Source organism: Stegodyphus dumicola, chromosome 7 (genome assembly GCF_044657685.1).
Source record: "Stegodyphus dumicola isolate Sdum_Otavi_A_Nest chromosome 7, ASM4465768v1".
Classification (NCBI taxonomy): domain Eukaryota; kingdom Metazoa; phylum Arthropoda; class Arachnida; order Araneae; family Eresidae; genus Stegodyphus; species Stegodyphus dumicola.
The window spans coordinates 138965297-139109475 of NC_140774.1; the positions used below are offsets into that span (position 1 = coordinate 138965297).

Consider the following 144179-nt stretch of genomic DNA (forward strand, 5'->3'; position numbering starts at 1 on the left):
CCTTAATCTTATTTTACTTAACCTGTGTTTCTTACTTACCGTAATTTCGCGCGTATAGTCCGCGGACTATCTGTGTTTAAAATGCGAATTTTTGAAGCTGCGGACTATCCACCAGTGCGGATAATACGCTGGTTGTTCACGGTTAAAATTGTTGAGATTTAAAAAACACGCTGTCGTGAACTGCCGATGATCAAATATAAAAAAAGCGTGAGATTCCAAGTATCCTTCGCACTGCTTTAGCACAACTGCCGGGAGGGGGAAAAGTAGTTGATGCGTCAACTCGGTTTTTAGGAGCAAGTACCTGGAGTACGAAAAAAAGCGTGGTTCGTTTACTTATAGCGTGGTTTGGCAACACCGAGTGAGTGGGGTCGAAGGTCACATTTCATTACCACTTATCACGAGGATAGCACGTTGCACAGTATTTTGTTTTCGTATTTTGTCTTTCATCTTCGCTAACGTTGATGAAACATCGCCGGAGATTTACTGCTGAGAGGTAGTTGAGAAAACTGAAAAAGATGGAAATAGAGAAGCGGGCCGTTATTGGTTTAATCCTAGTATCAGGTGCACACGGGATTTGACTACTTTTGGCGACTTTGATGATGAGCAGTAAAAACGGGACATATACGATGAGTAGTTAACGGGTCATTCAAAGAAAATATATAGTTAAACATAGTATATACTATGTATATAGTATATATACTATGCGTGTATAGTATATATATAGACGTTCTTTGGATCATTTTTGGTGTTGGCGATAATTTTCAAAGTCGCGCCAAGGCTGCACCGTATACTAGGATTTTACTCCGTTATTTTGAAGTGGACAAGAAAGCGGTGAGAAATTTGCGCAAACAAAAGGATGTGTTTAAAAAGCATGGGAATATTGCCGTATTAAAAAAACGTAATTTCGGACGTATAGTCCGCGGACTATCCGGTGGTGCGGACTATCTGACAATTTTAAAATTTTTTTTAATATAAAATCGTGTCTGCGGACTATACGATGGTGCGGACTATACGTGCGAAATTACGGTACTTAGTGTTCATGCCTCCATACGTGTTAGCCATGGGGGTAAGAATAAAAGGAGGGGCCAGCCCCGCACTACGAGTGAAGCACTGCTCCCAGGCTTTGGTCCCCAAATGGGATGTTTTTTGTTTACATCCAGAGCTTCCTTGACAGCGTTTTGATAGTATTTCTACACATGACAATTCCATACAAATCGAAAAGCGGGACACTTCCCCATAAAAGAAACATTCATTGTTGGGTGGATAATAGAAATTTGTATAGTTTAGTAACATTTACTCAAAAATAACATCTTGGCTATTTTTCGATAACTTGCAACAGTGATTTTGCGGTACTTTTAATATTGTATACGTCTTTCGATACCCTTGATAGAGTATTCGCTACTTTTATTTTATGTTCCAAACGCCAAAATGTTTTAAATAAAATACATGTTTTATCGTCCACATATTATCGTTTTACTTTTATATGACTGAAAAATAATCACTTTGGGTCTACACTTTGAGTTAAATGAAAAAAAAAAATGAGTCCTGTCTCTCGTTTTTTAAAATTTTATTTAGCAACATGTATAATTGATGACTAAATGTAATATAAAATTATGAATGAAAAATCTTTGTTATTCAACACATATACTTGAGTAGTGATCTGCTATTTTCGAAAAATTTCAAGACATGAAAACAGCATCATCAATGTTATTAATCGGTATATTCATATACTTTGCATATTGTTACCTACTGGATTGCCTCGTAGTATAAAAATTTCAGGTATTTTCTAATTTTGATCAATTAGTTGTTTTAACTGTTTTAAAATATGAAGCAATATTATGCACAGTAAGGCAGTCAAGATTGCGATTTGATGACAGTGAGGTTAACGTTTAAATGTGAAATGGATAGTTATTATTTATTATATTATCAGAGAACTATTAAACTGGGTAAAATCGCTAAAAGATGTATTGCATGTTCTATCAAAATATATTTACTAGAAAATTTGAATTTGATAATTAATGTATCCTAAAACGTGTTTAAGTCAAAAGTTTGTAACCTGATAAGTAGATGTAAATATAAATTATGCATGTTAAAAAATATTTGTGAATAGACACATAGGTCAGATTCAGTTTTTATTAAATATGGTAAGGCATGCAAGAGCTGTCTACCTTAATAGGGAGATGCCATCGCGGAGGAATTTAGGAGAAAACTGAATAAGAGTGAGTATTAAAAATAATGCATGTGATTTTCATTCAAATTATATTTATACATATTTGTTCTATGAAAAATTCTGGTATACGCTAAATTATTATAAATTCATTTATTCAATAGACAGTGAAAGAAAAGAAATTAAATTAAAAATTGCACAGAAATTAAAGATTTGCACACGCTGAAAATGAAAAATATTAAATATATATGGGTATTTATGCATATGCTTGCATAAAGCATGTATCTGCCTTTTCTATTAACGAGGCATTATTCGCCAAATGTGCAACCAAACGCCAACAAACGCTGTTTATATCGCGTCATAAATAGCTCTGCAATATTTAATATGAGCAATGCCAAGTTTGTGCAATTATCTGATTTTTTTAAGTGAAAACGGATCGCTGTACACAGTATCTGTTTTCGCTTAAAAACTAGAGAATTGTTCAAAGTCGGCATCGGGCACATTTAACATTATATATTTATATTATGTGATATATTACTGTTATTAATTTTTTTAGCGATGTCACAATCTAGTTAGATTTCGAGCCAACATTTCTGCTCGGAGCTAAGTGAAGCTTCATTTTTCATTGCTTTTCTCTTATAAGGTATTTCTCCCGCCATCCTAGCGTGCTTTCGTGGTGTATTGGTCAGCACACTAGGCCGGTATTTCAGAGGTCCGTGGTTCGATTCCCGGCGAAGGCGGTTGCTAATGTTTCATCTTGCATGTTCCTAAAAATCTTAATGTCTCTACACTTTCTTTTTTTCTTTAAACTATTCGTGCGTATTCTAATCGACTAAATTTGGAAGCCGCCCAACAGTATTGTGGTTAGTGACGCTGACTACCGTACCAACGGATCTGGTTCGAATCCTGGAGAACATATGGATATTTGTAAATGTATAGTGTCTGAGCGCCAAGGGGGCACTCAAAATATACAGCGAACCGAAGGTTCTCTCAAGAGGCTGGCAGTAGGAGAAGAGAGGTGGGAGACCCTTGAACTGCCCCCAGGGTGTTCTTCCTCAACACTGGAATGGAACTACACGGTTAGTGGGGCGGAATTATAACTGTACAACCAATAATGAAATTCTGGTGTCCTGCCCATTTCTACTGTCTGTCGTTTCTACCTGTCTAAAATTTCTTTTCATTGTCATTTGCATGTGTCTAAATTTGGGTTTGGAGATACCGTGTTCATGCATCGACTGCAAATTGATATGACTGAGATCATTTAATCATTAACTATATAAAATTAAAAATATTATCGGAGTATTCATGCGTAATCACATAGGCCAGTTGGCCAGATTTCTTGTCAGTAAGAAGACATGTAGAATTCAGAGAAATTCAACGGCTGGAACCAAAATATTTATTTTTAAAAACTAAACTAAAATATTTATTAGCTGAACAGTTTCTGTAGAAAGAAATGTTTGAAATGATTAATAAAGTTTTCATAATTTTTGTTGATGAGGTGACTCATAAATTATTCTTGCTGGTCATTCAAAAGAGTGCGTTATATACTTTTCAAAAGACATAAAAAATTTTTAAAAATTAACAATGCTTTTAAACTCTTTTAAAGGACAAAAAAGCCAAGCACTTTCTTCTGTTCTTCTCTTTGATTAGAACTTTTCCTTCGAATAAAGAATTAAGGTGTGATTTACAAATGGAAAACTAGGGATTTTTCTTTACATTTATCCATATGCATTTCTTTAGAAATGGATGTCACATTGTAGAGAGACTGCATTTCAAGGTATGAAAATTATTTTAGAATAAGCTGTCAACTTATTAGCGTTTTCGTATTAAAAAAGAACAGCTTAATGTCTTTTCTACAGTGAACCTGAGATCAATCATTATCATTATATCATCATATTTTAAACCAAGACTTAAATCTTTTAATTAGGAAATTTGGCGGGAAGCAGATCGTCAGATACGTTTCGTTTCTTCAATGCAAGTTTAGCTATATATGTTCGAAGTGCCTGTCAATAAAATATGAAGTATGGAACAAACTGGCCAATGTCTCTTTTCTAATATTCTGATAACACGCGCATGTTCTAAAGTAGGCACTGCGACTCAATGAAATGTAGACACAGGATACACTGCATTTTTATAATTACTTTAAGAATTAGCGCAAGGTATAAAGTTTAAAATTATTTAATGTTATTGTACGTGTAACAACTTCAGAAATTCCAAATATAGACACTTAGCAAGTAAAATCTGGGGGGGGGGAAGGGATTTGATTGTTTGCTTAGTCGAATAAAATACAGAAGGAACGTGCGAGGAATCCTTGTTTATAGCAGGGATTCCTTCGTGGAGGATTTTTCTATGGAAAACTGACTCGCATATCTAGTGCACATAAGAAAAACCACGAAGCACTCACGCAGTCTAGATGTTCTCCATAATTCTAGTCCGGATCAAACTGGCAGTGTTTTGTGATCTTATCTACTGAGTCATGCATGCATAAAGCATTGGATAATGAAGATTAAAAATTACTTCCCTTTTTAATCTATGAAAAATTTAATTTTTGTAATGAGCTCAATTTTTGTAGGTAGGAATACTGAAAAAAGGAAGAAAAAGGTTAAAATTTTGTCTCTGTGTCTTCTTCAAAACACAATGGCCGAATCGTTAAGACCGTTGAATACTGGGAGTTCAATCCCAGGTGAATGGATTGACTAGATGGATGAGTTTCCTAACGTGCAACATGAATAGGAACCTGTTTTCTTTAGTAAGTCCTCCATGAGTGTGTTTTCCCGCTTTTAATAACCATGACCAACCTTCAAAATATACTGATACAAAATAAAATAACTAAACTTTCTGCATCGTTGTTTGTTTAATCAGTTATAGCAAAATAGATCTCGAGCATAAAAAATATAAAGTATGTTATTCGGAGCAATTCTTAGCATTTCGAATAATAAAATGTGCTAAAACGTTACTAAGATACGGTGGATGGACAAAAATATGGAAACACCTTGTGAAATGCATGTTTGAAAAGAAAGATTGATTTTAATGAAATATGTAGGTGGCGCTGGCGTTTTTGACTACTGACGCCACCTATACAACTTCGTAAATGTGCTAAACAGTTCAGTTGTTGTCGGAGTACTGTTATGTGAGGTTGTCATTGCATTATGTCAGAGTTAACAGACTTCGAACGTGGGCAAATTGTTGGAGCACGTATGGTAGTTGCTTCCGTAAGCAAGGTAGCCGAGGTGTTTAGTGTTTAAAGAGGTACTGTATCGAATATTTATTCCGCATATTTGAAAAGCGGAAAAATATCATCTGCTAAATCACAGCGCGGACGAAAGTGTGTCCTGAGTGATCGTGACAGACAATCATTAAGGGCAATTGTGACGAAAAATAAGAAGACCACAGCTGCAAAAGTTACTGCTGAAATGAATGTTGTGTTACCGAATCCTGTGAGTACCAAAACAATTAGAAGGGAGCTTCATAAACAGGGAATTGCTGGCCGTGCTGCAATTGAGAAGCCACTCATCAGTGATGCTAATGCCCGTAACAGGAAAAGGTGGTATTTAAGTCATAAAGCCTGGACTATAGAGCAGTGGAAGCGAGTAATATGGTCTGACGAGTCTTCTTTCACATTGTTTGCCACTTCTGGCCGAGTTTACGTCTGGAGAACGCCATCTCAAGCCTATAATACAGACTGCTTGTTGCCAAGAGTGAAACATGGCGGTTCTGTTATGGTTTGGGCAGCCATATCGGGGTTCTCTGCTAGCGCCATGATAACTGTGTCAGGGCACATGACTGCCAAGACTTATGTGAACATTTTGGCCGATCAAGTTCATCCCATGGTACAAACTTTGTTCCCCGATGGTGATGGTGTCTTCCAAGACGACAAAGCCCCTGTTCACACAGCTCACATTGTCCAGGATTGGTTTTCTGAGCACGAGGATGAGTTGTCCCATCTCCCCTGGCCACCACAGTCACCAGACCTGAATATTATCGAACCTTTGTGGTCTACATTGGAACGGAAAGTGCGTTCTCGTTATCCACCGCCAACATCGTTATCTGAACTTGCTACCGTTTTGCAGGAAGAATGGTATAATATTCTCTTGGCAAACATAAAGGAACTGTATTTATCCATTCTGAGAAGACTGCAAGCTGTTTTGGATGCCAACGGGTTTCCTACACCATATTAAGCAAAGAAACATGTTTTTTTAAAGGTGTTTCCATATTTTTGTCCAACCCCTGTAACTATAAGAGATTCTAGCCGTAGACTGTGCTGCCGCACCTCAGAATGCAAAGGAGATCTATCATTATATAAGAGCTCTGCTAAAGCGCATTTCGTCAGTGCTCGTGATTGTCTGCAGGAGAGGAAGCTTAGTAAATGGTTGTAAAGTGCAAAATATTTAGACAGCATTGGTTTTACGACTGAAATTCGAACATTGGCATCCGTTGCTGGGCGACTGTTTTTAGCTCTTTGAATGGTATCGGATTGTTAGATCGTGTTTACTAATCGTGAAGTGTGTACTAAGACAATCGCGACCTTTGTATGATGAAGCTATAGTTATGCTAAACAGTATCGTCAATGTTTTTTTTGACTGCTTCGGTGAGGACAATTAAGGCGCGATGCAATGCAGTCAGCCATTTTTAGGATTATCTCTGGAATCTGCGACGACCATGGAATCATGAATGCCTTGATATTGTAAGACTTAAAGAAAACCTCTTACTGTAGACTTACTTAAATCTTCAAAGAGTATGAAATTCCGGACCCATATTAAAACGGGCGCATGGTCTGAATATTTGTTACTGCTTTAAAAGAACAGAATGCAAGGTGTTTTATCCTGAAATGAAGCAAGCTCTATAGCAGACCCAGTCCCTGAAGATAAGCCTAACAGAGATTCAGTTACCAATGAAAATACTAAACCAAACGCAGATCCTACAATGGAAAGTACAAAGAAGAGGTTAGTACCAATTGTATTTCGAAGACCGGAGGTGACCCGGAAAGATCTGAAAAGTTTCTTCTCGTTTCATTGATTAGACAACTGTAACTAAATGGCTATCCAAGAATACAATTACGGCAAGCTTTGCCTCTAGCGCCCTGCGCGAAAGACATTTTTTTGTCTTATAAAAGAAATGCAGATCAGTACATTTGGAAATTAGACTCAGTCTGCGATCAAAGTCGTCATTCGCGGACTTCCGCTGGATACCACTAAAGAAGGAATAACGGATATAGCAACGGTATTGCAGTGATCATTGTCAAACTATTCTATTCTAGAGATGAATCCCGGATGGAATTGAGAAACTTCCCGTTTTCTTCGCTTCGGTTAGCAGAACCGAGGAAGGGGGGAACATCTATTCTGTCAATGCTCTTGCTGATCTGAGTGTTAACATTAGAAGATGCATACTTCGAAAACGACTTGTGATCTGCTACAGGTGCCAAAGGTTTGGACCAACAACTTCATATAACAGGTAGACGGCTCATTCCACTGGGAATTCGTCTGCTAAAAGGACCCAACATATAGCACGTGATTTATGGTCTTGGCGCTGTTAGGGAGTGATAGCTTAGGCTGTCCATCGCCGGCTTGGCGCGATTTTGATATGGCAGAGAGTGATTTTTATTTCCGTCTGCTGGCAGCATGGACCTTATAAAACATAGACTAACCCAGTGGGCGGGGCGCGCGTCACCGACATGTCGGCAAGAGAGAGTAGGTACGATCTGGTTTACTTTAACACTGAAACCTATGGCGTTTGTATCACAACTCTTTTTAATTATTAAATGTGATACGTTGTATAGTAATGAGATTATGAAAGCCACAGTTTTTTCCAAATAGGATTTAAAATGTCTCATTAAAGCACTTTTTACTGCATTTCGCGCATTTTTTTCAGGCGTAATTCTTGTATCTTGTAAAAGCATCTTTACTTTGGTAAAACTCTAAGTACACAATTTATGAACATAATTTTGCGTAAAAATAAAGTAAAATTAAATAAGATTGATAGTACGTGATGCTTTGAAATAAAAAAGGTAAAATTAAACAAGATCTGATAATTTTTTTAAAAAAAATTTAATGAACATTTTCAGACAGTAATTTTCCAAACTATAATAACATTACAAAACGATCATATTTATTTGATTATATGATCATTAAATTATTAACATTAAAGTGGATTAGTTATTTTAATAATTCATAAATTTCGGAGCATAAAACTTTCTGAGCGTAATGAAAGAAAGAAAAAAAATAAAATAAAATCTAGAAATACTGAGATTTTATATTACCCCCAAAATGAACATTTTTTTTAAAGTTTTGTGTATATGTGTTTGTATAATATAGGTAACCCTATATTTATTGAATATCATGTTCTTCGCCCGTAAACCACATACATTTCAAAACAGCATATCTTTAGAATTTCCGCACTGGAGATAAAACTGTTATTTTCTGTACAGTGCTCGCTCTGAACTCGTTGAGTTTGTTAATTAAAAATTCGTTAAAGTGTTACAAAATATTAAATAGATTAAAACAAATTCGAAATTCAGCCGTCCAGATGGCCATATTCGGGGGGAGGATTACATTATTCAAAATTTGATGGCTCTAGATACTGTCGTTTTTGTCACAGTGCTAGAAACATACATGCATTCATGCAGATTCTTCATTATTTAATTTATTTACATATAATACAGGGCGATAATATTTGGTAACAACAATTTGCAAGGAGACACGAACATTTATAGTAAAACAGCGCAAAATGCCGCTTCGAAACTAACAGCCTTTCTAAGCTACCGCCACTGTGGGCTAATAAATTAAATTAACAGTAAATTAAAAAAATCATATGCAGAACTAAAAATAAATTAAAAAAATATAATCACTATAAAATACAAGCAAAATTAATTATTACGGTTAAATACAATTTTAATATTAGAATTAAATGTATAAAAAATTTTAAGGAGTCAAACGTGTTTATCACTATGATGTATTATGAAATATAATGGAAATAAAATTCCTTTATAGAAATTGTGCTATATTACTTATCTATAATTTTAAAAAAGCAGCACAATTTAGAATTTTAAACAAAACTTTCAAAAATTCGTTTTTAAATATTTTATTATTTTTTACTTATTTACACTAATAAAAGGCATAAATTTGCAAGAGAAAATTGCTTGTATGAAATTTTCCATTAGTTCAGATTTAAAATATTATTTTTTAAAAGAAATAGTTACAAATTTCCTTACAGCATAGGAAAAGCTAAAGGAATATCCAGCCCTGAAAGCATGCAATAGCTTTATAATTATTTGGAACGTTAATTATTCTTGATAAATATGCTAAATTTTTAAAAATCAATCTTAATTTCAAAAATAAAAATATATAGAAATTCTAATTTGTGAAATGAGGCGCTACAACCAGCTTTCTCTTGACAATTATACACGCTGCAATAGGCAATCAATGTTAAATTTCTGCAAGTCGTCCCTAATCCTCCGGATGTGATCAAGGTGACAGCCGGCAACGCTCCAGACGAGGGAGAAAACCCGTTTGGGTTCAGGACTAAAGAGAAGGGCTAGCTCATAGAGCGTTTCCCTCTGAAACAGACAGTGAGGAGTGATGACGTAACAATGATGGCACTGAGAGCGGAGATGCAATTGACAACATAGAAATTAGCGTTTTAAATTTGAAGAATCAGCGTTTAAAATGAGCTGTGTGTGAAAGATAGCTATAATTTGGAAGAGACAATGTTACTGCAGTATGCATTTTATACTGAACATTAAAAAATTTAATAGTACTTACTCAATTTTAAAATAATAGATAAAATGCGCTACTCTTAGCATAAAGTTCCTTTTTTTATTTGCAGGGATTTTTTTTTCTTTAAATGCCTGTTTGTTTCTAATCATTTCTTTATCTGCATGTTAACTAAGAGAACTGTACTACTGCTAAGATAACTATAATAACAGCTATTTAAAATTAATCAAAAAAATAACCTTAAATTGGCATAGTTTCAAACGTGTATGGTAATATATGGCAAAATTTCTGCTAATCTAAGTTTGAGTTTCAGCCTAATTGTAAATTTTACATTAGCATATTTTTCTCCCGATTCATTATAATAACATATATTTTTTTTTAAATAATTTTGTAACTTAGGCTTACATCAATATTTCATTTAAATAAATACATGTAAGATTGTTATCTTAATTTAGACAAAACAATTTTATTCACAGTACCTAAAATAATTATTTAATTTTTCAAAAGTGGGGGTTAAGGGGGCAGGTCTTCTTATGGCAATTACTTTAATATTATACTTTATAAATATTTTATCTAGAATGCTAAGCTAGCACAAAATCGAATCAATAATAACAGAGGATACAATAAAAATAACTGTAACAATAACTTAACAGAATTAGTTCTCATTTGAAATATGCTTTACGCTATTACTTCTAAAATGCAATCTAGAAATATTTCATATCAAAACATATATACTTACTTTTTGTCTCTCGTTTCCCTTGACCATTAAATAATTTGGTTTTAGTTTGTGACACAATTTAATTCTCTTTAATAATATAAACGTTTAAAACAGTTCCATCTTCTAAAACAAATCCTTTATCTAAAAAGTGGTTTCTCAGTAATTTGAGCCCACCAGAGGCCGAGCGGTAAAGTCGCTGAACACTGGTAGATCGGTCCGAGGTTCGAATCCCGCGAACGGGCTGGCTGCATGGGCGTTTTCGGGGTTTTCCCCATGTGTAACGTGTATACGAGCCAGTTTCCCTTAGAAAGTCCTCCACGAAGGCATCCCTCCCCTTAGGCAGATAGCCCTAGTGTGCTTTGTCATAATTAAATACACCAACATTCAGTAATTTGAGGCAGTGCGCTAAATCTGCAAAAACCCATATTTTTTTCGTTTGGAATACTGGATTTGGAAAATGAGAACTATTAATCGAAATCTGTAACTCTTTCCACAAAGTAGTAGATCCTCCTAAATCAGACACTATTGCTTTCACTTCTACTCTAGATGATTGAATATGTCTTATGAGTGAAAAAAGAAGTTCTTTCTTCATTGGAGTGTTAAAATCAAAAAATATTGGTTGTTTCCACTGCGAAATGAGACCTCTGAATAAAACAAACTGCACTTTTTGAAAAGGACCGATTTTGGTCCAGTTTAGAGTCATAGCAGAGTTTAGAATCTATGTGCATTTCGTCGAAACTGAAAACGCATATTTTTTCTACAGAATTCAAATATTGGCATCTTTCCTTCATTACAGCAAGAACATCACTCTGAATTCCTGGACTACATGAAAATTTAGCGCACCATCTCTTTAATGTGCTAGTGCTAGGTAAAGGAATTCCCATTTTTTCTTTCCAAAAATCGTAGCTTTTAGATGACAGAGCTCTTATGACAATGCAACGTGAAATATCTTCACTAGTCCACCGGATTTTTTCCTTCTTTTCTAGCAATGCGTTAATCTGCGTCTTTGTAAAAATAGGCTTTAGACGTTTTTCCAAATTCTCCGATCTGTTCTGTTTTTTCCTAAATTTCGCTGTTTGGGATTTTAATTTCTGAATTTCCGATACAAATTTCTTTCTAAATGTCGACCACCTTCTTTGTCGCTGAGCAAACATTCTAAAATCTTTCTTTTCTCTATTTTTCAATATTTTATTACAATTTTCTAAGGATATTATTTTGTCCTTCAAATTATCAATACATTCTTGTTTATCTTTACACTTGCACTCAGGGATATTGTCACATAGGGCACTGTCACTTGTGAGTTTTATTTCAAAATCATTCACATTTGATTTATTATTGTCAGCTTCAATTTCGTTCTCGGCCTCAAAATAAATTTTCTTTGGGCTTAATTCATGTAGTCTTTCAAAAGCACTCTGCATTAGTTTTTTCAAATGTCTCCGATTTCTTGGTGTTATTTTGTTTACTGCACACGATAAATTTACTTTCGGCACAGCATTGCATTTCAACAGTTTCTTTTGCGGCAATCCAAACAAGCGATTTCTCATGTCATCTTCATAATCACTGCACAGAAAATGTTCGCTGCAAATTCTTGCTTTTTTCACATTAATAGGATCCTGTCTTCGACATTTATGTATCCATTCTTTCGTCAAAAGCAAATTGTCCTTGGGGAAAGCATGAAATACAATATCTCTTCCTTTCGTATTTCTATAAGTGTTACGGCACGTTGTTACAGCACAAGAAGCCATATTTCATAAAGGATACTTTAAATATAGAATTTAAAAGGAAAACTGACTGAAACTATATATACACAAATTATTTTAAATATTTGCATTATTAGAAAACAAATATGTATGATTAAAATTAATTTAGGATATGCGATCTCCAGAAAATCGTCTCGCAACTGAATGAAACTACAGTTTTAAAGGCGCGAAATCAGAGCAGGTGCAACAGAGATACGTCAGATTACTTCCGGTTCCCCCCCTCTATGAGACTCATGGAGGTAGGAAAGGGAGGAGGGGCCATTCCGCGCTAGAAGTGAAGCACTGCTTTGAAGCTTGGGTCACCAGACGGGGTGTTCCTTGTTTACATTCAGAAGCTCGCTTGACAAGATTCTGATAGTATTTCGACACACGACAGTTCCATAGAAATAGAAAAAGGGACACTCTCGCATGAAAGAAACATTCATAGTGTGATGGATAATAGCAATTTATATAATTTACTGACATTTACGCAAAAATCACATCTTGGTTATTTTTCGATAACTAACAACAGCGATTTTGATTATGAATTTGTTTTATAAAATTCTAAGTTGTTGCACTACAAAAATATAGATTTTAAGAAAATTGCTAAAAGAGATCTGTCAAAATTTATTTTCTAGAAGATTTGAAAAGTTTGAAACTTGATGGCTAAATGTAAATATAAAATTATGTATGTTAAAATATTTGTAATTAGGCACATAGATCAGATTAAGTTTTTATTAAATAGAGTAACGCGTGCAAGGGCTATCTGCCTAAAGAGAGAGATGCCATCGTGGAGGAATTTTGAAGAAAAACTGACCTTTGAGTGGGTATTAAAAATAATACTTATAATTTTCATTCAAATTATATTCATATATATTTTTTATGTAAAACTTTCGGGTGTATGCTAAATTAGTGTAAATTACTTTACACGAAAAATATAGTGAATGCACAGAAATTAAAGATTTGCACATGCCGGAAATGATAAATAGGAAATATGTATGGGTATTTATGCATGTGCTTGCAAAAAGCATGTATCTGCCTTTGACAAAATACTTAAATATTCATTAAATTATTTATAAATGTATTTGAAATGAAGAATTTATTCACTTATAAACAACTGTGAAAGTACTGTGAAGAAATCTAATGATTAAATGTATCTAATTTATAATGATTATAAATGTTATCTAAATATATAATAACCTTAATATTGAATTGTAAACATAAATTGAAATCCTGTTGACAAATACGTTATAAAACTATTTAAGCAAGAATTGTTCGTATTGGAAAGCAATCTGTTAAAAGGTATTGTAAAGCAAATGCTATGAGATGCGCACTTAAGAACGTAATAAAGAGTTTTGGAATATGTATTGTTAAAATGAAGGGTAAAAAAAAAATCTGATAAGTATAATTAAAAGAATTATTCCCTTTACATTTTATAATAACTCAGTTACAAGTTTTAAATAATACTTAAAAAAAAAAAAAAAAAAAAAAAAAAAAAAAACACTTATTTTATTCCCTTTCAGAAATGTTCAGAGAAAGTCAAATACTATTTAATACCTATTTAATTATTAGGAATTAGGAATCCTAATAATTCTCTAATTTAAAATGAACCGAATAGAGCATTAATTATAAATTAACTTACATTTTTCGATTTAAAAGAAGCCAAAAAATCATGTCATATTTAAGAAAGTATTTTAGGAAGAAGCTCTATAAATAGAAAAGAAATAATGCATAATTTTAATATTAATAATACAATAAACTTTGATCTTCATTTTTGTACCTTAACCGAATAAAATCGAATTACCTTAATTTTTTTTCTAATGTAATTAACGAAAACTTGTGAAAATATTTCATTCAAATTAAACCATTCTGAGAAAACTGTCCTGTGAAAAGTATAGCACTTAATTCCGTTCAGAATGAAATGTTGTTTAAAAATATGTTGTTTTCACATACTTAGGACTCTGAAGTGTTGTAGAAAAAGAAATATATACATTTATATGTATATTTGCGACGTAATTACAAAATATTTGCACCCGAACGCGTCAAATCCCATAGAACTCAATGGTAAATGACCCAATGTTTTGGTCACCACGTAGGGATCGCTGGTGCTTCAGAGCAGGGTACGGAGAAACTTGTTTAGGGCGACTCCATCTTACTTCCTACCTCCATGATGAGACTCGCGTCGGCGAGGAGTCGATCAAAGGAATGACCTAGCCCTTCTATTTATCCCTGGTTTGGGTTAGTCTATTTCTTATAAGGTCCATGGATGGCAGTCGGCAGATAACGATCTCGAATTAGATTATTCGATCTTTTACAATTATTTTTAGATATAATTAAATGCTTTTCTTCCTGAATATTTTATCTATAATAATCGCTTTAGAATTTTTGCACCGTTGTTTAAGATGTTTAGGTTAGATAATTTTAGGAAGAAAATGTAAACTAAATAATAAAAATTGAGATGGAAACTTAATTTTTTTAATAACATTTAAAAATTAAAATAGTAAAAATTAATTGCAGTACTGTTATAATATTTGAGGAGGTAAAAAATCTCATTTATTTTTAATGCATTGCATCCTAAAGAGAAAATCACATTGTAATATGTGTACTCATGCAATTGATGAAATTTATACTTACAGACTGTTGACTTTCAGCTGGACCCATAAACTATTACTTTTCAAACTTTAGTTTATGGTACGAAAAGATAAATTATACTAAAATCTTATTATAGAAATATATTTTACTTTCTTATATTTAAGTAAACATAACTTTACTTAATTTAAAGTCAGAAATAGGTTTTGGAAGAATTTCATTTACCTCTGACCTTTCAGTGTTACCAACAGTACTTGCACTCTGGAAATGTACATAGTAAAGTATTTTTTTATTTTTAAAAAGATCTTTCACTGATTGTAAAAGCCCATGTTATTCAGTTACTTGCATATTAAAGAGCTTAAGTTAGCAATGTCGAGAAAAAAAATTCATGCAAACTTGGAAGCTACTGCCTTAACTGTATGCTGCTATACGTTAAATTTAGTAAGATTTAATATTTTGCAGATCAGCTGCAAAATGTACATTTCCAAAATAAAATTTTCTTTTTGAATTATAAATTCAAACATAACAATACACATTCTATTTTATTCCTGTATCCCAATTAAATAAACACATTATGAAAATGTGCATTTAAATATAGTATTTACTATAAAGTAAGTGGATTAATTGCAAATAAACACTAAAAAAAAGTGGTGTTAATTAAAAATATACTTTTTTGTATGAACACCAATCTTTTAAACACTATCATGATGCCCATTTTGAACAAAAAGCTACATGAATAACTTTATGAAATACAATACCCTATATATGGCTCTAATATGGGAAATTTAACTTGAAAATCACTTTTTTTCCCCTGCTCAAGGCAATGTTGATCAAAATTACTTTGATTTTGCCACCAACAATTCTTCTTCATAAAAATCTATTAACCGAATTATATTTCACTGCATGTAGGTTTAACTTCTAAAATGAGCACTACCTCCTTTTTCTTGAGATTATATTACTGGAACAAAATAATGCAATCTTAATTACTGATTTCAACACTCATGTGCATGTCATGGGGGGATCAGTACATCTTATTAACCATAACAAATATTTTATATTGAATGTGTATCCAACGATGACAAACTTCAATTCAGTATTTATCATTGGGATTAAACAAAACAAACCGATATTATAAGCAAAAATTCTCTCTCTTTCTCTTTTTTTTAAAATAATTACTATTTAAAATATTGTAAATTTTCGCATCATATTTTTCAATTACGATAAATTTCCAACCGCATCGTAGATGAGACAGAATTATAGCCAGCCCAGATTATTTTTATTTTAATTGATTTTATAGAAAATAATGATAAAGCACTGAGCTTTATAAAAGTAATCTGATTTTTAAAATAATGTTGTTTAAATGTTTATGTTCAATATTGCATGAATCAAGATTTTCAGCTTTTTTTTTTTAACAAAGTAAATATACCGCACAATCTTTTCTCAATAATTTAATAATAATAGCATTTTTTTTTTTTTTTTTTTTTTTTTTTATCGCAGGCAGTACTTGCTTACGAAACCAAAACACGTACGACTTGGCGAAAAAAAGGTTAACGCCAATTGGCGCAGCTTTCTATTTCAACGGAATACACGGAAAAAGAACATAAAACTCAATTATTTGTAAAAGGTGATTCCAGTAAATAGTGTCACAGTATTTTATACAAAATAAATATGGGCTCAACCGCATTAGAGACTGCACTACCATTGCTAAAAGCATTGCTGACAGCCTAGAGTGACTTCTTTCCTTGGACATCGTGCCGTCAGCAGCCCGCTCCGTACATATATTAATTTACTTAATGTCCTTTTTTTTTTTCTTGTTTTTTTTTTTTTTTTTTTTTTAATTATATTTAATATTATGATTAATACAGAACTCATTTAATGTATTCCACAATTTGTAATGTATTTGATCATCCTTACATCTGTACCTGATTATTATAGCACATCCTTAATATAACTGTATGCCTAACATGTACGATAATAGTGAAAAGTATTCCGCTTAGTCTTGGCAGTCTCCATCATGCACCTTCTTTCCATGTTCTGGTCCTTATTTCAATGTTCCTCGTTTCTTGGCCAATCCCCCGAGGACACAGTACTAAGCTCTTTATTTATATTTATTCATGTATTTATTTTTAATTCCATCGACGGGATCCAACAGGCTGAAAAGCACCTAACCCAGTGGGCCAGCTGTTCCGTCGATGGGAGAAAAAAAGAAAGTATTTAATACATTTTGATACTATTAATTACATGCTCAAAAAGTCAGATACAGCGTCAATTTTCTTATACAATATGGCTGAAACTTTCCAACCAATTCAACAGAGATAGTAAAATGACAAAAATACTGGAAATAAAATAATAAATCATGCAGTTTTAACTTTTCTATGAAAGGTTACAGGTCCTCCTTTTACAAAACTTCAGTGTATGAGTATTACGTGATTGGTGTAAGAGTCTGAGAGATCAGAGCTTTAAGGTGGCAAGTCAAGGTGGCGTACACTAACATAATAAAATTTCAAATGACTTATGAAAATCATCTGACTCCTGACTGAAGAACATAAAACTGCTTATTCGATAGAGAGATTCGATATAATAATATCTAATTCTTGAGAATTCAGGGTAAGAGTATCACGTGACCGGTACTAGCCAATACGGTTGGATCCACAGTGGTAGGCGTGGTGAGTTCAATTATTTACACTTTGTACAAATAACACTAAAAGTCTTTGCCTGTCCACGCACTAAGTCCATATTCTTAGTAGTAAACACAAACACAAATTCACAAACATGAAATAAATCTTGGTTAAATACTTGGATAAATACTAGGATCAAATGCTTGATTAAATACTTCAATAAAATGAGATAAGTTAGATAAAACTATATACATATTTACAGCTACCACTTTTACATTGTGGTGAATTGACCTAGGTCGTTTCACGACGCTTTCCACAGTGGGATCATAGTTCGTAAGTTCTCTCAAAGTACTGACTGGCGAATTCTCCATTTTCTCAAAAAAAGTTGTGAGCATCCAATAGGATCTGCTCCGGTATTGGTTTAATTTTTAAATCTTTATAAATGATCGTATTTTTAACATACCAAGGCGCATTAACCATCGCTCTTAGTATTTTATTTTGCAGGAGGTTAACTTTCCTTCGTTCAGTCTTTAACGCCGTGGCCCAGGCCGGGGCTGCATAAAGCAAAATTGGTCTAATAAGTGCTAAATACAGAGTACGTTTAATTTTTAAGCTAAGTTTAGATTTCCGTCCTGTGAGATTATACAGACATGTAAGCTCTACTTGCTTTGTTAACTTGGTTAATTACATGGTCTTTAAAGCTAAGTCGTTCATCAAGAATCACTCCGAGATATGTAGCGGACGAAGAGACTGGGATGATATCATTTCCAATTTTTATGTCACTATTTGTTCTCTCATTTTCCTCTAACGACGAAAGTGAACAATATTGCATTTTGAGGTATTAATTTTTACCTTCCAGAGCTGACACCAGGCGGCGAACAATGTTCACGTAGAGTTGGAGGTTGTTTAGAGCTAACTGCGGGCTTCTTGATTGTGACAAAACCACTGCGTCCTCTGCATATTTTAGTGTTTTAGACCCCAATGGATTAGGTAAGTCATTTATAAAAATATTAAAAAGCTTCGGTGCGATAACTGAGCCTTGCGGGATCCCACTTTGTATTACTTTCTTTTGTGACAGAGCATCTCCAACCCGAATTTGAAAAGTTCTTCTCTTCAGATAAGAAATCATGAGCTTAACAAAACTGATGGGGAACATGCAGTTATTGATTTCATAGATCAGGCCGTCGTGCCAGACTCTGTCGAACGCTTTCTCCAGGTCTAGGAAACACGCCGCAACTCCTGTCTTGTGGAAAAAGCTCTGGAAATAAATTCTACAACATTAAGTACTTGGTGGGTCGTGCTGTGGTGCTTTCTGAAGCCGAACTGCGCTGGGTCGATCAGATCAAGGCGTTCTAGGTGACTTGTGATTCTTGAGTTAAGAGCTCTTTCGAATACTTTGCCAATCGCCGGTAAAAGGCTGATCAGACGATAACTGGTAGCTTCCGATGGGTTTTTCGCGGTTTTAAGATCGTAATAATTATAGAGTGTTTCCACTGAGAGGGGAAGTAGCAGTTTTTTATGCACGCATTAAAAATGTTAGCAAGTAGTACGAAACATCTGTGGGGAAGGGCTTTCAAGGCTCGATTGTTTATTCCATCAAAACCTCTGGCTTTCCTGATGTTAAATCTTTTCATGATGTACTGAATTTTACCTGGTGAAACAAATTTAATAAAATCTTGGTTATCTCTGCCTTTGATGCTATTAATTTCATTGTTGATTTCCTCTTCGTGTTGTGGGTCGGTCGTAGGGCTTGGCCGAAAAGTCTCCTCCAGCGTATCAGCAAAGACATTCGCAATGTCAGCTTCGGAGTGGTGGGTCAAGCCCATGTGATTTAACGGCGCGATATGATTCGTCTTTTCTTTCCGCATAGCATTAGCAATTTTCCAAACTGTGTTTGTATCTGCGCCTATGTTATCCAATAAATCTTCCCAACTGCTTGATTTAAAATCATTAATATTATTAGAAATTTTTCTCCTTAAATAATTAATTTGCTTTTTTAAGGTAGGGTCTTGAGTGATATTATGCCTTTTCCTTAATCTATTCCTTTCTTTTATAGTATTTAGGATATCATCTGGGAGTTTTATAGTGTAGGAATTCTTACATTCATAAGAAGAACTTTTGATAGCATTTTGAATTTTTTAGGTGAGGGAGTAGATTTCGCTTTCGATTTCACCACAGTCTCTAAGTAGGGGTTGCAGGGCAGGTTGTTCATATGTTCCGTGAAACGATTCCAGTTAACTTTAGTGCGGATTTTTGGCGGAGTAGGGTAGAATCCATAAAAATCAAAGATGACGGAAAAATGATCAGAAGAAAGCTCCTCCAGAACTTCTAAATATGGAGTCTGGGTGATTCCTTTGAACAAAGCAATATCCAGAATGTCTTCATTATTCCTCAAATAATGAGTATACTTATTAGGTACAACAAGCTTAATATTTCTTGCGTTTAAATAATTTAAAAGTAGTCTTCCATTTCTGTTATTTCTTCTGGCTCCCCAGGAACAGTCTTTCGCGTTCAGGTCGCCGGCCAGGATCGTCCAAAAATTCAAAGACGTAAGAATATCTAAGTCTTGCAGATTAATATCTATCGGGGGGTTATAAGCCGCTAAAATTAGAAGATTTTCTTTTGAGGTGCTATTTACAAGTATTGCGGTATATTCTATCCTAGCAGTACTCTGCAAATTTATTGTGTTATGCTTTATATGATTTTTTATGAGAACTGCAGTCTCTTCTCCTCTGCCTCGGAGTCTATCATTTCTAATAATACGATAGCCATGAATTTTAAACTTCTCATTAGGCCGTAGATGCGTTTCACTTAGTAACATGACATCAACATCGTGATTAGTCAGGAACTCAGTTAATTCAAGTTTTTGCCTGAAAACGCCATTAGCGTTAAAAAATGCGATTCTAAGATAAGAATGAATTATATCGATATTATTATTCGCTCTCGTATGGGCATTAAAATTCATATAAATTGGTAAAATATTCAATGGCTTCCATGCCGATTTCAATTTTAGTCATCAATGACCAGGAGGTTTTGAACCTTGTAAAAAGTTCTTTCGCTTTAGATAATTGGGTCTTAATCCAGTCAAAAAAGTTAGCTTCGCTATTAACCCAGCTCGATTTATTGGTATTCTCTGTACTTTTTCCTGTCGGAAGGGCAGGGAAATCTTCCTTATTTAAGCTAAATTTTCCTTTTTGCTCGGCCGCTTTGGGAGGAATTTCAGCTTTCCTAATTGTTGGGTATTTCTCGCAAACCTTATAGGACGATACATGGGAACCATCGCAGAGGACACATCGTGCTGGTAGTTTTTCCTTCGGATCTTTGCAAGTATACGTTTCATGAGGGCCTGCACATTTTAAGCATCTGACAGCGGAGTTACATAGTTCTCTCGTATGTCCGTAACGCTGGCACCTGTGGCATTGCACAGGGCCAGGTTTTTTCTTAGAGGGTCTTACAAGAATATCCAATCCTCTCAATTTTTCTAGCTTCCATACTTTCTTTCCTGCTTCATTTTTCTTAGGTTCAACTAGGAATAAGGGCAATTTAACGACTTGACCTTCTCTGTAACTAGTAATTTGCCTGACTTTGCTAACAAGGATTTAGAGTTCTTTTAATTCTTGTTCGATTTCTTCTGGTTTTGTAATGCGAGGTAATCTTTTAATTACAAATTTTATCGGCTTTTTAGAGTTAACTTGAAAGGTATGAAAGGGCACACCGTCTTTCTGAAACATGTCCGTTATCGCACGGTAATCATCTGAAGCTTTTGCACGAATCGTTAGTGAGTCTCCTGTCATTCCGCCTTTATAATTTTTTAGATTTAGGGTATCCTCAATTCTTGCTTTTAATTTTCCCCAGTCTCCTGCAAATTCACAGAGTACGAAGAGAGGGAATATGTGTGGCAGTCTTTTTGGGGGTTAAGAATTCTCCCTCTTCTGTGCTATCCATTTTATCATCGTCAAGTAATTCCGCAAATTTATTTTTCTGCGGGTGCTCGGCTATTTCACTTTCCGAACGCATTCTTTTTAGCGTGTTTCTTGGGGAAATAAAACCTTCATCATTAATTACTTTTTTCTTTTCAGTCTAGCACATAAAAGGTTGCTCACCGGTCTTAAGTGACCAAAGAGTAGTAAAAAGGCCTTAGTGCGATTTTACTGATTCTTTGCATCCATTTTTCCCTGATGACTGAACTGGTTTAAGGACTTGATCAACATGTCACTGGTCAAACTAATCTTCGCTCGATATGCGGAATTAACCTTCAAAGAGAAGGATTTACCTTTGACTGAGGATGAAAGAATTGATCTGGATTTTCTAACCTATCCTATCGGATCCTAACTTCTCCCTAACCTATCGGATAAAGTACGAGCAAGTCTGAACTCTGCACGTGGCTCTGAACTAGGCTTAGCGCGAGTCGGTTCTAACTGGTTAGCGTCTAATGAAATTGATTCCCATCATGCTGATGTCTTCCAACACGATATGCATTGGACTGCTGTTATAAAAAGTACGAAACGTACTCTGAGCGATACTGAATCGGACCCTCCTGAGGTGCAAAACAAATTTGATGTTCTTGCGAACATAGCTGATGATGACTCCGCATTCACTGCTGAACAGTACACGCACAATACCAGACATGAAGGTGATGTTAGATTGAAACGAAATCCCAAACCGAAGACTCCCAAAAGTTTAAAAATCTCGCGTAGTCAGGGCATAGGTAGTAAAATTAGACATACATTGAGTTCTGAGTTTGCGGTCAGCAGCCACGATAATGAGGCGCCATCTTGTGAAGGAACTGAGAAACAGGTTGCAGCGAGTAGGTCTCAAACCGAAAACGCAGCGCGACCAGCCAGTTATCCAGATGAGGTCACGTGCCCGACTGGGCGAACTGACGCTCATATTCCCCACGCTGGCGCAACTCAAATGAACACCCTGGAGGAGAGACTTAGTGAAAATGCCACTAATGGTGAGGATAACAATATTATGGACACGGACGCTAGTACGTCTAACAAAATACAAGCTCAGATGAAAATATAGAAGCGAAATTTGTGAAAAAGTCACGGATACCACCCATAACTGTTAAAGTAGATTACCCTACTTGGAAAAACATAGTTAGGGCACTTAAACAGAGAAACATTGAGTTTAATAAGAATAATAAAGAAATTAAAATTTTCATCAGAAACCCTGAACATTACAGGCAGACTGTTACTTATTTAAAAGACACGAAAATGGAACATCACTCTTTCACGCTTCCTGAGGATAAAGACATAAAAGTAGTGATAAGAGGTCTCTTAAAAGAGATACAAATACGGTAGAAATACAAGAGGAGTTAGAGGATTTAGGATACAAAGTTGAATCAGTTAAGCAACTTACGCGCAGAAGAAAAGGAGAGGTTATTAAACTCCCGCTATTTTTAGTTACTCTGCCTAAGAAACCCAAATCCAAAGATATACACAACGAAACTCACTTATGTGACCTAGGAATTAAAGTCGAAAATTATAAAGGTAGATCGGGCACGCTACAATGCTATAGGTGCCAAGGATTTCATCATACGCAAACTGGCTGTAACTATGCACCCAAGTGCGTGAGATGCGGAGAGGGACATTTGTCCTTTGAATGCCCTAATAAAAACTCTGACTTGCCACCACGTTGTGCGAACTGTAAACAATCTCACATCTCGAACTTTAGGGGGTGTGAGATGTTCCCTAAAAAGAAACAGGATAAGCCAAAAGTCTATCCTAGTAGGGTTATAGAAAATAAATCATTTGCACAAGCCCTGTCTACTGGTTTGAATGCAGACACGATCAAGGAAGCAAAAACTGTTTTTGCACACCTGGCCGAGCTTGTATCGGTCATAAAGAGCTCCGGCTTTCTTTTAACACAGCAAATAGGACAAAATGTACCTACTCATAAGGACAAAACTACCATAAATCAAGATCTTAATGGACAGGTACACCACACAAGGAGATCCTATAAAATTAGCATTCTGAAATGCTCATGCCATTCAGAACAAGTTGACGGATTTTTTAAACTTCCTTAACAATCACAATATTGATATTGCCCTTGTTACAGAGACTTTTGCCACGCCATGCGTGCGTATAAATTTGCCTAATTATCGCACATATAGGTGCGATCGTTTGAGTCACCGGGGTGGGGGGCGCCGCAATTTCTGTGCGCAACTCTCTCCAGTCCTGTTTGATTAGCCAAGATAGAAACGACGGACATGAGATGGTCACAGTCTCAGTGTACTTACCGCAATATGGTAATTTGAATTTCATTTCACTTTATAATCCGCCCAGGAAACTACTGACGGAAAATGTTCTTTCCAAACTTTTCTCTGACACTAATAAGTATATCCTAATGGGTGATCTCAACGCAAAGCACTCCGAGTGGGGGGGGGGTGCCGTAAAACTAACCAAAATGGTAAGGTCCTCTATGAATTTATAAATAATCACCCAGTTGCCCTGCATGTTACTGAGGAGTATACGTACAGACCACAGAACCCAAGAAATGCAGACCTTCTTGATATTCTTCTGACAAATACTTCAATCCCTATTTATACTGAAGTAAAGCTCGAATTGAACTATGACCATATACCGGTCACTGCTTACCTAGGCACTACTAAAGAAGCAGAAAATGAAATGATCCGCACGACTGACTGGAATAAGTTCCAGAAGTTTCTCAGTCAGAATCCGCCTATCTTTGATACTCTGAACTCGCGGAAAGATATAGATGATGCAGTTGATACCCTCTTTGATTCAATCAATTCATTCAATTATTATAATAATGCTACTGAAAATGCATCTAGACACGTGAGAAGAAATAATAACGCTGGCATTCTGGCACAGGAAATAGAGAGATGATTAAGGACCGGAATAGGATGAGGAAAGCGTGGCACCTTACATGGAGCCCTCACGTTAAAAGAGATATGAACAAATTAAATAAATTAATTAAAAAGAAAATAGATGAGCATAAGAGAGATGTATGGGAGGAAAAAATTCAGAATCTTAGTCCGAATGATGGCACTCTCTGGACGTTCATGCGTAACTTGAAAAGGCAGCGTACATGCAAAAAGCCGATTTATACTGAAACTCTGTTGCTCTCAATAATAAAGACAAATCGACGGTCCTTGCGGACCATTTAGAAGAGCAGTTCAGACCTAACATGACGCCCATGGACATTAATTTTGTCAATGAGGCATGCTACATTGTTAGGGGATGGCTTAATGCTAAGAGATACATGGCCACTGCTACCCCCAGTGAAATCAAAGAAATCACAAAGAAGCTTAAAGTTAAAAAGGCCCCTGGCATAGACGGACGATACGGCATTAGCCGTAAAGTCCGTAAACGCACACCATGCAATCAAGAAGTTACAGGAACTTCTACCAGTAGTAGAAAAGTGGTGTACGACTTGGAGGATTGCTATTAATGCCAGCAAGTCGCAATTATTAATGATAAGGAGGAAAAATACACAGTTGACTATTAATAGCAAGCTCTTCTTATTCTCTGAAGAGATTTCTAGGGTTAGTTAGGCGAAATATTTAGGAGTAATGCTAAATGAAATATTAAAATGGGAAGATCATATAACAGAGGTCAGAAGAAAAATTTTCACTGTTGTAAATAGTCTCATCCCTATATTGGGTAATTATTCTAGCTTAGACCTCAGGAAAAAGAGGCTAGTTTATATCACGGCAATTAGGCCATTGATGACTTATGCGTCGCCGGCCTGGTGCACGGCTACCAAGGAGGATATAAAAAGACTTCAAATCATGCAAAACAAAGTCTTAAGGCTTATCACCCATGCTCACTTTTTGGGAGCAATGCTACACTGCACTGTGACTTAAAACTGGACACTCTAGAAGAGCACATGAATAAGATCAATAGGAAATTCTTCACGAAAGCTCTGAACTGTGACCATATGAGAAATTTTGATATCAAAGAACATATAAATAATGTAATAAATTGTGCAAATTCCATGTTTATGGCTATAGCCAGTCGTAAATCTAAATTAAATATCTGGACTTTACCTTAATTTAATAAGGCCAATTATTCTGTATGCGGTACCTGCTTGGGCTACAGCAAATAAGACTGAATGCCAAAAAATTGATATTTAAGAGAATAAAATTCTCAAGGCAATTGTAAATGGACCTTGGTTTGTGCGAAATTCGATTATTTGTAAAGCACTAAAACTCAAGCCAATTCACCAACAAATTTTAATTATGGCACATGACGTTTTCCAAAGTTCAAAAAATTCACCTTATATGTCAATCAAAGAATTAACTAGTTATGATCCAACAATTGAAAACACTGTAAACAGGCTCAGAACAATTCACCATAACTCCGTTGTGGCAACTGTAATGAAACAACGGACAATATTCTAAATGTGTTTACTTGGCAAAAGCAGGTTATTCGACTTTTGTGTCTAATAAAGCTACAAGGACTTTATATTTTATCCTGTGTTTATTTTAAGCTACTGTATAATTATTACCGCCAACATGATTTGCCACAGTAAATCAAATTCGACAATCATGTAACATGATTACCTAGATCCAATTGGATAGAACGCAAACTTCAGATTTTTAATTTTAATTATTGCGCTTAAATTACTGAACTTAAAGAGAATTCATGGACTCTGTTCTCAAAACTGACAAAGGGCCTAAGGGACTTTGTTCAATTATTACCATAAATAATTATTTGCTTTTTATCATCATCTTCATACAAGTGCACCATCACGTGCAGTTTGTGTACGAAAATGGAACGTTTGAAAACCGAATACATAGGAGCATTCTAGTACTATTTAAATTGTTCATTTAGTTTAATATTCAATTCGTATCGACTTAAGACGGTACTAAACTTGCTCATAAAATTTTCTTTGAGCTTTCTCTAGTCATTCTTGCTTCTGAGAGACAGTGGAAATGCACTTAATATTTTACAACAGTGAATGGCCTTAGGGCAAATGTTAAATTACTGGTTAAAACTCTTATGCAGTTGTATAGCAGCGGTAATAAAATGATCTGCGAGGCAAGGACACAATCGAATGCGAATATCAGTGCTATTCTTGTTAGTATAATTGCACTGAAATGAGGACAATGACCCATTTATCAACATATCAGTAAAACTCTTAATAGAATCAGTGCAATGGCAAATTTTGTGTCAAAATATTTCGGTTTTTAGCTATTTTCGGTTTGAAGTGTTTTCATATTATATGCAACACAAACACTTTCTATGCATTTTATGTTGCCTAAATTCAGCTGCTACGAAATTTTTTTTTTTCGGACTTTTGGAAAAATCTTCAAGTTTGAAAGTTTTAGAGCTAAAATTCCTGATATTTTGAAACTAAATTTCATTGTTATTTGGTTTTGAGTTAAAATTGCCATTGAATGGCATAGTAATTCAATGCATTTCATTAATTAAAATTTGGCATATGAAAATTACTACGACAGCACAACATGATATATATCATGTACAATCAAAATGCTGAAATCGGTACAAAAAAATTTCTTAAGAATAATAATAATGGTGGATATGTTTTTCATGCATGCATAAAATTTGACGGCCTTTGTATTATGTTTTCAAGACTTTCTTGCTTTTATGTGCGAGAGCCTGCATGTGCTATTTTATGGAAGAGCCACGGTTTGCCGACCACTGATCCAGAAGAATTGTATTTCCTTTTACAGTTTTAATAATTAGCTCTGTTATATTACAGCTTGTCAAATCTCTTCCTAAAATGGGGACAGAAAGTAACCTACACTCAATTTCTGAAGACTGGATTGAAAAAAGAAACAACAATTGGATACAGTTTTGCATTGGTAGAGAGGCAGAATGGAGCTGTTTTAATGCAATCAATAACTGAAGATTCCTTTTTCACACCCATTTCTTTAACAATTGCAGTCATTTTTCTCCCTGCTTTTCAATGCAACTGTACAAAAAATTTTTCATATTAGCACGCTTTTTTCCCCGTCCTGCTGCTGGAAGATTTTGATTTATTTCATCGCAAAGGTTTTTCAAATCTATGATTGCGTACACAGGCTTTAACTTATTCACAGAGGATCCTACATTTTTGGTCTGTTTTTTAGAATTAGAAGCTCCTTCTGTGTTTTTGATTAAACCTAAATATTTTGCAAACTGAAGCCCTGCTTTCTACACAACAGCTATAGTGCTTTTATCTTTTCTAGATGAATGACACTTGAGTTTTTGTTTCTCAAGGAGTAGTTGCTCTAGCCAAACAAACAGTTTCTCTAGCTTAGCAATTTTCTTTTGTGTCAGTGCTTCTGGCAATAACATCATTATGTTATTGCCAGAAGTCCTTATTAATACTTTTCCAAACTCTTTTTAAACCTTTTAATGTCTTTACCTGCTTTATTCTGTTAAGTAACACTTTTTGCTGAAGAAGAAAAAATATTAAAATCAAGAAAGATTTATTAATATTACTTCTTAACAATTTCGCTATCAGAAAGAATAGGCATTCTGCCTTAATAACTTTTTACCTTTTTCATAGACATAACTATGACAAAAGATTGCAATTTCTTAAACTATTTCTTGAAAGCATGTGAAACTCAGAGGTGAGTCTGTGGTAAGATGAATGAAATAACAACTTCAATCTTGCTTTGTGCTCGATCTGGAAGATGATGTTTTTGGACATGTGCTCTCACACGCAAAGTAGAAGTGCGACATAATATCTCACTAATGAAACAACTATAGTTTTCTTTTATATGTAATCTAGAGAAAAATCAAATACTTTCCAATGACAATAATCACTTTTTCGGGTGCAAATAACGAAGTATTAAGCCAAGCATATAAAAGAATTATGAGAAATCTTAAGAATAAGAGAAAGTTAGGAAAAATATCTTGCAAATTGGGTTGGTGGGAGTATAGTTGAAAATCGGGAGAGTTGAGAACACTGAGATTGCTATGCTGATATTGATGATTATAACACAGAAAGATGGATAATGTAACTTTTTAATCACTAAAAGGTCAAGTGATTGATTTGTTTTGCATTAAATATCCTGTTTATTATGCCATTAGCTGCTTTCTTGCTCTTCTGTCAAGAAACATAACTTGAATCTCATTGAGTATCAACTATGCAATAAATTTAAACCCCGACAAAAGCTAAATTTAGAATATTTGATTGAAATTACAGATTCATTTATTATTTTATACATGATTTAAGCAACTTCATTAAATTTTAAGGTGTTATTTGTTACTACGAATATATCAGTACAAAGTTCACTAAAAACCAAATCAAAAATTTTTTCACTTTTTATTAAGATATTTTAAAATAATTATAATTAATTAAAAATAATTTCAATACAGTAATTAATTATCATAATTTATGCAATAATGTCAATACAATTTTAGATGTACAAAATATTAAGTCTCTAGCAGTTTCTTTATCACCAGACCGCTTTAAAAGTGTATTGTTTTCAATGCAACTTTTCAACAAATTTTCCATTTTAACACGCTTTTTTTGCCGTCCTGCTGCTGGAAGATTCTGATTTACTTGCTCGCAAAGTTTTTTCAAACCTGTGATTGTGTACACAGGTTTTAACTTATTCACGGAGGATCCTACATTTTCGGTCTGTTTTTCAGAACTAGAAGCTCCTTCTGTGTTTTTGATTAAACCCAAATATATTGCAAACTGAAGCCCTGCTTTCTGCACAACAGCTATAGTGCATTTATTTTTTCTAGATGAATAACACTTGAGTTTTTGTTTCTCAAGGAGTAGCTGCTTTAGCTGAACAAACAGTTTCTCTATCTTGTCAATTTTCTTTTGTGTCAGTGCTTCTGGCAATAACATCTGAAAGTCCTTATCAATACTTCTCCAAACTCTTTTTAAACCTTTTAGTGTCTTTACCTGCTTTATTCTGTGAAGTAACACCTTTTGCTGAAGAAGAAAATTTATAAAAAAATCGTGGAAGATTTATTAATAACAAGACAGTGAAATGAATGCAAAGGAAACAAATTTGAAAACATCAAACAAAACAGATACATACTTGTTTAGTTAATCTTTTGACTTTGTCATCTGCATCATCTGACAGCACAATCTCTTAAAAAAGATTCAGAAAAGTAATTTGAAAGCAGTATGAAGGAATTTTTAAGAAATGCATTTTTAGATGAATTATATCATGAAAAATCATTCATATGTCAAAAAAATATATATATAGGGAGAGAAATAAAAATTACAATTACCCTGGGATACTGACCTTTTGCATACAGCCAAGTATGAGGAATAAGCTTATTTTAAATTAAATATTTCTGTAATTTGGCTTTTCTAACATATGCAGGCAGTATTAAACATTTTATAAAACTTTACATTTCATATTTATCATAGATCTGGAAATTTTAAGCTATAACTTAATACTTCATCTTGGTACGGTCTATTTTAAAATAAGGAACACAACAGGAAGGACAGTTCTTGGCATATTTTAAAACAAGAATGAACAAAAATTAAAACATGCAGTTTATTATTTTGCAATTAAATTATTAAAGGTTTATTATTTTATAATAAAACTTTACTACGTGAAGCATTTATCAAGTACAAAATAAAGCAGATATTTTAATATTTCACTACAAATTCAATAGCACAAATGTGGGAACCCACACTTTTCTTCTCACAGTTAGTTAACTATATCTATAAACAGAAAAAGTACTAAAAAGTAAACAATACAGTACAGTCAAAAATGATAAAACTTATTTATCATTTTTGACTAAAGATGATTAGATGCCTGCACCACATACAGAAAAAACTGTTAAGCAGTTAAACTGTAGCTAATTATTTACTCTTATATAGACTTGTTTTCAAGAAAATGCATCTGTTGTAAAAGACTGGCTTATCTATTTATCATGCTTGAGGAGAAAAAATACACCCAAATTTAATGTTTAATTGATTAATTTGATTTAAATTGTATTACTAAGATCCCTTCTGGGGGCTGATGATCATCAACTAAAATCATCAACCCTAATTTTGACAGAATAACAGCTTTTACTGTTAGCTGTATTACTTATGGATTACTGAAAATGCAACAATTCATTGAACCAGTCTATTTCAGCATTTTTCAGTCAATGAATTACAACAAAGCTTTCCGAAAAAGACAAAATACAATTCATATTCACTGAGTAAACCCCATTATAGTTGAAAACTTCAGTTTGGGAATCTTACATGGTAATTAACTATCATTTACTTGTTTTCTCCTAAGAATGAATGAAATTTATTACCAGTTACTCTACCTATAGATATCCCATTCCAGTCTTAGCAATAAAAGAGGGATTTAAAGCACAATGATTGCGGAGCTTCTCAACATTTTTTCGTGGCACATCTCACACTGCACTTGTAATCCAGCTGGAGACCATTCCAGTTCATCACAATGCAGCAAAGTAATGAACCTCCTTTTCATGTATTTGTGAGTTTCTCAATAGTTCTGAAGCTGCACTGAAATGTCACATACACATATAAACTACACCTTTAATTGCTGAAAATCGGACACGTTTTTACATTAATTAAAAATGTGTCAGAACCTCAAAGTGACAGAAAAAATCCTTACTTATTAAATTAAGTATTTAGATAATAATGACAGCTTTCCCCCCTTCTCTTTCAAATTTTCTTACATTAACATTATCCATATTTGTCTATGACTTTTAATACTCACTTAATAATCCCTGCATTGATTCATATAGGATAGCTTTTTTGCCTAATTTTAAACCTCCTCCAGACCATGAATGATACCCTGGATCCCAACAGATGTCAAGATCATAATTACATGAGTATATCTGATAAAGGTGATGTTAAAAAATACTGAAGCACACAGATACAATTCAAATTAAAGAAAAGCATTTATATTTATTCTTACAGCATACTTTTTAAATTTCAGATGACAACTCTTAGTAGCATTATAAACTTCTCTTTCACTCAATTGTCCGTGAGGGTAAGTATTTTGCATAAAATATTTGTTCTTCAAAAAATTAAATAAATAGATAAAAATCTGAAAGTTTTCAGATTTTATATTATGCCCTCATTGCTTCTTTAAATATAATACAGGGCTTTAATATTTGGTGGCAACAATTTGAAAAGTGAAATGTGGTTTATAGTGAACCAACGCAAAATGCCAAAACCAAATTAATAGTCCTTCTCGGCAAATTGGCCCTTTGGGCTTAAAAAAAAAATTACTGAAACGTTCAGAACTTTCAAAAGATATTAGCAATGATAAATATATGAAAATTATTAACCCACGGGAAAGCACATGGGGTGTATCATACTTCACCCCTACAAAAAAGTGGAATATTCCTAACTTGTGAAACTGAAATTCTATGCTGCATTCAATAGTGGAGTTTCTGGTAGTTGTTGACTTTCAGAACCTCTTTTCCATTGCCTACGAGTTTCAGAAAATGATTTATCGGTATTTTGTTGCAACTGGGGTATGACACACCCCACGCACCTGTTCATGTAAGTGTTTTTCTGATTGAATATTTATTTGAGAAATTTATTTCTAGAGTGCAACAATAAATATTTCTACTCACAAGTGATTGCAAAGTATTCAAAATTAAATTTTCAAAAATTTCTAAGCACAATATGGCAAAAAGAATGACTCCTTATGAATTGGAGATGCAATGGCTGTGAGATTTATTAGAAATATTGGAAAGTGATGAAGACTGCATTTCAGAAACTGAAGATGAAAACAGGAATATTTTCTACACTGGTTTCGAAAAAGATAAAACATTTATTTCTTACATTCTTAAAAAGGAAAAACTGTTTTTATTCTTTCAATATTACATAATGACGATGCTATAGATCATACTATTGGAGAAAAGAAAACACCAGAAATTATATGTTTTTATAATATGACTAAGGGAGCAGTGGATACTGTGGATGAAACGACAGCAAGTTATTCAATTGCCCAGAATAACAAGGAGGTGGCCGATGGTAATTTTCTTTTTTTGCACTGAATGTTGCTGCAATAAATGCTTGAATTACAATACTTTCAAACCCTTAATCCACTAACCAGATACAGAAGCAAATGTCTGTTTTTGAGGGATTTAGCAGTACAATTAAGAATAATGATTAAAAAAAAGAACAATCAGAGATTAATACTTTACCGAGAAATCTACTTACTGCAAGCAAAAGAAGAACAGAAGTTTCGATGAAAATTTCAAATGAACATATGAAATTTGAAATAACTAAGTATAAAAGATGTGATGAATGCTCTTGAGCCAAAAGAACACAAATGCGACGTTAAGAGTGTGAAAACTTTCTCTGCCAAGAAAACTTGAATGTATTCTGTTCAAAGTGTAAACAAATAAAATAAGCATTGTATATTAGAGATGCAATAAAACTTAGAGGTACGATTTTTATTTTGTTATTATTTTCATTTATCTTAATTTTAACTCTCTATAAGCTTATTTTGGAAATTAATTTTTTGTAACTCAAGTATTATTTATGTATTATAAAAGAAAAACAGCTTGAAAGCTTAATAAAACTATTTTTACTGTATTTTAAATATTGGGGTATGTAATACCCCATGCCCCCACTCCAGTAACTTTTCTTGATGCGCCTTCCGCTGGGTTAATCCTCCTCCCCCCTCAGAAAAAAGAAAACGAAAAAAGAAAATTTGAAAGGCTTCAGATTTTAACATTGCACCAGAGGGTTTGTTAAGCTTCTTTATACTCTCACTGAACTTACAGTTTATATATCTGCTTTTGGACTGTCTTTTTAACTTTATTATTACACATAACTTTCTTCACACTTACCACATAAAATCAACAGAAAATAACAAAATTTTCAAAAACAGTGTATGTTCAGAATTCCTGATGCAGTGTTAAGTGTAGAAATGCATTTTTAAGCTCAGAAGGGTAATTAGTATTGTTAAATCACTTTTGCTGCCCATTTCATTTTTCAAATACTTAGTCGTTGGCTTCATCAGCCACCTAAAATAGTTTCAATAAAAACGAAGAAAATATACATTTTTTTAAAAATAAATCCAGCTATTGTAATTTAACAGAACCTGCTAGTAATTAATAAAAGAGCCAACAAACTGCATTTATAGCTTTCAAGTAACTTAGTTTGTTATTCAATGACAAGAAAATTACCAGTGGGAGTTAAAAAAGTACTGGTACTTTGGTACACATCTGCTGTGAATTCATTACATGAAACTTAGTATACGTCCTGCTTGGATGTGAAAATTACAATAACTCTGAATTTCCAAGAGATTTTGTGTTTTCATATGGACAATTTTTTTTAAAATTCATTAACAATGAGTTTTAGAAAAGACTCAATGCATGAAATCGATTACAAAAGATCAGAGATGTTAGAGTACACTGAAAAATTGCTTTTTATCTGATATCAGGGGAAAAAAAATTATTTTACCCACTGTATTTGTATTAGTATTAAACAGTGTTATAATAATAACAATGGGATTTTTTATAAAACTGGATTAATTACTTCCTTTTTATTTCTTACTGGAAAAGTTCGTTTGGTATACATCAAGGAATCTGGAACAGATTAATGATATATACCGAGGTACCACTGTAATATTTTATACTGGATACCTTTAGAAGTCCAGATAAAGAGTTAAATATTGCCATACATTTTTAAATATTTGCTATATGATTTCATTAAAAATAGTACACAGGAATAACATTTGGTAGCAACATCCTTTTATTTGTGTTGCCATAATCGTTTTCTGTATTTACTATATTATTTCTTTAAAAATAATACATGGCGATAACATTTGGTGGCAGCATAGTTTTATTTGTGTTGCCATATACTATTCTTATATTTGCTTTATTAGTTCAATAAAAATAATGAATGGTAATAACATTTAATTGAAAAGTGACAAAATAAAAAATGCGAAATTTGAGACTAACAGCACCTCTGATGCTAAAAAAAAAAGTGACAGCTAGAAATTACTGACAATATATTTTTATTAAAGTATGCTGAAAATACTTCCATTTAAACCTAATACAGTCAAAAGTCTTTAATCCGGACTCGTCGGGACTTCGGCGATTCCGGATTATTGATTTTTCGGATTATAGATCATCAGTTTAAATCTGGTAAGATGGCATGCAGAAATTATAAAATTAAAAATATGAAACTGTAATTTATAAAATAATGAGCAATTATGATCTAAAGGGTATCAAAATTTACAAAAAAAAAAAAAAAAAAAAAGAAGCTTAATATCTATTTGTTTACTTTATTAAACATGTCTTTCAACGCGCGCATTCGTAAAGCATACCTTACGCATAGCCGAAATTAGAAAATTGCAACCAGAAAAAAATTTGATTTGTATTCGTGATATTTATAATGACGAGGAATTTGATTTAAATCATACCAAAGACGGAGTACATCCAGATGAAATACTACATTTAGTAAGCAATTATAAGCCAAATAAAATAAAAACATCTGCCCTGAATATAACGATAGTTCTGACAGATCAACTTCCAGTTCATTGCGCACCGCGACATTCCCCCCCTCACGCAGAGCAGCGTGAAATTGATAAACAGATTTCGGAACGGTTAGATAAACAAAGGATATGCCTTTATCCATTTTTTGTAGCAATTCGTTTTTTGTTTGATGGACATCAAAACATACTTTCGTTTTCTAGATCCTTTGGGAGCTCCAGCATCAGAAATTCTATTTGACATAATCAAAAGTTCAAGCTTACTTTTATAAAATTGCTCTTACAGTCTGCAAAAAATAATACGCCGGATCCAATTCGGAGATTAAGGAACAATGCAATAATCAACATTAACTGAAATAGATAATTACATAATTTTAGCTTATATCGTCCGCTATACATAAAACACGCACGCGAAAATGTATTCTGTGCTTGCGCACACACGCAGTCGTAAAGGTCTTACGCGCATGCGTAAACGCCTATGCGCATGCGTCAATGCGGCACATGCGCAGAAAGATTTTAGCTTTGAGGTCCGGATTATGGGTGTCTGAATTAACGACTTTTGACTGTATAATCATACTTGTTATATACAAGCTCCAGCTATTAATTTCCAGGACTGATGTAACTGTAGGAGAACGAAAAGTCAGATGATGGCGCTAATGATTGCATATTGAAGAGCATTTTCTTATGCATGTGCAATGCAATTGATGCCATTCTAAAGTAAGTGATTCTCGTGGAAAGGCACATTAAGACATAGCTAATTATAAATAATAAAATGGAGCAAAAAATTAACATTTAATTTTGCTTTAAATTGGGCATGACAGCTGCGGAAACCTACAAAATGTTAAAAAAAGTTTACGGCGAGGAAGCATTAACCTGCTCAAGAACTTTTGAATGGTTTAAATGCTTTCAGGATGGGCACGAAAGCATCGAAGATGATCCACACACAGGTCGGATGCAGTCCGTACGCATGGCGGAAGCAATTAAGAAAGTTCGCGATATAGTGAAATATGATCAGCGATTGACTATTCGAGTACTCGCCAATGAACTGAACATGGACAAAGAGTTTGGTTTGGTTTATTTAATTATGGCAAAGCACGCTAGGGATATCTGCCTAAGGGGAGGGATGCCTTCATGGAGGACTTTCTAAGGGAAACTGGCTCATATACACGTACATGGGGAAAACCACAAAAACGCCCATGCAGCCAGCTCTTTCGCGGGATTCGAACCTCGGACCGAACTACCAGTGTTCAGCGACTTTACCGCTTGGCCGCTAGTGGGCTCCATAGACAAACAGATGGTTCGGCGAATTTTGATGCAAGACTTGGGCAAATGCAAGATTTGCTCCAGATTCGTTCCTCACCATTTAAGGGTCGAACAAAAGCAATTGAGACTGGACGCATGTCGCGAACTTATCGACAACGGTGATGCTGACCCTGCATTCCTGGATAGGATAGTCACGGAAGACGAGTCTTGGTGTTATAAATATGACTCTGAAACCAAGCATCAAAGCTCTGAATGGTGGTTTCCAAGTTCACCAAGGCAGAAAAAATTTCGGTTTGAAAAGTCCAAAATCAAGGTCATGTTAATCGCTTTCTTCGATTGCAATGGAATCATTCATCATAAATTTCTTCCTCCTAACATGACTATCAATGGACAGTTCTACACAGAAGTTTTTGACCGACTTCGAAAACGAATTTGTAGAGTTCAACAAAATGGGTGTTGGTTGCTGCTACATGACAATGCCCGCCCACATACTGCATTGCCTGTGAGGCAATTCTTAGCCCAGCATGGTGTCGTTGAAATGCAGCATCCACCATACTCTCCAGACCTAGCACCCGAAGACATTTTCCTGTTTCCTAAGCTGAAAAATTTGCTGAAGGGAACAAGATTTCAGGATGTCGAAGCCATCAAGAAAACTGTAACGTCACTATTAAAGAGCATTCCAAAAGAGGACTTTAAAACTTTTTCCGTACGGCTGATGGGGATTACTTTGAATCATATTAAATGGCTATGTGTTTAACCTTTTTTTCTTCTGATTTATTCCACGAGCTCTGGAAATTAATAGCTGGACCTTGTATATATATTAGCATTAATAAAATATACAAAAGTGTACTAGTATTACCTTCAATAACTGGGTCAGTGGATTTCTCATCATGATTTTCAATAATAACACAGTCATCATCTTCTTCTACATTTTGTTCAGCAACATTTTGAAGATAGGGTGTTAAAAAAGCAAGGTTCTCTTTAAAAACAGAGAGCGGTCTAAAAAAAATATATATATAATTGATAACAGTAGTAAAGTTTTTTTTTTTTTTTTTTTAATGACTGGTGGCCACTTGCCTATAACGGCATTGACCACTATTACGGCCAAAAGAGGTAGCCATTTTATTATGGAGGCACCTAATAGACGGCCAACATTACCTCCAACGAAGGGACAGACAATTTTACATACATTTCTTCTCTGGGATTTGAACACGGGCCCAGGCAGGCTCCCCTAACCACTATACCGTCTGGGCGGTTAAAGTAAAGTTTGATGAAAGATATTTCAACTTCAGAACTCATTTTTAATTGTTTTCTTTTCTTAAGCAAAATGCTTAAAATAAAATTTTTGAATTAACAAATCAAGAATATATTTTTGAAATGTTACAACACAAAATTATCACACACACCTACTTCATAAAGCTTGGATAAGAAAATCTACTTATTTCCAAAACAAACCCTACTTAATTACTTTTATTTTAAACTCAAATTCAATAAAACATTAATTAACTGCATCTCTGTCATCAATTAAAAATTCACAATTTTTTTTTTTTTTTAGAAATGAATTATGTTAGAATTGCATTCTGTTATTAAAGACTTTGTCTTATTACTTACTTGAATATATGCTGAAAATGCTACAGAAATAATTTTTATTTGAAATTAAAACCAGTTTTATTTACTATTATCATTTGATGACAAAAGCATAACATACATCATTCAGAGAAGGGATTTTTGGTCATAAGGCTTTGTAACTTAAAGTGTAAACACGTATATAGAGTTTAAACTGTAGCCAATCACAAAAGGTAAAGTTATGCATGTGTAAATGTGCAGCTGTTGACCGAATGAAAGTTCAAATTTGCTTCACTGTGATTAGTTGATTCTTATACTAAGTTGGCATAAAGTCGAAAAGTTGGAGCATTTAGGCAAAACCCTTAAACCAGTTTTTGTGATGTAGCAAGTTTGTTTGTCTAGCAACAAAGCACTCTCACTTTGGTTTCTACTGCAAACTTTTCTTTAAAACTTATCAATTTTCTTATGCATGGATATATGTGATGAACATATCTTTCCATAAACAGGAAACATTCCTTTATGAATACCTTTCATATGATGTCCTTTTGCCTCTCCCCTTAACAAACAAACAAACAAAAAGAAAGAAAAAGAAGAAGAAAAAGATAACAGCATGCTTCTCCTCTCTAAGCACAATCATCGAGTTCCATTAGCATTTTCAAACTGAACAATGCATGTGCAGCTGAAGCTTAGTAACTAACAAAATTAATATCATGAACTTGGATAGTTCTACTACCTATTAATAAGGAAGGAACACATTATTAACTATTACTACCACTTTTTATAAACCTACATATATATTTCTATAACATACCTATACAAAATGGTTCTGCTACCTATTAACATACATGCATTCGTAGTTATCAAACACATAATTCCAATTTGTGACTTACTTAATGAATATTTCTCATATTATCAGTGTAGCCATACAACTAGTTTTTGTTTTTGTTGTTCAGAAATTCTGCAGTGAATAGTTCTCCAACATATTTTTTGCACTTTGAATAATTTTAATTAAAAAAAAGTACACATATGTGTCAGTGTTCCGGAAGTGATTAGGATATTTTTCAGGAGTAATGAAGACATGCATGCAAGATAGTTTTACACAAATGAGGTTAGATATGTTGAATACATTATCATACAGTTTTGAAATACTACTCATATATATAAAAGGGTAAAATGGTTATCAGATGAGCATTTTAAGAAAGGGAGAAAATACTGTCTAACACCTGGTCCATTATAAACAATTTAAAACACACACTTAACATTAATTCAGAACAACAAGCAATCATTACTTCAAAATATCATATTCATTTAGCTTCAACCATGCTTCTAAATCATCAGGCAATTCTAAACTTCTTGGCTGTAATAAATTAAGATTTTTTAATGAAATTATAATTACTATCTTCATGACAGGTAAAGAGCAAAAAAATTAAGACACTGATAATATGCATTCTAAAAACTTTATTGATTCTTGATTATTTTTAAGACAAATTTTCATTAAGCTAATCAAATTATCACATTAATTATTATTATTAACACATTCCCAATTTTCAGAAATCAGACTCAAAGTAAAGATGAAAGACGGCTAGGCCTTAATGACCAATTTTGTATAATCATCATAATCATCTAGATCAGTAGTTTCCAAACTGAGTCACAAGAAAAAGGGATAACCTTAAAAAATAAAAATACCATAGTAGGAAATACTACTTGTTGCTCTGCAAACACATATATCAATAAAATATATTTCAAGATATTGTCAAATATCGACAGCAAAACTAAGATACCTCAACATCATAGTATATTAAAATAAAACATAATTAAAAGAAATGACTCAGAAAAGAAAGAAGAAATAATTAATTACACCCTACATACCTCAAAAACAGATTTAAATTTTTTTTTTTTTTAAACGAAAATACTTTCCACTGACAGAAGCACAAAATTTTATAATTTTACAAATGCTTAGCTCCCTAGAATGAAATTTATGATGATCACAAAAGAAAGAGAAATATGTCAATGTAAAAATAAGTTTTTACAATTCTAAAAGCCAAGCTAAAAGCAAATAATAAAAACAACATACTTTTTTTTTTTTTTTTTTTTTTTTTTTTTTACAAAAAGTAGAGCACAGAAGTCAGGACACTCCTGAAGAAAGCTCAAAAGATGTGGATATTTTGGGAGGAAGGACAGGGATCCCTTAGATTTGATCAATTATTGTCCTAATAAATATATTTCTCACGTATACAAATTGAAAAGAATATAGTTTTTTTGGGGGAAAGATGGGGAAGCTAGCCCTGTTTTCTGTACTAGTCCTTTAGTTCATATAACATGAATTTGCACAATGCTTTCTTTTTTAGGAAACAGTATTATATAGAAGTTATTTTAAATGAAGGCTATAGAAATGGTAAAGGACAAGATAAGAATCATAAGGATTTTACATAAGAATCTTGTAGGACAATGTTTTTGACATGATATAACACTCAAACTAATAAAGAGTACAGATGTACATCAGTAACATCCAAATAAAGAGTACAGAGATACATGAAATGGATATTTTATACGATACCAATAACTAACTGACAAAAGAAAAAATTGTCATTTTAGGAGTTTAAATTTCTATGCCTACTTTACAATTTTTGTACTATTCAGTCTTTCATAATATAAAAATACTTACCCACTTCCAGTCTCCTTTTTTCAGCCTTTGACACCATGGCAATAGTTTTTGATACATTTCAAACATTTGTACCAAAAGATCTTTAATTAGTATGCTAGCAATAAAAAGACAAAGATATGAGTAACATGAAACTCATATTAGTAATTTATTCAAAAGAAATACAATCACAGAATATAATATTATATTATGCTAGAAATACATATTGGTTTGAGTGTCCTACATTCAGTTCAAATATCACACTAAGCAAAGTACCCTGCATGGCTCTTTTCAGTATTTCAATAAAATGCAAAACAGTACTTACCACACTTTAGCTGTGACTGAAGAAGCCATTAGTAAACCCACCATATCATGATTAGTTCTAAGCTTTTCCATTATATAACTATGAAAAAGTTAAGTATATATATCAACTAACTATTTTACATTTATAAGTATAGCACAGTTAACATTCTAAACAAATGCCAGAAAGGTTATATAAAGGTTATATGGAACTATAAAAACTAATCATGTACATGTTCTGAATTAATTCAACATTCAAATGCATTGTAGGTTCACTATATGCCCCCCTTAAAAAAGATGAGTATCACATGGTGGTTTTAAATGGATTTATCAATTATAATAATACACAAATATATCCCTTGAAATTATGTATAAAACATTTTTAAATAATGTTTCAAAATTATAATAATGCAAAAATTTGAAATAAATCAAAAAATTATTTGTTTCAATAATTTTATGCAGTTATTTGAAAATATATTTATTTTATGAGTGATGCACAACCAGCAATATTTAACCCTGATTTCCCACCTATAATTTGGGCACCAGTTACTAGTTTTGAATAATAATTATATAAATAAAAGCATTATAGCTTTTTATACTGAATCCTGCTCATTAAATTTTAATCAAATCTAATATTTTATTCATGAAATCTTGAGTCTAAGCACGAATAATTAGCGAAACACAATTTTTACTTAAAAGTATTTTTATGTCATACATAACCCAATGAGAAATAAGTAATCACGGACTGTTCAATTAAAAATGTTAAACTATTTTCTTTCCTATCAAAATAAAGAAGAAAGACATGAACAATAGTGAAGAACACAAAAGCATTACTATTCATAAAGGATACTTGAATGTTTCTCTTGAGTAAAGTAAAGTTTCTAACACAAGCTTAGAAACAGCTTGAGTGCGAATCAGAACAAATTCTAGCTGCTGGCGTGAAGGTAAAACAGATACTGATGCAGAATCTTGAAGTCCTCTAAAAAATTAAACATATAAATAAAAATATTAAAATCACCATTTCTTTCAACAATAGTAAATAGTTTTTAACCTTGACAGAGCTAAGAAATTTTAGCTGATGGGGGATAGGGTTCAGCTTATTTGTCATTTATTTTTTACATTTAAGGCAGGAGAGATCACAACTACAAGGTACTTATTAAATACTGAAATTTGATGTATTCATGCCCTCTCCATCCGGATTGACTTATAATGGGAGGCCAGAGATTAAGCTTAACCTTCCAGCACACGCACTTGGCAATTGTATATGAGCATGCACGCATTGTATATTTTACGACATGCGTTATTTTACCGTTTTTGGCATGAAAAATGACAGAAATGAGTGAATATTGATAATGAATTTTTAAAAAATAAAATATTAATCTTATTATTGCAAAATACAAATGATGTCACATTCAAATATAAGTAATTTATATTTAAGTTCTTATGTTAGTGAGATGGAAATGCAATGATGTATTTCATTATAGGACATTTTAAATTTATTATTTAATAATAATATTTTAAAATCAAAGCCAATTTTAATATTCATCAAAGGCAAGTATAGACAAATAAAAAAGGAAAAGACCTCGGTAGGAAAAAAAGGAAGTTTAACATTACTTACTTCTGCAAGGAAATTTACTTCTTACTGGTTATAAAAACACACTTTAAACTAACTTTAATATTTTTATTTATTTCTAAAAAATAGAAATAAAAGAAAATAAGGAATGGAAATCGCTATTGTTCACCCATCTAAAGGTTTCCTTGTCTTCCTTTTCTTCATCAGATAATTTTTGAAGAATGCGAGCAAAATCATCTGGTTGCACATATTTTTTTGCCATGAAAACTGATATAAAACTTACAGAGCCAAATCTATTCAAATTAAAATAATACACGGCAATTAATAACACAAATTTGCAAAATATTTGAGAAAAATTTTTTTTCCCGAATGTTTACCCACGAACACGCATGTGTCGTAACTTTTACAAAAAAGCTGCTACAATAGCACAAATGCCCAGTATATTCCATGATGTGGGGAAGGGTAGAAAGGATGAATAGAAATGACATTCAGACGTCTCAGCTTCAATATGCGAAAAATGTGCATTAAAAAATGAATTCGTCGTAAATTTTGCGCATACGCGCGTGCTGGAAGATTAAAGTACTAATAAATCATATTAATAATAAGATTAAAATCATATTAATAATAAGATTATGTTTACACTCCTAATGCAGAAAAATGTTAAAAGAATTTCTCTCTATAATACACATATAATTTATTTTTAACAAAAAATTATTATTATTATTATTATTATTACTTTCTTGTGAAAAATAAATTATATGCGATTTTGTTTTGAGAGATGCATTCATTTGATTTACAAATTCTTTTATAAATTTGTAAAATTATTTTTATCTGTATCTACAAGTAGAGAAGATGGAAGAATAACCTGAAATTATTGTAATAGTAAGTGTGAATGTTACCTTCCCAGCAGCAGAAAAAGCGAAAAGCAAAGAAAAATTGCACTATAAAGTCTGAAATTTGTCAACAGCTCTGTGCTGATATTAATAGCTGAATGATAATACTGTACATTAAACTTCTGAATACATTGCAAAACTGAAAAACAATACCAAAAAAGATAACTATTTACATTAATAAAGTATAATCAATGAGAACTGAAGGGAAGAGGAAATAAGTTCTTTACATGGCATTAAATAAAAAGTAAGTCTAAGTCTACTACATTTTTAAGTAGTTGTAAAATTCTTTTGTGCGTTCATTCATACTGCTATATTTTACTAGTTTGTTCATTTAAAGTGTGCTTACTTACTACAGTATGAAATACAGCTGAATAATTTGAAGTTAACAACTAAAATATATGCTCCTTTTTTAGAGTGAACTCCTGTTTATATGAATTAGATATCAGTGGTTTCACACTGCCCATATAAATGGGTCTACTTTTTTACATATTACTATAATATTTGACTGCACATTTACTTACAGTAAGAAACGTTCAGCAAGGTCCAAATATGTCTTTGAGAGATTTATTAAAACATGTTTTTGAAGAGAACTTCCTACCTAGAAAAAAAAAATTAAATCATTATATATTTTAAAAATCTAAAACAATTCCAATGGAAATATATTTGAGCCTGCATTATCCTCTGCCCATCAACTCACATAAGAAGTAATATATTGGGTTTTAATGGAATTTCCCCTCCCACTACAAATGTTGTCTGTGCCAATAGTTCACGCTGGTGAGTTTAATCACATTTTCTCAAACAAATTTTGGCATTTGAAAGAAACAGATTTGCTTTGTGTTGTGAAATTTGTATATTATTATTGTGAAATTAGTATATTATTATCATTAAGTACAAGTTATCTGAAATGGAACTATCATGCTATCAGATTAGGACCATCCTTTACCTTCAGTTCTATTGCAAAAAGTCAGCTACAGAATGTCGTCAAATCATATGTACAGCTTTAGGTACTACTGATGTATCATATGACACTGTGAAGGTTTGGTACCAAAAGTTCAAAAACAAAGACTATGACAATGAAGAAGCAGAGTGCTCTGGCCATCATACTGATGTTGATGAGTGAGAATTTGTGGATATGCAACCACTCAAGAGCTTGCTAAAGAGTTAGAAGTTAGTGCCATGTCCATTAGTCGCACTATGCATTGCATAAACTTGACGTACAAGTTCAATCGCTGGGTGAAGCAAGAGCTGACCCAAGCTGATAAGCACAGATGTTTGTAAGGGCCTGCATTAATCTGCTCGAATATCAACACAAGAACAAAATTCTGGACCAGATAATAACTTGTGATGAAAAGTGGATTATCTTCAACAACACAGGCCAAAAAGGGAGTTAGTCTGTGACCGGTGAGCCTGTCGGCAACATTGCAAAGTGCAATTTGACTAACAAAAAGATCATGCTTTGCATCTGGTAGGATTGCTGTATAAAGAGTATCTGAAAAAAACTAAAACCCTTGACAGTAAGGTGTACAGTGAGATGCTACTTCTTATTGATGCTGGTACCAAGGAAAACTGTCAACCTGGATTCCGGCACAAAAAGGTGATGCTCCATTGAGATAATGGAAGACCATATGCGTCTACACTCACTGGCTGGGCTCTGTATGGACTTGAATGGAATCTTTTGTCCACACCCATCATACAGTCCCAACATTGCTCCTTCGAGCTTCTACCATTTTCCATACTTGCAGCTACATCTTGCTGGTGCTATCTTCCATTCTGCACGGTATGTCCAAAATGAGGTTGATCTGTTTTTGGACTCGTGGTCACAAAGTGTCTGGGCCAAAGCATTTGAAAAACTACCAAAACATTGGCAGAAAATCATAGATTTGGGCAGTGGTAACTCCCCACACTAAAGGTATTGCTTTCATATTTCTCCCCCCAACTTTTATTAAGAACATTTTTTGGTGGAAAACTTTATACAGTCAAAAGTCGTTAATCCGGACTCGTCGGGACTTCGACGATTCCGGATTATAGATCATCAGTTTAAATCTGGTAAGATGGCATGCATAAATTATAAAATTAAAAATATGAAACCATAATTTATGAAATAAAGAACAATTATGATCTAAAGGGTATCAAAATTTACAAAAAAATGCTTAATATTTATTTGTTTACTTTATTAAACATTTCTTTCAATGTAAGTTGTTTAAGTTGCTTCGTTTTTTATGTGATAATACATTCTCTTTAATTCTATAAACAGACATAATTTCTTGTTCAGTTACAAAGTTCCCCTGTTCAAGTCCTATAATTGCTGTGTCAAGAATACCGACTAATTTGTCAATCGAAATTTTTTCGTTTTCAATAACCTCTGTCACTTTATTTCAATAACCTCTGTCACTTTATTCGCTATCGGAAGCAAATTATAATGACGAGGAATTTGATTTAAATCATATCAAAGACGGAGTACATCCAGAATACTACATTTAGTAAGGAATTATAAGCCAAATAAAATAAAAACATCTGCCCTGAAGATAAGGATAGTGCTGACAGATCAACTTCCAATTCATTGCGTGCGGCGGTGTTTAGATAAACAAACATTAAAGTTTAGATAAACAAAGAATATGCCTTTATCCATTTTTTGCAGCAATTCCACTTTTTGTTTAATGGACTTCGAAACATACTTTCGCTTTGTAGATCCTTTACATATTAGTAAATATATATCAGAAATTCTATTGGACATAATCGAAAGTTCAAGCTTACTTTTATAAAATTGCTCTAACAGTCTGCAAAAAATAATAAGCCGAATTCAATTCGAAGATTAAGGAACAACGCAAGCTGCAACATTAACTGAATTAGATAATTTTAGCTTAGCTTATACCATCCGTTATACATTAAGCGCGCATTCATAAACGTATTTTGTGCACGCGCACACGCATATTCGCAGTCGTAAAGGTCTTACCCGAATGCGTCACACGCGACGCATGCACAGAAAGTTTGTAGCTTTGAGGTCCGGATTATAGATCATTCTGGGTTATGGGTGTCCGAATTAACGACTTTTGACTGTATATATAAACAACCAGATATTTTAATGACTTATATAAAAATTAATTTTAATAAGCATCTAATTAAGGCATAAAAAGACAAAGGCAGTGATTTACTAGTAACTATTTTGAAGCATTGACCATAAAACAGTAGCTTATTGGTGATCAAAAGATGCTATCAAGTTATTTAATTTTAAAATCTTCCTAAATTTATAGGATTGCCAAACACTAATGACCTATTAATTGATTGCCAATGACTGTCAGCCCCTAGGGTAATGGTCCTACAATTTTAATTTTAGAGCTTATCTTAATTTTACTGTGATTCAGTGGTTCAGATTCATCCTACCAGTGATTCAGTAGTTGATCCCAAGAAAATCAGCCTGTAGGACCCTGGTGACCAAATGTTCTGATAAGCTCCAGTTTATGATGATTTATTTTTAATTTAAAATATTTATCTAAATTTAATGCATACCCTTTATCAGTAATCTATGGGGTGCCCATCAGCGACAGGCAAGTTTAAACTCTCAGCGTTACGGTTGGAAAATTCCGTATAGAAGGCTGGCTTCTTTATTCCTTAGACATGAAAATTTCTGCTAGCTTTTAATGTATCCGATTTTGGTTATTATGCATATTGGAAGAAAAGGAATCAAGGTACAAAGTGAAAGTAATCTTTTAATTAAAATCAAGAAAATACCACTTATTCATGACATTTTGAGGAACTTTGAAATTTCAGGGCTAAACCCGTAATGCTTGAGGGTTAAGTGACCAAAATGCTTAACTGGCATAGGTGTGCTGCCACTCCATTTTAATTCTAAAACAACTGTTTCAAAAAATTCTGAAAGGTTTCAGATTTTAACAGTCGCCCAAAAAGGTTTGTTAACATTTTTTACATTCTCGCTGAGTGCACAATGTACTTAGTTTGCTGCTTCACTCACTCCTACTTTTTTTTTTTTTTTTCCTTTTTAGGTTTATTAATAAGAATAAATTTTTCCACACTTACACCATATACAATTCAACAGCAAAATTATACAAAATTTAAATACAGCACAGCAATATATGCTCAGAATTCCAAATCCAGTATTAAGTATTGGCATACATTTTTCTGTTCTTTTCACTCTTTTCTCAGTTCATCATATCAGTGTTAAGTTTCTTACTAAGATGGCTTTAAAGAACTTTTTTTCTTAAACTTTTTCTGTGTTTATTTTATTTATCAAATATCACATTATTGACATTTATGCCTCATAAAATTTGATTAAACAGCAAAATCACAAAATATTTAAAAACAGCACATCTTTAGAATTTCTGACAGACAGTCTCACACACACTTTATATATATATATATATATATATATATATATATATTCTGTACAGTGTTGCCACTGCTTACTTTGAAATCATTGAGTTTGTTAATCAAAAATTCACTAAACTTTTACAAAATAGGAAATAGGTAATAAAGCAAATTCAAAATTAGAGCTTCCAGGAACCCATGATCGGATGCAGGACAACGTTATTCAAAATTCAATAATTCTAAGTATCACTGTTTTTTCACATTGTGAGAAACATGCATACATTCATGCAGATTTTTCATTATTGAATTTCTTTAAATATAATACAGGGCGATAACATTTGATGGCAACAATCTGAAAAGTGATATGCTCTTTATAGTGATTCAATACAAAATGCAGTTTTTGAGTCTAATATTCCATTCAGGACTAACATTCCTTTTCAGCTAAAAAATCTAAATTAATTGCACTACCTTATATTATAGTGACCCCCTAGTTTACCTACAATGATAGTCAAACTGTATTCACCAGTGAATGCTTCGACTGGAGCCAGTCCCCCTCGGTTTAATTTTTAAAAATGTATTTAAATTTACTGCACTGTCCAACAGTTTTAACATACAGGTAGACTATTTGGGATAGTCAGCATGCAGTTCACCAGTGATAAATAAGTCTTGACCAATTAAAATTAATTTGTAACAGATTGGTATCTATTACGATTTAATTTTAATTGGAAGATATATATAAATTTATTGCACCACCCTAAACTGATGACATAGTTTAGGGTTGATCCAAAGTAATATCATCTTGCTTGTTGCTGATAACCAACCTTGACAATAGCACCAGTATGTTTCTGTTTAATATCAGAAATATTCTTAGCACAGTTCATATTCTGACATTAGAAACCTCCTTAGCAGGAGTTTTCAAAATTTTTGGTCTGTTACATTTTGCTACATAACAGTAGGCATCTCATGAAGTTTGCCTTTATCTAGTTTATAATATTCTTAGTTTATGTTTTGGATACTGGACAAAGACAATCAAATGATCTACATTCAAAGCACTGAGAGCATTTTCTATCCTTAAAAGTTCTTTTTGGAATCTCTCATTTTGACTGCATACTCTGCTTATAATTGAATTTCTTCTGTTAATAGCTTGTCCTGGTCATGGCCATTTTTTTTTTTTTCCCCCAAATAATGAACCAGATTTAAATTTAAGCATTGGTTTTCCCCTCTCATTGGGAGGAACTGATTTCAGTTTAACAATCCTTCTTGCATCTTCAGTTTTTTGCTACAAGTTATTTTGGAGGCTAGTTTGGTTTATTTAATTGCAGCAAATCATTAGAGGACTATCTGCCTAAGGGGAGAGATGCTTTCATGGAGTACTTTCTAAGGGAAACTGGATCAGATACACATGGGGAAAACCATGAAAATGCCCATGTGGTCGGTCTATTCGTCAGGATTCGAACCCTGAACCAGCATATCAGCAACTTTATCATTTGACCGCTGGTAAGCCTCTCTTTCTACTTATGCATTTTTCTTTCTGATCCCAAATCGTGAGATCTTTTAACTGATCCAGGATTTCTATTTAAAGACCAGTAATTCCCCTCCTAAGTAATTTTTCAGGCTGTAATAAAAAATCATCCAAGCATTCTTTGGAGTTTTCTGCAATTTGACAAAAAATTGTGTGATTTTTTTTCAGGACTTACTTCAAAGCTCTTCAACAAAACATAATTGAGTTTGCTCTTCAGGCTCTCTTGCAATTATATGGTTCCCATTGGGCAATTTCACACAGTAAAATTCCAATCAGTTGAGTTACCCAGTTGTCTCAAATCGCATGGTTCATTTCATCTGACTCCGCCCACAATCCATGGCAGAACTTTTGATTTCAGCAACAGATGGTATAACAATTTTGGTTATGATTCTAAGAGACATTAATTAAGAAATAAGTTTTCGAATCTAGTTTCAAAGAAGTCCTCCTGGGATTATACAGGTAAGATTTTTTTATTTACCTATAAGTTTAGATACGTCACCCAGAAGATCTTGTCAAATTTATGAAATAGCTTTTGCTGTGTTACATTAGACTGATTACCTAATGCTTGTGGCATATGTGAACTATTCTTCTTTTTCAGTATTTCTACATTACATTTTAATTTGCAAATCTCTTTTCTCTTTCAAATTTTAAGGCTTTTGCTTTTGCTATGCAGTCATTTATAATAACTGTTAACAGTTCTCTTATGAAATTTTTCTTGTAGTTCTTGCTTCTGAGAATAAAATTTTCTAAATGTACTGCTTTCATTTCTATGGTTGCATTTTTTTTTTTTATTTATTTTTCTAATTCTACCTAGCATCCTAAAGTCCTGCTTTTTGTCTCTTGCAAAAGAGGTCATGATTACATTTCGTACAACAGTTTTCTTTTTTGTCCTGCTTTTTGTCTCTTGCAAAAGAGGTCATGATTACATTTCGTACAACAGTTTTCTTTTTTGTTCCTCACAAAATATGCATACTTTAAATTTGATGCAATATAGTATTTTGCAAAAACGGTGAGATTTTAACCATAAGTTTTTCAGCTTATCGTTAATTACTTGATTTGTTACTCAATTGTGTACTTAATATAATGAACACTAAATTTCCAAGCCTAATACAAATATTATCAAACTATTCCATCAAAAAAGACATTTAATCTTACAGTTACAAACAGTGCAACAGTTAACAACATTAATTAATTTCATAATCACAATAGCCCACCAGAGGCCCGAGCAATAGTCATTGAACACTGGTAGTTTGGTCCAAGGATCAAATCCCGGTGAACAAGCAGTCTGCATGAGTTTATTTGTGGTTTTCCCCATATTTAGCATATATGAGCCAGTCTTCCTTAGAAAGTTCTGAAGGCATCCCTCCCTTCAGGCAGATAGTCCTTGTATGCTTTGCGGTAATCAAATACACCAAAACAAACTATAACAATTTGTAATACTTAATTATGTAATGTACAGCAATTAATCAGAATGATTTAAATTGTGAAACTTTAGCTCAGTGTTTAACAATATGCCTAGTACAATATTGATCACTGAACTTGCAGCTTATAAACTTTATTTATGTCAGTGGCGTAGTTAGGGTGAGGCAAGGGGGGACATCTGTCCCCGGGTGCAGCCTCCAAGGGGTGCCAAACTGATGCTACAAAATTTTTTAATGAAATGTTTTCCATTCTTGGCACACAGAAAAGGGTGCAAATTCTTCAGTTGTCCCTGGGTGCTAGAAACTCTAGCTACGCCTCTGATTTATGTAATGCACATAAATTGATTCACATACTATAAATGCTGTAATTTCAAATCAGCCTTTAATAACATTCATTACATAATAATAATTCAGTACATTTTATGCACAAAATTACTTTAAACTAACCTTTAATGGTTGACTAAAAGAGTTTATTAAGGTTTTCTATACTCTCGCTGAGCTCACAGTCTGCCGGTTGGCTCTTGCACTCATACTTGTTAACCATTTTTTTTTTTTTTTTCTTTTTAGCCTTATTATTAAACATTGTTTACTCATGCCATGTAGAAATCTACAGCAAAATCACAAAATTTTAAATGCAGCATATTTTAAAATTCCCAATGCAGTTTTAAGTACTGGCAAAAAATTTTTTCTATCATTTTGCAGTTTATTACATCACTCTTACGTTTTCTTGGTAACTTCTCTCAAAATGTTTTGTCATTTTATTACTAACATTTTCTGCATTAACTTTATTTATTAAATATCATGTTCTTGGTACTTATACCACATTAAAATTCAACTCAACAGCAAAGTAATAAAATGTTTAAAAACAGCATAACTTTAGAATTTTTAATAGACATTTTCATATGTGCTGAAGTTAATTTTTTTATGCCATACACTGTTACAACAGCACGCTTTCAAATCATTGAGTTTGTTAATAAAAAAATCCTATTAGCTTTATGAAATACAGTACAAAGTCTTTAATCCGGAATAATCTATAATCCAGACCTCAAAGCTACAAACTTTCTGCCCATGCGTAAACGCATTATGCATTTATGCATGCACATAATACCTTTACACATGCACATATGCGTTTATGCATGTGCATAATAGGTTTACGCATGCGCGTTTAATGTATAACAGACGGTATGAGCTAGGCTAAAATTATCTATTTCAGTTAATTTTGCAGATTGCGTTGTTCCTTAATCTTCTAATTGGATCCGGCTTATTATTTTTTGCAGACTGTTAGAGCAATTTTATAAAAAGTAAGCTTGAACTTTCGATTATGTCGAAAAGAGTTTCCAATTCTGGAGCTGCCGAAGGATCTACAAAGCGAAAGCATGTTTCTATATCCATCAAACAAAAAGTGGAATTGCTGCAAAAAATGGATAAAGGCATATCCTTTGTTTCTCTAACCATTCCGAAATCTGTTTACCAATTTCACGTTGCTCTGCGAGGGAACGTCACTGCACGCAATGAACTGAAAGTTGATCTGTCAGCACTATCCTCATCTTCAGGGCAGATGTTTTTATTTTATTCGGCTTATAATTCCTTGCTTAATTAGATTAATTCCTTACTTACTTAATTAGATTAATTCCTTACTTAATTAGATTAAATCTTAAAAGGTTACCAAAATATTAAAAGGCCTTTACAATAGTTAAGGAATAACAGCTGATTCCTGAGCAAAAAATTATAAATAATCATAGAACAAATAATAATAATTTACTGCAGTCAGTAGTAGTAAAAAAGTATAAGTAGTATTTCATCTCAATGTACTCCGTCTTTGATATGATTTAAATCAAATTCCTCGTCATTATAAATATCCCGAATACACATCAAATAGTTTTCTGGTAGCAATTTTGACTATGCATAACGTATGCTTTACACATGCGCATGTTGAAAGAAATGTTTAATAAAGTAAATAAATAAATATTAAGCTTTTTTTTTGGTAAATTTTGATACATTTTAGATCATAATTGCTCTTTATTTCATAAATTACGGTTTCATATTTTTAACTTTATAATTTCTGCATGCCATCTTATCACATTTAAATTGATGATCTATAATCCGGAATCGCCGAAGTCCCAACGAGTCCAGATTAAAGACTTTGTACTGTATTAAATAAATAATAAAAATATACAGTCATTCTCTGAAAATATTGAATATTTTTTAATTAGATAATGAATTAAATACATTTTTATAAATGAAATCAATCTGATTCAAAACTGAAAAATTAATATTCTTAAGAACTGCACCTATTGCATTCAAGTAGCTTTGTTAATCCACAACAGACAGATTCAATTTGGAAGAGAAATGTCTTATATTTTCCTAAATGGCAATAAACTTGAATGAAAAATGAAACAACGCATTTATAGTGATTCAACACAAAATCTCATTTCGAGACTTTTTGGACTATTGTAACATAATAACAGTATGCTTTCGCGAGGCTATGTAAAATATTAAATATAAGTTGTTTGACATAACTAAGACCCAGCTAAAATAACAATTTGAACTTACACTCAGAACAATTTTTTTTAAAAAATGCTGCATCCTTTTGTGAAAAACCTAATTTTAATAGTCATTTAGGGCTATCAATAATTTTATATCTCTATTTTTATCAAGGCGCCCTATGTTCTGCAGTGGCTGATTATTAACTTACTCGTAACATAAAATGCAAACACTTATCACAGTCTAATGCTTTTTTACATATTTCTTGAATGCTTTGTAACTTCTTTACTTCTGTCCATAACTGATGATCTGCAGTAAGCAATTCAGCAGCACTTGTTAACACGATCACGAGTTGAGAAAATTTTTCTGTGCAAAGAAAAAGGAAACAAACAGTCAAATAACTAAATATCTTTAAAATGAGGAAATATATTTTATAAATATTTTAACACTAGTATGCTTATAAAATGACCAATTTCATATTCAGTAAGAATTTTATAGCTTATTTACAGTACTTCAATAATTTGGAATTTGCTTTTTAATAAGAATTCTGGGTTATTTAATAGTGCATATAATAATGCATTTAGTTCTATTTTTCTAGATTCTTAAATTTATAAATATGGTAATAATGGGATATACATAACAGAAAAATTTTTGATTATCACATGATGAAGAACTATAAAATCAAATGGCGAGACTGTATTCTTAAACCAAAAGAAAATATTAAGAAGAATAATACAAAACAAACCAAATATGGCACCTGAGCTTTAAGGAATGACATTAGGTTGAAAAATAGACAATAAAAATAATGAAAAAGAGCATCACAAGAAATGCAGAATGTGGATAATTTTATTTTAAAGTAATGTCCTAGATGCGAGAACAATGGCATTTTGATGATTAATACATGGCACGTTTTATCCAGAAAAGCAGTTTCGATATTTTTTTCTAACAAAACATAGGACTTTAGCTGATTAAATACAATAAGCAGATACAAAGAAATGTATTTCGTTTTCTAATTAAGAGGACTCAATTTAAGTATTTTTGTTATTATTAATTTAATTATTATGACAAGGAACAGCACGACTATCTGCTTCAAGAAAATGTTTTCATGGTTGATTTTCTAAGGAAACTAACTAATATTCAAGTTTTAAATAAGAATAATAATGAAAATACCAATATAGCCTGCTCATTTATCAGAATTAGACTTAACTGTCAGACTTAAGTTAAATCTGCAATGAAACTTACTGAAAATATAAAAACCTGCAGCAGCAGGCAAGATTTTTGAAAAATGCTAAATTCACTAGAATGTAGATTAAATCTTAAAAGGTTACCAAAATATTAAAAGGCCTTTACAATAGTTAAGGAATAACAGCTGATTCCTGAGCAAAAAATTATGAATAATCATAAAACAAATAATAATAATTTACTGCAGTCAGTAGTAGTAAAAAAGTATAAGTAGTACATTTATTGCAGTCAGTAGTAGTGAAAAATGTTAAAGTATATTAAAAAAAAAAAAAAAGAAAGCGAATAATAATGCCTAATTTAGTTAAGTTCTGGCAACAGTGACTGTTGTTGTCACTGATGTCATTAGGAGATCAAGCTTTGCAGTGCTGTTGTTCTGAAGATGTAGTTCAACTTGAAGATGTAGTTGTTAGTTTACCAATTAAAACTTACAATTTTTGTTCTGCTAATAGTTTTCTTTTTTAGGTCTAAACACACGTTTTCTGATTATTGCCACCAGCATGCTCAAACTGCGCAGAAAAAAACTTAAAGTGGAGAGAAAAGTTAGCAGCAATTTGTAAGCTTAACATCGCAGTTCTTACGCCTTAATGTAAGTTCGGAAATTAGTTCGCAAAATTGGAAAATGCAAAGATATCAATTAAGCCATTATGTGGAAAAAGTGATTGGCCTATTTGGAAATATCAAATTAAGTTATCATGAAGATGTTTTAGAAGTCATGGTTGGAAAACTGAAAAAGCCAGTGGAGCTTGATCAAGCCGCTGCCGAAGGATTTGAAAGATGGTGTGAAGGTTTTTTAATAAAGCCAATAATTACGCTATCCATAAGAACAATCATAGCGTAAGATACTTTACAAAAGGTAATGAGATGCGACAGCGCCAGAGAAACTGGTCTCACACTTTGCAAAATATTTGAAGATTTTTCCAATAACCAGCTTTAAAATATATGTTTAGTGTTCTTCAAATTCAGTTGGTCAAATGATGATATGGCAGCTCATTTATCAAAATTAAAAAAAAATATATGGAATGAACTGGACAACAGGCTTGAAAATAAAGAAGAAAACAGATTTCAGAGATGCTGTTAATTTGCAAAATATTGGATACTCTTTCTCCCAGTTATTGTATTTTAAATCAAGTTGCTTATTTAGTGATAAAAAGAGAATAGATGAATTAATCACACGATTGTGCACCCATGAAAGAGAATTAAAGAAAGATTTAAATTTTGTAAAAACTTTAAATCAGGAAGCATTGATACTAAATTCGAAAGCTAAGCAGAAATCAGCTCCTAACAAGAAAAACAACAGCAAGTGCAATTATTGCCACCAGAGAACATTGGGTCAGAACATGCAAGTGGATAGCTAAAAAAAAACCACTAAAACTAATCTACATACATACAGGGCCAAACAAAAAAAAAAAAAAAAAAAGATCAGTATAGCGTTGCTGCAAAATAACACTCCTAGCTGTAAAAGAGGCAATATTTTCTGTTAATCAAATTCTGATGATTGCTTGATTGACAATGCAGCTTCAAAACATGCTGTCAATAGCAGTCACTACTTTATAGACTTGGGGGAAAATTTGAGCTTCCGTATAGTAAATGGAATGTCATTTCCAATTGGAAAAGGCACTGTCAAGATAATAACCATTGCTAATGAGATGAATCAAATCAAAAATCTTGAAAATGCATGGTATCTTCTAGAAATAAGTAAAAACCTATTTTCTATGTTAGCAACTCAAGATAGAAACCAGAACAATTGTTTGAATCAACATTCAAAGACTGCTATTTAAAAATACATGGTGAAATACACTGAAGTGCCACTGAATTAGGGATCGACATGGCTATGCAAATTTAACAGTGCTGTGCGGCAACTGTGCTCACATGAGGAAGTTGTGGTAAATGCACATACAGCTAGTACTATAGTTGTTAACCAGTAAGCACTCGACGCATGGGCCATTCAATTTCCAAAATCCTCAGCGGGCTAGGATTTTCAAGGTCGATTGTGTCAAGAGTACACCGAGAATACAAGGAAGGTGGGAAAAAGAACTAGCAATTGGGAAAACTGCAAAGGACAATTAACCTAGAACAAGCATGGTGTGAGATGGCTCAACCATATTGTACATAGTCAACAAAGCCAAACATTAGCTCAAATTACCACCCAGCTGAATCAGGGCGACAGTCGTACAGTCAGTAAAGGGATTGTGCAATGCTCGCTCACCATACAGCCTTCGGAAGCCGTAGACCCACAAGAGTACCTTTGCTGAATGCATGCCATCGAGCTGCACTTGCCTGGGCAAGAGAACACAGAGAATAGACTCTAGTGGACTTGAAATAAGTAGCTAGGAGTGATGAGTCTCGATTCTGAATACCGATGGGAGGCTGAGAATATGGTGTCAGACTCATGAAGCCATGAACCCTGTATGGCAAATTGAAATTGTACAAGGACATGGTGGCTTAATCATGATCTGGGATGTTTTTTCTTGGCAGTGTTTGGGATCTTTGGTACTTGTACCAACCTCCCTCAATATGATTCAGCACATAGAGCTGCTGGGCGACCATCTTCATCCATTTATGTTGTCCTGTCATTCACACGGAAATGGTGTATCCTAGCAAGATAACTGCACCTCTCACAGGTCCTAGTTGGTTAGTGCCTGGTTGAATGAGTATTCTTCTAACTTCTCTGTCATAAATTGGCTACCTAAAAGCCCTGACTTAAATTCTACTGAGCATCTTTCAGACACTGAACCCCCATCACACAACACTAGCAACTCTTCCTAAATTATAGACAGCTCTATTCGATGTTTTGTAAGCCATTTCCATAGAATGCTTCCAGAAACCTATTGAATCTATGCTTCTTCATTTGGAAGCCATTATAAAGGTCAGAGGAGGCCCAACTCGTTATTGACTAGCTATCTCTAATTCAGTGGCACTTCAGTGTAGTTCTTCATAGTACAAGAAATGCTAGTGGGGGGGGGGGTCTCTTCAAAGCCATGATGAAGGCCTTAGTTCCTGAAACTCACACTGACATAAATGTGATCAAGAATAATGAATCAACTCTTCACCTTTATCATAAACGATGGGGTCACCAAAATAAAACGCACATAAAAGAAATTCTTGAGTTGAATATAAAGATTAAGCCTGATACAAAATTATGTGAAGCCTGCATCTATGGGAAAGCCTACCGTTTAAAGTTTGCAAACACAAAAGACGTTACCAAAGCTGGAGAATTGTTCTTGACACATATTTGTGGGCCATTTGATGAATCATTCACGAATCGAAATATGGATACTTCACAATCTTCAAAGATGCTTACACAAATTTGATACTGTTTTTTTAATTTTGATACCATTTTTTCTTAAAGCATAAATCAGAATTAAAACATAAGCTTGAAAATTTCATAGCTCATGCTACGAACTTAGGGTATAAAGTTAAAGAAATCCTCAGTGACAATGAAGGAGAGTTTGACAACCAAGCAGTTCGAAAGATCTTGAGCAAGCATGGAATCTCGCAAAGGCTCACAGCTCCATGTACACCAGAGCAAAATGGCAGTGCTGAAAGGAGAGAACAGAACAATTCTTGAAATGGCCAGCTATATAATATGAACAAATATTCGAATGAAGAGTGAACTTCCAGCTTTCCTACGGGCAGAGTTTGTCAGCACTTCAGTTTACATACTGAATAGGACGGCCAAGTCTTCAATTCCTTAGGAATTATAGACGGGAAAGAAACCTAGAGTGAAACATATGCACATTATTGGATCAGTCTGCTATGCTCATATTCCAGTTCAGAAGAGGAGAAAGATGGGCAAAAAAGCAGTTCAGGGCTATCTTCTTACGTATGATGGAGACAAAAGATACTGCTTATAGATCAAAGAAGGCAATACTGTTATCTGTTCATGTGATGTTATATTCAATGAGCTCACAGATTGTGAAGAAAGGATGCAGTTGCCTGTTCTAGATCAAAACAGAGACTAATTTCTGGCTCTGGTGTCAAGAAGATTAAGAAAAAGATTAGTCAGAAAAGTTTCTTATCAAAGAAAATTCAAAAAAGAACACAATGAAGAAATATCTGAAAATAGATTAGAAGATTATTTTGAAGAACAAGAATGAGAACATATTAATTTGCAAAATAATTCACAGTCAAGAAAATAGAGCTGAATTGAGTAAGCCAAAGTGTTTTGAAGATTACATAATGGTAGGTGAAGTTTTTGTTGCTGATTTGAAGAGCCTGGTTCTCACGAAGAAGTAATCAATTGTAAACAGAGTGTACATTGGAAAGAAGCTATGGATTCAGAGATGACATCATTGATGGAAAATGAAACATGGACTTTATAAAAATTACCGAAGGATGTTAAAGCTATACTATGCAAATGTGTTTATAAAATCAAAAAAGAATCCTGCTGGATCTATTGATAAATTTAAGGCTAGACTCGTTACTAAAGGATTTAAGGCCTCATTCAATTGAAACATTTAGTGATCGTTAGTCATGATACGTCATAGTAGCGATTGATTTTGCTATTTTGGTATTCAATTGAAACACAACGATCACTCTGAGCTTGCAATCGATCGTTCTCGTAGCGATCATTCCGCCGCGAAAAACGATCGAATCAACATGGCGGCTGTGTTGTTTGTGCTTTCACGAGGACAGAATTCAAGTGTGCTAAGGAAAATGCTTTAGATCTACTGAGTGAGCAGCAATTTATATCAAAGTATAGGGTGTATAAGGATCCTAGCAATGGCAACCGATTCATCCTCTGTGTTGTATCCAAATTAAGGGCACTTGTTGCAAGTGGATATTGATTTAGCGTTGTGTTGTTTACATTTGTGTTGATGGATTATGACCTAATTCCGAAAAATATGTGTGGATGCACTGCATCATATTATTCATATCGTTCCAGAAATAACTTTAGTATATTTTGTTCTCCGAGAAATGAAGAAAATGGGTAATTAATTCGTGTCCATTGGAATGGATTCCGAGCAAAAGACCGTGCGCTTTTGAATTAAGTTCAGCTTTGCATGTTTTCATAATTGTTAAAAAAAAATAAGTGTTCATGTTTCAGCAAAATGTGTATTAATCAGTTAAGTATTGCTAATTAATGACAAATTGATTTATATGTACAAAATGAATATCAGAATGTGTATGTATAGTCAATACACAGATACCGACAGCGATAAGTAGATGCTGATGTGATTTTTTTGTTGTTATTATTGCGAACGGATAAAGTTTAAGAATTATATTTTACATTTGATTTCAATTTTGTGCGTCATCATAACTATGAAGTGCACTTTTTATTTAAATTTTAATGCGGGATTAATGGTTTAAAATCGTATGTATTTTTTTACCCTATTATATTGTCGCCAAATCTGTCAGTTGGCCCCCAATGTAAAAAAAAATGTAAATGTTGGATAATATGATTAAAATTATGTATTATATAATATTTCCCTTAAAGTAACATAAATATATCGTATTTATATTCATTTTAAAGAAGGTAAGCATCAATTTAGGTATTTAACGAATAATTTTGATCGTATTTTATACATCATGTAGACTATATTTCCAGCTCTTTCATTTAACTGCATTCTCTGTCGATTTATTTCCAATGTATCAACATAAAATATGTTTGAAAATGCTGTACAAGCTTAGTTGCTTATTCTTAATTTAATTCAGACAATTTTTTTCCTAATGTGTAATTAAAATAATTTAATAATATATGTTACTGTAATTTACTACTTTTGATTTTAATGTTTTCAGAAATTTGCTAAGTCAAGTTTTTTTCTGTGTGACCTTGTATCAAAGGCACCAATAATAAATCTGTTTTGGCATTCACTGCTAAAGTTTTTAATGAAAAACTTATTACTGATGTAAAAGAATGAAAAAATGATATTTACTTCCTAATCAGTGTCTTATGATATTGCAATAACTTAAAAGGCTTTTTATTGTTTCTTAAGTTGCACAACCTGTTTTCATATTTTCTTGTCATCTTTATGTTTTACTCTTCTATGTTATCAAATAAACATAAGAGGTATGTTTCTAATTAAAAATTCTCCCTTTCATAGCAGTGTTATGTACCATGATGTAATATGTGTTGACGTTTATTATATAGTCATGAATATTATTCATTATAGAGTTTTATGTACTTATTAAATATATGTAATTTACATCAATATGTATTATATAATTTTCCTTTTAGAATATACTACATTGCATTTTTTGAGTTCTTAATAGAACTAGGTACATTTTTCTTTTCTTTTGCTTTAAAAGGTCTTCTGAATTACTTTTTTTCAGTATGCATGTAAAACTTACTTGACCTATATTTTTCACATGTATGTGATTTATGTTAATGGAATGTGTCTTTTGGATTAGCTTTTTTCATAAAGGAATTAAAATAAAATGATACCCTTTGAAGACTTTTCATGGATAAAACTTTGAAATAATATCGCTGAAAAGCCAAAGAGGGCACACCAAACCTGAACTGCAACCCTAAAGTATGGTTAGTTATGAGGAGTCAGCCTATACATCTAGTAGCTCTATCATTGGTTATTTTGAAATCAACACAACTTCCGACCATGTGATAAACAGCATTGCGTATCAAGCAACCTCTGGCAACCCCTACGAGTTCGACTGGTAGGGAAGTGTTTCAAATTAATATGAAAAATGTTTAGTTTACAAAAGTGATCGCTAATGCTGGATGCAATGATCGCTGTTTGAGTGATCATCGCTGTTTCAATTGAATGAAGCCTTTAGTCAGCATTGCGGAGTTGATTACAATCAAACATTTAGTCCAGTAACAAAGTTAGGAACTATTTGTTCAATTCTTAATATTGCAGCCAAAGAGCATTTTTCTCAGTTTATGAAACACTTGAAGAATCCATATACATGCAACAACCAGAAGGATACAGTGATGGTTCTGACAAAATCTGGAAGCTGAAGTGCAGTTTATATGGACTAAAACAAGCTTCACGGTGTTGGAATAAATATTTTGGAGACTTTGTGTCACAACTTGGCTTCAAGACAAGTGAAGCAGATCCATGCTTATATATATCAGAAACAAAAACGGGAAGATGCTAATCGTATGTTTATAAGTAGATGATGGTTTGGTAGCATCAATGGATCTACAAGAATCTGAAAAATTTCCTAGAGAACTGAAGTGAAGATTCCAAACTACAACCAGTACTATACTTTCTTAGACTTGAAATTAAGCATCTCGAAGATAGAAGTATTAGACTTGGCCAGCAAGCTTATGGGGGGAAAAAAAAAAAAAAATAAAAAAAAAAAAAAAAATTAAAAATAAAAATAAAAAAAAAAAATAAAATAAATAAATAAATAAAAATAAATAAATAAATAAATAAATAAAAATAAAAATAATAAATTCTTCAAAAATTTGGGATGGAAGATTTCAAACCTGTGTCAACTCCTATCCCGATGGAAAGTTTAACTGAAAGGAAAGATAAGCCAAACACAGAAATTTTCCCCTATAGAGAAGGTGTAGGAGCTTTAATGTATTTTATGTTAGGTACAAGACCAGATTTAGCTTATTGTGTCAGCATTCTTTCACGTCATTTTGAAAGTCCATCTAAAGACAATTGGTTCAAAGTGAAACATGTATGTAGATACATAACAGGTTCTTTTACTAAAGATATTACATAGAAAAACAAACACAAACCAGGAGTATTGGAGTGCTATTAGTGATGCAGATTTAGGAGGATGTCAAGAAACAGGGAAATCTACAAGTGAAGTAGTAATATTATATAGAGCTATATCGCTATATCATGGATTAAGCCAAAGACAGTCAGTTGTTGCACCTTTGAGAACTGAAGCAGATATAATTGCAGTTAACGAATGTTCTAGAAAAGTAGTATGTTTTATAGTATGTGTTAAAGTGATTATTTAGTGATGTTATGAAGTTACATGAAGTTCCAGTAATTCAAGTAGACAAAACCATTGCACAAAAGATTGCCACAAAATCCTGAATTTTACTGATGTACAAAACACATTGATATCAAGCATCTTTTCATACGAGAGAAAGTTCTAGAAAAACAAATCATTGTCTAGCAGATACCTACAAAGGAACAAGTTGCTGACATGACTAAACCTCTTTTCAAACTGAGACAGTTGATTCTTTGTGATAAGATGGGACTTTTGTGACTTTCTCTCCTAGCTTATTATTATTGTTGTGCCTTTTTTTAATTGACAGGGGAAATATCAAAGTATGTTAAAAGAAAAAAACCAAATAATAACAATAATGCATTTAGCATAATTTATTAATTATAATAAGTTCTGGCAACAACGTTACTGTTACTGACTACGCTTTGCGATGCTCTTGTTCTAAAAATGTAGTTCAACTTTTGTCAGTACTTCCAAATTAGAGAGTGCACTATCATTGCTAAAAGCATTGCTGACAATCTTTGTGATAAGATGGGACTTTTGTGACTTTCTCTCCTAGCTTATTATTATTGTTGTGCCCTTTTTTAATTGACAGGGGAAATATTAAAGTATGTTAAAAGAAAAAAACCAAATAATAATAATAATGCATTTAGCATAATTTATTAATTATAATAAGTTCTGGCAACAATGTTACTGTTACTGACTGTCGTAGTCATTAGATTACGCTTTGCGATGCTCTTGTTCTAAAAATGTAGTTCAACTTTTGTCAGTACTTCCAAATTAGAGACTGCACTATCATTGCTAAAAGCATTGCTGACAATCTGGAGAAATTCCACAATTTGTAATGTATTTGGTCATCTTTACATCTGTACCTGATTTTTATAGCACATCCTTAATAAAACTGTATGCCTAACATGTACAATTATAGTGAAATGTGTTCCGCTTAGTCTCAGCAGTCCCCATCATACACCTTTTTTCCATGTTCTGGTCCTCACTTCAATGTTCCTCGTTTCGTGGCCAATCCCCGGAGGACACAGTACTAAGCTCTTTATTTATATTTATTCATGTATTTTTAAAATTCCATTGACAGGATCCAACAGGCTGAAAAGCACCTAACTCAGTGGGCCAGCTGTTTCGTCGATGGTGAAAAGAAAGAAGTACTTCCAAATAAAACGTACAATTTTTGCTCTGCTGCTAGTTTTCGTTTTAAGTTTTACAAAATTATTTTCAAGAAATTATTCTCAGAAAAGAACAACAAATTCAAAGAATATTTATATGAATATAAAAAGCTGACATTAATATGCTGAACTGTATATTTAGAACAATGTTACACATTATAAATATATTATATAAATGTAAATAATTCGCAGAGCTACTGTAATTAAACCAATTTATATTAAAAGACAAAAAATTTCTATTTCTTTTACAAAGAAGCAAATGCGACATTACTATAGCATAAATAAAGCATGATACTGCTTGCAATTTCAGGTATTTCCAGGTAATTATGGATATCACACAATTTTCAGTCAGCAGTTAATGAAGCATATTATACTAACCTTTCCCCCTACTTCCTTGGAATGAATATTCACAAATATCCTGCGCAGGGCACTGCAAGTCAGGCACACTCCACATTTTATAAAATATCTTTTGCTTTCATACGCATTTAAATTAGAGATGAACAAGGATACCTACAACAAAAAACAGTCATCTATTTATTTAACAAAAAACCTAAACAATTAATATTTTATAAACTGTCTTAAATGAAAACAAGAAAACATGTTTTTAAAAAATTAAAAAATAATTGATCCATTACACATACAACTTTTCATGATAGATACTGCAATATACACATACATATATAGACCGAACTGAGTGAAGATTTTTATCTTTTTTCCTAATTTCCTTAGCTTTGGCCGTTATTTAGTTAAAGTTTTAATTGAACTTGTAACTTCAGTTTAAACAATGCAGTCTAGTACAAATAAAATCTTACAATAATTCTCTATTATTTTCTAATTCAAAATCAGCTAAAATATTCAAATTTTTATTTTTAATTTAACTTGACTAAAAATTTTTTTCAAAGTTTTTATTTTTAATTTGAAAGATCTATTTTCACAAACAGTAGTAGTTCACAATTTTAACACATTTTAACACATTTCACAAACAGTAGTAGTTCACAATTTTAACACTTTTTACACATTTTAATCCTTCAAAATTAGCAACATTTTAATCCTTCAAAGTTAGCAACATTTTTAAACACAAAACAAGCTTTTACATTTAATATTAATTAAATTTACAGCACTAGTTTTTACAATAGTTCTAACAGGTAAGCTTTACACTCAAATTAACATTGCATTAGCACCCTCTATTTATACAGATAGCAGTAACAAACTACTCAACTTCAACTAGTTTAGCAAAAGCTAGTACAACTTAGAAATTCAGATATGTAGATTTAGGTAAGTTAAATTGAAACTTACTATTTACTTGCTTTTATATTATTATTATATTTTGATAGTTGTACAATACAAAGCCCGTAATCCGGACTCGTCGGGACTTCAGCGATTCCGGATTATAGATCATCAATTTAAATCTGGTAAGATGGCATGCAGAAATTACACAATTAAAAATATGAAACCATAATTTATGTAATAAAGAGCAATTATGATCTAAGGGGTATCAAAATTTACAAAAAAAAAGCTTAATATTTATTTGTTTACTTTATTAAACATTTCTTTCAATGTTAGTTGTTTAAGTTGCTTCTTTTTTTTTTTTTTTTTTTTTTTGTGCTAATACTTTCTCTTTAATTCTCTCTTCTATAAACAGTATCTCTTCTCTTTACGCATGTGCATAAAGTTTGTAGCTTTGAGGTCCGGATTAAAGACTTTGTACTATAGTATATAGTTTTATTTTAGGTTTACACACAGAATTTGTTTTGGTGGAAGTTTCCAATAGGCAAGAGTTTCCAAATTACTTTGGTTTTCTAAAACATTTAGTTTCCTACACTTAATTGACATTTAATTAATTTTTACTCTAGTCTTTTATTTGCTTTTTTTATCAAAATTCCACTGTTTAAATTTCTCTTTTAGTAATTCACAACAATTGGTTTTGAATTTTACATTTACCCTTGCCTATATGGATGATGAAACACGAATTGAGTAATCAAATAGTTAGGTTTGGAGGCAAATTCTCCTTGATGCAATATTAAATTATTTTTTCAATAATAAATTTAATTTTTTGGAATAATATGTTTTTTCATGGTTTTAGATAAATGCACTTAATTTACATATGCTCTTTGAATTTAAATGATACTGCAAATTAGTTCGCAGAAGTAATAATTTTTTACAATTAAAATTTAATTTAATATTAGCTTTATATGAATAGCGAATATATGTATACACACACACATAAGCTTTATCTCAAAAGTATCATGTCACATAATATAATGAAACCTCAATACAAAAAAAAAAAAAAAAAAAAATCTATACATATAATAAAAAAAAGTACAATACAAGAAACATTATACATAACCTAAATCACTTTCAATTTAAACATCTTGGAATCCTATGTATTTCCATTTAACCGTTTTCACTGTTCTAAACATTCTGCGAAGTCCAGCAGTGAAATCCTGAATATAACTGCCTCTCGTACTGGCCCAAATCTCAGTCATAGCATATGTTACAAGGCAGCAAATCTGAGCTGTAGGAAGATTGAGTCAGCTACACAATTTGATATTTTGTAAAAAATAAGATAAAAATGACAATCGTTAGTTGTCCTTGGCTACAACTGTTTCCATTCTAGTAGAAGCATCCTCATGATGGACAACACCTTTCTAATTAAAAAAAAGTTAATGTAGTCTTGACCTTGATACCAATGTTTCATGCTTTCTTCAAGATGTGGCAAAACCACATTTGGATGAGTGACTTTAATAAAAATGTTTCTGAAGAAACATGGCTTATTGAAAAAATCATTAACCAACTACATCATGATGCTCTTTCTCTGCTAGAGACAGTAGTTACATAACAGAGAAATGTTTCATGCAAAGACATTTCATGAATATTTTACACACTTTAGTTTTTGGAATCTCCAGCTAATTTTCTAGTTCTTGAATTGCCAATCAGTTGCCAGTTTCTAGTTTTTTTTTTGCTTTTTGCTGGTATTTTAGAATGGAGACTTCTTACATTTTCAAGACTGCTGGCCATCTTTCAATCATCTATACCATGTTTTTATATGTGCAGGATAAAACATCCCTCATTCCTCCATCCATTTGTTTTTATATGTGCAGGATAAAACAACATGTTTTTATATGTGCAGGATAAAACATCTGTCAGCTGCCTCTGATTCATACGAATAGTTTTTGCATATGTATGCTCTAACTTATGCAGAATCATTGTGCTATTCGCTTACTTATAGGAAATGCAACAATCATGCATCAAACATTTTTCCTCATTATCAAATGACATGACCAGTTAAGTCATCCTCATTCACACATATGCATTACAATACCCTTTTATCATTAGTCAGGTTGCATTGTGATTGCACAAAATGTTGATGTATATATACTAAAGAAAACTGAAAATTTTTTATTAAACTGTCTCCATCCCCCCTCCTGATATTAAAAATGCAACCCTATACTGGGTTTTGTGAAAACTATATATCTGAACCTGTAGTTGAACAAACATGGCTCTTTGTATCAGTACATGGAAATATTTAGCAATAATTGTTTTGTCTGTTATAACAAAACAATTATGATGAGGAAGACAATTGAAGAAAAATATGGCAAAAGTGTCATTAAATTTTATGTTAAACTTATGAATAGCTGTCATGAAGTTCTTCAAATGCTTATGGAATGCAAATGGTACAGAAACACTTACCCACACTTCCGTACTTTAGTGATAAGAGTTACTTCAAAGATAACTGCAGGTGATCTGCGAAGCATGTTTTTGCCTACTGTGTACTGCAATTACAGGTATTAACAACATCAGTTCCTTAGTAGAAAATAAATGCAACTGCAAGAAGTCTTGAGAAAGGGAAGACCTAATGCTGAAGAAGGAGTAAATTTTACTCCAAGACAGTTGCTGCTTGGTTCGGCTCTGCCATTGGCAACTATAATTCTCAGAATAAAATATTTATGTTACCAGCTTTGAACTATTATTGTCATTGTTGGTGGTGTTTACATTTACTGGGTTCTTTGCAGAAGTGCTCCCAAATATTTTAACAGTGGGTAAAAAAAATATTGGCAATTGCCTAAAATTTATCATATTACCTCAAAGGAACTGCTTCATAATTTTAGCCGGACATAATGAATACAGGAGGGAATGAAGACATAAATCTAATGAAACTTCCACTTTAACATGCCTTTTACACAAAATATACAACAAAAACATAAATTTGCATGTCAAAAAAAATACTGGCAAAGTTCTAGATGCTATGCAATTTTGTTATTTTGAGGTGACATGTTTAGAATGATAAAAAAACCCTGTTACTGTCAAGTGCTACTTTTAAAGTTTTAAAATCTTATTTTGCTAGCAATGTGATAAAACGGCTTCAAAGTGTAAGGAGCTGAATGTTAATGTTAAAAACAAGATTATTCAGCCAAAAAATGAGGGTTTAACTTAACATGCTATAGGAAAACAGCTGAACATAAGTTTATTTACTGTTAGAAATGCTGTGAAAAAGTTCAAAGAGACAGGATCAACGGAAAATAAGATCAGAAGTGGATGGCCACAAATATGTTCTGCAAGAGAAAATGTGACATTATCAAAGAGGTTAAGAAAAACCCTAAAATAAGTGCACACTAGCTAGCCAAAGATGTTGCTAATACTTCACATAAACCTCTTAGTGTACAGACTATAAGGAATGTTGGACATGGAGAAAGTTATTATAGAAGGGCGGCTAGAATAAAACCTTTCATTTCAGAATTAAACAGGAGAAAAAGATTAGATTTTGCAAAATCTCATGTTAATTTATCAGACGATTTTTAGAACACAGTTATTTTGTCCGACAAATCAAAGCTTAACATTTTCGAGAGTGATGAACGAAAATATGTATGGAGAAAGCCAAACACTGAACTCTAGAAACTACATTTAACACTAAATGTAAAACATGTTGGAGGGAGTGTCATAGTTTGGGTTTGTATGCTAGCCCCCTAAGCGGAGCTGGTAACCTGTGCTTTATTGATGGTACTATCACAGCATTGACATATTGTGCCATAACATGAAAACCAGTGCCCAAAAACTTGGCTTAGAAACATCATTTGTGTTTCAACAGGAAAATGGCCCTAAGGATACAGTGAACCTCACATAGAAATAGTTACTCTATAACGCTCCATGTCAGTTAAAGGCATTGTCTCAATCGCCTGACATAAATCCAATTGAAATTTTATGGCACAAATTGGACCTAAAAGTCAGGAAACATAAAAATTTCGTGTAAAGATGAACTTAAGCCTATAATACTGTGAGACTGGCACAAAATTCCCAAGAGGACTTTGGTTTTCTCTATGACAAATAGATTACAAGCTGTTATAAATGCAACAGGTATGAATAGAAAGTATTAAATTTTGTTCCCACATTTCGCTATATGATCTTGCCAATACTTTTTTGACATGCAAATTTATGTTTTTGTTGCATATTTTATGTAAAAGGCGTATTAACACAAAAGTTTCATTACATTTGTGTCTTTATTGCCTCCTGTGTTCATTAGGTCCAGCTAAAATTGTCAAGCATTTCCTTTGTTAGCTAGACTGATCAATTATAGGCAATTGCCAATACTTCTTTTACCTACTGTATATAACCTTAAAGAGAAAATTATACTTTGCACACAAAATATGGTTTTACTTTTGCCCAAAATCTTCATTAAGTTCTGTACCATTTACTTCACATACCCTCAAAACCGATAAAGGCATAGCTTTAGTATTAGTCCTTTTAGGCGACATTTTAGAGCGATAAATGAAAAATTCTGATAACCTTGGTAACCCTAAATACTGAGCTGAAAACATGCTGCCATTTCTGTCCACGCATATTTAACGAATTTGGTAGGTATCAGAGCTTTGATGGCAGGAGGGATAAATTGCATGTTTTTCTTAATTTTGTGTTAGGAAAACACAACATTTAAAATATTTTTTTAAAAAGCCAAAATTTTGATAGTTAAAACTGGTGCTTTTAATATTACATCACATGAGTCTTGACATTTTTTCATATGTCAACTCTGCATATTATTATACACTCCACACCCCAAGAAAAAAAAAAAAAAAAAAAAAAAAAACATTTTCAGTAGCATGAGGTAAACTCTTGGTATTTCCTTTGTTAAGGAGATCAAAATTACCATGGTCTAAAAATATTTATTTACCTCATATTAGAACTATAGGGATGTGTTTATAGGTTCAAATCAGGACCAAAATCAGGTTTCATTATTGCTTTTACAACATTTTTATAATTTGTTTGACTATAAAAAATATAATGTTGCTTAGATTATGGAATATATTGCTTATAATTTAGAGTTCTCAAATTTTGTAAATCTTACAACCTAACAGCTGTATATGAGTAACCTTCACTGAGTATTATTACTTTTATTAATACAGTCAAAAGTCGTTAATCCGGACTGGTCGGGACTTCGGCGATTCCGGATTATCGATTTTTCCGGATTATAGATCATCAGTTTAAATCTCGTAAGATGGCATGCAGAAATTCTAAAATTAAAAATATGAAACCGTAATTTATGAAATAAAGAACAGTATAAAAATTTACAAAAAAAAAAAAAAAAAAAGCTTAATATTTATTTGTTTACTTTATTAAACATTTCTTTCAATGTAAGTTGTTTAAGTTGCTTCGTTTTATGTGATAATACTTTCTCTTTAATTCTATAAACAGACATAATTTCTTGTTCAGTTACAAAGTTCCGCTGTTCAAATCCCGTAATTGCTGTGCCGAGAATACCGACTAACTTTTCAATCGAAATTTTTTCGTTTTCACTAACCTCTCTGTCACCTTCTTCATGTCTTTATCCATTTTTTGCAGCAATTCCACTTTTTGTTTGATGGACATTGAAACATACTTTCGTTTTGTAAATTCTTTGGGAGCTCCAGCATCGGAAATTCTATTTGACATAATCGAAAGTTCAAGTTTACTTTTATAAAATTGCTCTTACAGTCTGCAAAAAATAATAAGCCGGATCCAATTCGAAGATTAAGAAACAACGCAATCATCAACATTAACTGAAATAGACAATTAGATAATTTTTGCTTATACCGTCTGTTATACATAAAATGCGCATGGGAAAACGTATTCTGCGCTTGCGCACACGCATATGCGCAGTCGTAAAGATCTTACACGCACGCGTTAACGCCTAAGCGCATGTGTCAACACGGCGCATTCGCAGAAAGATTTTTGCTTTGAGGTCCAGATTATAGATCATTCCAGATTATGGGTGTCCAAATTAACGACTTTTGACTGTAGTATTTTGACATAACAGTCGACTTTTTATTTTAAATTTTATGCAAATTTTCTACATTACTTAAACATTTTATCTAACAGAAATCTTCATTTTTTGTAATAAAAACTTTATAATGAAAGTCAAAGTACAACTTATATATAAAAATTTGACTACATGGCAAGCACTTAGATACTGATTTTAATGTCTTTAAATGTTATTATTATAAAGTTTAGACAGATTCTTATTAAGTTAAGATATACTTGTATTCTATTATAAAGTTTAGATGTACAGAACAGAAGGCACACTTTGTGCTTACGACTCAGTCAACCACTTGTGGCAAGATAACTTATGACAACAATTAAGTTCAAATGTAAAATTTTAATTCAAATAAATTTGTAGCCAAAGGCTACACAAATCAATTTAATGCAAAGTTGGTTAAAAATTTAACAGGCATGGAATTCAACTATCAGCAATTATAATGCAAGACTGAAGACTACAAATCTTATCTAGCAACCTAGTAATATGGCCTCGAAAGGCAAAACATGATTTGTTTTACAAACTAAAAACTTCATTTAGATTCTGGTGAGAAAACGGATGGAGGAAATTGACAGTAAAGATCCCAAGCATAAAATAACTCTGGTTACAAAATAAAGGAATGCTACAATATACTTTGTTCCTTGATTAATTTTTCACTACATGAAATAGTGTAATGCATTTTTGTTTGCATCATATACAAATTATTTATTTTATTTAAATGCTTTCCAAAACTGAACAGGTTTTTTTCAAACATATTGAAAATATTTTTTGACCTATAGATGCAACACTTCTTCACTTCAGAAGTAAGATTTAGAATTAAGAAATAAGAAAATAAGAGAGAATTATGAATGGAAAATAAATACACGTGCTGGCTACCAGAAGAAGGATTCTTCATAAAGTACTTTTTAAGAGAAACTGGCTCAGATTCACATTACATGTACGGAAAACTACAAAAACTCCCATATAGCCAGCCTGAACTACCACTGTTCAATGGCTATCACTCCACCACTAGTGGATTCCAATGACTGTTCGAATTTTTCAAAGAAATCATCATTTATGATGATTGTTGTATTATTACCATTGGTACAAAATTTACTCATTATGAAAATTTAATTCTAGCTTTTAAATTATAATCATAAATTACTTGTAATAAATTGAGGGATTAAAAAATACACACTTCTTAATATTTTTACCATTTACAAAATTTAATCATAAAAGATATTTCTAACACTGGTACAAAACTTGTCCATTATAATTTAATTTGATATTTATATATTTTCTTTTAATAACAGAATCTAACTAAAGTAACATATACTAGTTTAAAATGCTATTCATAAACATAAAAATTAACCTTTTGTAAATTTAAAATATTACCTAAGTACTAATATAATAAAATATAAATATTAACTACTTAAAATATTAATGTTTAATACATTAATATTATATTTTGTAATTTAAAATATTAACCTTTTGTAAATTTCATTACTCATAACATAATAATTGCTATAAATTTATTTACAGTAGTGTTTCAAGAATTTATCATAGCAGTTCTAGAAATGTTGAAAATTAGAGAAAGACTAATTATTTTGATCAAGAGCTTATTTTTTAGGATTGTTATTTAGTCTAGATCGTGTTTTGCTGACAATCCGACATTTTTTTCCGATCTTCAAAGCAGGATCTACCTTGGCGACCGAAGTTTGTCGCCAAATCAAAAAATTGCCAAAAGGACTAATACTAAAGCTGTTCCCCCATGTAACATTGATTCCCGCTACAAAAAGATTGCTACATTTTTTTTATATTTTATGCTTCAAAATTAATTCCTGAATAATAGGAATAAATCGGTAAGTCATCAACACTTTAGTATATGAAACACAAATTAGAGATATTTAAATCAAGTACATAATTATTAACTTTATTACCAAAGTGTGTATACACGTGTCTGATCTTCTGTTGCTGTCCACAATCTCAAATTGCCAAAAGTTGTTATTTATCGCCTAAGTTTATGGTCGCCGTTTTTTCAGATGGCCCAGACTTTCCTTTCCCCATCGATGACGAATAGCTGATATGCTTTGCACTTTGTAATCGATTACGAAGTCTCGATACTTTGTTTACGTTTTATGCGGAATTGTGGTGAGGTTGTATATAGAAAATCTTGCGGAATTAATAAGGGCAACAGGTATGAATTAATAAGGTTGTATTTTGGAGACATTGCTGTTGCCATATTGAATTCGCAAAACAATGATAGATAACCTATGCTTAGGCTGTTTCAAAAGTTATCTGCCTTAAAAAAAATAAATGGCAGTGGGAAATTAATGCAGATATCATCAAATACAGGCATTCCACGCTTTTCATGGAACCTTCTTTCGACCTTTTTTTTACATTTGCAACAAAAACCTAAATCTCTACGCTTGAATTACTCTTTCCATCTAGTTTATCATGTTTTCCTGACCTGTATAACCAGAACATTATTTAGAGCTTTGTTTGAAGATAAGATACAAAAACAGCTGTACTCTAGATTCAATTTGAAAAACTGAATGGCAGATTGAGTACCAACCTATCAAAATCTAAGCAATTTCGTCCGGAAGAAAGTTTTCACACTGAGGCTTATACCAAGGCCACCTAGATCCTTGGTTGGTCTTGGCTGTCATTTTCGTGGTCATATGAGTAGTTTATAGTGGCCTAGTCATTGTATGAGAAATAGTTACTTTTTATTTCAAGTATTTTATGTATTTTCATGTGTTTAAAAATATTTTATAAAATTAACTTTAATATTTAGTTAATATTCATATTTATGCTGAATGGCAACAAGTAGTTCATATTTATATTTACATTTCTTTATGCTGAGTGGCAACTTGTTCTGATTTGATGATTGCTTTTTATTTTTTTGTTTGTTTAAGAGGATTTACCCCCCCCCTTGAAAACTCAAACAAAATTTGACTCTTCCTAACAAAGAAAACTTAGATAATATGGAACAAGACACTGAAATTGATACTTCTGGGAGTTACACCACGACTACTGCAATTAACGACCACGACTACCGCAACACAGGATTTAAACAACCACGTAAATTCGCTGGCAAAATTCCACCACTTATTTTTACAGACCCTGAAATAAATTGAAAATAATTACGTAAAGAAATAAAAGAAGATTTAGGCATCGGAAAAGTTGAAGGAAAGATAGAAGGCGAAAACTTCAGGATTAAGCTGTTTTCTGCCGACGACTACCGCAAAGTTCAGGATAGGCTTGATTCTCGAAAGATTCCCTATCACACATTTTAACTGAACTCTGACAAAGTAGTTAGAAGCATAGTAAAAGGATTATCAAATGACACAGATTCAAAAGAGATTGAAGAAGAACTTAAATCTCAAAACATCCTAGTACTAAAATGCAAACAAATACAGCGCATGCGCGATGGCATAGCTGTTAACCTACCCGTTTGTTATGTCGAAACTCCACGCACTAAAGCCGGAAAATTAATTAATCATGTACGCCACATTACTGATATTAGAGTTAGCAACGTGACCCCAAACTTTTTTTTCTTACGGCAATATAGGCCACATTACTGATATTAGAGTAAAAGTGGTTTCGTACAAAAGCAGGCCCAGACCGACGCAATGTTTCAACTGCCAACGGTACGGGCATACTCAACCTGCATGTAAAAATATCCCCCGGTGTCTCAGATGCACCAAGAATCACAAATCCTTGCAATGCCCTCAAAAAGGTAAAGAATTCCCTGCGAAATGTGTCCTCTGTGGAGGAGGACATGCATCCTGTAATAAGAAATGCCCGAAAAGACCAGGAAATACAGATATTGAAAAATTAATGAAGAAACACCAAAATATTCCCAAAATAAGCAAACTCAACAGACTCCGGCTACTCTCAGCCAATCACATAATTTGGGCACTGCCCTGAATAACCAATCATATGCGGCGATTACCGAGAGCAACCCAAAGACGGTTAACGACAGGAAATCCCTTAAGAATAATAAGAAATCTATAAATAACGATAAAGAAAACCAATCCTCCAAAAATAAACGAAAACCAGTAAGCACAGACACAGAAGAACAATCCTTTGAAGAATTTACCGGGTTCATTACTGAAATTTACCAAATTTACCAGCAATACAAGCAGGCATCTAACCCCGACTCCAGGCTCAAAACTGCAATGGTAGCACTAAAGATATTTATCCAGAACGAACATGAATAATTACGCCCATATGGCTAATCCAAATACCATGCAACATATTTGTTCGATGTTATCCAAATTGTATTTCTTTCTTTGTACCGAGGAGCGGCGCAGACGCAAATTTGTTAGGTTTTTAAAGCTCGCGTTTAGAGCTTTGAGGTTGCTGTGAATTACTGGAGTTTCAACTAAGCAAAGGTTCTTCTGAGTTTGTGTTGGTAAGCCGCTACTGAGTTTGGAGTTTGCAGTGTGGTCTTCGCCGTTCCTCAACTAACTTGCTGTTTGAAAGTCAATAAAGAAGTTTCGGTCAACGTTATGATTCTGAGATTTTTTGGGTTCTATACTGAAGTAATATCAAGTCAATTTACAGCCCACTATTTTTAACAACGGAACGTACATGGTTTTTTGGTCCGTCAGCTACGGAGTCACGGTAAATTTGGTGAGTCAGTGTGTTTTTTTATCTTTCTTATTAGATAATGGAATTTACAACGCTTAAGACTAAAAAGCGTGTAGCTGAAGCTAAGTTAAGTAAACTGAAAGAATTCAATTGTGAAAACCACAATTGAATTTCTTGACATCACATTTTATTTACATAAAACATTCAAGGGGAAAAAATTAAGATTTAAATACATTTTCTTGTACAGCCTCTTTTTTTCTCTTATGGCTGTACGAAACAATATATCCGTCCATCACACGGATTCGAAACCGAACTATCTACTGTTTATAAAAAGAATAATAAAAACAAAGTTTTGATTTCTCTCACTAATGGAACCTCTAGCGAGGGAAAGACACTTTAGATACATTTAACAGAATGTGATAAGCCTATTTAAAAAGTATATTGACGTGATATTATGAAATTTGTAGAATTTTATAGTAATTAAGTGTGAATTTGAGGATTGAAATCTTTATATATATATATATTTTTTACTTGAGATGTGTAATTTAAACTGAAACTTACTACCATGTATTACTCATAGAATATCAAAATTCATTTTTATTAAAAAAATGTATGAGCAATGGAAACAAATGGGAAAATACTTTTTGATTATGTTATTACCATGGTATTAGCAGTTCTGCCTTCATGTTCTATTCAACAAAATTTATTTAGTGCAGACAATACAACGTAAAAATATTTAAAAATACCGTGTTTTACAATATTTAGTTTCGTTAATTAACTGAAATAAAATTTTTTATATTCTAATGCTTTCCTTTAAGAAAAGGATGTTTACAATTATTTTAGCATTCGTACGAATTCTGAGTATAAAATAAACATTTGCTTTGACAAAATACTTAATTCTAAAGTATATACCCGGTATTTCCAATATGTTATTATATGTACTGCATATAAAGTGATCTTTGCTTTAGTTTACATGTTTTCAATTACGGAATCCGATGAGTCTGGTCCGATGAAACCGATGAGTCTGGTCACTCAGGTGACGTCACTACCAGCAACCAATGGCATGCTTTTTCCGTTCCTGGCCTAACCTTTAATGTATTAAAAAACCTTGTTCCAAAAGTTGCTATTCTAGTAGCCTCGCATTTCGACAGCTGGAAAATAAAAAGTAATAAACATCTATTTGTTTATAATTCATGCTGCTCCTAATCATAATTTTGTTCTGAACATTAGAAGCCAAGATCACACCGTGGTGACCCTGATTTATTTTCGAAATATCAACAAATGACTCTTCTGAAACTGCTACGAAAGATACGATGCAGTCACCGGAGCTTCGTGAGGTGAGTGTAAAAATACCTCCTTTTTGGACTGTTAAACCGGAAATATGTTTTTTTCAAGTTGAAGCTCAGTCCAAAATTAGTAATATCGTTTCAGAAGAATTTTATTTTTTCTGAATTTTATTTATTGTTTAAGAGAACGAAATTAAATTATTTAGTTTCACAGCTTGAACCTATTTTCGCCGAAAATATTTGGGACATTGTAACTAACGATAGTGCCACCAAATATTCGGATGCTAAAATTAGGTTATTACATTTATTTAAAGAAAAAGAAAATGTAAGGATTAAACGTTTGATTACTGGTATCGAGCTTGGAGACATGAAACCAAGCCAACTTCTGCAGAAGCTGAGATCAGTTGCTATTACAGATGTGTCTGAAAATCTAATCAAAACATTATGGCAGGAGAAGCTACCTGACTCAATAAGAAATATATTATTAGTTAGTGATGAAACCAAGCTAACGTCTATGGCAGATAAAATTAGTGATATGAATCGGAAACAAGAAGTATTTAGTGCTAATGCCATTTACGTTCGGGTAAATGATTTGTTGCAAAACATTACCTCTCTTGAACAAAAATTTGATCAAATAACCATTCACTCAAGACGCAGGGACTCGGATTTACGTAATTCACTTTCACGATCTCGCTGCCAATCTCGTAAACGACATGATCCTACTAGTAAATTTTGTTTCTATCACTTTCGATATGGAGCAAAATGTATTCCAGAGAAATGCCGAACTCCGTTTACTTGGGTAAACAACAATTCCCAAAACCAGGAAAACTCGAATCTGCAGTAGGTCCAGCGGCAAACGCTTCTGCAGAAAATATGAAGGATTGTCGCAAATTTCATTTATTCGTTCGCGACCGAAAATCAAATTTGCACTTTCTTCTTGATAGCGGAGCTGACGTAAGCATAATTCCTGCTACTTCACGGAATAAATATAAAACTGAGTACAAACTGTATGCAGCTAATGACACAAGTATTTCCACTTATGGCATAAAAACGCTAACTCTTGCTTTGGGATTACGTCGCGACTTTCAGTTTCCATTCATAACTGCTGATGTCACAAAAGGTATTTTAGGAGCTGACATTCTTCACAAATCTAAATTGCTTATCGATATAAATAAGAAAAAATTAATTGATGGCGTAACACAACTTTGTGTCCAGTGTGATGTCGCTGCTATTTCCAGTGATAACTCAGTAACCACACTAAATAAATCGATAAAAATTTTCGATTTATTGTTGGAATATCTCGAAATTTCTGAAACTTTTTCCTACACAAATTAAACATGGTGTTACACATTTTCTTACGAGTGATTGTCAACCCGTTTATTCAAATGCACGACAGCTCGATCCAAAATGCTTAGCTATAGATAAAGAGGAATTTAAATTTATGCTTAACAATAGAATTAATTCGCCCATCAAACTCCCAGTGGTCAAGCCCCTTGCATCTTGTTTCTAAAAAGGGCGGTTCATATCGTCCTTGCGGAGACTACCGACGATTGAATGCGAGACGATACCTGATCGATACCCAGTTCCTCAGATTGAAGATTTTCATCATATTTTAAGAAGTACAAATATTTTTTCTAAAATTTATTTATTCAAAGCTTATTTTCAACTTCAAGAAGAAGACAAATGTAAAAAGGCTATCATCACTCCTTTCGGTTTGTACGAATTTAATGTAATGAGTTTCGGTTTAAAAATGCTTTTGCAACTTCTAACGATTTATTCACGAAGTCTTTAGAGGATTAGAGTTCGTTTTTCCCTATTTAGACGATATACTCATTGCATCGAGTACCCATGAAGAACACGAAAATCACCTTAAATTAATTTTCGAAAGATTAAATACGTTTGGGTTAAGAATTAATATTTCAAAATCTGTATTTGCTGTTCAAAAAATCGAGTTTCTAGGCTACCTAATTACACCTAAGGGTTCCCGTCCTTTGCCAGAAAGAGTTCAAGCTATTACTAACTACAAAAAACCATAAAAAATTCACAAACATAGAACTTTTCTTGGAATAATTAACTTTTATCGTCGTTACCTAAAAGATGCAGCGAAGAATCAAGCATTGTTATAGGAGTATTTTAAGGCAGCTAAAAAGAGGGACAAACGTAAAATCGAATGGAATGTAGAAGCTGAAAAACAATTTCAAAAGTTCAAGAATGACCTAGTGAACACAGCACTGTTGTCTTTTCCCAATTCTGAACTACCTGTGGGGTTATTGCTTATTATGCTTCAGATACAGCGATTGGCTCAGTGTTGCAACAATATGAAAACTGCTCGAGGAAACCAATAGCATTTTTTTCTAAAAAATTAAATAATATTCAGCAAAAATATAGCACTTGTGATAGAGAACTATTAAGCATATATCTTTCAGTTAGACACTTTAAGCATTATCTAGAAGGAAGAGTATTTACAATTTATAGAGATCACAAGCCCTTAATATTCGCCTTTCGTCAAAAACTTGACAAAGCAGCATCTAGACAAGCTCGCCAATTTCAATACATCTCCCAGTTTTCGACTGATATGAAATATGTAACAGGTGAGAATAATATTGTGGCCGATACATTATCTACAGTTAATGAAATTTCATCGATAGATTATGATAAAATAGCTGAGGAACAGACGAAGAACTGAAGAGTTTGCAAACTACTACTTCCTTGAATTTAAAGCAATGTTCTTTATCTTTATGAAAATATTTGGGGTGTGATACATCAACTAAACATATTCGGCCGTATATTCCTCAGGCTTTCAGAAAACACGTCTTTTAGCGAATTCACGGTTTATCACATATAGGAATAAAATCGACTTCATTTGGGCTAACATAAAAAAGATGTACACTTGTGGACAAGAAACTGCATTCCTTGCCAAAAAGCTAAAATCAGCAGGCATACCAAAACAAAATTTGGTGAGTTTGAAATGCTACCAGGAAGATTTTCTGTCATCCATATCGATCTCATAGGACCACTTCCCCCATCTAAAGGGAATATTTATTGTCTTACTTGCATAGATAGATTTTCGAACTGGATGGAAGCAATTTCTTTAGAGAATATTTCAGCTAAGAATGTCGCAAAGGCCTTTTATAGCAACTGGATTGCGCGTTTCGGAACGCTAAGTAAACTCATTAGTGATCCCAATTTAAAAGTGATACATTACGAGCTTTGTCCAAAATCTGTGGCATCAATTTACAACACACTACTGCCTACTACCCCTCGTATAATGGAAAAATTGAGCGCCTTCATAGAACATTAAAAATAGCATTAAAAGCCCACAACAACATACCTTGGACGAACACATTACCAACAGCACTTTTGGGTTTGCGTACTGCTATTCAAGAAGATACAAATCATTCTATTGCGCAAGTAGTTTATGGTCAGAATTTCAGACTTCCTGGAGAGTTTTTCAGAGAACCAAGTATCCAGACAGCATCGGAGACTTTTGCTAATAACCTTCAGAAACAGATGGAAGTTGTTGGACCTAGACTAATTCGTAAAAATTCATCTGAACGGATATTTGTACGTAAAGACTTAAAAAATTGTTCTCATGTATTTCAGCGAATAGATCGGGTAAAAAAAAAACTTTGGAATCTCTTTATGAAGGACCATTTCCTGTTATTGATCGCAAAGACAAATATTTTACTATTAGCATAAAAGGAAAACTTCTTAATGCATCCCTGGATCGCTTGAAACCAGCGTATATTTTAAATGAAGAAAATTCCCAGTTAACACAACCTACCAACAGTAACTTGCAGAGACCGGACTCAAATTCAGATGTGATTCAAAAACATTCTCGCTGAATGGCAACAAGTAGTTCATGTTTATATTTACATTTCTTTATGGTGAATGGCAACTAGTTCTGATTTGATGATTGCTTATTTTTTGGTTTTTCCAAACGTTGCTATTCTAGTAGCGTCCCATTTCGAGAGCTGAGAAATAAAAAGCTATAAACTTAGCTATTTGTTTATAATTCATGCTGCTCCTAATCATAATTTAGTTTTGAACATTAGTAGGTCACAAATTTATTGAAGACATATTTTGTCCATGCTGCAGACAAAAAAGTTAACTTTTATTTACATTTCCTTGGAATTCAAATTCATGATAATACTTACTAAAAATATGGCAGAAAAGTGTTCCTGAAGTGATACACATAACAAAAACAATATACTATATACTGCACACTGGTGATTTTGCTCTGACCATTTGTATTCATGAAAACACGGGAAACAGAGCGATATGCTGTTTGTTACTCCAAATCCAGAATTTCTTCGCATTATTATTAAGGATCAAGTATAGCATGTTATGAAATAACATATTTTTTTTTTTTTTTTTTTTTAGTAAAGACCTTAATTATATTCAGTGACTGGGTGTGCTTTTATTTTTTTTTCTTTCATAAACTAAAGTCTGGGTCTCTTAATGTTACTCGCAGTCACATTTCATGTTCTGAATTAAATTTATTTCTGTACTTTGATTTTGTTGCTATATATATCGAGAAAGATGTGTCAAATAAATGAGCTGTTCCAATTGGCACTAAAATGTTTGTAGTTGCGTAACAAACTTCTGGGTATTCTGCATGAATCTACAACCAAAACGTTAGAATTTGTTCTTCCTTAAATTTAAATTTTAAGGCTGAATTTGTTGACATGTCGGTAAGTTGTTTCCTTTCCTTCGCTCGCAAGCCTTCCGTTTTATTGTAGCACTCAAACGGATTTTTTTATGTAATGATGCTTAGTTTTCTCTTCTGAGAAATACAGCAGTACCTCCTATAAAGGATACCTCCGAATAAGGGACATTTCTATTTAACGACAGTTCTGCTATTCGTGGTCCCTGACAGACCTTTATGTATGTATTTACCTTTTATTAAGGGACACACTATTTAAGGATCACCGGAAAAAAGTTTCAAAAAATAAGATAGAGATAAAATAGTAAATCAAAATAAAAATACTCTTTGTTAGTAATCTTTTAAGGATTCAAAGGCAAGTTTGTGCTCTGTGAAAGTCTTGTGAGAAAAGAACAATAAAATGAAAAGTTAATCCCTCTCTTTTGAAAACAGCTTTTCAGGGTAAAGGGAAACACTATAATGGGATAAAGCAACTGGTGGTGCAATCAAAAGGATATTTCACATTCAGAGAATTCAAAATAAAGTTATTCTTGCTACACTTCTCAGTAGGCGAATGAAGATTGGATTAGATTATTCAATTATGGCAAAGCACACGAGGGCTACCTTCCTAAAGGAAGGGATGCCTTCGTGGAGGACTTTCTAAGGGAAACTGGCTCGTATACACGTTACACATGGGGAAAACCACGAAAACTCCCATGCAGCCAACCCGTTCGCGGGATTCGAACCTTGTACCGAATTACCAGGACGAATGAATAAATTTTAGTAGTAATTTCATGTCATCAGCATATCACCACCTGTTAAATTTTATGCGTGCGATGACGTCCTTATATTTCGTCTCAAGTAACTCCTTATCATCAACAATTACTTGGACCATTTAATATTTCGCGCTAATCAATCAGTTCCGATGGAGATTAGACCTCGAGCCAGCGAGGGGAAAGAAAAAAGTGTTAGTTGTAAGGCAATCTAAGAGACCGATGCATAGATTTAAAGAAGAAAAATTAACATTAAAACAAAAAGTTGATGTAATTCGTGTAGCAGAAATTAAAAAGCTTAATTTGAGAGATTTAGAGATGAAATTTGGGATAACTAAAAACCAAGTTAAGTCATGTGCTAAAAGATAGAGAAGATATAAAAATATTATGGATTACTAATTCAAATGAACATTCCAAGACACTAAAATTTAGAAAAATTGAAACATATGAAATTAATACAGTAGTGTTCAATTGGTTTTGTTCTGTAAGAGCAAATGATATTCCTCTAAAAATGCTGAAAGAAATTTTGCAAAGCATCGAACTTCAGAACTTTAAAGTATCAAATGATTGCTTAGATAAATTTAAGCAAAGACATAATATTACTTTTAAGACTATTTTTGTTAAAAAAAAAAAGTCCGTGGGTATGGAATAACAGACTGAATTAAAAAGCTAAATGAAATTTGTAAATGATTTTGAGGCAAAAGCATTTACAATGCAGAAGAAAGATAATTTTTTATGGAATTTTACCTAATAAAACTTTATTCTTTAAAGGAGAAAAGTACTCTGGTTGTAAAAGCTCCAAGGAAACTGCTCGCTGTGCAGGTTGTTGTAATAGGGAAGGAAAATTTGAGCGGCCATTTGTACTTGGAAAGGACAAAGCACCAAAATGCTTCAAATGCATCAATCTATAAACTTTATTATTCCACTGGCATGAAAGTGAAAGGTAATGGACGACACAAAGCATAATGTTTCTTGAAGCTGATCTTGCTCTTGATGATGCAAGGTCTAGAAAAAATGAGAAGATTCTGTTATTTCTTGACAGTTCACCAGCCTACTCGCCTAATGCTAAACTGAAATCAGTGAAACAAGTTTTTTTTCCAGCTAATGCAGCACTGGTGTTACAGCGATTGACAATAACGGCTGTTAAATCCATAGTTGTATTATACACTTTTAAGTTGTATTATACTTTTTAAGTAGACTTTGAAATTCGAGTTTCGTGTGAAAATACTAATGAAGAATGAATTATGTGAACATGTCAAAATCAGTTACAATGCTCGAGTGCAAGAATATTTAGGAACAGATGAAAACTTCTGTACCAAAAGACATAATTGACGACATAAAATCTTTTATTTCAACTGTTTTAATTATATTAGCTTTAACAAAACCAGCCTGGAAAGCAGAGAGGAAGATGGAGAAGAGCTAGACGAGAAGTGCAACTCTCCCCTGCCCCCCCCCAAAAAAAACTTACAGATGCCTTAAAATTCACCTCCGAATTAAAAAAAATCATGATAACTGTTGATGATAATGAAGGACTTGAGATCATCAGTGACTTTAATATCCACGTCAAAAAATTATCTGCAATGGACAAATTTTCAAATAAACCCGTGTAATGGATTATTTGTTCATTTTATGCATTTCTGCAATAATTACATTTTTTAAACTTTGAATTTCGTTTTTATTAACTTCAAATAAAGACATGTGACTAAGCTACTTTTTTAGATACAATTTATTTAAAGTTTGATAGAACCTGAATTTCTAATTAAATTACGCTTTTTTTAGCATTTACCCTCTGAAGGAGTCTGTAATATCTGCCACATATGCCGCGTGATGGTGGGTGGCATTTCCAAACGTGATGTTAACGTTTACTTTACTTAACGTTATGTCGATTTTCTCGCCTGACACAGTCTGGAGGGTAACGCAGGGAGGCGTCCAGATGAGTTTGCTCTTCAATTGTTGAGCCACATCTTTCCGAATGATGGTAACATTGGCTCCTGTGTCGATGGTCATATTGTAAGAAATTCCATTGATATGTCCCATTATAAAAAGTTCATTACTGCCGCCACTCACTGCAGAAATCTGAAGCGCTTTCAAATGGGGCTTTCCATTATCTGACAACCTCCGCCCCGCGAGATGGCCACTAATTAGTTCCCCTCCTTTTTGATAGGCGCGGTCTTAACATCCGTGTCCTGGGGAGTTCTGCAGTTTTTTCGTATGTGCCCTTCAGCACCGCAGTTACAGCACTTTAGTGTTTGTTTCATGTCATTCCTATTCCGCCTCAAGGAACTGACTTGTCTAGTTAAATCGTTTAGACGAGTAGTCAGTTGATCCACAGGTTCTTGTACTTGAGAGGCTCTGACTGGGTGGCGATCTCGGCGAGTTGTTTAGCTGTGGTGCCTCGAATTTCTTGGCGTACATCAGAGCGCTTTTTAAGTTCTTGATATCCTCCATTCGTAGAGCCTTGTGTATTCCCGAATTCCGAATGTCATCGATGAAGTACTGCAGGGACAGTATATCTCATGTTTCTCTCTGGCACTCCGTAAAGGCGAGGTGAAACAGCCTTTCAACATCCATGCTGAGTTCCTGGAGTGTTTCAGTGGGCTTCTGTTGACGGGATTTTAATTGTAGCCTACTGTAGTCTTTCAAACATTTCTCCCCAAAGCGCAGTTCCAATGCACTGAGTAGAGCTTCGAAATCTAGCCTTTGGTTTTCTGGGAGAGTTTGAAGGTTATATACTGCGTCTGCTCTTAGAAAAGCGGCTATAGAAAACTGTGTCTTATACACTTGCCAGGAGGTCTTATCATATGTGGATAGCTTCAGAGAGGGACGAGCAGACATGGGCAAAGTTTAAACCTTCAGAATTCCTCCCTGCCATTACTACGATTTTTTTAAATTATCAATTTGTTTGGAAACTGCAGAAACCCTGGCATAAATTTGTTGATCGATATGTCCGTGGATGACAGAAGCTTTTTCTTCAATTTGTTGTTCGATTCGCTGTTGGACGGCCGAAACTCTTCTTTCGATTCATTGCTCCACAGCAGAAACTCTCTCTTCTATTTGTTTTTTTCGCAGAAGAATCTCTTTCTTAAATGTCTCCAACTTTGCTTTCAACAGCATCAATTTTATCTTTCCTAGCCTCAAATTTGTTTTCTATTGTACAGGTAATCTCTTTTTATATTTCATCTTCACCTACTTTAATTTCTGCTTTAACAGATTCATGAACACCGTTCATCTCTCCTTTAAAAGTTACTTGGCCAGCTTACATCACTCCACTAGAAAGTTCCATCTTTTCTTGGAAAGCAGCAAATGCAGTGCTTCATTTTTTCTTCAGCCGTTCTTGTGATTGGTATTCAAATCCCACTTCTGACACCAAAAGTTGTTGCTTGCGTACGGGTTCGTAATCGATTGAATGCATAAATCTGGTGAAAAGTTACTAAAATTTATTCTTATTCCAAAAGGTAAAACAAAATGCTGAAATGTTTCCTCTCAGATATTCGTACAATATCACAGTATATTCAAACAGTATCACACAGTAGTTATATTTTAACTACTAAAACGTTGAATATAACACAATTCAAATTACAGAGGAAGCCAATCCCATCTCACCGTGAATTTGCTACAGTAAACAGCAACAGTTATTTGAACAACAATTGAGAAAATTTTTTGACTGTAAAAATTTGTAAATATAACGCTGTTTTTTGTTATTTGAATTTTGAATTGTGTCTTAACAACTGAGATGTTTCACTCCGGCTTTTATAAGCTTTTTAATCATGCGCGAGAACATTCTGGTATTTTCTCGAGTTTTCTGGACAGCAAAAGAGTACAATTACCAGATCATTATTTACTAAATATACAATGTTTGTAAATTGTACATTTTTTGCTTTAAAAATGTTGTTTTTATCTTCCGGTTAAAGATTTTATGCCTTTAGTAAATCTGTGTGCAATGTTTTTAGAATTATCAGCAATTTTAAAGTTGTTTAATTGCCGCTAAGCCTGTTTTTAATGGCGGCCATTGATGTTTACATTTGAAACAGGAGACTAGTGGATTTGTTGCCAATCTAGAGAAACTTAGCTTCGCAACAACAAAGATAATGCATTCATTTATTATTGCCAATTAAATCATGCTTAATTCTTTCTGGAATTTTTTCGAGGAAATAAGCGTTTGAGATTTACTTGGTAATTTTTAATATAGATATTTTGAGTTTTTATGTATTTTTGCCTTCTCGCGAAGTAAGAACTGAATTAATTAAATGAGAAATACTCAATCGTCTGTGAAAAACTGTTTCTTTTTTGTTAAATAATCTAATGAATTTTGTTAAATAATCTAATGAATAGATGGTCGAAAAGAAAAGGGGACGTCTTTTTGACATTCAATTATTGTTATCATTACTTTGTTTCTGAAAATTATAAGATAGTGAGTATTATGATAAATGCAAAGCACACTAGTGTTCAAAAAAGAAGTGACAAACACAAAGCGTGTGATATGTCAAAAATAATTGGTTTATTGCTATGAAATTTTGTTCACAGATGTCTAAAATTTACATGCTACATTATTATCAACAACCAGTAGTAACATAACAAAAACAAAGAAAATTAAATGTTTTGAGGTACATAAATGAAACCAAAAATTGTCAAAATGTAACAACTCGTATTTCCAGAATAGCCGCGCTAATATACAAAGTAGCATCCCGAATAGCTTTACATGCCTTACAACGCCCCCCCCCAACTGTAAATGAGGTTGTTGATCATAGATTCTGGCAAAAAATCTCATTCTTTTAAAAGCAAGGATTTTAGTAGCTGAAGTGTCCTGGAAGAGTGTTGAGGTCAAGCAATGGTTCTTCCTAGATATTGGCAGACATGCTTTATAGGATTCAAAACCAATGACTTTGCACAAAATTAACGAATACACTTCTCCTCCAGAAAAATCGTTTAGCTATTGATCTCTGAGTGACCTTGTATTATCCTTCATAAAAGCAAAGTTCCCTCAAACAGCGACCTGAAGAGCCTCGCTTAAAATTCATCCCTATATCGCTGTTAGGTGTACGATCGTCGAACATGGTGCCTCCCCACGCAAGGATTTTGTTTTCACAATGGTTAATTTCCTTTATCTCGAAGAAACGATAATGGGGTTAAGCATCTCTCCACATGAAGAAATGTCTAAAATCCTCTTGTGCATTAAATTTCAGTTCCTAATTGAAGAGGATATGGCCCTAGACTTGTGCCCAAGAATGCTGTGTGTGAATCCAGAAAAGACGGGCAATCATTTCTGCGATTTGCTGTGGAAATCGCTGGTTGCCGCGCATAAAGGGCTTTCTCTGCTCGAAGTCTGTGTACGGTTAGCATAGAAATTTTTGTTTCAGACTCAACAGCGAGGCTTTAAGGATCTAGTCATTTCTTTAGGGCATCATAAGTTTAATGCTCCGTATCGACCCTCCGCAACTGTAGTTGCTCCTGGATGGCTTTAGAGAGAATTCTAATGATGGCACCCGTAGTTTGAAATTTTTGCTCTAACCTGGATATAAGAATTCAAAACACTCATGAAAACAGTTACTTTCGCTTGAGACTCATCAGCGTCATGCCTAATGTTGGTTCTCTATCTCATTCCGTCATTTAAACGATTGCGAGAACTTATTTTAAGTGAAATAAGCCATTCTTACAATTCTGCTTGCAAGAAATGATTGAATACCGTGATCGAATTTCAGATTAAGAATTTCAGATTACTTCTACTTTTTTGTAAGATATGCGACATTACATTTAGCGAATTATATATGACATCACATTTTTAAATATTAGTGGTAGTATTTTCAGTTATTGCAAAAATATGCCTGCAATTTTGGATACTAATTATGTGCAATTCAAAAATATATTTACATGCATTCATAAACGTGCACAGGAAAGAGGATATGCACTTGAAATGTTCATATTCACTAGAAATATATTATAGCATTTTGTATATCATGAATGTAGTTTCAATACAATATCGATAAATAATGAGAAAAACAACAGTGTAATAGGAAATAATAAATATACAAAAGCACCGAACAGAAAGAATGCAGCTACACCATAAGCACAGCATTATGACCATTTTCCTAATATCATATTGCTTCATCTTTGGCACATAAACCCTCAACTGCCATGCAGTTTTCATCGATTATGAAGAGGTGTTTGATGATCACTGAGCTGGTTCGATTTTGTTACAAAAAGCGGTGCCCTGTTGAAAAAATCAGTTTGTGATGGGGAAGACAGAAACTATAAGAAAGTGTGTAACTGATCAGTAATAATGCTAACATAGTAATAATGCTAACATTTGGGCACTATGATAGATGCTAACTATGTTAGCATCTATCATAGTGCCCAAAACGACCGCTTGTAAAAGGTTGCCACTGAGAACATCCCCAGAAGCACAAGATCTTTTCCAACGACTTATTTATGTTTCAAAGTAACTTTGTCATTCAGTCATTCGTGTGAAAGACGTGATCACTCGTGTAGAATCTACTTGATGCAAAAAATGTCGATTCATACTAATGAATAGCTATTTTCCATTGTTGCATGCTCCAATCACGATATTCACTATAACTTTCCTTTGAATAAAAGAAGTTTAAAAGAATTTTTGTATAAACAAGCCTTGCAAAAACGAACTAGTAAGCAATGGATATTATGCCCAAACGTATTGTAACAAATAAGTATTATATTCAAATTTCGCGTGAATTGTTGGAGATTTGTAAGTGTAAATTTTCATACTTGCAAAGGGCACTAACCGTTCAACTCTTCAAAATCTTGGGAAGTACGAAAGGAACAGGTGTTCTAAATTTTTGTAAGTGTGAAAAGCATCAAATGCAAAACATTTTCAAAGTAACCAGGTGTCTCTTGTAGAGTTTTCTGGTGTGTTGCTGTCTAAGTCGTTAGTGATGTTGGACTATCCCCATACGCGAATGGAACAATTCGCTGTGGCCGTTTCGCCGTAGCCGTTTCAACGTGACCGTTTCACAGACTGACATTTCGCCGTCACTGCACATTTTTCTTTACATGACTGTATTATACCTTGACGGTTATATTAAGTTGTTAAATTTTAAAGAAAATAAAACCTTTTGCAATTTTGCAAACACATCTTCTATAATTACTAAAATATTATCAAAAATATCTTCTATAATTACTAAAATATTATCTAGAATTAATGATTTTTCCCCCGGAAAAGAATTTATTTGGAAGGTTTTTATAAGCAGTCTTTTATTACGTATACAAAAGGTAAACAGAATTATTAAATTAAATAAATTTAATACGAGTATAATACGGCAATATATAATACAGTTATGTAAAGAAAACTATGGCGAATCGTTCCGACGGCGAAAACGTTCTGGCGGCAAAAGGTTCCAACGGCGAAACGGCCACGCTGAAATGAAGACGGCGAAAAGTCCTAGACACCCCCTTTACTGCTTATAGTTAAAAAATTGGGTATTTATTGTATTTCAACCTGACCTGATTCACTGTAGTCGTAAATGTCTATGATGCTGGCCTAGCAGAGGCCCACGAGAGGGGCGTCTGCTGCGGAGTTCCATACCGAATAGAGGTCGAGGAACTATGGGCTCAGCTACAGCTGTGCTTAGATCTGCACCCTATATAGCTGTCAGTTGATCCACCGGCAACCACTTGTTTGACTTGCAGGATTGTCTTTGACCTTCCATTGATCTGGCGTGGATATTCAACGCTCTGATATCTACTACTGGTTTCATCATCTTTCTTTCCTTTTTTCATAGACAATAACAAGAGCAGTTCGCGAACACTCCACTATTAGTACCGTTTCGGAGATACTCATTCTTAGCCTTCGTACTATATTTATAGTATAGCCTTAAATCAGTAGCCTTCCTCATTACACTTACACATAATCAAAAATGGCATGCCTCAGTAAAACGGCAGCCTTGAAACAACATTCCCATTTTGTCTTGTACCGGCATATGTCATCTACGGTATTTTGGAAAGCACACCTCCATAGTATAGGGAATGGCCGTGATGCTTTGGAAAAATCAGAGTGAGCAACTAATCTGCCATATGAAAAGTCTGAAGACAGGAGAAAATACTTTCAAGAAGTACTTCAAAAACTGGAATTATATTTAAAATGAGCCACGAAATGAGCCATAAGTGCATGATTCAAACAACCTTGAATGCTATATGGATGCCTCCACAGCTTACTTGATAATGAGAGCACTAGTTTTCTGGTATAAGTAGCGCTTTTTAAATCTGATGTTTAGGATTCATTTTCTTTTATTGAATTTCTAGTTAGACTTGTAAAGACACTATGTTACACGTGAATGAGCGAGGCATAAGATGATCCACCCAAGAATCCTGTTAAAGAAATAAAAGTACAAGTAAATTATAACGATAAAATAATAGGGAATACAAATGTATAAGTAATAAACAATTAAAATATTAAAAAACATATAGATTTTAGTTTCTAAATCATCAGGAAAACTTCTGTTTTTTCTTTGCATTAACAAGGTAGTGTGAATTCCATAATTTTTGCAAAGATACTGACATGAAACAAGATTATTTTATAGAGCATGGATTTATAGAAAATATTTTAAAATATGTCTCAAAATACGCCCTTCAATTCATGTCATTATTTGGTATCCCATATTGTTAAATTATTTCAAAGAACGAAAACAATATTAAGGCCCCTTCTGACAGAAGAAATTATCTGAATTCTGGTCATCATCAAGAATCCGGAAAGATATAGACTATTTATGTAAACAATAGCGATTTCAAACCTCATTCTAAGCTCAGTGTTAACGAAAAATTAGTTACTGTTTGTAAACTCTGTAAGCTGCTGATTGGACATTACTAATATAACGGCTTGATAACAAGCGTATTATTTATGAATATTTTTAATTAGAAATTTCAGAAAACACTTAATAAAAAATCATAAATTTGACTTTTAGATGGTAAATTTTGTGATATGATAATTTCGTCGATAATTTTACCTGCCTATCACTGGTCTGCAGAAAACAAGATACTTTGTACTTGCCAGTAGCTTTTTTATGTACATTCAACTTATCAGGTTATCAAGCCCACTAACGCGGAAAACGATTACGATTCAGAACTCGAAGCAAGGATTCTACAGAAAATGTAGTCTTTTGAAGCATATTAAGTCGAAATCTCGTCAGATCAGATAATCACAACTCGGAGCCCCTGCATTAAAAAAACTCATGAATCTTCACAGCAAACAACTAAGGCAAGCAACCATCTAATTGTTTACTTAACATAGCTCTGAAGTCAAACAGTTTTATCGTAATTAATTTAACAATCGTTAAGAGTATAAACAAGAAAAGTCTTAAAGAGGGCAAAAGAAAGCTTGAATTTTAGCGGTTCTGAAGACGTTAAAATTTCTTCCTGTCGGTAAAAAACTTTCACTTGTTATTAAAAGTTAGCAACAATCTTAAAGGTTTTAAATCTGTAATAAATTGAAGTACAGTTATTTAAAATGCTGAAAAGGAATTAATTTTGTTTCATTGTCAGATGTTTCACTTTATCAGTGCAAGGTTTTCATTTTTAATTTCTTAGAGATCTACTAACTCTGAAATTAGCAAACAAACACGCGGTATTCCGAAAATAGCATAATATTATGTCGACTGTGGCTGCATTTTCGTTAATGACAGAGGAAAAGAAAATTTCGCATCCATAGAGTGTCTGTTCTCCTGCAATCACCTTATCTCTGCCATTCCAGAAAATTTCAGATTTTAGTTCTTACTGAAGGAATTAAGCCATTTCCGAGAATTAAAAGCCAACAACTTTCTTGAATTCTGCCAAATGTGGTCAAATTTTGTCGCCAAAATCACCGAATAACACAATCCGATATGTTTGGTTGTATAAGATCAATAAATTACGACCAGTGAAACAATAAATTGTACTACAATCTATGAGAAACTCTACGTAAGGAAAGGGTAATACTATGCATTCTACGTAACCGAACCTGTTTTTGTTGAATATAGAGACAGTGTGTTATCTAGTTTTAATAAATTTCTCATTGTTTTGCATTCTCAAAACTTGTTTATTGTTTTATAATAATCGAAAGATTTTTTTTAAAGTATGTTGATTTCTTTGGAGAAGGAGGGTTAGAACAGGACATAATGTGTTATAGCCAAGCAAAAGCAGACGTAATTGGCCTAACCGGTGGGAGAACCTAAAAAAAGATTCTTTTTTCTAGCTTTTATTCGCCCGTTAAGGTGCAAGATATAAAGGCAAATAGCAAAGGTGGCGGTGCAAAGCTTAACAGTCACTCATCAAGGGTATTTTCGTGATATAAAGTCCCAAAAGCGTCAGCACCCTTATGAAGTTCAGTATCGTGAACAAAGGCAGCCGGGAACCCATGTGAAGACCTCAATCTTGACGAATGGTTACCTGCATAAAGGTGCAGGCATCTTTATTACATTTTATGAAATTGTCTAAGTAGTACGCTATGGAAATTCATTGTTTTTATACAATGGAGTAAACAATTAGCTCCAAGAATTATGAATTTGCTAAAAGCTAAGGAGACAGCGGTTAAGAAAGAAGTGAGAATAATGCAGTTACTATTCGTTTATCTTCCAACTTTTTCAGAATGTCGTTTATGGGTTGATCGTTTTTTTCTGCATCAATTCCACAATTATGATTGTGTCATTTTTTTTAATCCATCTATGTTAAATAACAAAGCAGCGTCACAAGCGGCCGCGCCTCGAAATTTTCCCGTATTCCCGACAGGAATATCTGCTCCTGTGCTAAAGTACTTAAAGGAATAAACAATTTTCATTGTGTTTCAAACATGAAAATATCTAGAGAGATAAGATTTAAATTAACTTTAAACTATTACTTATTAAACATTTCTAAATCAACATTTAGTAAAATATTTCTTCTAACAACAAAAAGAATACTTACTAAAGTTCTGGGACAATTGATTCTAGCATACCATTCTAGACAATAGAATACAATTAAAAATCCCCATCCTTGAAGCAAGGAGCCCCACAAGAATGCATTCCAAAATATAGATGTTGCTCTTCTTGTTAAAAACACATACATAGCTAAAAATAAAAGTTTTTGAAATATAATTTGTAGATTGGGCCAACTGTCATACAGTCTTGATGCTATATTCACAACTATATTAATATTGTTATGAAGTTTTCAAAAATGTAAATATTACTAAAATACAATTCAAAAAAGGATTTTTTATACCGCAAGTTTTTTTTTTTTTTTTTTTTTTTTGTTAAACGGATATGATAATTGATGCTCTGAAAGGATTCTTCTTATTCGCGATGTAAAATTATAGATGAATTTTGTAAAAATAAAATTTTATAATCTATGATTCCCATTTAAACTACGTGACAATATTTTTTCTTCTTTCAGTCCATTAGTCATCATACCCATTTTAAATACAAGCTAATTAAAAAAAAAAACTTTTGTTAAAATTGCATTTTATTTTTTCTTTTTAGTCTCAATTATACGTTTTCAAAGATTAGATTTTTGGTCGTGTTTAAAAGACAAGCAATGAATTACAACAAAATTATGAAATAAGGAAAAATAACTGTACGTCATTCAGAGAATGTTCAGTTTAGGAAATTGGATGTAATAACAATTTTACAACGAGCATTTACTTCAAGCTAAAAATGAATCACTGAATATTGCGAATTCGTCATTTAGTGCTCCCAAGATGGCAAACTCAAAAACAATTTTTCCTGGAGAAATGCTTTTTTCTGTCTACTTCAGACTGTAATACAACTTGAAATGTGCACAAAATCGCTCAATTAATATTTCTTTATCATTCTTCTTTTAAAAGAGGGAGAAAAGTTTTTTAAAAAATTTATGAAAATTTCAAAACTTAATATCTGATATATTTTTAAATGCTGAAATTTTAAAACCATATACGTCAAATAGTCTAAAAAAATCGAGCGAATTTCAAAACATCCGTCAAAAAATCAGAAATTAAGTTACAATTTTCATACAAGTTTCACCGAAAAGATTTTTTTTTGCTATATTTGATGGTACAAACAGTAAAATTCTGATGTGCTTGGTTTGTTATTTAAACGAAAATAAATGCGGAAAATCGTTTGAATATTAAATAACAAAATCTAAATTGAATTTTGAAAAAAAAAAAAATCGTTTTACCGCCTTGCATTGTCATCAAAAAACTGTGTGTGTACAATATTTGAACTCAACAGCTTATCAGGAAGTAAGTTGTAAATTGATAGCAAATTTCTTTTCACCGTGTAATGAGTGACCTAAATAAAAGCTCATAAAATATCTAAAATGTAATTGAATATTGGAAATATTTTTTATATTTTAATACAAACAAATTTACATTAATACACTAAACCAGTGTTCTGAAAATCGAATTGCAAGTGGCATACATACATATGTATATGTAAGATATTACTTTATGTCTTACTTTATGTCTTTAATGATAATTTTTCTACAGCTTAATGTGCGAAAATACTAGGCATGTTTTAAATTTTGTTTTCAAAAGAATTGTTTTGTAATTACGTATGTATATAATATATATTATACATAAATGACTTATAGTTTCGATCAAACTTATTCTCAATACATTAAAAGCATCAAATAAGTAATTCATCGAAGATTCTAGGTTTATATTACTTAAATGGCAGGGATTGTGCTGTTATTTTTTTTGTTGAAAGTAATAAATATGTTGTGAAGTTTCAACATCTTTCATGAAAAGAAGATCTTGATGAAGTTCACATAAATAACAAATAATAAATTTAGTTATTTGATGCTTTTAAAATGTAGTAGTTGGACTACTGTTTTTGGCATATAAAGTTTACTTACTTCCTACAGTCATATATAAGAAGAATAGTAAAGGAAATACATATTTAAAAACCATGGCTAAAAGATATTCATGTGCTACTGCTGATATGAAGAAAACCATATACATGGCACCAATTTTGTTTTTACCAAGAATCTGAAAAAATAAATAAATCCCCAAATGAAAAAAAAATTATTAAAATTCAAATAGCTTCAAATACTATATGAGATCTTGATAGAAACTTTATGAAAAACTTTATTTTGCTTATGTTAATGGCTAATAAATAAATTTTGACAATAAAAAGGCTTGATAATTTTGAGAAGTTATTACGTATGAGAAATCTTGTTTCTTACTAGAAATAGTGTTATAAAATAAATACGACTTTATTGAAATGGCGAATGTCTATAAGGTATGTCTCCTGCCTTCTTAGTATGCCTTTGTGGTGTATTGGTCAACATACTCAGCGCGTATTCGAGAGGTCCGTGGTTCGAGTCCCGGCGAGGGCATTGCACATTTTTCATATCTCCTGCTTTGTAACCTAATGGCTCTACATGTCTTTTTCTTTGCTTAAAAGCACAGAAGGCAAAAGCGTTTTTAATTACATTTTTTAGAATCAAATTTTTTTGACGTAACACTTATAACAGCAATGTTGAGCGATTTGTATAATTACCTCCAAAATAGTTTTGTTTTATGGTAGTGGCAAAGGAACCGATTACTGACAGGGGGTGGAGTCTTTTTAAACGAGGGGGAAATGATTTGCTATTTTGAAACTGCTTGTTATTTACTGTTTTTTTTTTTAATTTTATTATCACCTCGAAACTCGACATGCGAATTGTTTTTAGCTCGCGGATTTTACATACTGACAAAATAAGAACACTGGCACTGGAGAGAAATATCTGTTGCAAGCTGTATTTGCAAAAGATCCGATGAAATAAATTTACCGCTACATCTTGCATAATTAAATATTTTATATTAAAAAAGTATACAGCTCTCCATGTGGAATTAAATTTTGATGAAATAAAAATATAGCAATAATATTTTGCTATGTTAGCAGCAGCAAAAACTTTACGTTTTGCAAATGTTTTGTTTGTTACTCAACAGCAAAAACCTTGCCTTTTGCACAATTTTGAACAGCTCATTCAAAGATAGGATTTTTAAATTCTGCAAACTAATTCTTAAACTAAAAGTAAGCCTTTCGTAACTGTTTAGCTTTCTGTTTCAACTGTTAAACTGCTATCTGCATATCAAGATCAGCTTGCAGTTTCTTCTTTATGAATACATGAATTTTTATTTATTTTTTTTTTCATTTTTGTAACTTTAACAATAAATTTGAGAAGTTAGACTGTTACCTGAGTGTTCAGATTGCAGTCTTATATTTTCGCATTTATATTACCAGTTATATTTTCTAACAGAACTATACTTTTATTTCTAATGTTTGTATCATAACATAACATAAATCTGTAAGTTTCGTGGTATAGTTTGGGGAAGAGGTCAATTTGTATTAAAATTAGAAAAGTGTAAAACATTGTGAAAATGTGGGAAAAATTAAAAATATAATATTGCGCAGTTTTAAGTTGAATGATAATAATAATTGGACAAAGATAATGATACAAATACTTGATATTGTACAAAGATTGATTAAAATTCACTTGAATGTAGAATTTAAATTACATGCTATTGTGCAGAAAAACCTTGTTTTTTTTTGTTTCGTTTTTTTTTTTTTGTATTTGCCGACAACATATGCAAATTAGGCAAACGCGAGCAAATAAAAAGAAATATATTCAACGTCGCTCGCATAATTTAATTAATTTGAAAGAAATGATGTATTTTAAATAATGTCTGAAAAATATTGTTGCGTTCTACGGGTTCCTGGATTTGGAGTAATTGATGATAACACTTGATGGAGAATTAAAATACAATTCATTCGCCAGTATTACACAGGGCATTTCCAAAGACACATTTGCAATCATTACAAAACGACGATAAATAGCCTGTAACAATCAGAAACACAGCTTTCAAGCAATAACTATAAAGACAGCTTCACAACAAAGCACTAAAGTACAGCCCTCGACTTGGCCGATCGCTCTCAAGTTAATCTCTGAACTCAAGACACTACTACTCTTTCTAGGCCAGGTAGGGTGTATATAGCTTTAACACAGCTTCGAGAAAAACCGCTTAAAATTGAAAATATGTTGAAATGTGCTGAAATTGAAAATGTTCTCGCTGCGTCAATGGGATGTCGGGAATTATGTCGCCAAATATCATCAACGGGGGATTTCGCTCCAAATCTGTGTTTTCCTGCCACTTTCGGGAAATCCTAGTCCCGTGTTGCGGAGAAGTGGTCTTACCGCTGCTGGGCGTTTCGCAGCAATATTATTTTGTTGAAGATCGAATGTGGAGAATAATCAGTAAAAGGAAACATCGAAAACAGTTGGATATCTCTTATAAATCTCGATAAATTTCTTCAGAGCTTATCTGAATATTCTGCAATTGCTCTATAGGTATAAAAAGAGTAAATTGTCTTGTTGCTCAAGGTCATCCATAGGTAACCACAGCGTTTTCTTGATGAAGATCGTCTAACAGTAATACAGCTTTCTATTCAATAACATACATAATTACCGTAAATATTTACAGTCACTAAAATTTTAATTAACCTTTGCACAATTAGAATCACTTTCACCATCATCTTTAAATTTTGAACTATCAGTGATAATTATTATATTAAATTATCATTGTTATATTTTAAAGTTAAATATAAAGTGCTACTTACAGCGTACACATCTTGATAGACATAAAAGTATAGCCATTTATAAACCACTAGATTCCATGAACGGTAAAATTTGGCAAATGATGTGCAGTTCCACCAGTCCTGAACAAAATAAAACAAAATCGGTGAAAATCCAAACTAGTTTTATACACTTGAATGTTCACTGAATTACGTTTCTTCTCCTAATACACCCTGAAATCGTCTCATAATTGATTTAAAGAAACTATTATAGGCTAGAAAGAGTGACTTGAAATCATGCGCCTACAAAGTAGTCATAACAAGTGAACGTAGATTGTTATAAGACTGTTTATTGCAAATGAAATTCTAGAATTTCTTGCGTCTGATCAGTTTAAGAATAGGAAATTGGAAGGCAACTCCATTTGTCTCATATTATCAGAATCAAGGTTACTACACTACAAAGTTTGCTCTTCTGTGATGTCACTGACTTCTAGTCACGGATCTTATAAGAAATAGACCAAACCAAATGGGTTTCTCCCTTGCTCTGGCGCATTCCCGGCTGTCACCTTCACCACATCCGGACGAGTAGGGACGACTTTCAGAAACTTAACAATAGTTGGCTACTGCAGCACGTATAATTTTCTAGAAAAAGCTGCTGATAGCGCCACATTTCACAAATTATAATTTTTAGATATTTTTATTTTTGAAACTGAGATTGATTTTTAAGAATTTAGCATGTTTGTCAAGCATAATTAAGGTTCTAAATAATTACAAAGCTGTTGCATGCTTTCAGGTCTGGGTAATTTTTTAGCTTTTCCTATGCTATATGGAAATTTTTATCTACTTCTTTTAAAAAAATAATATTCTAAATCTGAACTAATAGAAAAATTCAAACAAACAATTTTCTCTTACAATTTTTATGCTTTTTATTGGTGTAAATAGGTAAAAAATACTAAAATCCAAAAAAGGGATTTTTGAAAGTTTTTGTTTAAAATTCTTAATTGTATTGCTTTTTTAAAATTATATATGAATATTATAGCATAATATTCTACAAAGGAGTTTTATTTCAATAATATTTCACAATACATCATAGGGGCATTGGGCCTATGATGTATTGTGAAATACATCATAGGCCTTTCATTCATACATTGGGCCTTTCATCCCTTCAGTGAATCGAAAAAATGAGTACCAAATTCGCTTGAAGACGTCTGACCACGTGCCCAGGGTATATGCTTATGCACCCCGGGGCCCACGGTCAAGAAATAGATATCAGTGCACTGCAGCCCTGGCTCACTAAGGGTTTAGCTTAGCTTTAAACTTCTAACAGACGTAAAGCGAATTATCGCTAAAGTTAATTAAGTTTCGGAAAGATTTTTAAATAACCTTTTTATTAAATACAAACTAACTTTTTGTGCTATAATAGGATCCACCTCCACTTTGGCGATGTAATTAAAGTAAAAGTCAAATTCAAAATTTGAAACATAGGCTAGTAATCAAAGACTACATAATTTAATTTAAAGCGAAGTTGGCTCGGAACTTCGCCAATTAATTTAAATTTAACCAGCCAATTAATTTAAATTTGTGTCGGCAGCAATATTTCAAAGCCGAAGAAATACAAACTTATTAGAAGTGGTAGAAGTAAAGAAGCGTGGTCTCGAGAGACAGAAAAACGCCGTGTCTTGCAGTTCGAAATCTCAGCTTAAATACTGTCCAACTCATTTCCATTTTTGGTGAGGAAACGGAAAGAAGAAGTTATAGTAAAGGCTGAAATTATAAATAATTGGTTAATTTAAATAAGAAATGCTCCATACTTATAGCTACAGTTTTCGCACCTTCATATTACAACCGACTTTAGCGAATTATTTTATTTTGCCATACTCTGTTTCTGAGACACTGGCTTAATTTCTGCAATGCTGCCTATGGAAAACAGTCTTTGTCCTGATTGTGGGTTAATAGGATATGCATGCCTAAAGAAAACTCAAAAATTCTCTAGTTTGTTTGCTTTGTGACTCTGATTAACTAATGGACACAGAACGTTTAAACACATGTTCTGCATGTGAGAGTTTTAACTCTGTGATCCGGTAGAATTGGGATGGGGTAGGAGAAAAGTATCTAATAGCTAAAGAGCCAAAAGGCTTTGTGGGTAAGTAAGCATATAAGTAAATAAATACATGAAATTATGGATAAGATACGATTTAGGAAATAGGAGCTCACCTTATATGAACTTTGGAGGATCCCAAGCATATAAATGAATAAGTACATGAATTATAGATAAGTGAAAGACGGATTTAGGAAGTGGTGCCCTTCTTATATGAACTTTTGGGGATACCTCATTTTATATGCAAGTTATACACAGCGTTTTTAAAAACTTATTATCAATTTTCTGTGTTCTCGCAGTAACGAATTGGGCTCATATTGTGATTCTGCGATTAGCAGCGCAATGTGCGCATTAAAGACTTTTTCTGTTCTGGAGTGACAATTGACTGATGTAACTAATTTACGATGGGTTTGTTGGATTTTGGGGATTGTTTTCGAAATGAAAAACAGGAAAAAAAAAAAAAAAAAAAAAGATTAGGCTTTTCTCGAGATTTAAACAATAGAGCTTTCAGTTGCAAGCCGGTCGTAGTACTGCTTGCACCACGAAATCACATACACTGGAGAATTCATTAATGCTTTGTGCTTTCCATATATAAAATTGAGCACTTTATTAAAACTTTCTAAATAAACTAAAGTTTGATCATATAAGCAAAAATATCGGGATTATACAAAATTGGTTACGAAAGGCCAGTAACCAAATATGCGTCAAAATGCCAAATAGTATTTTTAAATATCGCGTCATGAAAAGCTATGCAATAACATCATTTGAAATAGGCGGTGAGAATTAAAGTTAATCTAGGAATTTTTTCTCTTATATTTTCATTTGACTACATATATGAACTGTCAGATGCTGAATGTAGTTACACGTTGTACGTTTAGCTGCTCGTAGTACTTTCAAGTTACCAAAAAAAAAAAAAAAAAAAGTTATTGATCCTGATACGATATGCTATGTACAGAATGGCGGAATAAGCATAGACATTAGCATAGACTCTAGCAAAATCACCTCAGGCCGCCACCATCTATTGCATAAGATAGTTTACACATTTAATTAATTCGTGGCCATCTAATTAATGTTTTTAACGTAAAGAGTATTTCTTTGAATGTTCTATCTGACAGTTTTTTTCCTTTGGTTTATAGGTTACATCGTGATTTTCGTGACAAAAGGAATTTTCGCAAAATTTCTGTGGTTACTGATTTCCCTTCCTCTACCACTACTTTCTAAAATCCATCAATCGTGCTGGGTTCGCGCTTAGAAAGAGCTCTTTCAAGAGACCAGAGGCACAATAGTGCATAGATGAAACATCATGAGACTTGTTATGACAGTGTCTCAGAGGCAGAGTACAGCAAAATGAGATAATTCGCTGAAGTCGGTTGTAATATGAAAGTGCGAAAACTGTAGCTATAAGTATGGAGCATTTCTTATTTAAATTAACCAATTATTTATAATTTCAACCTTTACTATAACTTATTCTTTCCGTTTCCTCAGCAGAAATGTAAATGAGTTGGACAGTATTTAAGCTGAGATTTCGGACTGCAAGAGAGAGCGTTTTTCTCTCTCTCGAGACCACGCGACTTTACTTCTGCCACTTCTAATAAGTTTATAATTCTTCGGCTTTGCGATATTGCTGCCGACACACATTTAAATTAATTGGCTGGTTAGAGTTTTGAGCCAACTTCGCTTTAAATTAAATTATGTAGTCTTTGATTACTAGCCTATGTTTCAAATTTTGAATTTGACTTTTATTTTAATTGCATCACCACAAGTAGTGGTGGATCCTATTATATCTCAAAAACGGGAAAATGTTTATTTTAAAATCTTTCCGAGTCGCAAGAATACGTAGGTATATATGCAATACCTCAATCAGTCTTCATTTCCTCAAGAGCTTAGTGGCACGTTTCGAAGTATAATTTGATGCTTTTCCATGTTGAAGTTTCACTCTCTGGAAGTCATTGGGATAAAGAAATGGAACTTCTTTTGCAAATATCGGACATAACACCTTTCTCTTGATAGTAAGTTGAATTGATTTTAATATCTTTTCGCACTCTTCTTATTTTTAATTTCCTTTTGTAAGATAATCCTGCAACAATAACTCGTACTATTCTGGTGGTCATTTTAGCGCACTTAATGTTTATATTATATTTAACAATCATTTTATTGTGTTTAAGACAATTATGAATTAGAAGATGACTCGCTTTTTGACATTTCGACTTCTACGATACTTGGAGAGAGGTATTTAATAGAAAGTGTTCTCGAGTTTTCAAACCTTGACTTTTTTCCAAGTTCGTAGAGTCATTAGATTTTTTGCTGAAAAATGAACAATGCCCTCGCCGAGACTCGAAACCTGGACCTATAGAATACCACTCGAGTATGCTTCCAGTAACATCACGAAGACCTGTCGAAAGGAGGGAGAAAATACCTTATAAATTGACTACTTAAACTAGATGCAGCATACAGGAACAACAGCGCTAACAAAGAAACAGAGAAATGCATACTTATGTTTAATATAGGAAAATACCTGCCGCAGAGAAAGAAATACAGTGTATAGTACCGTAGCATATTCAGCAATTAATTTAACTTCAGCATGCACAATTTTTATTCCTCCGTGCTACTACCAGGATTTGGCGATTGGATACTCGCCTCCCCAGTATCCATTTTAAGTGAGAAACATTACAAAGATTTTCTCTCATGTTACCCCGTGCCTTCGTGGTATAAATGGAAAGCACGTCCGTTAGCAACCAGAAGGCCCTGAATTCGAATCCTGGGTAGCGCATAGCACCTGTTTCATGTTTCCTGATTTGACAAACATAATGAACCTGCAAACTCATCAAACGTTCCTTAAGCCAGTACACGTTCAGCTGCACATCCTAATTGCGAGTACTCTTTCGGCATACTCTGCATTCATATGCATATATAAGTAGTGTATAGGCCGTCCAGACGATAAAGTGATTGGGGAAGCGAAGGAACAGGGTTCTAATCGTGCAGAAAGCATAGATGCTTGTAAATGTATAGCGTTTTTGCTGCATTGACACTCTAATTATATGGTGAGTCGAAAGTTCTTTCGTGTGGTTTGTGGAAGGAAAGAGGGTTAAACATCGGGGGATAAAAACACTTGCCTGGCGGTTCCATAAACAGTGGGAAGAGCATTTCTACGGTCGACCGAGGGGGACTGGTATAAGTCCTAGAACCGATGGTGCTAATAGCTCGGTTGGTTCGAGTATTCTGGATAATGTCCTAGGCGACGGGCAGCCTGCGTAGTACTGATGAGAAGCATTTAGATAACCAGTCAGACTCCCAGGTTAACACGGTGTCTGTAGTTTGCCTTCACCCTTGGTCCTCGAGATTTTCATGAGAGAGTTCATATTTTAAAAGTCTGATTGAGGGATTGAGACCCCCTTGGCGTAGTAAGAAGAGTTTACCATTTCTGTTGTAAAAGGTAAACTCTTTTTCTATGAACAACGTCCGGCTCTCCCGCTTAATACGGAAATTGTCCCCAGGTTGTCGCCTTAGTTGCACTTTATTGCCGGAAAGTTTAAGCAAATATTAATTGATACCAATTAAATATGTACTTGCTTAAGCAGTACGTATATATAAATTAGAACGATACTAATTAAAAATTAAACATTAAAAATATTCAAGTATCTAAATAAGCGTGGAGTTTCATAAATTATATTAACTAAAATTTTAATTCTATTTTAACATAATTACAAGCTACCTTATGGATAATATAATCTTAACTAAGTATGTCAGAAAATGTGTTCATAAGAATAGCCTTTACTTCTGGAATTTTTAAACATATTGTTGCGTGCGTACGGGTTCGTTATGAAATAAATGCACAAGTCCGATGAAAAATGAACAAAAATTTATTATTATCACAACAAAAATGCTTAAATTTTCTCAAATTATCATGCAGTATTACAATATCTCACAATAGTTATCTTTTAACTACTCAAATGTCCAATAAAACGTAATTCAAAACAGCTAAAGAACGCTAATCCGCGAATTCGCTACAATCAACAACAGTAGTTTTCTAAACAACAACAAACTAAGCAACTACTACAAACTGAGATGTTTTCCTCCTTTTATAAGATTTTAAAATCACGCGCTAGAATTTTCCAGCACTTTCTCGAAATCAAAAAGAGATATTTATTTATTTAATGCACGCGCTCTTGTATTTTCAATTTTTCCGGCTTAGCTTTCTTTTAATATTCGTCACGCGCTGCACTGCGCGAGAAATAAAACCATTTAATTTATAATTGAACTAACATTAGCTTTTTAAATACCAAATTCGTAACAATATTTAAAAATCGAAGGCTAGATCCAGTTTTGGACATCAAAGTTAGTGTACGTTCATTGCATTGAATTTGCTGAGTTTTAAAAATAGCTTTGTGCTAATTTCCTTCAAGAAATCTTATATTTCAAAGAGCTGTTTCAGGTTTCTTTGTTTAATTAAAAGCTAGATTTTACCTATAACTCGAAAAATTATTAATGTATGATTATGAAACTGCTTCTATTTTAGATTACGACGTCTAAGTTTTCTAATTAATCTTTAGTTTGGACATTTTTATTTAAGCTCTGAAATTTCGCTTTTCTTTTAGTTGCTAGCTTCAAAATTTAATTTCCAGATACATATTTTTTATTACTTGACATAGCCTCAGTGACTTTCTTTGCGTATTATTTCTAATTACTATTTTCTAAATTTCAAATTGCAAATGTGGAATTTTTTCTTATTTAAGTAGCTTTTAATCCTTACAGATTTACTTATATTAAAAACATAAATCATAAAATTTTAAAATGAGTATCAGATTAAAAATATTCATTGCATCTATTACATCAGAAAAACTACACTGCCTTTAGCCAAATGTAGCTGTTCCAGAAGCTATAAACTAAGTAATTTAACACAAATTTTAACAAAAAAGAAGAGAATAGAGTCTTGATGCACTCGAGAATACCGACTTTCGAAATGCAGACATGATGAAATGCCACATGTTTTCGAGATGTGGCAGTGTGTCCAAAATGTAATTCTTGAAATTTTCATCATAGCTACAAAAGTCTATTCTGTTGTTGTTGTTGCTTATCTTCAAAAGTCTGACGAAGACAAACAAAACCTGAAAGTCGGTCGATCTTAAAAAAGTCGAGAGCAAGAAGAGGATTAGAAAATATGTTCTCTTTTGGGAAACCGAAGATACGTTTGGCCGAAGCTTGAGTTTCATGACACTTGGTGCAGGTGTCCAAGACTTTTCTGCCCCCATGGAAAGAAACGCACTTGATGTGGCCGCTTGCAGTTGTGAAAGCGTAGCCCGCGAGCTCCTGTTATAGTATGTAAGGGTTAGAGCCATTCCCGCCCTACTACTCAGATACCAGTGATGGGTGGGGGCGCCAACCGCTTCATGATATTCTTATTGCATTTATTATTATACATTTTTAATAGACTGTAAAATCGAAAGACTAGATATACCAGGAAGAAAACACCGAAATAGGAGAACATTTATCGAAGCAAGAACAAATTAAAGAATGAAATAACCAAATGAAAAATTTATAAACGTCTAAATCAAACTTTTGAAAAACAGTGTCCTTTCTTGCCCGTTAAGGAGAGTATACACTAAGTGACGACTTAATTATGGCCATCTGGCAGTTTGAAGGAAATTAGCTATGGCGTTACACTGTTGTCGCTAGATGGCTAGGGAAGTATAAGAAAGGAAAACTTAGTTTCTGAAACAGCAGTATAGGTGAAGATTTTGTCAACATATGGAGAAAAAAAGATTTAACAGACTTGTAAAGTCTCGTGTTCTTAGGGAGCATAAATTAAGATTAAAAAAAAAAGACTGTCGAAGAACTATCCTCAAACCTTGCGAAGTGCAGAAACAAAAATCAAAAGAAGTTTGTATAATACCCTTTTATTTGAACACAATGAAAATAACAATGACCCAACTTGGAACCTAACTTGACTCAACAAAATATTGATAGGGTAAATAACAAAATATTGATGGGGTAAACAACAAAATATTATGGGATAGTAAAGTGGCCGCTTAGTGTAAAATTACAGAACTTCTAATAACTCATGCTTCGATCATTGTCCAAGATACTTTGAGTATGATAATATAATTTTGTTCATACCTTGGTGAGGCTTGAATGTCAATAAACGGGCAGCATTCTCTCTCATAAATGCGTGAGTTTTCATCATCAATCTTAGCTAAATAAAATTCAAAATAATACAAAAGTTAATTAAATATAATTCTGTTTTACATAAAGATAATTAATTTTAATATTACGTTATTAGTAAAGTAAATTATATTTGTAGTTAAAGGTAATTATAAGAAAATTTGTCATAATTGGTCTCAAGTTATGATTAACAATAAATTATAACAATGCTTCTCTAAAACTAAGAACTTAAAATTACTTAAAGGTTTGGAGAACATTCGCAGAAGAATGAAAATACTGTTAAAAATTTAACTTAAGTGGTCCAGTAATTTAGCTTTTAGTTCAGTTATAACTTCCAAGTACAGATAATGTTTTTTACTCCTGAGCTGCTGTTCTACAACGGTTTTGTAAACTGAATTAGTGTAAAATAATCCAATTATTGCGAATAGGATGATATTTTTCAACCATCCCATAAAGCTTATTTTAAAATTCAGTCATGCTGTGAAAATTATGTTTAAAGATTTATTAATGACTAGTTTGAAGTAAATATCTGTGCTACAGGTCACGATACTTGCTAAGATCAGAGTTATTTTATGTAACATGATAGGCAAGCGGCATAGCTCGAAGTTAGGATGTTAACCTTATCTATGAGCTGTTAGAGTATGCATGTTAAACTCGTGACCTGTGAACCGTATGTGGCCCTTGCCTCATTTTTTCGAGGCTATCGGTGCAGTCCAAGGGGAAAAAATGCAAAATTATGACATATCAATAAAAACTGGAATCCTCGAAAAAACGAACACTTACTTCCTAGCTTGTAATTAGTACAAACAAGTTCAAGAAAGCATATTTTGAACAAAAAGGGCGTCATAAAGCTTCAGTATTAGATGACTGAAATCAGAAAACGGCACCACAATTTGGGGAGATACGTAGAGGATGAGCTCTTCCCTTTTTCTTCTCTTGTATAAACTAATATGCCAGCATAGCTACAGATCAGAATTTTTAAAACATTCAGTTCTACCCTAAATCCATGAAGTAGCATTATATGGGCTTTTCATGTTCGATAGTACACGTCAGTGTGCACTGTTTTTCTGGCTTATGAAAAGGAATAAGTCTCAGCGAAATCCAGGTTAACATGCATTCATCCAATTTCTATTCTGAAAATCCCAAGGGTGAGTAGCATGCCTCAAAATGTCCGAAAGCTAGTTGCAGGATAAAGATGCTAGGTGTCGGGAAAGAACCATATGTATTCACTTACTACCCGGATTTTCCTATACTCCTATTTTTGAAGAACTGCGACATCAGTTAACATTTTGTGACCTACTTTTTAATTGCATCATTAAGTATGAAAGTGCCTTTTTTTATTTCTTGCGGTGAGCATTGTTGTACACTGATGACTATTGGTCTTTGGTCTTTTATTTGAAATAGTGACCCGTGTGCTTCAGAGCTTGTTCTGTGATTATGCCTTCTTGCTTGTAGAAGTCGTTTGCAAAGCTGTGTAAGAAATGTAGAGAGATTTTTCTGAGCTTCACTAAGTGTTTACCGAAGTTAGTCCTCTCCGATCCTAGCGTATTTCTAATTTCGAGTTAGGATATTTTTGTAATCACATCATAATCTTGTTGCACGAAAAGTACTTTATTTTAGTTTTGCTATCATTTGTTATTATTTTAGAGACCTGCAAGACATGGTTAATAAAGTTTTTACATTCGAGTTTTATCTTGTGTTTGACAGTTAAGTATTACCAGCGACTATAACTCTGCAAGCTTTAATTTAACATATGTGGTTAGTCGTTCTATAGTTAGAGCAAATTCTAAGTCATTTTTCATCCCAGAAGTTATAATATTGTAATATAACCTTTTAGTTTTACCCTTTTAAGTTTTTTATGGTATTATACTCAATAAAAAGTACTTCAAGTTAAATTAGTGTAAAGTAATATGTAATACAAGGCGCACTGCAATTTATATAACGCCACTACGTAACTGTTATTAAACGGCGTCAATGTATGCAACTTTACTCGTACTACAATATGTGACATCCGTAACTATTGCAACTTAAAAGAAATATTAAATGAGCGTGGTCGCAGTATACTCAGAGTCCGAAGGATGTTGCAGAGTTGTTTTTATTAGTGGATACTGAGAATAAAATGGTGTACTTTTAACACTATGTTGACTTCTGAATATAAAAAAACTCAGGTACCAGTCAGGACATTAGCATCGTCGTACGGATCATGTATTTTGTATCATTATAGAAAACCCTGGGGTTGTATATGTTGGTTTAGTATCACATTCTGACAGCAACGGCTCTGAGGCATAATAACAAACACGAACCCGGTTCCTGTTGCCAAAGGGCAGCTTATGCTACCACTGACTGTTGTGGTTTCGGTCATCTGAGTAGGTAGCCTAACGCCCAAGAACGCAGTGTCACAGTCACTGTTGCCTTACCCCGTCGTTGTCTTCGGCACTCGAGGTTTGACGAGCGTTCGGACGGGTTCAAAAAAAGGTGTCCGTTGAGAGAGTTTAGTGCTATATAGAAGGTGGCGTTCCGGGACTGAAGCCCGGGACTCATACGGGGCGTAAAGAATTCTGTCATATCCTCTCTCCGAGGTGATTTTGACTGGCAAACCCACCTTCTACTTAATATGAGGCCTCTTGAGGTGGGCTTCGTTTGTCTTAATTGCAACAAGTTGCAGGAAAGGATAAATAAATTTGATATCACTACACAACAAAACCATACAAAGAATAACCCCAAAAGGGAAAATCAAGGATGTTGTTTTAAATTAAGAACTTGTGAAATGGGTCAATTTTTACTTACGATAAATTTATTTTTTAATATGATTGGTTAATTTTTACATAGTGGTAGTACTTTAAAAGAAAGGAACTGCTTCAGATAAAGAAACTTGTCTGATGTGTTTCTGTTATTTATGCAACAGCACAAACACACTGCACAGTATCCTCACAGCTCCTGAATCATGCGCTTCTCGTTGCTCTTGCTTCTAGAAGACTTTACGACACATGGTCGCCCCCTGTTACCACCTCAGACCTTTATCAAACTGTCACGAAGTCTTAATGTTAAGTGCCCACTGGGCTTTATTTTCATGAGCCGGACAAATGGCGCATTGCGCGATATTTCGGCGATAACTGTGCAGACCAGACCAGACGAGATAAATAAATATATTGGAGGATGAAAGTTTAGTAAAGTTTTCTCACCCTTTTACCCAATCTTTTTTCTGCTTAAAATTTATTCGTTACTTACATGAAAAAAAAAAAAAAAAAAAAAAAAAAAAAAGATTAATTACTTGAATAATAGCATTACTTTGCAATTACCATTTCCCCCCCCTTAACTTCTAGAAAATAATTTCGCGACTTGCCAAACGATACATACATCCAAATCTTTACTTTCTAACTACATGCTATTTTCTTAACGAATCCATTATTAATTCTGATACTTTATAAGGTATTTCTCCCACTTTCCTAGCGTCCTTCGTGGTGTAGTGGTTCTGCACGCTGGGCCGGTATTCCAGAGGTCCGTGGTTTGATTCCCGGCAAAGGCGGTTGCTAATTTTTCATCTCTCTGGCTTCCAAAAATTCCTAATGTCTCTACAACTTTACTGAATTAAAATATTTAAAAGAAAAACCTTTTTTTGTTAATCAAAACATAAGAAATGCGATCTACATACAAACGTGATACTGCTTTCATAGAGCTAAATTAAAGTTTCTGTAGTTTCTAGGAATACTTGCATTTTAATAAACAGCCATGGCGTATGGAGTAGTACGAAAAGTATTGTATCATCCTCAATGATATAGTATGGATTTTCAGAGCTACATTTAGATGTGCGTAAGCATCTAGGCACACTTTTATTCTAAAGACCGACATCATTTCTAAAAATTTGAATATTAATTATCTCAGACAATTGAGAATTCAGTATAAGTAAAATAAATGCTGAAATATTCCCTTTTTCAGTTCCTGTGATAAATAAATGTGTGAAAATGTAAACTTGAATATTAATTATCTTAGACAATTGAGAATTCAGTATAAGTAAAATAAATGCTGAAATATTCCCTTTTTCAGTTCCTGTGATAAATAAATGTGTGAAAATGTAAACTTGAATATTAATTATCTCAGACAATTGAGAATTCAGTATAAGTAAAATAAATGCTGAAATATTCCCTTTTTCAGTTCCTGTAATAAATAAATGTGTGAAAATGTAAACTTGAATATTAATTATCTCAGACAATTGAGAATTCAGTATAAGTAAAATAAATGCTGAAATATTCCCTTTTTCAGTTCCTGTAATAAATAAATGTGTGAAAATGTAAACTTGAATATTAATAATCTCAGACAATTGAGAATTCAGTATAAGTAAAATAAATGCTGAAATATTCCCTTTTTCAGTTCCTGTAATAAATAAATGTGTGAAAATGTAAACTTGAATATTAATTATCTCAGACAATTGAGAATTCAGTATAAGTAAAATAAATGCTGAAATATTCCCTTTTTCAGTTCCTGTAATAAATAAATGTGTGAAACTGTAAACTGTAATAAATAACTGTAATAAATAAATGTGTAAAACTTATAGCTAGCATAAAAGCTAATAAAAGGTTAAAAATCAACAAAATTCTGTAATAAATAACTGTAAACTGTAATAAATAACTGTAATAAATAAATGTGTAAAACTTATAGCTAGCATAATAGCTAATAAAAGGTTAAAATCAACAAAATTCTTTTATCTTTGAAAGAGTTAAAATTACCTGCTCACAAATAACAATGAAGGTGGAAGCTGGTGGTATATTACAATTCAGAACAATCTTAGCTGGTATGATCAGAAACGCCATTTGATAAATAACGAAGAAAAAGCAAAATATTGAATCGTAAAACCCTAAAAATAATTAAAGAAATGAGATTAAAATGAGCCACTTCATATGTACAGTAAAAAATATTAAATTCTATTATTATGAATAATCATGTTTAAAGGTTGCACAATTACGTATAATTAGGATTACAGACTAAAATGCAGAGTTATTGAAGTAAATTTGAACATAGGCTAATTAAAAATATAATATTACTATGAGCTACAGTAGACAGTGGAACCAACATTCTACCGAGAGCTTAGGTGGTATTATGTCACATCCCTGCATATCAAGGATTACAAGACACATCAAATAACTTTGTACGATATTGCTGTCGTTGTGGCTCAGAGTATAATACATAATTATTACGTTATTTCAAATACTAAAGTTACTTTGCAGCAGAATAAGCACGAGGTAGTGCCTTTCTGTTATAAGTTGGAAATACTAAAGGGTTATTTTCACCTTTCTTCTGAGCTGGTATTTAATTCCCGCCTGTGCGAGAACTCGCCAGGCTCATTTTGTAGGATCTAGATTAGTTTATGTGAACAAGAAGAGATAGATCTTTTAACTTCCATCGGGAATTTAGAAGAGTTGGTATAATTATTTATTGGAAAGATGAATAAGTGCAGAGAGAGTGGAGGTAAATATTTGAAATAATGAGATATTTATAGCCCTATTGCGAAAATTTGCTAGTGAATTATATGACATTTAAGTAACTTTCCCGGTACAAATGAAATCTGGAAATAAAAGGAGGAATCCTTACTGGACCAAAAAAGAAAATTATTTTCTGAAACCTAAACTTCAGGTATAGTTTGAAGAAATGCTCCTGGGATAAATTTTAAAGAAATATCTGACAATTTTGATTAAGAAATCTGGAAACTGTGAAAATTATATTCAGGTATAAATATTATAAATTAGGAATTTGATCATGATATTTTATAGAAGTTGCTTTTCTCTCACATCAGAATTATTCCTTAAGCATAGGAAGCTATTTTAGATGAACAATATGGAGGAAAGTTTTATTAAGACTATAAGGTATTTTCTCCCTCATTTTTGCATGCATTAGTGGTGTAACGGTAGCAGATTCGGAGCGTATTTGAGAGGTCTAGGGTTCGAGTCCCGGCGAGGGCATTGCATTTTTCAGCTTCTTGACTTCGAAAAATTCTAAATCACTGTACAGTGGCTCCCTAAAGGTAGTGAACAATGATTTTCAAACCACCAAGATTTGCGACTGGGTCCCCTAATCCCCAGTCTCCCTTTAAAAGGGGAAGTATATAAGGTACCAGATGTGGGCGCAGCCTGACCAACCTAATGTTTTCCCTCCTTTCTGCATGCCTTCGTGGTGTAACGGTTAGCACACTCGGCGCGTATTCGAGAGGTCCAGGTTCGGCAAGGACATTGCTCATTTTTCATGTCTCCTGCTTCCAAATAACCTAATGTCTCTACAAGACATAGAAAGAAGGTAGATTGAAAAATATAGTTACACACATTTTCGTTATGGTAATAGCTATTTGATTCTTTTTACATGAAACATTAAGTTGTTTCTTGATACGATAGAACAGGTTGCCAAATGATAAAAATAAACGTCCTGTTTTTTTAATTCATTTTCTATAAACCTAATTAACCTTTTCTATAAATCACAATATACTATAGTCAATTAAATTTAGGTAACTGACACGTTTTCTGAAGTAAAGTAACTTTTAACTTTTCTAGTTCTTTGCTTTTCTTAAAACTGGTGAGTGACAGCCGAAAATAAATGCGAAAGACTGAAGAAAAATATACATACATTATCATCTACTAGATACTACAAAAGAAAACAAATTGATTTTTTATCTGTTTATTTTGCAATAATTTTAAGACGCCGTTGTAAAATTTCTAATTTATATTTTCTTACGAATGTGAATAAATCTTGACTTACTTCTCTTCCAAATCAGGAATCGGGTATTGCACCAAAATCGAAATACAGGATAAAATATGAAAACAATAGAAAACATCATTCCAAGCCATGTGGCGGTGACTATGTGAAGTTTACCAAATGTCCATAGGAAAATTGATACATCTTTCTTGAATCTGAAAAACATGGTTTTAATGTGTTAGATAATCACATTTTATAAACACGTAAGATGTAATTTTAAATATGAACTTTTCTTTAATTCTGTACTTGAAGTTCACTGAAGACTTCAGACTAAACAATTAATTGAAATCTTTGCTTATCTTTTTATTCCCAGTGTAGGTTTCCATACTGATATTTTTCTTAAATGAGCGGAGTTAATTGTTATTAATTTCCCTCGGTCACCATACAATATAAAATTGTATTCAAGAAATATATGTAATGCTTTACAGTTTTATACATAGTTTTAATAAACATGCATTTAGTAATGCGTAGCCAACTTTAAATGTGAATAATACAAAGAAAATCTCAAAAGATTGCATTAATTTCGTTGTAATACTTTCCGATGACCGATTTTACTCACTTTTGAAAAATCAGTTTATGTAATGGCTGACCGAATATTTTGAATTAAAATATATTGCTGTTGTGTTAATTGAAAAACAGAGAGTTTTGAATTAAAATATATTATTGTCACTGTGTTAATTGAGAGAGCAGAAGAATAGATCATGACTATGCTCCGATTACTTCCATGCTAGATAGATTACTTCGAGAGTTCAAAACAATAGGCTTGATTATCAGAATCGAGGAAAATAACAAAATGCATTTAGATATTCCTTCGACCGAGCAATAGATTTGATTTTTATCTTTTGAAAGGACATCTAGGCTCACACAGGATCAGTAAACAAACGAGGCTACGCCTTTTCCCAACGCTGATGCCATTTACTTCACACAAGTGGGAAAAACGAAGACATAAAAGGAATAGTTACATTTGAGTAGACTAAAGAATTCAGTGACGTCACACAAAAAGCAAACACTGAAGTATAATGAAGTAAACTTTGATATATCAAATAAACGAGGTTGTATAAAACAAGCGAAGTTATATAAACGAACAAAAGTTATATTTTCCTTCCTCAGTAATCATTTTGTGAACAAAGGCCTCCCTTTTGTAAATCAGAAACCTTTTCCTAGATGAATCTGTCTCCACAGTTCTGAATTTGAATCATTGAAATTTCTTTTCCTGGAGTAGTTTTTGTACTATAATTTCTACGATTTCTTACATGGGACTTGAGGCAAAATTTGTCAAATAATATTCAAAGCCATTCCAAACTCCAAAAAGGCTGTCGAAGATGAAATTTCAAGCAATAAAGCAAAGTGTTGAGCATCGATATAAAAAATTTTGAAGCTTCCATATGTCGTTCTCGAAATGCTCGTATTTAATGCCGATTATGCATTAAAAAGTGATGACACAGTATTCAACAGAAAAATGTGTCGAAACTTCCTGTTATATTATAAAGAGACAATTCAGATTATCCACTTTCAAATTTAAGCTAAACAGGAGCATTAGGAACTAGAGTGATATATTTTGAAAGATTTTTCTGTTTCGATTAATAAGAATCTAGCAAACAGTTTATTTAGTACAAATATTGAAATCTTACAGATCCTAAGATCTATAATCTTAATCGAAAATACAACCAGAATTTCCTCTAATTCAAGTATGGCCAGCCTTAGCCTATCGACCATATGTGATCAGACATTTTCTGATAGCCAGTGGGACCAATGATCTCAAATTATGTTTAACAGCTTTTCCTAGTGATCATTATAAATTGCTAAATAGTTAGTTGAAATACATAAAATATCATTAATTTTTAAATGAAATCTTTCATATAACAAGTGAAGACCTGACTAAATGATTGATAAGATTCCAACTTAATCGCTTGGAAATATAAATGTAAAATATGTGGTTTTAAGATTTTCATTAGAAATAATCAAACACGTTATATTAAATTACATAAGATTGTAAGGATCCTAAGTTTTACTAACTTTTATTTTATTTTAAATCTTTACTATCACATCTTATTTTCTACTTCCGGCCAGAATTAAAAGCTTTAACTTATTTATGCAAATTTGTCTTGCTAACGCCAAGTACTTATGTTGTGGTTTTTTGCCAAGCAAGATAGAGGAAGGAGTTATTGGAAGCAAGCCGCTTGCCATTTTAGTGTTACGAGTTTTCACTCGGTTGCTGGTTGCCTTCAAGGCCAGAGGTTTAGTCCTCTTGATAATTTCAAACGTATCGTAGTTTTAGCAGCTCTCCGTACTACATACGGACTTTGTTAAATAACGGCGAATCTTATTGCTAGGCACTTGTATATTAATCCAGAGTTAGTTTTAGTTAGAGTTTTAGTTAGTAGTTTTATATTCTTACGTTCAGACCACAAGTGGTTGGTCTCTGTATTCCGAAGTTCCGGAAATCTCTGTAAAGATAAAAAAATAAAGGGTTTCGTATACCCTTCCTGTGTGTATTGTCTACTTCACAATTTATTGAACATAGCTTGAGTAAGCTCCCTGTTCCGAGTCAGGACAGTTCATGTTTCCAAAGCAAGCCCCGTTGGAAAACAAGTCCTGATAAGATGTTCTTACATTTCATAAATTTAATTTCCGCGCTACTGATTCAGAACGCCCTAATTTTGCAAAAATGTTTTCTTTTTGTAATTTAGGCCAAGAGTCAAACTATTTATGTCATATTGTTAGAAAGGAATATAAACAAATTTAAATATAGAAATATTATTTTTTATTCAGATAATGTTTTATCTTTCCACTGGAATGTTTGCAAATAATTGGAATAATAAAAAAAGAATATTTGTTAAAATTTGGTTATTTCTTCTGCGGTACTACCTATCGACAATGATAACTACATTCCACATCTCTTTCCAATTGATTGTTACATAATTCTTCTTTAAGTTGTTAATTAATTGCTGCTTGGTTAAGAATTATATATTTTACATTTTCCATGTAACATTGAACTCGCATTCGGTTCATTAGTTTCCAGGCACCAGTCCAGTATGACAAGTGGGTCAAGAAAATGAAATTTTAGTGAAATACGTTGGAATTTTATGACAAGTGGACAGAATTATACTTCTCTTTTTTTAAAAAAAAGATGAAAAGTTTTTAATTTAAATTCCGATCTTAGAAGCTAAGATTAAAATCTCAAGTTCATGAGCTGCTGAAAAACAAATCCTGATAAACCTGCTGAAAAAAAATTCTTTACATTTCAGCATTCTGTATTCAAACAAGTACCTTGTAACGCCAAATATACTACAAACTTTTGACCTCTTGACTAAGGTCAACTAGTGTGGTGATGTCGATCACTGTCTCGAGCGCCGAAAAGAGAAAAGTTTGACCTTTATAGAGAAAGATTTGACTTTGTCTGTCTATAGACTTTCGCAATACCTATCTGGGATTTAACTAATCTTAATTTGCTGTCTTGCAAGTTACTTTAGGCATTACACTGATTCCGTTGGTGAGTTTCCTCTATAGAATAGCTAAATATTTCAGATTAACAGATACAGAAATAAGGTAACTTAAAATTTATTCTACTTCACCACTTAAGAGGGTTAAATTAATATTATACTACACAAAAAAGGTACCAGTCACCTAGATCTGGCTGAAATACAAGCTTCTTTAAACTGTTTTATTTAAACAAAAAATCTAATTTATTCTGCCACTAACTATGAAGATCATAATTTTATTACATGACTGTTGTAGTTTTGAAGGATAATTCTCCTAAAAAGAAAGTATAAGTATAGGGAAAACTATTTTCTACGTGCAGCATGTTATGCCATTTTGGAAGCACTTATTTATGTGAATAGCTATTTTCATTAACGAAGAATACGAAATCTAAATGAGGATAAAAAATAGCAAACGGTCATCTGGGGGGGGGGAAGCAGTGTCTCTGTTTAGTAACAACTCTTGTCAAATGCCTGACAAAGTGTCATAGTAAAAAATAAACATGGACAATGTTCGTGCTAGGTGAATATCATATTTTTATTTGTATTTCCAGGCTTATGACAGAATGTACCCCAAAAATATACTTTTCTGATCATTTTTAAAGAAAAAAATGAAATGATTTAAGTTTTCTGATTTTAAATTTCCACCAAAAAAAAAGGGGGGAGGGATGCAAAAGATTTATTTGATAAAATCTAATGAAATTCCAAACGTTTTTCAGAGTCGTATGAAATAGCTTATTAAAAAGTGAAAAAGATAAAATGTAAAATTTTCAAAAATACCAATGATTTTAAATAAAACTGACAAGTAATCGTGCAGCCTCAAATCTCAGTTTTTATTACCTAAATCCTGCGAAACGAGTTAATGAATTTTAGAACATCCGATGTTTTTAACAATACTGCTTATTAATTTTTGTTGTTGTTATTCTTAAAGCCTGCAACCAGATACCAGCAAATAATGTGGCTTACGGTTTCCAAAAGGCTAACTATTTCTGAAAAGTGCTGCAGAGTTTTTAATTGGGAAGTTTTTTGGATCAAACTAATGGTTTTCTCCGAATGTTTAAGATTTTCACCACCTAGAAATGTCTTAATATTAAAACATACATAGAATAGACAGACATGCCAAATAATTCGCAAAGAAATTCTCCAGTCTCCATTTAAACAGTTCAAGAGTTCTAGCAATGAAATATTATTGTTAGCCCATTTCTTGGCCTTTTTATATTCTTATAGAAACTACATTGCAACGTGTTACAACTACATTGCACTCAGATTTGATTTTGTTAGCTTGAAATGCTTGGTACTTGTGAGAGCTATAAGTAAAAATTCATTAAACGAAGTTTGTGTTTCAATCTTGCACAGAGTTCCCTTTCCGAAGAGTATTTATGCCATTCAAACACCTGGGTTCATATGATGGTCGTAATACTCAAGTCATTTTTTGTATCATATAGAATGCAGGGTAAAAAATATAACAATCCGCATTATATTTAAATGGAGTAGTTTAATGTATATAATTACCGACTACTGTTTTCTTTGTCATCCCATTCCTCTTACAGAGGAATTCCTCTGTAAGAGGAATTGGATGACAAAGAGCGAATGAGTATGTGAATTACTTATTTGTTCTTTGTAATTTCTGTTCATTTGTTATGCATTGGAATGAGTATGTGAATTACTGTCAGTACTATTAATATGCCCTTTGAAAATTAAAGTAACATATCTAAAATAATATAAGTAAAACTACTGAAGAGGGGGGAGACAGTAAACAATAACATGTTCAATACAGTGAAAAATTCACTAAAGAGATAACAAATGACTACAGAAAAGAACTATATGAAATGTTTACGTGATAAGGACTTTTGTTTTTACCGTACGATCCCCAAGCGCACAGATACTTATGGATTGCAGTTCCACGATCTGTTGCTCCGAGTCTCTAAATTATTGCAGCATCAGTCCATGCCATTTGAGACCTAGCAGAGCCGCGATTAAATAATTCATTGCGATTTAGTAGGCTTGGAAGTTTTCAGCGAATTGTAGCCTGAAACTACAACATTTGCATAGCTGTAAGATGCTGCACTCACTTATGCCCCCTCACTTATGGAAATAGCGCCGCAATAAACAGATTTATTTAGACCATTTAAGTATCCATTAGGAGTGTTTCCTAATGGATACTTAAATGGTCTAAATAAATTCATTGAAATAAACATCTGTGCAAAAGCTTTATCTTTAAATTAACACGTCTATATGCGTCATTAAATGCACCATAGTGGGCAATGACTCCTATGCAATAGCTTCAAAGCGAGCTGAAACATTGACGATCTTGCTTACGTTTCGGGAATTGCAGACGTTATTGCATCATATGCAATCTGTAACACATGAAAATTAAGTTGAAGAACACCCCGGAAAAAGCGTGGATGTCTGTAAGCGTATAGAGTCTGTGCGGTAAGGGAACAAGGCAAGGGGGCACACAATGAGCCGAAACTCCTTTTGAGAGATTGATTGGTAGCGGACCGCCCTGCGGGATGTTCTTCCTCAAAGTTGGGGCGGAATTGCACAGATAGTGCTGAAGGGCTATACCTGCACGACCGATGGTGCAATCTCTTCACAACCAATAGACTATACCTGCTCTTCCGCTCATTTCTAAGTGTACCTGTATCTAAACCTTATAAATTATCTTATTACATTTCTTAAATCTTAGGCTGCGTTTATAAAACCGGTATGTTTTTCAGAAAAGTAATTTAAGTTAAAAGACATAAACTTATTTTTAGGCGAATGGGATAAATAAGAATAAAATCTGTAATTTACGACTTAAATTTATTATTTAGAATTTTTTTTTTTATGAAAAAGAAAAACTGCTAGCGTTTAGTTAATAACTAAAAACTAAATTCACTATTTTAATAATTTTTATTTAAGTCGTAAAGAATCTGTTAAAAGCTGATGCTAAGGTGCACATTGGGAAAAGTCAGCGTAAAGACCTTTTTTTCAAATGATAAATAATATATAAATTTGTTTCATATTTTGAACAAAAAAATTCAACATTTTTCAACTAACATTTAAAAAATAAGAAATAAAACAACTGTGAACATTTGAATGATGCTCTAATTAGAAACGAAAAAAGGCGGATTTGAACTATTTGTATAGTAAATTATTTGATACTTACTTCTGGGAATAAAAAAATTAGTAAATAATGATATTCAAATACATAAGGACAAACACAGCCAGGCTAATGGTGAACACAGATCTGAAATGGTACACTTCCAAAAGATTTCTGAAAGCAAAAATGAATAAGTATCAAAAGAAAAAATTCAGCATAATTAGTAGATGGTTACATAACAAAGCTTTTCGTGCACGCTTTTGAGAAATATTAAGCAAGTGACTAAAACTAATAAAGTATAAAATATTAATTGGCAACAGCTTTTAGATTAAGGAATAAATCGTTGTATGCTGCAGTCAAAAACTTTTTGAATTCAAAATGGCTCATGTAAATAAATCATGGATAGAATGTTATGTTTTTACACTTTCAGAAAAAGTATTCTCCTCTTTTTAATGCAAAAGTGATATAAAAACTGCTATGGGGAAAAAAAAAAAAAAAAAAAAAAAAAAAAAAAAAAAACACCATTCATGACAAAAGAAAAAAATCTGATGTGTACACCACATGACTTCCTTGTACGGAATATTAAATTATACGCATTTTTTCTTGCATTTCATTTAAACTTATTAGATTGAATTAAATCTACTTCGCCGACAGAGCATAAACCACAATACAATAAATGCATTCTTTAAAATTCACTCTAGTATTTGTTTACCATAGCAACACTCTGGCGCTAGATTCACTTAACAGTATTATATTTCGTTCATATTATAACTCATAATGCACAAAATTTACATCATTGAAAGAATAGAATTATCTAACCGTTGCCACATGTGCTATTCAAATACTATAATAAAGCTAGAAAGCATAAAACAAATTAAGCAAACAAAACAAAAAAGAAACAGTTTTTCACAGACGATTGAGTATTTCTCATTCAATTAATTCAGTTCTCACTTCGCGACAAGGCAAAAATACATAAAAACTTAAAATATCTATATTAATAATTACGAAGTAAATCTTAAACACTTATTTCCTCGAAAAAATTCCAGAAATGATTAAGCATGATTTAATTGGCAATAATAAATGAAGACGCTATCTTTGTTGTTGCGAAACTAAGTTTCTCTAGATTGGCAACAAATCCACTAGTCTGCTGTTTCAAATGTAAACAATCAATGGCCGCAAAAAAAAAAAAAAAAAAAAAAAAAAAAAAAAAAAAAAAAAAAGACTTTTATAACAAGGCTTAAGTTAGCTCCGAGTTTTCCAAGCTGTCAATAATCTGAGTGATCTTTGTCACCAGATAACGTTGTTTTACCATAAACTTGCAGAAGGCTTGTGTATAGTTACTAGGAATTCAAGGCCGTGTTCTCTGGTAAGTGGGCAGATGGTAAGATAATGGTCTAGGATACAGTTAATTGACAGGATATTAAAAGTAAGATAAGAGGATGGGAAGAAATTCCCATGGTAATTTCTACTATTTGTTTTGTGGTATGGGCCAAAGAAGTGTGCTAGTGTGTCAGCACCTCACCGCTCTAAAACTATGGAGAACTTCCTTGCAGAAAGATGACTTGATCAAATAATGATTCCCGCAGGAATGACTGTACATCTCCGAATTCTTGATATTGCAATAAACAAGCCAGAAATTTATGACTACACGTGAAGCCTAAGCTACAAGAGGTCGTTACTTGGTTGAAGATTGCATTCGAAAAAAATAACGGACTAGGTTGCCAATGCCTTACGAGCAGGATATATAGACAAGAAGAACTCATTTGAGAAGAGTTCTAATGCTCAACAGCTATTGCCAGGACCAATGGTCTTAGAGAAAATAAGATCTAAAAAAAAAAAAAAAAAAAAAAAAAAGGCCGGAATGCGTGATTTAGATCTTTATAACGATGTTCCAGAACAAGACGATATGGCTGTATTGAAGTAAATTATTTTGTTCATTTTTTAATGGTTCTTGAAAGTTAATAAGTGTATATTCTGAACCTGGAGAAATGTGTTTCTTAAACATGAAGAAATGTTAATTATTATGCATGAAAAATAATACATAGCCTGAAAATAAGCCCTAGCATGTCTTTTTGCAATAAAAAAAAATTAATACAAGACCAGTCTTATTTTCGAGAAAACACGGTACCCTAAAAGAATATAACCTTTAAATGCGTTTAAATTTTCCGTGAATGGATCTTGCTATTATGTTTAACTTCATGCCGATATAGGTATTTCAGTACTTAAAACAGCTGGATGTTCCTTAATTTTAAAGACCGTTTTTTTCTTTCTTCTTTTCCCTTTTTCTATCTCTTTTTTATTATTATTTTTAGTTAGTAATCTTATTTTCAGAGGCCGCCTATTCGATTCTGTGGCCTGGGTGTGCGTACCATTTGCCGGATTTACGAAATTTGTGGAATGATTAACAGTTTGATGCACATAATACCCATGCCTGCCGCAAAATCAATGTGCCCGCCATTCATCAGAGTCATAATAAAAGTTGTTCCATTTGCCACGTGTTTCTTAATGAGCGGCATCAGAATCTCCGCTGATCTGTTGTTTGCTGTGAACATGTTTTTGATGAAGGCAGTTATCCTTCTGAGATGCACAACTGCAGATAAGCATTTGTCTCCGACAATTTCCTTAATTAAACGAAAATAATTCTATCTATTCATTGTTAAAAAAATTCAGGAAAGGTAGCATAAAAATCAGACAAAATACTAGTAAATAAGTGAAGAATAATTTACACATGAGAGACTAGCGATGAGTGTGATATTACAACGTGCAAAATTACGAACAATGTAACAGCAATGTAAGGAACCAAAAAGAACGTAAGAGAAACGGATGCTACCTCTGGAACAAGGGAATCCATTGGGTTACCAGGTTTGAAATATTATCACTATTTTTGGCGATGTTTACATTTACCGGCTTTTCTGCGTAAGTGCTCCCTAACAAAAGTTCATGCCAAAAATTATTCAAAAAACATCTTCCATTGAAGAACTGGATTTTCTAGAGGCATTTCACTTTCATAAAAATCTTTCTGTTCTAGTTAACGATCCTAATTCCAATCCAAATTTGCCTTCGGCCTTTAAAGAAATTATGTTTTAGTTCTGGTTTCACCAACAGATGGCGCCACTTGCTTATTCTTGTCCAGGCTTTCTTATCTTATCTAATCATTTTTTCCTATCTTGTTCATCTGCGGTTTTGCAGCTGAGGATGGTGGTTCGGTAAAACCATCGAAACTAGTCCTGTGGAAATTTTGTAAATATAACGCTGATTTTTGTTGTTTGTCTTCTGAATTAGTATTCATAACAGGTTTGAGAAAGCTTTAAAGAACGTAAAAGAGAAAAACAAGAGAATTATGCAGATATTTTGAACAATACAAAATTAAACAAAAGGAAGTCAATCACTACAAAGGGAAATGTACATTTCTTTTTTTTTTTTTTTTTCTTTTTCTTTTTTTTTTTTTCTTTCTTGTACAGTGGAACCTCGAGATACGAGTTTAATTTCGTTCCAGCAGAGCTCGTATAGCGAATTTCTCGTATCTTGAAACAAACTTCCCCATTGAAAATAATGGAAATCCAGTTAATCCATTTCGTACCCCCAAAAATCTTATTACCATCTCATCTTCAGTCGACGTACCCGGTGTTTTTCGGTGAAAGTCCAAGTACAGATTCTTAGCCTTAGCGCAAATGATAGCTTCCGACACCGAACCCCTTTTAACTGCTTCTCGTTAATCCACGCCAACAATAGCTTCTCAGCATCTTTTAGGAGTTTTGGACGCTGCTTGGAAATAACGGTAACTCTTTTGGCCACATCAAGTTTCTTAATTTCTTCCTTCTTCAGAATAGTGCATATCGTCGATGTCGAACGGCCATAAGTGTTCGCCAATTCCATCACTCGTACGCCACGTTTATGTTTATCTGGGATTTCTTTCTTAATTTCAACGGCTATGACTTCCTTCTTTTCTTTGCAGAACTATTTGAGGCAACAATCTTCTTGGGAGGCATCGTGAAATATTTATTTTCACGTTAAATGTAAAAAAAAATTAAATCGCATAAATTTGTGGATCAAAGCACACCGAGTGATCTGACGAAGCTATTCCCCGAGTCGACATGCATACCAACAGCCTGGCTCGCTACTCGAGTCATTGCTCGTATTCAGAGACGAATGTTTGGCTACTTTCCTCGTATCTCGAATTTCTCGCATCTAGAGGTGCTCATATCTCGAGGTTCCACTGCACAAAGTAAAGGAAGTATTTTAATGGCGAAAAGTTTTGAGTATCATATATCAAACGAAATATCCATTTTGACCGTTCCTGAGTATATTTTTACTATTTTTCGGGGTCACATTCGTACGTACATACGGAATAGAGGACTCTGTTTTCCGAAACCTGATTGTAAAATGGACTTTTTTGTGACTTGTGCACTTACGTATGTATATGTAAGATAAAAAATATGAAAGCAAACTTCTAAATTTAATTCACTATAACCTCTTTTATTTTCTATTTCATTTGGGAACCTCATCTATCTGTCTTAAAATCAGCGTTTAAGTCTAAACTGCGTCATTCAAATTAATCATGCGATCTTACGTAACCCTTAATGCAGATGCCTCTTGACCAATCACCCAATTGCAAACCAAAACTTTTCTCTTCTTCTGTCTCCATCCTGTACAATTACGCACTTCAGCTTCTGTCTCTGCTTTGCTTGGATGTAATTTTGCTATGCTGCTTGCTATTACAATATCAAAAATGTAAATATTCTTGAATAGGCACAACTCGAGTGCCAAGTGAACTGTGGCCACAAATATCAATTGCAAATAAAAATAAAATTAAAACTGCCAAGTTTTTTAGATACTGACGAAGCCAGCACATAAACTACCAATCAGAACTCTTCAATATGGATCTAAGTACGCATCGACGGTGTTTCGGCTTTTCCTTTCCTTGCTTTTATTATGCCATATATACCTCGGATAACTCAAAAACGGTTAACCGTGGAACATTGGAGTTTTGTAAACGGGACTATTATAACACCTAGTTGTGCACTTCCCGTTTTTATTGCAATCAACAGTACCAAAGGTAATATATATATATATATATATATATATGTGATGTACCAGCTTTAGTCGTAGCTTAAATTATCAGACGATAAGTTAAAAAAAAAAAAAAAAAAAAAAAAACAGGATCCATTTATTATTATTCAGGAGAATTAGCAGCTACAAAATCAGATATCCGGAGTAAATAAAAAGAATTACTAATAACTTTTTGTATGAAGTTTACTGCATCGTAACATTTAAGAAAAAGGCCCCCGATATTCTTTTGCGAGTCCTTTTATAGCCTCTAGAAAGGCGGAGCTTCCAAGAAATGACGTCAGCCTCGTCAGCCAATCCAGTTCGCTTTAAATATCTCCAGAACATTCTAAAACTGTACGTGTAGAAAAAGGCGGGAAAACAACTTGACTACGGGGCTGTGGATTTAATTCCAAGTACTTTCAAGTAAGAAACCGCCGCCATTAAAAATGAAAAGAACATACAGTTAGAATTTTAAGTGTATTCTGACTATGGAAATTTATTCTTACAAATATATATATATATTTGTGGTTATGCATATATATATATATATATATATATATATATATATGTTGTGGTTATGCATATATATATACATATTCATAACCATCCCTTTTACCCAGTATAAAAGTCTTTACTCGGCCTTTATTTTCACAATAGTTGGTCGTAGTCATATACTTTCAGTTATAGAAGTGTTTCAAATCACGAAAACAGTCATGGTTTAGCAATGTAAAAAAAAAAAAAAAAAAAAAAAATTTCGACAAATAACGAAATCAAACTTTTAATGCGTTTCCCGGTTCCTATACTTATTATGTAGTATTCCATTTATATCCGTTATTTAAAAATAAAATTGTAAGAAATTTCACTACCGTACATCAATAATCGACCGGGATACTTAATTTTAAAATTTATGTCATTTTCAACTTGCCTTGAGGTATCAGTTAATTAATCTAGAATATTTCGGGGAAATAAGTTTAAATGAAGTGCAGCAAAAAATACGTATAATTTAGTAGGCGTGCAAGGAAGTCATGTGGTTTTTTATTCATGTGAATAATCCGTAAAGACTATTTAGAATTACTGAAGTTAGGAAACAGGAAAAAAAATTGTGCAATGCCGTCGCCGGGCTCGAAAGAAGGACATACTGATTACTCGCCGAACACGTTTACCAGTTTTACTAGGAGGGCATGCTGTAAGGAGAGAAACCTTACAGATTATGCTGTACAATAGTACCCCGTAATAAATTTCCACTAAAGATATTGCATTTCATAATTTTTTTAAAAAATTGAATTCTTTTATTGCTTCTTTATTTCTGAAAAATATGGAGAATTCTTAGGATATATTTTACTTATTGAAAAGGATATTTCGATTAATTTACAGATAATTAAAATTAGAAAATTAAGTCTTACGTCAAAGTAGAATTCCTTATCACAAATTCGCTCTTTTCCTTCTCATTCGTTTTTTCAGCTGCTCTAAAAAATAAAGTTCAATGTTAAAATTCAAAGAAATCGAAATGTAAGATAATTTTTCTCAAAAAGTAAAGAATGACTGTACTATAAAAGTATCATAAATGAAGAGCAAAAATTTATTTATTATTTATTTCCTTGGAAGTTATTTCAGATTTCGGGGTTCTTTGTTCTTGGTCCATATTCATTATTAGGTTGACAGGAGCTTTAAATACTTTCGTATCAGTATTTCTAAAATTGCTACTTCTCAAAACCTAAAGTTAAAATAAACTTGACTAAATAAGTTAAATTTTATAATTTTTTAATTTATAAATTTTTTTAAAAGTTATTAAATGACATTAACAATTATTTAATTAGATGCATTTTTTTAATAATGTGTCGAATATTTAGCAGTAACTAAAATCATAATATGGCCATAGGCATTTTATTTCGGAGGCGCGATAAATGTCCAGTGCCCTCTCCTCTGGATTTCGAAATCCTGACCTTTCGATTACTGGCCGGGAAATGTTTTCTAATTACTCCATGAAGGCACGCTGTCAGGAGGGAGAAAAATCTTACAACAAACAGAAATTAAAGAAATTGCATGTTTATCAAAAATAAACAATATTTCTGTAATGTAAACATATGCTACTGAATGAAGCCTAATTCAAAATTAGTGTTCATAAAAACATATTCTTACCTTGGCATAATTTTGTCTGGAAGGAAATGAAGCACCCTTCCCGAATCCATTTTCATTACCTCTTTTGTCTGACGTCTGTACGCAAGGACAGAATAAAGTACTCCTTATTCCAAAACGGACTGCAAAATAGATTAAAAAGGGATTGTTTAGTGACGTCTGTACGTACATAGGTATGTATCTCATAAAACTAAAAAACGATTAGCCGCAGAACTTTCAGTACTAAAAGTATTGTGATAAGGTGGCATAAAGGTTCTTTATATAGGATGAGTGATTTCAGAGTGCAGTAGTTTTCATATCAGTGGGGAAATCCTGTGCCTTTGTTAATGATTCCGGTTGTAGCCTCGAGGGTCACTTCAGTGGACAAACAGATAAAAGAAGTCTTTTCATCAGGATCAGGAGATGGACACTTTGTTATGTATGAGTGATAGAATCCCCCCCCCTCAGGTCATACACAAAATCAGAGTCAGGGCAAGTAAACACAGGGAGATATATAAGGTGGCTTCCTGAGCAGAGGGAAAAACTTTCCTGTTTGGAGCTCTGAGCATGTTGTCCTACTAAGAACGATCATTCCTCGTGTATAATGCGATACAGCACTTTTCCTGTAACAAAATTCTGAAATTACGGGAGTAAATATATCCAAGTCCCATACTGTCAAGATATGCAACTGTTAAGGTTTTTCATCTTATTAAAATTCATGTTATTGTTAAAACTTAAGTTTGAAGTTCATTTCAACCCTGTGTCACAACACAGGGTTGGCGTAGCGGTTTCGACCACTACACCACAGTGCATATATATATATATATATATATATATATATATACACGCAGACACACCACCCCTTCCCCGGCCTTTATTTTTGCAATCGCTGGTTGTAGACATATACTTCTAGTTATACAAGTGTTTTAAATGACAAAAATGTTCATGTTTGGATGATGTCAAATTTAAAAAAATAAGCTTTGAAAAATAAGGAAATCTAACTTTGAATACTGTCTCTCGATTACTATACTTATATCTGAGAAAGTTTTATACTCGTTATGAAAAAAATGAAATGTTTCAGGTATTAAATTACGTCTAAAGAGGCTTTTATTAACGTTTGTGTGTTACCTTTATTTATTAAAATAATTTATACCCTGTTCTTTGCGCTTAAACTATAAAATTCAGTTCAACAGCACTGACGCAAACTAATTTTAAAATGAGCATATCTTTAGAATTTCCGATACGCAGTTCCGCGCACTGAAGATAAAAAGGTTTCTTTCCTCCCTCCGTAAAGCGTCGCCATCGTTCGCTTTTAAATCGTTGAGTTTGTTAATCAAAAATTCATTTTACAAAATATGAAATCGATAATAAAACAAATTTCAAATTTAGGCTTTTGGATGCCCATATTTGTAGGTACCGTTGTTTTATCACAATGCGAGGAACATACATACATTTATGCAGATTCTTCAAATATAATGCAGGACTCTAACATTTGGTGGCAACAGTTTGAAAAGTGATTCGCCTTTATAGTCATTCAAGGCAAAATCGCAAAACGAAAGCAATAGTCCTTCAGGGACAAAAGCCCTATGGGCTAGTATTTCAAAAAAAAAAAAAAAAAAAAAACAACCCAAGAAGTTTTATTGCCATTACGATAAAAGTTGACCGGGATATTTGATTTCACATTTGCAGTCAAGGAAGTCATATGGTGTCTAGATCAGATTTTTTAAGTTTCACTGTAGTCTAACAGGGGGGGGGGCCAAGAGCGATGCGCAGTGCAGGGAGAAAGTTATGCCACATACGCATGACGTCATGTGGGTGACAGCGTTAGTTCCTGGCGTTTGTTTACTTTCGTTGCATCAACAGTTTGATTTGATTTGTGTTGTTAATTTGCTATTATACCTAGGCGGAAGTGGCAAATTGTGCTATAGCGTTGTGTCAGAATTATACACGTTAATACGTTTTTTTGGCGGAAAACACTCTTTACAACCAGATAAAATATTTATTTTTTTAATGAATTTATGTAGTTTTCATACATAACTGTGATGTAATTTTACATTTATTTTTCAATTTACTGCTATTTTACATTTAAATTGAAAAATTTCTCATTTTAAATAATTTTTTATCATAATCTTCATTTTGTGTATGAGACTTACATCGTAGTGAGATATTTAAACTCAGTGTCATGTTTACCAATACTGAGTACCTGAATGATTAGTTAATAAATTCGCGTATCCAACTTCATTCACATGTTTTGGTTACTTTCTTTACATCCCAAACGTAATTCTATGTATTGAAGCAGCGTCTGGGTTAAGCTTTGCGAACTAAGTAAACTGATACATGCCTCACCGTGAGGAAAGAACAATTTCTCGACCACACTATGATGCAAACATCGAATGAGTGAGTGACATATTTCCTTTAGTGTTATTTAACTGATGCATACAGGTATGTGTGATGTAATTTAATTGATATAACTTACACATGCTTGAACCTGAAGGGAAAAAAAATCTGTGTATAATGCTAGAATACAAATAGCGAAAGAGTAAGTAAGATATTCTGTTCAGTGTATTTAACTGCTGCATATGTTTTAATTTTGATTCCATATAACTTGTTTTTAATTATAAGAGAAAGAAAAATAATTCAATATTAAACACATATTTACAGTATAACAAAAGTATTTTAAGAAACAACCTGATAAAAATACATTAGTAATTAAAAATATTTAATTTGTGTACAGGCTGAATTGAAATTAAGATGTGGTGGTGTATTTAATTATGGCAAAGCACACTAGGGCTATCTGCGTAATAGGTGTGATGCCTTCGTGGAGGACTTTCTCAGGGAAACTGGCTCGTATACACGTTACGCATGAGGAAAACCACGAAAACACCCACGCAGCCAGCCCGTTCGCGGAATTCGAACCTCGGACCGAACTACCAGTGTTCAGCGACTTTACCGCTCGGTCGCTGGTGGGCCAAAACTAAGATGTAGGGCAAGTTTATTATTATTATTATTGTGCGTATATGTGTAAGAAAATGTATTTTAATTGTTCCATTTTTAATGTATGGAAGGAAGAATAGGATGCCAATATCGAAGATTATTTACTATAGCAAATAATCACGTCAGGATAAATGTTATATAGAAATCTTAGGAGTGTAAGGGATTATAAGAGTACTTTTAGATTATACTGAAAATATACGCACTTCTGCTAAAATCTGAAGTGAATCAGTATGAAGTGACTTTTCACTTTAAAAAGAATGTGATAAGTATACTATTTAAAAGTATAATGACGGATATTAAGAAATTTGTAGAATTTTATGGTATTTAAATATGAATTAAGTCAAATCTTTTTATATATAATTTTTTGCTTGAGATATGTAATTTAAACTGAAAATCACGATCATATATTTTTCATGGAATGTCAAAGTTCATTTTTATTAAAAAAAAGTGTATGAGCAATGAAAGTAAATAGAATAATACTTTTTGATTATGTTTTTACCATGGTCTTAGCAGTTATGCCATCATGCGTTCTGTTCAACAAGATTTATTTGGTGCAAAAAATACTACGAAAAAATATTGAAAAATACCTTGTTTTACAATATTTATTTCCCTTAATTAACTTAAATATTGTTTTTCATTCTCTAATGCTTTCCTTTACGAAAAGAATTTAATGTTTACAATTATTTTCAGCATTCGTACGAATTCTATGCATAAAATAAACATTTTCTTTAACAAAATACTTAATCGGAAAGTATATACCCGGTATTTCCGGTGTATCTACCACATATAAAATGATCATTTTGCTTTAGTTTACATTTTTTCCATTACCAAAATCATGTAGCAGACGCGTCGGCCGATGCGTCTTGTCTCCCGGGTGACGTCACTACCAGCAACCAATGGCACGCTTTTTCCGTTCCTGGCCTAACCTTAGTATATTAAAGAACCTTGGTAGTCTAATAATTTTGGAACTGACACATTATTCAGAAACTGTTATCAAGCAGCCTGATTTAGCACCAGTTATGGATTGAAGTCACAATACATTCATAATAATATTTGTGTTTTCGTTTGATGGAATCCCAATTATTCTAGATAAGCCTCTTTTTTTTTTTTTTTTTTTTTTTTTTTGTTAATGTATTTTCTTTCATTTAAAAAAAATGAAAGAAAGAACGGAAAGGAAAAGAAAGCAAGCAATGGATAAATTTATAAGTTATAACGGTTCAGATTCACTTCGTAAATTTCACACTTCCATATAAAATACGCGTTCACAATTATGAATAAGCATCAGCCTTGAATAGAACACTGTCTGTCAGGTCGATTTAAGAACTCGCGTAGAATCAAAGATCCAGTTAAAGCTCTTTGTTTCAATACATCAGTGTTTCTTTAGCTCAATGATTTGGTGTACGATAGTATCTCCTAAGGTATACTTATTCTAGTAAGGTGCTCTTGTTTTCAAATACTTAAGCGCTAGACTTCTCTCACGTAGCGTTTAGAACGTAGAGAAAGGTCGTAGGGTCATTAGGTTAATTGGAAGTAGAAAATATGAAAAATATGCGACCACCTTCGCCGGGAATCGAAGCACGGACCTCTGGAATACCGGTCCAGCGTGCTACCGTTACACCACGAAGACACGCTAGGGAATTGGGAGAAATACCTTATAAGGTGGGATGTAAGATAAAAGAACATTAAAGATTCCTTTTATTTTTCTAATAGCCTAAGGAGCACGAATGTAAGGGTTAGCAATTTTTCAGTTGAAAGTTGCAGAAATTCTTGTAGCAAGTTGAAAAATACAAAAATATTTCATTCCATTTCATAAAGTTCGTTATATATTTTTAAAAATTCGCTATAGCCGTGTATTAAGTATACGGGAAATTGGACGCGACTAAAAAGTTCGTTTGTTATATCCGTGGTTCGTTTTATCTTTTTTAAAATTATATTTATTTATTTTTATTTTATATTGCCTTATATCATTCCTATTTACTTCTAACCTGTTAATTTTTAACAGTACTCTAAGCAGTCACTATAGCGGGGTTTGATTAAGATCGCTATAGCGGGGTTTGATTAAGATCGCTATAGCGGGGTTTGATTAAACATAATCGTTTCATATGTTATGACCTTTCATGACTCTGGAGAATAATTTTAGCATAAACAGTGGCCCCTAAATAACATAAAATGTACCCGAGAATATCGAATAATGACGCCTCCCTTCAATGCTCGATTTATCAGCTTAATAAAATATTCAAACGGATATTATCAACGTTGCTAGGCGCTTAAGTGTATTCGCTCGGATCGTAGCTCACGTTGCTATAAGATTATTACACTAGCACAGTTGCATATTACAACAGTTGCATAATAGGTTTTTACATATAAATAATTTATCTTGACGTTAGTTTACATTTTGTACCTGCCGATGCTACTACGGTGAGGTCAGTTTGTGTGCTATTTCAGTAAAGTTTAATTTTTTACAAAGATTTGTGATTTTGTGCTATGGCGAATAATAAAGTAGTTTAGAATCTATACATAAGTTATGCATTCGTATCATATTGGATATTCTGTAGATTTTGCAGATCTCTCAAACATTTGTTTTTACTTCCTTGTACCAAGTAAAGGAATACTGTAGTCACGAAAAATTCCGGGTACCATATTTCTACGAAAATATCCATTTTGACCGCTATCCAATGCAATTTAACTATATTTTTGCGTGTAATCTGCACTTAAGGACAGAATAAAGACTGTTTTCCTCCAAACGATTTATTAAAACTCATTTAAAATGGATTCAGAATTTTTTCGTGGTGTCTGTAAGTACTGACGCACGACTCCTAACTCAAAAACGATTAGCCTCAGAAAGTTCAAATTTTGTGTATGCAGTTGTGCAACTTCCATTCTGGTTGCAATCAGCCGCACCAAAAGTATCTAAATATATATATATATATGTGTGTGTGTAATGATTCCAAAATGCGTAGATGAAAGCAGTGGAACTCTCAACAGCTTACGATACTGCGTAGATGACCGAGAAGACCGTAGTGGCTTGAAGGTGGCAGAGTGGAAAGCATGATGACGCAATTTAGCACAACATATCTTGAAAAATCACAATCTTTATTTTTTCCACGCATATCAAATCATCCTTTTTCAGACAAGATGTTTCCTAATTATATTTGAATACATAAATTGCAGTTTGAATTATAACGTCATCTTAAGTAAGTAAGCAGCAGCAGCAGCATGGTTTAAAACCGTCTTGCCAGCAGGAAAGCTATGCGGAAAAAGGGGAAAGTTATAGTACTTTCATAGGAAGAAGGCTGGGAGTAGGAAAGCTTCAGTTCACAGTTTTGGTTTTGAATTAATTTGATTGGACAAGAGGTATCTGCATTAAAACGTTACGTAATATAGAAAACTCTGGAACTTGTAATAAGAGATGAATTTAGGTGTAGATCATCAAATTTAGAATGTTAATTTTAAGGTCGTCAATTATTTTTTTGAAACAGCTATCATATTTTGTTATATCTTACATATCCCCCCTTCAAAAGAAAGGTTGTGTGAGCAGAGTGGAAGAAAAAGCATTAGAGCAGCAAAATGTTAAAGTTATAATTGTGAAAATACAAAACATATTTACTCTTTTTTTTTTAAACAAAAAATTATTGACATAAAAATTGAACGATATTTTGATATTTCATTGAAAGTCTTAAAATTTTGAATTGAATTATGAATTTTAGCACTGTATTATTTTTAAACAATAGCATATTTTAGAGTTCTGAAGTAAGAATGTCAATGAAATTTTGTAAAGTTCTTGATAGTTCCACACGGTAAAAGTTCAAATATTTACACAAATTAAATGCTCAAATAAAAGTGTTTCCAATTTTTGTTGATGAAAATATTTCTATTATATTACAAATTAAGATGCCAATTTTCATGTTATTTAATTATGTTTTTCAAGGAAGGCATTTTAAAATATAAAAATTTTGTAAAACATCATTCATAAACACAATTTCAAATTTTTCACTATTATTAAGACATTTAAAATTTACTTATTCTTTAGAAAACTTGAAGACTCCACAACTTTCTCTAAATATTAGCATATTCATCATATTGGTTTATCAATTGAGCAAACTGGTGTTTAATATTCTTCACCAGTGGCCAAAAGATTTGCCAAATTAGCACTTACTGTAGAAAAGGCTTCCGTTCCTTCTGTAGAGGCAACTGGCCTTTTTCGAACTGCTGTCATTCCATACGAATATTAAAAACGCACTCCATTTTATGAAAAAATAAAAATACTTAGATTAAAAAAAAATGTATTCTTTCATAAGGTGAGAGCCTTCAACGTTTATCATAAAAACATTAAAGAAATTCCTACAACTCAAAACGTTCAAACAATAATTTCATTCTTAACATACAGTAAAAATTAAAAAATATAAATTCAAAGAAGTTTAAACAGTAGTACAAAAATATTATTCGTATTAGAAACCTTCCTTAAGTAAAACATTCCTAATTTTTACCAAATTCAATAATTTCTTTTTCCCAATTCAGAAATACAAAACTACATTTTAAATAAATCATAAAATGTTTGAATTATTAACTTTGAGTTTAAAATGACTTAAGAAAAACTTTATCATCAATAAATCATAATACAATAACCTATAAATTCAAAGTTTTTTCTTCTTTTTTTTTTTAAATGTAATTTACTCATTTTGGAACTTAATACCATTTCAATACCATATTTGATGACGTATGATAATATAGCATTCTTAGAATATGAAGAATTTTCCGAATAAATCACTGAAGATGCAAGAGAGCACAAAATACTATTTAGCATTTCTTATTTCACTAATGAGGTTGATGACCTTCAAAGCACTTTTGATGTTTAATTTTGTTTTTACACGATGATTGGAAATGAATAAACATTGTAAATATTCGAAGCGAGCTACAGCCAGTAACGATATTTCACTACGTTGGAGGCACTGACCTTGATTCGAAATACTTTTCACTTTTGAACTCACAGATACTCGATGATTTCAAAGCACTTTTAAAATATGCCGTTAAATCACACACCGGAAACGAATTTGATGATTCACTGGTAGTTTGAGGCAAGCAGAGTTCGAAATCCATTCGGGAAAATTTGCACCAGGTTAATCCTGTCGACTTCTTATAAATATGTAATAATTCCAAAATGCGTAGATGAAAGCAGTGGAACTCTCAACACCTTACGATACTGCATAGATGACCGAGAAGACCGCACTGGCTTAAAGGTGGCAGAGTGGACAGCATGATGACGCAATTTAGCACAACTTATCTTGAAAAATCACAATCTTTATTTTTTCCACGCATATCAAATCATCCTTTTTCAAACAAAATGTTTCCTAATTATATTTGAATACATAAATTGCAGTTTGAATTAGAACGTCATCTTAAGTAAGTAAGCAGCAGCAGCAGCATGGTTTAAAACCGTCTTGCCAGCAGGAAAGCTATGCGGAAAAAGGGGAATGTTATAGTACTTTCATAGGAAGAAGGCTGGGAGTGGGAAAGTTTCAGTTCACAGTTTTGGTTTAGAATTAATTTGATTGGACAAGAGGTATCTGCATTAAAACGTTACGTAATGTAGAAAACTCTGGAACCTGTGAGAACAGATGAATTTAGGTATAGATCATCAAATTTAGAATGTTAATTTTGAGGTCGTCAATTATTTTTTTGAAATAGCTATCATATTTTGTTATATCTTACATATATATATATAAGATAAAAAAAATATGAAAGCAAACTTCTAAATTTAATTCACTATAATCTCTTTTATTTTCTATTTCATTTAATTTAATCCAACTTAACCTGTCCTAAAAATAGCGCTTTAGTCTACACTGCTTCATTCAAATTAATCATACGATTTTACATAACCCTTACTGCAGATGCCTCTTGACCAATTACTAAATTGCAAACCAAAACTTTTCTCTTCGCGTTCTTCCATTTTGCATAACTACGCACTTCAGCTTTGCTCTCTACTCTACTGAGATGTAATTTCGCTGACTTGCTTTCTATCTCAACAATATCAAAGATGTAAATCTTCTGTGGAAAGGCACGACTGAAGTGCAAAGTGATTGTGGCCACCAATATCAATAGCAAATAAAAATGGAATTAAAACTGCAGAATGGATATACAGTAAGACCCCGCTTAACGCTGTTTCGGTTTAGCGCTCTTTTATTTCAACCTCGGGATTCCCCGAAATTGCTCGCAGCATGAACTACGGGGGGATTCCTCGAAATTGTGCGCAGCGGTAGGTTTCCAAATAACATTTCCGAAACTTTGTAGTTATGTTTCTTGTTTGGTGCGGTGAGGTGCTGTACGGAAGCATTCTTATCATTTGAAACATTTGTTGACATTACTGTAAGTATAAATTTACATAATACTATAACGATTAATACAGTGACAAATATTACGATTTTTAGTTTTTATCATGGGTGATAATAAAAAACAAGAAAAGAAAGCAACCAGAAAAAGCATTTCACTGGAAACTAAAATGCAAGTGATTAGAAGATTAGATTCTGGTGAACGTCAATTTCAAATTAGTGCTGCATTGAATTTGGCAACTTCAACAATAAGGACAATTCTTAAGAATAAAGAAAAAATACTGTCATCGGCAACTGCAACTACGTCAAGCTCTGCAACTAAAATTACCCGTTCTAGAAGTAACATTATAGAGGAAATGGAAAAACGATTGTCTGTATGGATTGACAACGAAATTGAACGCAATATTCCATTAAGCCAATCTATCATAATGCCTTCTTGAAAAAAAATGCAGAAAATTGGAAACACAGAATAGACTGAATGATCTGACTGGCTTAGAATTTTATTTGTTTTTATAAATATATTCGTTTATATTGCTTTTATTTTTGTAAGAAATAAATGTTTGGTTTTATTTTTATTAAAAAAACATTATTAAATTTAATATCTAACCAATTTTCTATCCATCTTCCCCTAACTCCATTATTTACATGTTAAGATAGCCTCGTTTAGCGCTGTTTCGCATTACGCTCTACTTTGATGGAACGGATCCCCCGCGTTAAGCGGGGTCTTTCTGTATATCCACTTTGTTACTCGGCTCAATGAACTCAGTTTCTTTTATTCTTATATGTTGGTAAATTGTTCATTTTTTGCTTTAAAAATGATTGAATTATGTTGTTCTTGTCTTCCGGTTAAGAATTTTTTTTTTCCCTTAAGTTAATCTGCACGCAATATTTGTAGAATTACCAACAATTTAAAAATTGTTTAAATGCGGTTAGGCCTATTTTTTTTTAACCATAGCAGCCATACCTGCTTACATTCGAAACTTAGCAGAATAGCGAATTGATTCTTTCTGCACCTTTTTTTCACCTGAATAGAACATGCGACGATTAGATAATTCTTTAGGTGTTATAATTTTTGTGCATTCTGAATTATAAAATGAATGAGATGTAACGCTGTTAAGTGATACTAGCGCCAGAGTGTCGCTATGGTAAATAAATATAATAAATTTTAAAGAGTGCATTTATCCTATTGTGGTTTATGCGCTATCGATGAATTAGACTTAATTCAATCCAATATGTTTAAATGAAAAGCAGGAAAAAATGTGTATAATTTAATATTCCGTATAAGGAAGTCATGGGGCGTACACATCAGCTTTTTTATTTTCAAACTACCACAAATTTTTTAAACGTTTTCAGTAAAATTATTGATAAAAATCTGCGCGATTCATAGATTAAGATTAAAGATTTAGTGTAAAGTTTATAACAGTCATTTCTTTATGTTGTCAGCGCTATCCTGTGCGTTATAATTTGAAAATTAACGTACATAACATACATCACAGTGAATTTTCCTTCTTTGCTTCTTTCCTTCATTATACAATAAAATAAACAGAGGAAAAGATACGTAAAGAATAGATTCGGGAAAGTGATTAAATGAGTATGCGAATAAAAAAGAATACAAAAAGAGGAAAAGTGATGATAAGAGAAGAATATTTAAAATAAAACAGAAGCAGAAAGTAAAAATATAACAATTTTAAACTGAGACATAACATCACAAGGGCAAAAGAGAATTGACAAAAGAGAAAATATGTTGATTAGAAATATTTGTTGGAGAAAAAAAATGATCGTTTTAAATAAAATAAATCTTTTTAAAGGGTTAAATAATGATGAGAAAAGAAGCGGTACTTAGCCAATTGCCTTTAAAAAAGGTAACCCGCTTAGATTGGCATATATTTTGTTATAAGATCCTTTATAATAAAATATATGCCAATCAAAGCGGGTTACCTTTTTTAAAATTATATTTATTTATTTTATATTGCCTTATGTCATTCCTATTTACTCCTAACCTGTTAACTTTTAACAGTACTCTAGCAATACTTATTTTGTACTAGATTATTATTGCATACATTCAATAGTTAGCATTGGCAAATGAAAATTTGGAGGTTTTTATTTTTCTTATATTTCCTAAAAGCTTTATCGTAAATGAAGCATGTAATGCAAAGGACCGCAGTACAAAATTTGTCATACTAAGAGTTTGGTTTAACTGTGAACATATCGACATTTGTGAGTTAAACTATAATAAAAATTACACTGTCGAATAATTTGTTAGCAAAACTACTGCAGAATATCTCAACGGAGAAGATAGGAATCCTTGCAGAACGAAAAATCTGAAAATCTGTTTCCGAAAGCGATCAAAACAAGAATATGCATTATACAAGTGATTTATTTTGGTCAGATTTTACCATTTCTTTTAAATTTCAGTGTGAGACAAAGCATTTGTACTAACTACAACAATAAACTATTGACTAGTATACTACACTTATATATAACTAGGGCATTAGGGCCCACCAGCAGCCGAGCGGTAAAGTCGCTGAACACTGGTAGTTCGGTCCGAGGTTCGAATCTCGCGAACGGGCTGGCTGCATGGGTGTTTTCGTGGTTTTCCCCATGTGTAACGTGTATACGAGCCAGTTTCCCTTAGAAAGTCCTCCACGAAGGCATCCCTCCCCTTAGGCAGATAGCCCTAGTGTGCTTTGCCATGATTAAATACACACACACACAACTAGGGCATTACACTAAATAAAACATTTTACTTATTTATTGACTAGCCGCTTACGCGGCCAGCCGTCTGAAATAGTTATCATAAAACAAAAATATATAATTATTTTAATGAGTCTAGTTAATGTAATTTCATACAAAGATTTAATAGTTTTAAGTAGACATCTCCTGATTTAAATGCATTTTTATTTAAATCAATCAGATTAAAAAGTAGGGAAAATATTCTTAAGAACTGTGTTTACTGCTTTTAAATCGCTTAGGTTGTTAATCGATAACAGATTAAATTTGAACGTTATGTAGCTTACGCTTTACTGAATGGAAATCCGCTGATGCGTATAAGATTAAACTACAGTCCTCAAAAGTGAAATTGCAACACCAAGAAAGAATGCTCGTTACGTCATGCATATCGTAGGATCGAGAGTTGTGAGATATGCAAATGATTAAGACAAAAGACACATAAAATCCTTATAAACTAATTTATTCAGTATCTAATGTCTCCACCTCGGGCAGCAATACAGGCGAGGCATGCTATCAATAAGTTCATTGATGGTTGAATGATCTAGCCTTTGCCAAGCCATATCCACTGCTGTACGCAGATCATCTAGGGCAGCAGTTCCCAATCTTGTGCTCGCCGATCGTTTTGTATGTGCTCGGCAGCCCGATTAGGTACTATGGACAAAAAATATTTTTAAAATAACCCTTCATTTATATTTCTTAATTGTTAAAATATGTTAAGAATTTATAGTCATAAGAGAAATCTTGCAAGAATATGTTTAACAGAAATGTTGATGTTTTGGAAATATGCTCGCGATAATCCAAAATGGGCTCGCGAGAGGCCAAAGGTTGGGCACCACTGATCTAGGGTTTGTGGCCGTGCTCCTCGGTTAACGTCTCGTAAAATGACATCCCACAGGTGCTCAGTGGGATTCAGATCTGAAGAGGCTGCCGGCTAGTGTAGGATATCAAATCAGGTCAGGCTGTTAAGAGTATGCCGTACGACATGCGGCTTGGCATAGCCTTGCTGAAATACCGTATTAGGTGCGCTCTGCAATAAGAATAGAACAATCTCCATCACTTGCGTTTCGTAGCGGTCTGCTGTCAAACTGCCGTTAATGTGTATCAGGGGCGTCTTGTGATCACACATTATGACACTCCAAACCATAGTGCCCCGTACAAGACCGGTGTGACGCTCGGCGAAATGGACTGTTTCGTAGCGTTCTTCGGGTATCCGCCATATCCCTCGACGGCCGTTATTCCTCCACAGACAGAAACGAGATTCATCCGAGAACAAAACCTGATACCATTCGATGGTCCACACACTATGACGCTGACTGCACACCAGGCGTCTAGCAGTTCAGCAGTCAATGTTACCTCTGTGGCTGGTACCCGTGAACGTAAGTGTACTTCGTGCAATCTGTTGCGTATACTTTGGATGGACACAGATCCACCTGCTCCTAGAGGCAACAGGCTTCGGATGTTACATGACGTGGAGAAAGAGTCTCCAATAGTTGACCGCCGAATACGCTGGGTCTCAGAGACATTTTCTATGCTTCTTCTAAAGTCTTCAATGCTCCGTAAAACCCCAGATACTGTTTATGAGACAGGAAAATGGCTGACCTTTATAGCCCGCATATACTACCACGTGATCCAATGCATATGAAACTTTTATCATTTGCATATCCACCTCACAACTCTCGCTCCTGAAATTTGCACCACGCTACGCGCATTCTTTCTTGGTGCTGCATTTTCACGTTTGAGGACTGTATCATTCGCTTTTCTTAGATTTGTACACTGATTAATTAAGAAAATCAAATCTTATTCATTGAATTTACATTGCCAGCAGTTGAGTTTCTTGATTGAAACTGAAAGATAAATAAATATCTTTCATTTTGCCGAACGGCAACTCTTTGGCACGCCAGCACAAGGGTGTTTTATTTCGAACAGTGTTGCAACTTCTAGCTTTTGAATCACTGAGTTTGTAAATCAAAAATTCATTAAATTTGTGCAAAATATGAAATGAAAAAAATTTTAAATTCGGGGTTCGAGGTACACATGTTTGCATGGAGAACTAGGTATATTCAAAATCTGATTGGTTCTAGATAGCGCCATTTTCCTCAATCCGAGGAACACATATATTCAAACGTATTTTTTTTTCATTTAATAGTAGAGAAGATATAAATACTTAATAAATCTGTTAGTTCTATGATAAATAATATATCATAAACTGTGAAACAGTATTTTTAATATAATAATAAATTCACTTAAACATGAAAAGATATTTAAAAGTATTAAGGGGGGCCATAATAATTAGAAAAATTCTTACCCTCTTGTTAGCTCAAAAGAGGTATTAGTCTCGAAATTGGATTTTGCTTCAATTTTCTATAAACGGCGAATCGATTTTCAAATTATTGCCACCAAAAATTATTTCCCTGTATTATTTAAAAAATATTAAATAATGAATAAACTGCATGCATGTATTTATGTTCCCCGCATTGTGAGAAAAAGCCGGTACCTAGAGCCAAATATTTTTAAATAACGTAGTCTTTCAACCGAACTGGTTCACCTGAAAGTGTGAATTTTGAAGTTCGAATTTTAATATTTAATTTTTTTTTAAATTTAAATAATTTTTTACTAACAAACTTAACGATTTGAAGGCGAGCAGCGGCGAAACTGTAAGAGATAAAACACTTTTATCTCCTGCGCTTTGAGACTGTCTATCGGAAATTCTAAAGAGATGCTGTTTTTAATAGTTTTGAATATTGCTGTTAAATTAAAAAAATGTGAATGTTTTATGCGGCTTAAGTACGAAGCACATTATATCTAATAAATAAAGTTAACACACAAAGCATTAACAATAAAAAGACAAAAAAAAAAAAAAAAAAAAATGTTTAGCAAGCCATCTTACTAAGAAAACTGAGCATTGATATGATGAACTGGGAAAAAAATGAAAGATATAGAAAAATGTGTGTTAACATTTCACACTTGTTTATTCTAAGCATATGAAGTTATGCTGCTTTTAAAATTTGTATAAGTTTGCTTTGAATTGTTTATAGCGTAAGTGTGAAGAAAATGAGGTTTAACAATAGGCTAAAATGACAAAAAGAAATGGGCTAGCAGGAGTGAGCGTAACAGCAGACTGGTAGACTGCGAGCTTAGTGAGAGCGTAAAAAATCTTAACAAATCCTTTTGGTCGATCATTAAAATCTTAAAAGATTCAGATTTTTATTGTACTTATTTATATTAAATGATCGCAGATTTCAGTTTTTATTAGCTATCAGTTTTATAAAATGTCATCTGTCAAAGTTGTCTTATAATCTGAGGTTCTACTCTGTGCAATAAAAAAGCCATAAATTTATTTGTAGAGTATAAAAGAAAACTGCTTCGTTGTTTTTCATTCACTTTATTTAACTGATATATTTTCAATTCTAAGTAACAATTTATTCTTGGGCTCATGTCTTAACTTCATTCCATCTGAAGGAAAAAAAAAAAGCTTTCTTTCTAAGAAAATAAAAAATAAATAAATAAATAAAAAAGAAAAAGAAACAAAAAAAAAAAACTAAAATACATTAACTAAAGGTTGTTTTTAATAATAATTGCTCTTTTATTTATTAACTAAAAAAAGTATTTCTATTTAAATCAATAACCTCTGAAAAATATCATTTCGCAATAATTATTAATTAGTTGAAATTCTGAGATTCTAAGTCTTCATCGATTCTATATTCGTTTTATTAATGCCATTTAAAATGGGAAAAATGGAGACTTCAGATTCAGATAAATTCATCTTTTTATTCAAATTGAAATTAATAAATGAATTAATAGGCCTTTTTAATTTTTAACTTATTTTTAAGTTTAGTAATGCTGCACTCGCTTTTCTTAGATTTGTACATTGATTGATTAAGAAAATCAAATCTTATACATTAAATTTACATTTATTAAAACAAAAATTTAAGAAAAAAATCTGAAAGCTTTCCGATATTATATTACGCCTAAAGGGGCGTTTTTTAACGTTTTGCGTGTTGTCTGTATTTATTTAAATATCATGCTCTTCGCACTTAAACAATAAAATTCAATTCAACAGCAACATCAGAAAATATTAAAAAAGACCTTATTTTTAGAATTTTCGATACACAGTCTCGCGCGCTGGAGATAAAAATGTCCCCCCCCCGTACAGTGTTGCCATTGCTCGCTTTGAAATCGTTGAGTTTGTTAAGCAAAAATTTGTTAAAGTTTTACAAAATATGAAACAGGTAATAAAATAAATCCCAAATTCCAAGTTTGGGCTTCCAGATGCCCATATTCGAGTGGAGGACTACGTTATTCTAAATTTGGTATCTCCCGGTGGCATTGTTTTTTCACAATGCGAGAAACATATATACATGCATGCTGATTCTTCATTATTTAATTCCTTGAAATATAATGCAGGGCTCTAATATTTGGTGGCAACAATTTGAAAAGTGAAACGCCCTTTTATAGTCGATGACGCAAAACGCCACAACGAAATTAATAGCCCATCTGAACGAAATTAATAGCCCATCCATCAAATTGTCCCTTTGGGCGAATAAGGAATAATTTTCGCCTTTGATATTATGAATCAAACTGATACACTGAATAATATTTAATTGCGAACCAGAGGAATTTTTTTTCCTGGTGGAAAAAAGGATGAAGCTGAAATTTACCAGTGGTATGCATTTGAAAGATCTCTAAAAAATATTTAAATATTTTAGAAGAAAATAGCTTAAAGCTATTGCTAAAGAACGCCTTAACTCATAAAATGGCATAAACAAGAAGGAAATTGCAATAAGTTATGCAAATAATATATTTTACCTTTACTCAAACTAAAGTCGCTTTTCTCGGCATAGAAGAATATTAAAAACCACATTCGCTTTCTGCGTCATGCATGGCGAAAGAACACTCCGCATTTAGCCAAACGGAATAAATTTTTAAATGCAAAGGGAATCATCCATTTCTTCTTTTACATATGACAGAAAAGCGGGAACGTTAAATTTTAAAAACAGGAATACTAAAATGTTTTGCAATACAATTGCAGGAAAATAAAGTGCCGATTAAAGCCAGATTTAAAACATACAATCTATTTGACCTTGGTCAGTTTTCTTCTTACTTTTCAATCAGATAAATAACATATGCTTCTTTTGAATTTAAATCAGATAATTTGCAAAGTGTCCGCATATTAGACTTCATAATCAATAACTTCACATTATGTTGATCGAATAGTAATATAAATTTATTATATGGATAATTTTATACTCTATTATTTAAAACTTACAATCGTTGGTAAAGGATTTAATGGTTGGTTAATGGATTGGGAAAAAAATGAGGAAAACCTCCTGCAATCATCTTTCTTGTACACTCACGACTCAGTATTTTCGTATAAGGCAAATGAGTTTTCATTGTTGACACGATTTTTTAACCCCAAAAGGGGGCGTCGGCTCATTATAAATGGCGTATCACTTTTGAAATGGTTGCCACCAAATATTATCACCCTATATTATTTTTAAAAGAATGAAGATTCTGAATGTATCTATGCACGTTCCTCGCATTGCGAAGAAATGACCTAGAGAGATCAAATTTTGAATATTGAGCTTGAAAGCCCGAATTTTGAATTTGCTTTCGTATTTCTTTCTTTCATAATTCATAAAACTTTAATGAATTTTTTATAACTAACTCAATGGTTTGACAGCCATCATTGGCAACATTGTACGAAATAAAACATTTTTATCTCCAGAGTACGACACTGTCCATCGGAAATTTTAAAAATAGCCGTTCTTAAATATTCTGTGATTTTGCTGTTAATTGAATTTTGTACGGCGTAAGTGCGAAGAACGTGATATTTAATAAATAAAGTTGACACACAAACCGTTAATAATAGTTAACCTACATGCAATAGTTGTAGAATTATCAACAATTTAAAAGTTATTATTTAAGTGCGGCTAAACCTTTTTTTTTTGGGGGGGGCATACAAGCCGTATTTTTTACGTTTTAAACTTAGCAGAATAGTGAATTCAGTTTCTGCACCTTCAGTGTCTTTTTGCCAAGTGGGACAAACTTTCAACTTTGGGCACCGAAAAATCTGCCTTCTTGAAGTACTTGCTTTTGTGTAGAAACTCTAATTTTAATTTTAATTGTTCTTTAACTGTT

General features: G+C 32.9%; 1 protein-coding gene and 1 pseudogene across 7 annotated transcripts; both read right to left on the bottom strand.

Moving 5' to 3' along the window:
- Positions 1-16400: 16400 nt before the first annotated feature.
- Positions 16401-72665, bottom strand: LOC118200398 (uncharacterized). Of its 6 annotated transcripts, none has more exons than XM_085820861.1 (11): positions 71948-72157; positions 63577-63708; positions 53118-53272; positions 43678-43754; positions 41541-41669; positions 40716-40793; positions 40415-40508; positions 39039-39106; positions 37043-37182; positions 29524-29576; positions 16401-17103 (listed from the first exon to the last, which is right to left on the bottom strand). In XM_085820861.1, exons 2-11 carry the CDS (start codon positions 63650-63652, stop codon positions 17035-17037), a joined length of 939 nt encoding a protein of 312 aa, XP_085676987.1. In that variant the 5' UTR covers positions 63653-63708; positions 71948-72157; the 3' UTR covers positions 16401-17034. The 6 variants fall into 6 exon arrangements, with proteins under 6 accessions (XP_085676987.1, XP_035228257.1, XP_035228259.1 ...); XM_035372366.2 differs by lacking the exons at positions 16401-17103; positions 71948-72157 and adding exons at positions 28777-29414; positions 72400-72665; XM_035372368.2 differs by lacking the exon at positions 16401-17103 and adding an exon at positions 28777-29414 and having other exon boundaries at positions 72000-72154.
- A 13571-nt stretch (positions 72666-86236) lies between these two features.
- Positions 86237-142993, bottom strand: LOC118200399 (sterol O-acyltransferase 1-like; annotated as a pseudogene). The gene is made up of 12 exons (XR_015042388.1): positions 142848-142993; positions 126016-126134; positions 125280-125342; positions 118894-119001; positions 112267-112418; positions 110250-110377; positions 105481-105556; positions 98675-98754; positions 97314-97412; positions 94567-94699; positions 92665-92807; positions 86237-90099 (listed from the first exon to the last, which is right to left on the bottom strand). The product of XR_015042388.1 is annotated as a sterol O-acyltransferase 1-like (transcript).
- Between the last annotated feature and the right edge of the window lie 1186 nt (positions 142994-144179).

Excerpts from the sequence above, each read along its gene's own strand:
- LOC118200398 (XM_035372366.2), bottom strand. The coding sequence starts at position 63,652 with ATGTGGAGTGTGCCTGACTTGCAGTGCCCTGCGCAGGATATTTGTGAA. Across the intron at positions 53,273-63,576 it reads CCAAGGAAGTAGGGGGAAAG|AAAAATTTTCTCAACTCGTG; the intron begins GTTAGTATAATA and ends TTCTTTGCACAG. Across the intron at positions 39,107-40,414 it reads AAAAAGGAGACTGGAAGTGG|CCAAGAAGTTTAGAATTGCC; the intron begins GTAAGTATTTTT and ends AATTTATTACAG.